The 103,679-nt window shown below is 36.9% G+C and overlaps 4 protein-coding genes across 5 annotated transcripts; 2 read left to right on the top strand and 2 right to left on the bottom strand.

Moving 5' to 3' along the window:
- The first annotated feature begins 21,629 nt into the window (after positions 1 to 21,629).
- noto (notochord homeobox) lies at positions 21,630 to 23,547 on the top strand. The gene is made up of 3 exons (XM_056248028.1): positions 21,630 to 22,592; positions 22,705 to 22,892; positions 23,138 to 23,547. Exons 1-3 carry the CDS (start codon positions 22,241 to 22,243, stop codon positions 23,330 to 23,332), a joined length of 735 nt encoding a protein of 244 aa, XP_056104003.1. The 5' UTR covers positions 21,630 to 22,240; the 3' UTR covers positions 23,333 to 23,547.
- Positions 23,548 to 41,029: 17,482 nt separating this feature from the next.
- Positions 41,030 to 45,723, top strand: emx1 (empty spiracles homeobox 1). Its single transcript, XM_056248029.1, has 3 exons — positions 41,030 to 41,657; positions 43,479 to 43,663; positions 45,292 to 45,723. Exons 1-3 carry the CDS (start codon positions 41,315 to 41,317, stop codon positions 45,457 to 45,459), a joined length of 696 nt encoding a protein of 231 aa, XP_056104004.1. The 5' UTR covers positions 41,030 to 41,314; the 3' UTR covers positions 45,460 to 45,723.
- Positions 45,724 to 51,272: 5,549 nt separating this feature from the next.
- sfxn5a (sideroflexin 5a) lies at positions 51,273 to 73,386 on the bottom strand. 2 transcript variants are annotated; one of them, XM_056248027.1, is made up of 14 exons: positions 73,264 to 73,386; positions 68,403 to 68,471; positions 68,241 to 68,318; positions 67,825 to 67,851; positions 67,518 to 67,572; positions 64,607 to 64,632; positions 64,456 to 64,509; positions 64,309 to 64,365; positions 62,761 to 62,826; positions 61,086 to 61,176; positions 57,082 to 57,197; positions 56,901 to 56,986; positions 53,947 to 54,064; positions 51,273 to 51,671 (listed from the first exon to the last, which is right to left on the bottom strand). In XM_056248027.1, exons 1-14 carry the CDS (start codon positions 73,318 to 73,320, stop codon positions 51,660 to 51,662), a joined length of 912 nt encoding a protein of 303 aa, XP_056104002.1. In that variant the 5' UTR covers positions 73,321 to 73,386; the 3' UTR covers positions 51,273 to 51,659. The 2 variants fall into 2 exon arrangements, with proteins under 2 accessions (XP_056104002.1, XP_056104001.1); XM_056248026.1 differs by lacking the exon at positions 51,273 to 51,671 and adding an exon at positions 52,522 to 53,104.
- An 881-nt stretch (positions 73,387 to 74,267) lies between these two features.
- Positions 74,268 to 96,484, bottom strand: rab11fip5a (RAB11 family interacting protein 5a (class I)). The gene is made up of 6 exons (XM_056248023.1): positions 95,637 to 96,484; positions 87,591 to 88,102; positions 85,560 to 86,295; positions 80,129 to 83,050; positions 78,853 to 78,982; positions 74,268 to 76,948 (listed from the first exon to the last, which is right to left on the bottom strand). Exons 1-6 carry the CDS (start codon positions 96,011 to 96,013, stop codon positions 76,691 to 76,693), a joined length of 4,935 nt encoding a protein of 1,644 aa, XP_056103998.1. The 5' UTR covers positions 96,014 to 96,484; the 3' UTR covers positions 74,268 to 76,690.
- Positions 96,485 to 103,679: the final 7,195 nt, after the last annotated feature.

Genomic DNA, 103,679 nt, shown 5'->3' on the forward strand with positions numbered 1-103,679 from the left:
CGGAACAGTTCAAGCTGCAGCTTGGCAACGCCCTCCTTTTTAAGAAAGCCAATCATATGTCAACGTCCTGGCGCGGAACGTACCACTCAAATCGCCTGAACAAAGAAGTAATAATGTTTGTATAATACAAAACAAACATTATAAAACGTCTATTTTTGATAAAAAAAATTATGCTGGTAATTCACATACTATTTAACTAGGTAGCTAAAATGGAATTCCTTGCCTTTTCAGCAGCGGTGGGATGTTATCATCCATCTAAAATAATTTGTAATACAATTTTCGAGCTTGCAGTTCACTACGTCATATTAATTAGGAGAAAAGGCTAGTAAAGTAAAAGAAAAAAAGAAAATATGATATATATGAAAATGTAAAAAAAAATTATACGATACTTTCCCTCATAAATGAACATTTTAACCTGGGTTTACCTGTTCCTGGCCTAGTCTATGTCAACAACCTTCGAATTATATATGCCATAGCATAGAGAGGCAGTGAGGTGAGCATTTAAATTAGCCTAGTAAAATGTTAATGACTGAAATTCTCAACTTCTTAGTTTTCACTTCATGAAAAATATAGATAATGACACATTTGGCTAAAGGGCTGACTGAACACGGCAATCTAGTATTGTGAATATTGTGTGTTATTTTTTACCAAAATATGAATTTGACAAGTTCCTTCCTATAAGTATGTTCCTACAGAAATACTGTTAAAAGTTAAGGTAAGGTATACATAAACTAAAGCAAAGTAGGTTTTCGTTGCCAATTCTTTGTTTGTGTATGATGGGGTAAGGGTGGTGACACATTATTTATGCTACAAGTGGCCTCTGTCAGGGTAGAAGACATATTTAATTTCACATGATTTGAGAAATGAGGCTGAGGAAAATGTAAACCCTATGGTGAGATATACAATAAATACAGTCAGCCACCATATAGGCTAGAGATAAAAACATGTTGTCACTTACCATTCAGTCCACACCCAAAATATCCAATATCTCACCTCACACATCCATCGCAAACTAAGCCATGGTCCTCCAGACAGCAGATACAGCGTTATGATTGCTTGAGGAGATTGTTGAGACATGCAGACACTTTCCAACACTAGCCCCTCACTTCAAACAAGGGCTCTTACAATAAAAGTAGGCTACTTCACACAATAGGCAACATTCTCATTTGAATTTAATGCAAACTGTAGAACTGTCGAATGTTTTATTTTTTTAGATCTTTCATGGAAACGATGAACTTTGACAGCCATATTAGAAAGACAAAACAACCTGACTGTTTCTGTTACTCGCGATAACCTCCCAGTCACCCTCCCCTACTTCCCTCCAAATCTAGCACAATGGGACTTTGGGAATAGGTTGGGAAAGCTCATTGATCTTGATTTACATGCATGCCATTTAGTAGTTTCTTTACATTCTTCTGTCATATATATTGAGTCGAGACAGGCAGAATCATTAAGAGAGATGTAATAAAAAGGATTTTAACCAAAGAATTATGAAATGTCTTTCTTATGTAATCACAGTCTCTCATGGTTTTGGTAATTTTAGATACACCAATCAAATGCATTCCTCATGTTGTGTGTTTCTGAATGTTCATTTGCTTCACAAATCTGTAACATGCACTACCGTCAAAAGTTTTTTTGTTTTTTTATCAAGGATAAAATGCAAGGATGCATTAAATAGATCAAAAATTACAGTAAAGAAATGTTACAAAAGATTTATATTTCAAACAAATGCTATTCTTTTGAACTTTATTCATCAAAGATTCCTGATTTTTTTTTTTACCACAGTTTCTGCAAAAATGGACCAAATCAATGGCATGTCACATTGAAGACTGCTGAAAATTCACAGAATAAATTATATTATACAATATATTAAAATAGAAAACAGTTATTTTGAATTGTAATAATATTTCTTGTTTGATCAAACAATTGCAGCCTTGGTGAGCATAGGAGATTTCTTGCAAAAACATTTAAAAAACTGTCGAGGAGTAAAATTGTCAAGTAATTTGGAACTGCAAGCCCTACACAACAGCTTATAAAATTCATTCTTAACATATTCTTAAAGCGATAGTTCACCCAAAAGTGAATCATTTACTCACCCTCAAGTTCTGCCAAACCTGCGTGAATTTCAAATAATATGGAAGTCAATGGGGTCCCATCAACTGTTCAGTTACTGACATTCTTCAAAATATATTCTTTTGGGTCCAGCAGAAGAAAGAAATTCATACAGGTTTGGAAAAAGTTGAGGGTGAGTAAATGATGACAGAATTTTCAATTTTGGGTGAAATATATACAAGTAAGACTCAAGACTTAAAAAGCACTTATTGGCAGACATCATCAGACAATGAGATCATCTTGATTCATTTTACAGACTAAATGTGTGTCTTCATCTACACTAGCTAGTCTGAACATACATGAATAGCATATAAATAGCAATATCTTAGACGGCCCGATCTGAGCCTATTATCGAAAACTCAAAATACCCAATAAATTCATCTTAAACTGCAGCAAACTGGACAAACAGGCTTGTTTTAAAGGATCTCAGAGAACTTGCCCAGACAGTTTTACAAGCTGACGTTTGCTAACAGGTAAACACACCTGCTGTGAGGATTTACAAAAGGACATGTGGGGTTCCTCAGGGCGGGAGAGATCAGCCTCAGTTAAGACACAATTGTACCAGCAGTGATATAATCTGTACATTTGGATTTTTTTTAATTGCCCAAGGGTCTGAGACATACTTGACACACAACTTGATACCATTAGTAAGAAAGAACAATGGGAGCTGCTCAATTAAAGATGTCAAGTAATGTCTTGGAATTGAATTATATAAAAAAGTATTTGCACCTGAAAGGAATGCTGATGATATATTTCTCATAATATTTAAGCACCTAACAGCACTAAGGTCTGAATGAAGGGCTAAACTGGTGGTCCGCAACACAATAGCTTATGAATACATTGTGCATGTGCGTTGACCCATTATAAATGTCTGTTTGCTTTAATGAACTTCCTGGATAAAGAGTAAAGCTGGGGCTCATTCAAAAAAACGAAGACAGTATACTCTATCAACGAATCTCACGGGATAACATAACTATTTTGCGAGGTGGTGATTTCTGATTAATTCGTAAAATGTGAATCGTATGAAAATGTATGTAACCACGAGCTTAGCAGATCATACAAATTCAAGTTAGCCACCAATTCGCCACAACGTAAAATAGTTATGAATCACCATTGCAGTCCCTGATGCACAGCACCCAAATTGTAGTCAGAAACGAGCCTAATGTACACAATCTCTCTGAAACTCCTAAAACGTCAGCTTTTGTCTACGTGCAAGTGATTGTTCACATCCACATGATGTGACAGGTGGTCTGGCCTAAACCCTTCACATTTGAGACTGCCTCAGTGAATGACTGAGTGTGAATATAAGCATTTGCATAGCTCTAATGTGGGGAGTGTATTGCTCTGTCATTAATGTCCTCTGCGGTGAAACTTGCAGCATTACCACCCTGAGTCATCAGGAACAGCCCCAAAGCCCAAATGGTGCAAAGGGTCTTGCATTAACACATGCATGGAGCAAGAACTGAATGCCCTAAATCCCTCACCCGCCTCACCCACACCTTATTTACTGAAGATAGAAGAAATGTGACTGGTACTTAATTGATCTTTGGTAAAGATCTCAAATTCAAAAACCTTTTGAATACATTTAATCAGATGCAATTGGCGAATGAAAAGAGGCAGCTTGTGAAGCATGTGTGTGACCTAATCTGTTCTATTAAACACTGTTTGGTGCTTTTGTAGGTAATTTAGATTGAAAATGAGAGGAAATAAAAACATTTTTTAAATGCATTTCAGTTTATGCAGCAAATATACCCTTTTGAAGAAGAAGTACGCTTTAGCTTTCTTTAAAAGAATATACGTAAGTGTGAACTAAATGTAATGTTTTCGGACACTTCATGTTAACTGCAATTACATGAAAATGTATTATAGTTTAAATTTATATTAAATGCAGCTGGCTGAATTTTAGGGTGTTTTTTGACCCACTTAACTAACTTAAGTTCATCTTCATATGTCGTTTCATAATTACTTCTATTTTCTTTGAAATATGGTTAATGTGTACTGCTGAATGTACTGACAAGCATTTATGGTAAAGTAAAATAATCTTTAAAGTAATTTTATTTAAATGTGTATATCATGCATTTACATATATTTGTAATTACACATTTATGTAATGACAGAGTTGCAATATAGCCTACATTTAAAATGTATTAGCTTTAAATGTAATATTGAACAACACAATACAGTTGAAATCATAATCAAATGTGAACACATTAAAATAAGTGTAGTTCTTTGAAGCACAACAAAGGATTATTAAAACATTATTTAAAATGAAGCCACTGTAGGTAATTATATTAAATGCAAGTACGGTTTCTTAAAAATGTACATTTGAGATTTGAAGTGCACATTCTATACAATTAAGTGCACTTGGGTATCTCAAACATACATTTCTCAGTCCTTCCCAACATGGGAATTCTGACATTTTTTTCTGTACACAGTGACCACTGCTGACCACTGCTTTCAGGTCAGCATGAAAGAGAAAGAGGGAGAAGCGCTGAGACAGAGTAGATGGGGAGAATGAGACAGGCGACAACATCTGTCCCTTGAGTCTCCTGGGAACAGATGGGCCTGCGGGGAAAAAATAACTCAGCCTTAGGCTGCCGTTCTGGAGGGAATACGAAAAAGAGCAGGGACAAAAGACAGAAGGGGGAGGAGAGCATCGGGGAAAAAAAGAGAGTAGGGGGTTTGTTTGGAGGGAGGCGTAGAGGCCAACGGGTTCCAACAGACATGAGACGGAAAGGAGACGACAAGGCTAGAAAGAGGAAGAGATGTGAAATAGACAGGCCTATACAGCTGATCAAAGACAGTGACAGCTGGAGATTAACAGAAAGAATGTGAGGAGGGTTCAAAGGTGACGTAGCTGATCAATGTTAAACATGAAATGTTTATGGTAGTATTGTAATAATCTTCTACTGATCTGATAACACACCTTCACAGTTTCCACAGCAGCAGTCCACAATTTGTTTAGGCTTTCAAAATCCATTTCGAGTGTTCTAAATTTTTTTAATTCCTGATTATTAACAATTAAAAAACACATTTTAAAACAGGTTTCTTTTAATGATAAACTGCATTATGGGAAATGGTTTTGTCAAAGAGTTTGAAACTTCCTTATCAAACCCCCAGTCAGCCTGCAGAGGCTGCTTTCAGCCACTTTGTAAAGACTTCTGTGGGGGTCCTGTGACGCATATTGATGGTCTATAAACACTGATTGTCCTCATTTAAAATGCATACAGTGGTACCCGTACTGAATTAAAATGGGATGTTTGCTAACGCTGGGCACAGCCCAGTCCTGTAATTGTGTGTGAAGTGGAGTGTCAGCACTGCTGTGATACAGCTCTGTGTTTGCCCAGGAATGTTTAATGTACCAAACATAAAGACTCGCAAATGCCTCTGTGTGTTATCCTTAACTCAGCAGTTCTTATCCAGTCGTTAATAATCCATATCTCACCTGCTGATCAATATTTCAATATGCATGTAATTTGATGCTGGACTCTAACTGCTCTGGCCAGTTGTACTGGACATAATACCCCTAAAGTTTTAATAGTCATCAATTATTGCCCTTGTGAAAAAGAAGTAGACTTTAGCATATTTTTAAAAAGAGTACTATTATAGTGCAAACAGAATGTAATGTTTTCAGACACTTAATTGCATGTTAATTGCAAGTAAACAAAATGTATTATTGTTTATTTTAAAGGCAATTAGCTTAACTTTGGAGTTTATTTTGACCCCATACATCTAATTTCAGAATTACTATTGTCTTTGGAATATGGTTAAAGTGTAGTGTCGAAGCATTTATGGCAAACTAAAATACTTTATTTCTATTGAATTTAAATAATAATAGCCAATTTAATAATATTTGTTTGTAATTACACATTTGTAGTGATAAATTTGCAATTTATTATGTTGGCTTGACAATGCCAGCATACTGACATTTCTTCTTCTTCTTCTTCTGAGACTAGTTTTAAACAGTAGCCTATCTACTCCTAGTTTTCAAGCTACAACATTAGGCTAATCAAGCAACATGCAGAAACATACTGCTAGCAACATGTTAAAACATGCTAACATTGTGCTAAATAATGCTAGCAACATGTTAATTGCGAATGTGTCGAAATGTGCTAAATCAGGCTAAATGTGTTAGTAACATGTTAAATTATGCTAGCAATGTGCTAAATCATGCTATCTTTTACTGTCTATCTATGCTAACAACAAGCTAAAACATATCAGCAATGTGCTCATGCTAGAAACATGATAGCAAGCCAAATCAAGCTAGGAACATGTTAAAACATCCTAGCAACGTTCTCAATGTGTTAAATCATGTCAGAAACATGCTAGCACTGTGGTAAATCATGTTAGCAGCATGTTAACATCCTAGCAATATACTAAATCATGCTAACATGATAGCACCATAATAAATCATGCTACCAACATGTTAAACGTGCTATAGCAACATGCTAAAACATTTGAATAGTGTTAAATCATACTAGAAACATGATAAAACATGAAACAGCAATGTGCTAATTCATAATAGAAACACACATTTAATGTGCTAAATCATGCTAAAACATGTAAACAACATTTTATTTACTTTATTTACGATCTTTTCAAAGTTATTCAAAACTTTCAGACAAGGCTTTGTCAAGCCAACATCAAAGTTTGTCATAAAACTTTACTCATCTAGTTACATTTAAATATATATATTATCTTGCAATGTATATTGAATAGCACAGCTAAATTGCAATAGTTATAAATAAATAAAAAGTTTTAATTTGACATTACAAATTGCAAAGTGTTAAGAAACATAGACATGGAAGTGTATTCTCTGTATACACTTAAATGCCCTTTTATTACATTATTATTTACACATGGTTAAACACATTAACATTTTCATAATTCTTAAGTTTGTGAAGAAGGGCTTAAGAACAAGACTCCTCCAGATTGCTTAATTTAGTTAAATACATAATATAAATGAATACAAACAAAGGTGGAGTTGTTATGTGAGTGACATGCTAGTTCATTTAACAGAATGTTTGCGATCTTGTTTTTTTATTTTAGTAAATATTTATAGTAAGTGGTCTATTTGCAAATTAAATTTAAGATCTACACTCATCAGGGGACTGTTAAACAGAATGACCTTTATTTTATTTTGTTTCAAGCCAGATAATTAATCTTTGTACCACCCAGGAAGAGAATATGAGTGGCAGTTTTGTGGTGAGAAGGTTTCATAAACACCCTTGAATGAAATTACAATGAACTTTCAGTTTGTGCATAAACAACAATAAAATCTTTCACAATTCACTTCCACAAAGGCTCTCAACACCTTGGTTGCTGCAAGGACACTGCTCCTGACGTGAACTGTATCTGACATCTCAACTACAGTACTCATCTCAGGAGAAAAATCACAATAACATGAATCAAACTCAATCATGACAAGAGAAAACCTCTGAACATGTTGAATCAGCCAAAATAATTCAGCTTGTTTTGTCCCAGCACACAATATCCAGGGAGCCACCTTGAAAGAACATGAAATTACTAAAGGAACAATACTAGAAAACTAATAATGTTATAATTATGTTACCATATCTATTTTAAATGTGATGTTGTCAGGTATGTTTTGGGCATAACAGAATGAAAGAAAACAAACATACTCCTGAGTTTGAACACACACAGCAAGCTGTTGTCATTCTTATCAGTAAATCTGGTCTCAGTGTTTATTTTCAGTGTGGAATATAAGGGAGGCGGAGCAAAGACTGGATGAAATGATATACAGCAATGTCTCGCACATCGTGAAGTTTGACTCGGTTGTCTGAACATTTTGTCTTGATATGGGTCTATTAGCAGCTATTGGTAGCCAGTGGAGACGTGTGAATGGATCAAACACAAAACATTTCAGCAAGTGGTAAATGTAAAGTAGCTATAGTTGAGGATAAAGAAGGATGTACTTTCGAGATTTATAAGGTTGGGTGTGGAAAAGTTGTGGAACTTCAGCAGAGATGGTGAGAAATGGTGAGAAACTCAGTAGAGATGGTGAGAAACTGTGTGTGTGTGTGTGTGTGTGTGTGTGTGTGTGTGTGTGTGTGTGTGTGTGTGTGTGTGTGTGTGTGTGTGTGTGTGTGTGTGTGTGTGTGTGTGTGTGTGTGTGTGTGTGTGTGTGTGTGTGTGTGTGTGTGTGTGTGTGTGTGTGTGGCCTGGTATGGGGACAAAATGTCCCCACAAGGATGGCAATATCCGAAATCCTTGTTCGTGTGGGGACATTTTTTGGTCCCCATGAGGAAATCAGCTTATAAATCATACTAAGTGATGTTGTTTGAAAATGTAAAAATGCAGAATGTTTCCTGTGATGGGTAGGTTTAGGGATAGGGTTAGTGTAAGGGAATAGAATATACAGTCTGTACAGTATAAAAATCATTATGTCTATGGAAAGTCCCCATAAAACATGAAAACACAACATGTGTGTGTGTGTGTGTGTGTGTGTGTGTGTGTGTGTGTGTGTGTGTGTGTGTGTGTGTGTGTGTGTGTGTGTGTGTGTGTGTGTGTGTGTGTGTGTGTGTGTGTGTGTGTGTGTGTGTGTGTGTGTGTGTGTGTGTGTGTGTGTGTGTGTGTGTGTGTGTGAGTGTGTGTGTGTGTGTGTGTGTGTTTAGTCAATTATTCTTTATCTGCCCCTAGAAGTGTCTGAGTGTCAGATATGAAATGATAGAGATCCCACACTTGGCACCCCACACACATTCAGGCATTACACATTGACTTTTTACTTATAATTAACTTAGAATATAACTTCTTTCATAAATTTTTTCGAACTCCTAGGCTATATTTAATGAGAATTAGCCTATAAGAAGCTTATTTACATTTTTGTTAATAACTCTGGAATCATGATGGCTATGGAATAAAAAATAATTTCTCCTCTGAATCTTTCAGTGCTTATCCGTCATATTTGTATCCATTTGTGCACAAAAGGTTTTCCGCCACTTTGAGTTGTGTGTGTGTGTGTGTGTGTGTGTGTGTTGAGTGTGTGTGTGTGTGTGTGTGTGTGTGTGTGTGTGTGTGTGTGTGTGTGTGTGTGTGTGTGTGTGTGTGTGTGTGTGTGTGTGTTTTAACCTAGGCTATAGTGCATGATAAAACAAATTGAACATATTTTGTTCAACATACTTGATAAATTGTCGATTAATTAATTATTATTATTAATAATAATAGCCTATTAAGTGAATAATTGAACATCATAACATTATTTTATAATTTATAAGTATATTTGGACAATTAACACGTAAATGATTGTGAATGTAGGGTAGGCTAAGTGCAAATGCGTGTACCAAGCTATCAGGCTAAGTGGGTGTATTTTATGCTATGCTAGCACATAAGCTAAGCCTAATACAGAAATGATTGGTAATTATAACGTAGTAGAGAGGACCTAAAAGTAATCGCTTGGGGCCTAATGGTGCGTTCCAGACAGCTAGGAATTTAGATTTTTCCCAACTCGTTCTTAAGAATAACGTCTGGAAAGCCACACAAAGTCGGACATTCGACCTGTGAACCTGGGTACATCGATCAACCCCAAACTTGGTTTTCAATGCGATTTTATGTAGTTTTTACTCTGTTTTGCCATAACTGACAAAAACACGATATGCTCTCGTTGTGTTGTGGCGACATCATGTGGTCAACATGTGAACGACACGTCACGTCGGATCGCCTGGAACTCACCCAGCCAGGTGGAACATCACCTGGTGCTGGGACATTTAATTTGGGATAATCCCACCTCCAACCAGCATAAGAGACCCGATTTCGAGGAAGGACTTGATTTGTCACCACACTGGTCAGTCAGCCAGTAAATAACCGACGCTGACACTAAAGTCCATCCAAAAAAATCGTCCGCAATTCCGTGAGGAACTGATATGAATCTTTACTCCACCGTCAATCACGTACCTCACCTGTATTGGACGTCACCGACTGAGTATCTCTTCACGAGCACTGGGCGTATGACCAGTGCCCGTGAATAGGGTAATAGGGTTCTGTCTGCAAGGTCGGTTGGTGGCCAACAGGGGGCGCCCTAGATCTTAACCACATTTTTTTTATTTCTGTGTGTCTGTTTTTGTGTATTTATGTGATTCTAGAAATAATTATGATTTTCATAATCTGATAATGAACACTTTAGCTGGGTACGACTACCAGTTTCTCTAGTAGTTAATGATATTATACCAAGTTTTACCTCATGTAAACAATGCATTTTACTTTAATAGTCAATGAAATTTCAACATCATTTATGAATAATGACAGTATTGCTGAATTAGGTGTTCGAGTAAGTTTGACCTTCAGTAATAAAATAATTTGTTCCTTACCTAACTTCTACTTCATAATCTTATTATTATTATTATCATTATTATATAAGTGCTATTAAAATGAAATATTTATTAACAACAAAAGCTTTTTAATACACCATGAATATTATTAACCTATGCATTACATTTTACAAATATTTCAGATGTAATGTCAAGTGACAAAAACAAATGGTTATTTGTTGTCACAAAAGATTTTTTGTTTCTAGAAATAGATCATCTTTATGACAAGATTTTTGCGCTAATGAACCAGCCAGTGAAAAGAAGTTCTTACTGCTATCGATGAGTTTAAGAGATTTTACAATAAGGGAAATCTCAGCAATAAATACATCAAATCTAGGCAAAGTCTTGAGAAATTTGTTTTTGTGAATAAAAAATTTACAATGCAATATGCTACCATCTAAATATAGCCTACCAGGTTAGCAAGCTCTGACGTCAGTATTAGCAACTTACAGTGAACCATAACGACACCTGGTGTTTGTAAGAGATATTACAACAGGTTTGCTGATGCTGCCATCCAGAGTGCAACCACAGTATTTTCCTTGCTGTGACAGTGGTGTCCAGTAGCACCTCATTGCAGTACACGAGATCCAGGGGGCGGAGTTGGATTCAGATCTAAGGGGTGGAGATGGGTAGGATTGGGGGTGGGGTTAGGGATCAGGGGGTGGAGATGGGTAGGATCGGGGGTGGGGTAAGGGATCAGGGGGTGGAGATGGGTAGGATTAGGGGTGGGGTTTAGGGATCAGGGGGTGGCGATGGGTAGGATCGGGGGTGGGGTAAGGGATCAATGGGGTGGAGATGGGTGGGATTAGGGGTGGGGTTTAGGGATCAGGGGGCGGAGATGGGTAGGATCGGGGGTGGGGTAAGGGATCAGGGGGTGGAGATGGGTGGGATTAGGGGTGGGGTTTAGGGATCAGGGGCGGAGATGGGTAGGATTAGGGGTGGGGTTTAGGGATCAGGGGGCGGAGTTGGATTCAGATCTAAGGGGTGGAGATGGGTAGGATTGGGGGTGGGGTTAGGGATCAGGGGGTGGAGATGGGTAGGATCGGGGGTGGGGTAAGGGATCAGGGGGTGGAGATGGGTAGGATTAGGGGTGGGGTTTAGGGATCAGGGGGTGGCGATGGGTAGGATCGGGGGTGGGGTAAGGGATCAATGGGGTGGAGATGGGTGGGATTAGGGGTGGGGTTTAGGGATCAGGGGGCGGAGATGGGTAGGATCGGGGGTGGGGTAAGGGATCAGGGGGTGGAGATGGGTGGGATTAGGGGTGGGGTTTAGGGATCAGGGGCGGAGATGGGTAGGATTAGGGGTGGGGTTTAGGGATCAGGGGCGGAGATGGGTAGGATTAGGGGTGGGGTTTAGGGATCAGGGGGCGGAGATGGGTAGGTTTAGATATATGTAAGGTGGGAGGAGTTGGATCTAGATCCTACTCCTCCCCCTGGATTTCGTGTTCTGCAGTGAGGACCATCTCGTGGTGTTAGTAATTCTTTCTAAAAGGCCTGAGACTAGCTGAAAGATGACTGCAATTCATTCAAATCTTTGTGTGATCCAGAAAGTGCAACAAATGGGCCTATAGTACCAAGACAGACTTTATTGAAGATATTATTGAATATAAATCTTTATTACCATGAATTTTCAAATAATTTAAATAAATAAAAAATGTCTAAACACAATAATCAAATTCAAATGAGGTTTGTGTCAGTATTTATGCATCATAAGCATTGATTCAAAATTGTAGATGTTAAAATTTACTACGTATTTTTCAGTGACTCTTTCTGCAGGTTACATCATTAACCTGTGCATTAACAAAGCGACTGTCTTTATGAATTATTCTTCGAATTGCTCGTTAAACAATTTGTCCAAAAACACCAATTAGTTCAGGGATGAAATCCCTAGCTGTGTCCGATAACCTCATTCACTATTCCCTACATTAGTCCACTATTTTAGGCTATTCACTTGAGGGAGTGAAACGAGTGAGTAAATTTAGACACTAATTGCACCTGAAGGGCTGCCGCTTTTGCCTATAGTTTATGCTTGCTGTTTAATCAGCTAATTATTTGAAACTTAGAAAACTTGCTCCAGTAGTAAGATTAAAAAAAAAATCTTGAACTCTGTCATGGAAAATAGCATATAAACCTTAATTAAACAATTTAATAATCAATTAAAAAGGAATGCTGTATGATAGGCTACTACAAAAACAGTCAATAACTTCACTGTCACGCACTATATATCACCAAATTCAGTTCACACATCACTGCTGGTTATATTACAACACTTATTTTGGTATAAAAGTCTTTTTGCATAATTTTTATGATTTTATTTATGGATTCAATAACTTCACTGTAATACACTGCATTGTTGCCAAATTCAGTAGATTAAAATAGATTAGTTAAAATTAGTTTAAAATCTATAGGTACACATAGTTCGGACCTTACGGACAAAAATGTCCCCATTGAAACTAATCCCAGGGCCATTTAAAAATGACGCAGTCTTTGTTAATAAACTTTCATTCTGTTAGCAGGGCTTCAAAATTATAATATAGCCTATATAAAGCAACAACAACAAAAAAATTGCTTCTGCTGAATTAAAGGGCCAATTGTGTGTTAGTATGTCAAGAGTGTGGTTTGTATGTGTATAATAAACCTATCTATTACCCGCAGGCGTGTGAGGTTAATTGTTCATTGATTGTATTATGTGTGTAATAAAAAAAATTTGAGAGAGAGAAATTCTACTGTACTGCAAAAAACAAATCCCAGCGCTGTTTGTATCAGTGGAGCTTTGCTGACATCTATTGGGGGGAAATCTGTACTGCGCCCCAACAAAAACTTACTGAAAGCTCATTTTTGAGATATCAACCCCAAATTTGGAAAAAAAAGTTGTTTAGATTTATGGCTTGGATTTTCTAGCAGTTTGTGAGTTCAAAATGTTTCATAAAATATATTTTATATAAAATATATAATCATTTGCATTACCTAAAACCTCTAGAACTTTTTTTTTTTTTTTACTTTTTAAAACTTTTTTCACTTTTTTCACAACAATAATCTGCCATGGGTCTTCTTTAAAAATGAGACCAAACTTAAGTCTCTGCTCCAAAGCTTTGCATTTTTATACCAGTTTTGTTTTTTTTTGACAGACATTTTTGTCCCTCAACCATTTAAGTTCAGTTCATAATCGCTTCATAATAGTTAAAAATGTGCCCCATCTTCTTACATAATGCAGCGAATTTGTGCCACTTGGATCATATTGCTATGTGAAATTAACATGACATACATTTTAATGTATTCTAATATAATTGTATATGTGTTAGTTTGAACACAATCAGTACAACTTAAATAGAAAATGAGCGCACTCTCCTCTTCTAAAGGACCACCAGAGGACAGTATAGAGGCGTGTGTTATTTTAGTTTGCCTGAAGGCCTTCACTATGAGCTCTGAGGAACACAGTCAACTATTATACATTAAGCTGTAACACAGAAAACTACTCCACTTTCCCAGGACCACATGTGTGTTTTTGTGTGAGTGATCTCCATGGTTACAGTCCTTTGATCTTGTCCTCTTATGAGGGACACTAGTAAAAACAGCATTCCCATATAGTGGCTTTGTTCTCTAAGGAAGGTTGCATTGCGTCAAGTACGGGTTGGCTGCAAATACAGGCTAAACACGACTGATTTTTATCTGTGACTGTGATAGGCTGTGTTGAAGTGTGTTTGATAGCAACCAGGTCCAGACTGTAGTATACTGACTGCCAGGGATTTTACAAGACAAACATGAGCAATGATTTCTATGATGGCTGATTGAGGAACATTTTTCACCTTAGATGACCTGGTGGACCTTCTCAAAAAAAATAAAATAAAAAAAAATAAACTGTGCTACATCCACATTCACTATAAAATGAGTCAAAAATATACATTATTTCAGTATAAAAAAAAAACCAGTTGGCTACATTGGGCTATATTATATCTGCCAAGTTTATAAGTTATGACTGAATGTACTATCAATAATTTTCAAAGATCATTCTCTTTTCAAAGATTAAAATAAAACAAGAGAAAATTCCAAATGATTCAAAAATAAAGTATTTATTTTAATATAAATAAATATAAGTTAAGAACATTGTATAAGTTAACTGTTTTAAGGGAATTTTAACATTTTAAATTGTATTTATTTATTTAGAAAAAAAGAAATTGATATTTTTATTGAGCAAGGATGCATTAAATTAATCAAAAATGACAGTAAAAAACATTTATAATGTTTAATGTAAGATTTCTATTTCAAATAAATGCTTTCTATTCATCAAAGAATCCTAAATAAATGTATCACATTTTCCACAAAAATATTGAGCAGCAAAACTTTGATAATAGTAAGAAATGTTTCTTCAGCAGAAAATCTGCATAAGAATGTGACACTGAAGACTGGAGTAATGATGCTGAAAAAATAGCTTTGCTCACAGGAATAAATTAGGCCTACATTTTAAGGTATTTTAAAATAGAAAACAGTTATTTTTAAATTGAAATAACATTTCACAATATTACTGTTTTATTTTTGATTAAATAAGCCTTGGTGAGATATTAATGATAAATAAAAACCATCTTACCGACCCCAAACTATCGAACTGTACATGACTATTTTTTCCCCTCAGTAACATAAATATGTGTTTCGTGGTACATAATAGGTCCTTGAGATAACATCTAGATTTTAATCTAAAAATGTAATTATTTGTGGTGGTTTATGAAATAGGGCAATAAAATGCCCCAATTTTGTCCATTGTTATTACAGCACGAGTATGAGACATATAGCTTTGCCCTTGTGCTCATTGTGTGCAATAAAGCACACAGTCTTATATTTTAAATGGATAATTCACATGTTGTTTCAAACCTGTATGAGTTTCTTTCTTCTGCTGAACACAAAAGAAGATATCTTAAAGAATGGTTGGACAGATTATGAGCCCCATTGACTTCCATAGCATAGTATGACAACAAAAATGGCTGCCGTCAACTGTCTGGTTACCAACATTCTTTAAAATATCTTCTTTTGTTTTTAGCAGAAGAAAGAAACTTATACAGGTTTGGAATAACATGAGGGTGAGTAAATGACAAAATGTTCCTTTTTTTGGGTGAACTGTCCCTTTAAGCAGTGTTGTCTGAGTCTCTCTAGCAGGTTGTTTACAAAAATACATCCGTGACCTTCCTTAGTCCAGGGTTGATCTCAGTAGTATTCTGACACTATTTACTCTCTTTTCTCTGTCTCCCTCTCACTCTCTGTGACAGGAAGTGTAAACACTGATCAAGTGTCAAAGTCCAACCCACCAATTCTCACCTCCATTAAAGAGTGTCACCATGCATAACTTTCCCAAATACCCCCCTAAAATGCCCCATATAATTCCAGCACCCCCTCTAAAACACCACCATAAAGCGGCCGCTGCTCCTCAAGACCACCTGCGTGCTGCTTGGAAACAGGCTATCGATAGATCACACATTCCATTATTGATTTATTGAGATTACACCAAACATCACATTCTGTTGCCACAATGTTCACCTCAAGTGAAAATTTCACACCGTCTTACACCACTGTGTAAAAAGGCATGTAGCCGAGTGTGACAGGCTGTGACATATGACAACATTAACTCTTGTATTGAAGGCTGTAATGGCAATAAACCAACACACATTATCAGATCAGACTCATTTTTCATATATATATATATATCTCAATTAGATTATATCAGAAAACATGAAATAACAGATCAAATAAGAAAAACAAAAAAAAAATTATAAACTGTTTTTGTCTTTATGAGTACATGTTATTTTGGTTATTAAACACTGGTATTTATTATATACGGTGATGCTATAAGTGTAATTTTTTTTTTTTTTTATTGTGGTTGATTGTGAATAGAGGATGAGAATGTCTCTCTATACACAACCAATCATGGTCTCATGTAATAATTCTGCTAAATTAAATATATTTAAATGTAATCAATTATACAGTAGTGGCCAAAAGTGATGTCTGACCAATGTAAAATTGACATCTTCACCCTTTATTTCAATTCGTTCAAAATGTTGTTGCGTAGTTGTGCTTGGAGTCAGCTGTTTTGAAACAATTGTGCGAACATCATTTTGTGGCCAGGATGTCACACAAAGAAATTATGAACACATGCGAAAACAAGAGAGAATCAATGAAATATTAATAACTGATTATGTTGTAGTCAGTGTATGCTTTTTTTCTGTGAGCTTTTTTTTCTTCTGCATATTAAAATATAAACAGTAGTTGTAGTTTGTCAGATAAATACCTTAAGTTTAGTTTATTGTTTTGTTCTTCCCTCATATTTAAAATATTTATATATTTTGATGGTTTAATCAAACTTGTAGGGTCATTAAAAACCAATTTCCCCCCCGGACATCACTTGTATTTTATTATATTTAAGTCAATACATTGAAGCTGCACAATTAAGTCTGGTACTGACATATTTGATATATACATTATAAATATTCCTCAGACCAATAAATAATTAAAAAGACAAAAAGAAAATATATATATATATATATATTATAGATATCAAGTCTTTTAACCAAGGATCTGATTTTGGTTTCTAAGCAATCACTGTTCCAAAAAAAGCAATCAAGTAACCTCATTAGTCCTCAGTTCCATCCATGTTCTATTGTTGCTCCTGATGAGCAGACGAGAATGAGACAAAGAGCTGGAAGGATAATGGGACATTAGTTGCATGGCCAGAACGATTGGGACAACGGCCCATGTGTTTTTAAACCCTGCAGCTCTAGAGAAAGAAATCAAGCTTCCGAAATGACAATTGGTCCCGCTGAAAATGCTGGACCATCAAGTCAAGGTGGGGTCAAACAGTGCCAGACAGCCTGAATACACACACACACACACACACAATATCACTCTCTCCAGGGACAACACATTTACCCGCTGCCCCATGTCATGCTAACCTTTCTGCAGTTTTTACACTGGGAAATATAAAATGTGGTCTTGTTGACGCTATATCATATCAGACGGTGTAGAGAAATGACAATAAACCATCATGACTTTGGTGTCACTCTCAGTTGAAATTGCATAGTAATATGTGTCGTCTTAAGTTAGGCCTATAAATCATCGAAAAGGAGGATTTATAAGGTACAATCAAATGAGCAAAGGGAATACATATAGTCTATCAAGAAAGTAAGTTCGGTTCCAAGATTCATCGGATTCATCACTGTAAAAAAGTGTCAACCTGCATTCATTACCTTAAGGAGTTATTGGTCCAACTGCTCAAATGTATTGATTCAGTTGATTCAGTGACGTTAGACAATATGTTTGAATGCTTGAATTCAAAAACATGAAATCATTTGACTGAATAAAATCAATTTAAATGAAGCACATATACATCATGACAGGGGTGAAATGTGTATTGAAGCTAGACGTATGTTACCTGGTCGTCCAGTCAAACTGCTCGAAATGGCAGATAGATTGTCCAATTTGCCTTGTTTCTGCTTGATGACCCTGATGGTTCCTACCGGAGTAAAAGAAAAGAAACTGGATGGTCCATTCTGCAGCATTGTGCAACTCCAGTGTAGAGAAGATATCTCCAAGCCTATTGACTGAGGTGAGATAATCAGGGGAGAGAATTGCTCAGTTTTCACGTCTGGGGTAATAATCTTAAAATCACTAAGCATTATATCAAAACCTAAGCCTTTTTAGTAATAAGACAGAAACATAATGGCAACAGGTTGAACTCATAATGCAGACCTGGTGATATTTCAAAAGTCGAAAGAAAAGGAAGAAGTTAAAAGCTTAATAGTCCTCTAAAATGGGATGTTTCATCTTAACCGGCATGCATAGGCGTTACTTTTTGCCGGAATCGTTCACATATTAGATCAATCCAAATAATGAAACAGAACTATACACTCTAACACACTCTACAACTATGTTTCAACCCAAATGTTGGGTCAAATATGGACAAACCCAAATGTTGGGTTAAAAATGTAATTTAAAATTTTAACGCAACTTCAACTTTCACTTTCAACTGTAATTTTTTTAATTACATTTTTAACCCAACATTTGGGTTTGTCCATTTTTGACCCAAATTTGGGTTGAAACAACTCAGCATTTTTTAGAGTGTAAGATTCAAAGAAAATTGTCTTATTCTGCACATCAGTGTTTTTATGTCAGATAATGATTTTGATGAAAGGTTTGATATGCCAGCTTCGGGTGGTGCGTGGAGTTTCAGTCTTACAGAGAAGGATGTTGTTGAAGGAGGGGCAGCCACTGTACTTCACTATGACTATGAAAAGAGCTCCAACACAAAAAAAGCCCATCAGTGTATTCTCTGTCTGGCTCCAATACACAAACCAGAACTCATCCTTGATTTTGGTTGATGTCTAGGCATATAGCAACACATTCTGTCCTTATATGGCTTCTTTTTTTTAAATGATGCATTATAAAATCATGTCCCTCACAATTAAAAAGAAAACCTTGCTCACAGTTGATAGTCCCGTTAACCCTAAGAGTAAACATTAAAAACAAGGTTCAAACACTTAAAAATGAAAGGCCCCAAAAGGGGGTTTTCACAGCGATGCAATAGAAGAACCCTTTTTGTTTCCCCAAAGAACTTCCTTAAAGAATCATATTTTTTTAACCATATTAACCATTATTTTTTTTCTTCTTAGTGTAAAGAACATTTAAAAGAACGAACTATTTTTTACTAGAAAGAACCTTTAGTGCAATGGAAAGGTTGTCACTCTCAGTTGAAATTGCACTATATATTTCTCGAAAAGTGTCTAATAAAAGAGGAAAGGTATGAACATAGGAGCAAAGAGAAGAAATATGCTATCTAAAATTACAGTATCAAGAAAGTAAGTTCGGTTCCACTTTAGGCAAACAAAGATTCATCTCTGTTAAAAACAAAAACAAAAAGTTGCAACCTGCAATTGTTACCTTAATGAGCTATTTCTAGATATAACTCTTACAATTATTTTTCCTGGTGTAACCTAAAGTATTTGGGTTAATTCAGCAATGTTAAATAATATGTTTGAATACTTGAATTAGTTGTGAAAACTCCATTTTGGAGCCTTTATTTTTAAGAGTGTTTGAACCTTGTTTTTAATGTTTATTCTGAGGGTTAAAAATATTGCACACATGACTGTATCAACTGTGCGCAAGGTTCCCTTCTTGTTTATGATGTATCATTTATAATATGGGACGGAATGTCAAGGATGATTTTTGGTTTGTTTATTGTTAAAGGTTTCCACCATCGATGCCAAAAATGAACCTTTCTTTTTAAGAGTGAACCTAGGCTCTATTACTTTGAAGGACACTCTCTCTAAAGACATTTCTATTGCTATGGAGGTCACAGGCAAGACTATTGTTAAAACTCTAAGCGGAGACCCAAAAATAGTAAAGTAGTTGATGATAATAAAGAGAAAGCCCCGTAATTGTACATAATGCGCAGGCGCGCAAACGCTGCTGCGTGCCCAGATGTGCTTGCTGAGGATTCAGACGTGAGGACTAAACTGTCATATGTAAACACCGCCTCGCACGGCGTGATTCCCTTCTTTCAAGCCTGTTCAGAGAAACATGTTAACAAACAAGGGAAACTTCGTCTTGGTGGTCAGTCGCTGAGCGCGCTGTTTGCGCTGTCCATTAGACGCGTTGGTGTCAGGTGCGCTGCTGTAATTAGAAAACGCGCTGGTCAAAGGAAGAACTGTTTAACTGTGCTTTAGCAAGTCCTCTTCATTGGAATTGTCTTTTAGCAATGAGCACGTAGAGTTTGCAGAGCTGACTATAATCCTCCCTTGAAAGAGCGCGTCTTTGTTCTAAAGCAGCGTTAGAAAGCAAATCACTTCCTTTAGTGAAGCCGCTGCTTTTCATCTGTGGCGTTTCATGTCCTAATTGAGAGCCAGTAATGGGACTCCCTCTTTACATAAGTGATTTCCTCCCATCACTGGTCCTCAACATCAGTCTTTGTTCAGACATGAATTCTGTTCCAGGCTTTATTTCCACAAATGCAACCATAAGTGATGATTAATTTTTTTTTAAATGTTAACTTACATTTTCAGCTTGTTTTTAATGGACAATGGTTCCGAACAACAGCAACATTCAGATTCGAATCTTTTCAATTAATCTGTTAATGCAAAATCATTGAAGCATTGTTTATATAACCTATGCGAATAGCCAACGCTAGCCTACTGATTTTTTAATTATTTTAAATTATTTGATCATATATATTGATTTTTGAAAATAATAGTTGGAAATAGAAAAAAGCTAGAATATTAACAATTAACAAAGATAATAATGATGGGAAAATGTATAAATAGCCTTTCACTCCAAGCACATGCTCTTGGTTACAAAATTGTGTGTGTGGGGGGGGGGGGGGGGGGGGGTGTTTCTTTTTCTTTATTTTTTTACAGTGTGCTTATAAAGCGATATAAAAGTTGCATGTCTGCATTAGAAATGCAATGCTGTATTTTTGTGACATTTGTTGCTGTGTGTGACAGGCTGTCAACATGCAGTTCCGTCCAAATTATTCTTTGTCCGATATCAAAAAGTAAAAGGGGTTGAAGGAGTTAAAACGTTAAGAGAAGCTTAGAGGTCATCATCACTATCTTATTAAGTGGACTTCTGTAGCGGAAATGTAGAATAGATTATCTGCTCATCTGAGTTACTCGCCCGACACTAAGTAAAAGCAGCGTGTTTCGCACTCAGAGTGAGAAAACTGAAGCCCAGGTGCGGCAAATCTCCTCTCCAATTTTCGGGCAACACCAAAACGGACAAAAGCACAATTGGCACAATTGGCACAAGGTGCAATACACGCCAGCGCCTGATTGAGGGAGGAGAACTGATCAATGTGTTTACATGAACCACAGTGGAAGATTTTTCACTATTATACCTACTTTCATTTGACACCTCGAGACTGAAACTGGAAGTGAATTCTATAACATTATCCACAACACGTAGGTGTGATGCTACCGTGTTCTGCACTGTAAAACATCTTTTCATCATTATGCCATAACAACATCTTAGTTTCAATCCAATTAACTTATCACAATCATTTCTGCCAGTTCTATCTGATTGAATGAGTTTCAACTAATCTGGTTTTCTTCATCAACTTCAAAGTGGTTAATAAGTTCACTGAACTCATGACAGCACCACTTTTAGGCAATTACACTTAAGGGTTTCATTTAATATTATGAATTAGTTCACTAACCACGAATCAAATATTTGGGTGACAATCTGGAGTCTTAAAGACTGGCAACGGGCTTTCATAGAGATGTACGGGCTGAGCGTAATGTGATTAGTAGTTTTTCTCTTTTCTTTTTTTCCTTTTCTTTGACTTCTGAATGTGAGAGTATTGGTTCCGCTGTGTGTCGCATTCGGCGGTACCCTTTGAATACATGAAATAAGATGATTTGGGTAGCATCAATGCACTCTCACATAGGACGTTTCTGTGGCGCACAGCCATGTAGGAATTTGTAGTAAATCTGGACCTCCTGGCTCTCGGCTCTTGACCCCCTCTATGTGTTTCTGGGCTACCTCCGGGGGCATGTAGTGCAGAGGGCCATTAGGATAGTTGACAATCTCAGCTTGTTACAACTCCATCAGTTAATTGGATCCCTTGTAGAGCCGCTCGTTTGACTCATCTGCCACTTAAAAAGACAAAAGCGCGCTGGGGGTCGTTCACACCTCGCGCCCCCGAGCAGGTATAAAAGAGCCACCGGCTCTCCGAGCTTCATTCCACTCCGTTCTTCACAAGCTCGAGAACATCTCTTCGGCGGATAACTTTCAAGCAGGTTTTTGGACTTCTTACCTACCTAAACAGAAGCCATGCAGACGCCTGGAAGAGCTTATGAAAACTTTGGACAATCAATGCGCCCTCACGCGGCTTTCAATCCGGACTATGCCACTTCATCGAAGCAGAGCGCAGGGAAATCCTTCACAATCGACGCTCTGCTCGCGAGACCTGATCATCTGGAGAGAGACAGGACAAGTGTGTATCGGAACATAACCAAACAAGCGCCAGTCTCGAGCTCTGCGGTCCCATTAGCGGCACACATGTACTCGCAAATACCGCACTTTGCGTACAACCAGAGTATTATGCACACGCAGAGTGGGTATCCCGTCTTCTGCTACCCGCCTTATAGCTACCAGACATGTCGTGGAGCTATGTACTCACAAGGTATGTGTGTTGGACAGATAGAGCCTACTGTTAGGAATAATTTTTTACCAAGATAAAGGAACAATGTTTAATGCCCTAAGTTAACCAATGTAACTTTTTTTTCCACGCACAGATGCTGTACTGGCCAAAGCAGCAGTCCACTCCCACTATAAACACAAAGCAGGAAAATCAAAGCGCATGCGCACAAGTTTTACCAATGAGCAGCTGTCCCGACTGGAGAAAGAGTTCGCACGGCAGCAGTACATGGTGGGATCAGAGCGCTTTCTCCTGGCATCTGCTCTCCAACTCACTGAAGCACAGGTAAATACACATCAGCTACACTGTAAAACTTTTTCTTTTTTGCAATAGCCCTACTTAAATTCAACTTGGATATTTAAGTAATTTCAACTTAAATCATGAGTTAAATCTTGTATAGCTAACTTCTATGAAGAAAAGTTGAAAATTGTATGTACTTTGTTACAGTGTATGAAATGAGCTCCGGTTTTACATTTATTTTAAACATCTATAGATCAGACATTAAACATTCTTTCTTCTCGTAACTCCAGGTTAAAGTTTGGTTCCAGAACAGACGCATCAAGTGGAGAAAACAGAGTCTTGAGCAACAACAAGCCAAACTAGCCAAACTAGGACTCGCTGTGCCACCAAAGAGCCCCGGGTCACAGGGAAGAGAGGATGAGGAGAGAGATTTCACAGAAGAGTCTGATGTAGACATCGACATCGACGATTCACTTCAAGACTGAGAACATCTCACTCGCTGTTACTTTTTTACAGGATGTTTTTGTACATATTCGATTTTCTCTTGATGACACAGTACTCTATTTGTACAAATATTTAATTAATAGATATATATTTAAGGTGTTTCTATTACACACCATTGCTCTTATAAGGGTATCTTTGTTTTCGTTAAAACGTTTGTATATGGAAGAAATAAAGGAAATATATTTTTAAAAACGAATTCATGTTCTTTGATGCATCTCTTCACTGTAAAAAAAAAAAATTTCATGATGTGTTATCACAACTTTTTAATCATTTGTCCAATCAACTTAGATAAATAATAAATAATGTGGTTCAGATAGCATAATATATGGAGTTTCTATTTATTAAACCAATCTCCTTCATTGTATTAACTAAAAAAAATATTTCAATGAACTCAACATTAAGGCAAGACGGTAACTTAGTTTTTTAAGTTAAACCATAATGTAAACATTAAGTGTCCATCACAAAAACAAAAAACTGTATGTATGTATATATCATGCAATATCCAGTATAACGTGATCAGTTAGAGTAGCTAACTAGAAGTCATAAGATTCAGTTTAAGTAATTTGAATGTCTTATTTTAATTTATATTGATATACTTGCATACCAACACAAAATATCAGCAGTAATAATCCAAAATATGATCAAATGAATGATAACATGATAGAGATATACTGTAAAGATAGTAAATCCAAATTCATGCGTATGCGTATATAAGTAATTAAAAGCATATATATATTTTTATCAGGAGGATAATTGAAGTCGAGTTTGCAACACATTTTCAATAATACATAATTCCTAAGACAATAAAATGGCCTTCACAATCACAATAAAAACTGAGCAAATAAGCATTTATAACACAAAATAAGCTCTAAAAAATGTTAAAATCAAAAAACCTCTATGATGCTATATAAGGAGAGCTCCACGGGTTAAATGATGAGCACAGTTCGACTCATTTGGAACTGTTGAACTTTGCTGATGCGACAAAGTTGGGTGAGAAGACAAAAAAGAGCTTATCTGAGTTCCAAGGGCAGCTGTTGGAGCCAGGCAGTGTGTCTCTCCATTGTAGACAGAGCTTTGTAGACATGGTTGTGTGTTCTTGTTGTCTCTGCTCTGCAGCAGACTAAGACATGCTAAAGCCCGTTAGCATGGCGGCTTTGTGCAGTGGCTGGCCTAATAGTCTTGATAAGGACGGATTAGTAATCCTGCTCTAAGAACACACTGATTACTAGTTAACAAACTCGTCACAATGTTTCTGTTCCACTCTCTTAATCCAGTTAAGCCCTAAAGGCAAGAATACAGAAAGCCTAAAGAAATCTGTTCAATGAATAATGTTTCATCATTAAAATAACACTGAATCAAATGAACAGAGATAAGGAAAGTCAAGTGAGTGAAATTTATATGATATGACCTTTCTGTCTGTTTCACCCTGCAGGTGAATGGAAATTCAGTCTGAAACAGGAAGTCATGGACTATTGTGGATTTGTATTTCATGATGCAAGTCTTAGACAAAAAGTTTCAGTGGGGTTTATTGACTCAATTTTAAGGAATGCTTCATGCAAAAAAGAAAAAGTTCTAAAATTACAAAAACAGATTATTTCAATGAAATGAATACTATATTTTAGTTCGATAATGTTTTTTATTTAATATTTTGTATTTTTAGGGGATTTTATGGTACTAAATAATTTTTATGCAGTAGTTATTATCCATTATTCACTTTTTTGAGCATAGACCTGAAAAATTAATTTCCATCTTAAACTGTCATAAATCTTGAATGCTTTGGAGCACAGACTTAAGTTTGGTCTCTTTTTTTAAGACGACACTTGGCAGATTATTGATGAAGTGTTATTTTTATGAAAAATGCACAAAAATACCTTTTACATTTTTTATATGAAATACATATTTTGCAGCCATTTTTGCACGAACAATACATGTGTGGCTATTTTTTGTCAGGACCATTTGACCTTTTTTAATCATGTCCAAAATTGTTTTCTTTCAAACAGCAAGTGCCAAAACCTCAAATGAAGTAAAAACATATTAAAAAAAAAAAAAAAAAAAAAAAAAAAATTCAGTCAAAAATGAACTAACAGCACCAGAGAGCTAAATGATTGCATAATACTTTCACGTTTAACATGTTATTTAAATTTGTTAAATTTGTTCCAGTGAAAAATTGAATTAAAACAAAATTAACTGATTAAATTTTAATCCAAATGGGAACCCCTAAAAGGTTATATTATGACTATAAATGAAGTGCCTGACAGAACCTTTTAAGGTTCTAGAATCTTTTTTTCTAAGAGTGTAGAAAAGATTTTGAAAAATGTAATCAAAACAAAATGAATTAATTAAAACTAAATCCACAAAACAATCCCATGATGAGATATGAAGCACCTGACAGAACCCTTTAGGGTTGGATATGGAACCTTTACTGTAAAAAAATGATTGTTGGTTTAACTTAAAAAAGTAGATAACCTATGGTCGCCTTAACATTCAGAGTTCATTGAAATAAAAAATTGAGTTAATACAATGAAGGAGATTGGTTCAATCAACATAAGCTCAAAATATTATGTTCTCTGAATCGCATAAAGTTGATTTGACAAAAGAAAAAATGTTGTGATGACAAATCATGAAAATACATGAAATAGTTTTCACAGTAAAATGTTGAATTAAAAATAAAACTCAAATTAAACAATCCATACATTTCTGAACAATAAAATGTTCACCTTGCGGTAAAGAAAAATGCTTTGATGATATATTTATGAGAGTTTACAGGAAGATTTCTGTGCTGCAACACTCATCATTGGCCCATGGGTTCCATTTCACATGATTACTAGCTTTATAGAAGAATAAAGCCTATTATGAGAGCACTGTCATGGAGACCTCCTTTCCTTAATCCTAAATCCTCTTCAAACAGGTACTTCTGGCAGCCCCTATGTCATGCAGAACATAAAGATAAAGTCGGAGAGAGTAAAGAAGAAAGAGAGCTTTGAGGAGTAAGAGCAAGAACCCATCTCTCTTCCTCGTCAGTTTGACTGATTGTGTGGATGTACGTGAATGCAAGTGTTCGTTTATGTACAGACAGACTTTCTGTGATGTGATCTGATGTAATCTCGCAGTAGGCCAAGATGTCCAACAGGGAGGGGGACCCTGGGAAAAGCCACAGGACAGAAGCAGCAGGAAAAGGGGAGGAGAGCTCACCGTTCCAATTAGTCATCTCTCACCCCCACAAACCACCTTCAGGGCCTCCGTGTGCCCCCCACTGCTAGTATTAGCACAGTGTCTCACTGTTTCAGGGATGCATCATCCTCTTATCTAACACCCCTTAGCTTACAGCAGCTCCCTTCATCCTCACAACACAGATTTAAAGCCTTGGATCAAGGGATACAATTGGTTAATAATCATGCACAAACAAACAGGTGAAATCCTGAACAGACAATAAAGAATGTGTCTGTGTGTAAGCCATTTTTACTGGTTATACTGATATTTACTGAGCCTAATTATACTGATTATGAGGACTACAACTGGGGAAAATAGCCTCAAATGTTATATGTCTCTTAAGAATACAGGTTCTTTATTAGCATCAATGGTTCCAAGAACCTTTAGCATCCATTGCACAAAAGGTTCTTTATAGTGTAAAAGGTTTCTTTAGATTATTAAAATGTTCTTTACACTAAGAAAAAAAATGGTTCTTTTAAGAACTGTTCACTGAAAGGTTCTTTGGAGGACCTTTATTTTTAAGAGTAGCTATTTTACTCAAGAACAAATATTGTATAGCCTAATCAACTTAAACCCATTGTGTTACACCAATAAAGCCAGGTTAGTTCAGGTAGAAATAGCTCCTTTATGTAGGCTAGCTAATAATTGCAGATTAGCCTACCACTTTTTTAGAGTAGCCTATACGGTTAGTTTCAAATCTCTGACAAAAATGACAAACCAATTACGTGATTCTCACCTTCCATGTAGAAAAAAACCACCTTCTCTTGCCACTAAACAGTTAAGAAAGGAACATAAGATTTGAGTTTAGCGTGGAAACGGTAAAACGTTCGGTTTTGCATTTTATTTGCAGCGAAATGTGCGTCCACTCCATCTAATGGTCATTAACATTAATCACTAGCGTTTGAAGTACACGCACGCTATTGTGTCTTTGTGAAAGGTTTAGTAGCCTATGTGAACACAATGACTTCTAACGCGTTGACTGAAAGATGGACTGAAAGGAGCACAAGGCGAGGCCCTACTTAAAACGAGCACTTTATGCTAATGCGACGCTCTGTGCAACATTTCAATGAGGCCTTTTACTCAGGAAATTGAGCCGTTCCTGTTTTCCCAAGCTTTCAACGACAACAACGACCATTAGACCGACGCAAGTGCCATTTCGAATCAAAGTCGGTTTCTGAATGTGCGCAGCAGGAGATTCCCAGAGTAAACACTGAGAAAAGAGATACATTCACATTAATTTAGCTGAACTGTTTATATCAGTGCTTAATGTAACAGTCAGAGATAGGAGTAAATGAGTGCAGGTGGCGAACTGCTTGACTTGACACGCAGGTGGCAGTAGCGCGTATGTTTGTGACTTTTCCCAGCTCGTTCAGATTGAGTGAAAATCTGCAGCTACTTAATGAGAACAGATTAGCTAAACACACAAAGGTCATATGTGACAAAATGGGCAATTAGGTTGTTTTTTATTTAATTGGAGGAAGTGTGAGCCCGACCGAACAATGTGGTTTTATTGGGTGTTTCCTAACAGCTATAGCAAAAATATGATGGTATTGCAGCTGCAGTTTGGCCCTACTCCTATTATTCTAATTCCACAATTTGTGTAACTGCTCTTGACTTAAAACGTGCAGTTACTGAGATATAAGTGTGACTGGGTAGTAACTGATTACATGTAATCTGGATTAGCCTACATAATCAGATTCCAAAAATTAAGTAGGCCTACTTGTAATCAGAATATATTGTTTCAAAATACTTGTAATCAGACAATTACACTTTAATTGATTACAGATTCTTTCTTCTGTTGAACACAACATTTTTAATATTTCGAAGAATGCTGGTAACCGAACAGTACCACCACCATGGTAGTCAATGGCTACCTTCAACTGATTTGTTCATTTTTGAGTGAAAAATAAGCACATAATTGAGATACAACAAAAATATGTTTTTTTTCTAGTTTTGTAAAAAATTGTATATATATGTGTGTGTGTATGTAAGCAATATTTAATGTAATAAAATTATATCCACCCTCCCCAAAAAAGATTTACTGTACTTAAAATAAATGTTTTTAAAAAAAAACTGTTGTAAAAATAGTAATGGATTTTATAATGGTTGTTGACATAATGCAATAAACAGCTCTTAAACAATCAACACACACTTCCGCCCTCATTTAAAAAAAAAAAAAATTCTGTTATCCAACAGCTCAGAAAATAGTGCACCTCTTGCAACATTCTTAAACTTAAAACTGTGCAATTTCTAACCATTTGTTATACATTTGTAATTTTTAAACACTCTACTAATAATCACACAGACTGCCTCCAAAACCTGACCGCTTGTGGACTGATAAATCAAAATGAGTAAAAAATAAAATAAAAAAAAAAGAGCCTAGCAAGTAAACCAAGCAAAAAAGAGTCTTTTTCGAAGAGACTTTGTGACGGATAAGAATTGCATATCATGGAATAAACTCCTGACGAACACATTTTATTTGACTTATCAATCAGTAGGTCATTTAACAATGTATTACTGTCTTTGGGAGGCTTTTGTATTTTAAAATTATTTATTTAAAAATTTTATGATTTATGTAACTTTTCATTAAACTCAAAACCCCCTGTTCCTTCATGAACCCTCTGGGAAACCCTGCATGTAATGTAATGTTTAATGCACTTCATGTTGTTAATAACAAAGAATGGAATTTATTTTCTTTCTCTTTGTATTTTTTATCAATAAGGTACAACATTATCCTATTCAATTTGATGTGATAAAATTGACAATTTGATACGAATTAGGTCAAAAGTAATCTAAAAGTAATCAAAAAGTAATTATGATTATATTACCTAAAATCTGTAATGTAATGGATTACGTTTCTAAACTATTGCTTATTTTCTGGTAAACCAGGCACAGATTATCCAACACACCAAAAGACCAAGTGCCCAGAGGCCTCCAACCACTTGAGGGCCCCATACTGCAGAATGTATTATGCACATTTTTATTTGACTTCCATTGTGTTGAAATCCTCCTTCACAAAAGTGTAAAACCTATTATCTGCTTTTTAAATTACTTTGTAAAAAAAAAGAAGATAACATAAGCAAATCTAGGACATATATTCATGTATCCATGGTTATAAGAAGCACAAACAACATATATCTGTCATCACAAAAGCATGTTTCAATTTAATTTTGTCTTAATAAAATAGTGAGTTCCAGACAAGTATACCTTTAACATATTTTCTTATATCTCATTCAGTGTACCTTGATATCTGAATGAATATTGCGCCTTGAAAGGACCTGTCTAGTTTACAAAATTATTTTTGAATCAACTTGGTTTCTTATACTTTTTGTGGGTTGTAAATTCAATTTGCCCCAATGCATGTAAATGTCATGAGAGAGACACAAATCCCAAAGAGAATATGCAGGTATAGGTTCACAAATGCCAGTAATGGGTTTCCCCTGATTTCACAGAAAAAAAATCTAATCAGATTCTCTTGTTGCAGGAAAGGAAACCCTGTTATCTGCAACCAACCAACTCATGATTCATTCATTCTGCCATTATTCAAGCAAAATGTTTATCTATTTTCAGAAGTAATCTACAGTTTAACAAACCATACTCGTATGAGTAATTATAACCTGGCCGTATTTCCCTTCCCACAAGACTGAATAATTATGGGAAGAAAGAGAAAACCCATTCCGTGACAAATGAGCTGACTTTGTGGAACCTTTCTTTTTCTCATCATCCGTCACTAAACCTAAAATAGCTCTTATATAAGATTTAGGAGAAATTGATTTAGCTTGTTTAAACAAATATATTCAATATATTCAACTTAATTTACTATTAATTATTTATATTATATTCACAAGGAAGGCATGAGAAACAGAAACGTACGTGATTGATACAGATGACTGGAAGTCTGTAGGAAATATACTGTAAATAATACACAGAGTTTTAAGGTTGTGTCTGAAATTATATTTCAAACCACATTTGACATCTTGGATCCACAAATTGAAGACCGATGAGCTCTTCGCAAGAGACCTTTCTCTATACAAGTTCTTCAGCGACTCCATCTTTACAGAATCTGTTTTAGTCTAATAGTGCATATTGATACTCATGCTAATCCAGATACTGACTCCTCAGGCTTCCTTCACTGTCAGAGACATTCAGCAGTTCCACCACTTCATCTTCATCGCTGTCCTCCTCTTCCTCCCTGGATGTCTGCGGCTCCAGGTAGCCTTTGGCAGGACGGTTAGCGCCCCTGCTCCACACCCCAGGGTCGGCCTTGTTCTTATCAGCCTGGTCCGTGGAGGTTTGATCATCCCAAATTGACGCTTGCGTGGTGCTGTCAGCTTGGTCTCCTGAATCAGTGCTTTGAATCCCAGCATAGGGAGCCACTGCAACTGTAGACTTACTGGAGCATAACCCCATGAGTTCTCGCTCGGTGTCGCTTTCTATACCAAAATACTCCTTCCGCATTAAGACTCCTCTTTGGATAGGAAAGCGGCTAATCTTGCACTCACTTCTCATTGTAATCCAGAAAAAAAAAAGTTATTGGGAAGCTATTTCTGTATTTCCCTCTCCCAGTTGGTTTGAACAGAAGCCTTTGTCTTAACACTTCTACAGGATCTGGAGAGCTCTTCACTTCACATGTTCCAACAGCCTGCCAGCAGAAACATATGAAGAATGGCTAAAAACAGTCCAACTCATTTATTATGGTATAAACAACAGACAAACACAAAGAGCAGAGCTAGACTAATAGTAACTTTCTGTCTCCATAAAGTCATACACAATAGTCAAAACAATCAGAACAACTGTCTACTTTCTTTTCACTTTCTTTTGCCATTTTAATCTCACTGGATATTAGCGCCACTCACTCCCGAAGGATGTTTATTGTTGAATAACTGCTCTGATAAATGTGAATAAGACAAGATTTTCTGATGTTGTAAATAAAACAAAGATTATGTTTTACACGTTAATACTATTCAATCTTTCTACGCGTCAAGTTCAATGTGTCAGTGAAAATTTGTTTTAAAGTAAACTCAACTTAACTTGGAAAAAGTGAGGCCACCCGTTGGCTTAAAATTAAGTAATAAACTTCATGTGTAATTGAAAAGAAAAATGAAGTTATATGAACTTGACAATTCCACATAACTTCATATTTTGCAATGAGTTTCCTCACTTTTTTAAGTTAAGTCAACTGATCACTCTGGTTAAAGTGATTCATTTGTTTATTAATCCACTTATTAAAAAGGTTTTTCATGTGTATTACGATTGTCTTTAAAAGTATTGTCTTTTAATCATCTGGATTTAGGTGAACATGTTCATTTCTTCAATAAAGTGTGTTGCTCTATGGATTTTATAGAGAAAGAATTAAAGCAAGTTGAAGTTTACAGTTTTTTATGCTTAAATTCTTTCTCATATCAATTATAGGTTAATTATTCATCCTTAACACCTGACAGCTGCATTGGCCCAACCTGTGGTGTGAGTTTGAGGCAGGACTTTCTGTTTATCCAACCAATGGCAGACGGGGGAGAAACCCCCCGGCATTATTTCTAACAGTTATGTTACACACTTCCCACCTTAATATTAATGTTTTTTTCCTGTGTAAGGGCTGTTAAAGGTTCTTTAAAAATCCTCAGGATATGAAGTATTATACATCATTATTGTCAAAAATTCTTATCAGTCACAAAGACTCTTCGAAAAAGACTCGTCCTTGCTTGGTTTACTTGCTAGGCTATTTTGTTTGTTTGTTTTTTGACTCATTTCGATTTATCAGTCCACAAGCGGTCAGGTTTTGGAGGCAGTCTGTGTGATTATTTTTAGACTGTTTGAAAATTACAAATGTATAACAAATGGTTAGAAATTGCATAGAGTTTTAAGTTTAAGAATGTTGCAAGAGATTTTCTGAGCTGTTGGATAACGGAATAAAAAAAAATGAGGACGGAAGTGTGTGTTGATTGTTTAAGAGCTGTTTATTGCATTATGTTAACAACCATTATATAATCCATTACTATTTTTACAACAGTTTTTTAAAAACATTTGTTTTAAGTACAGTAAATCTTTTTTGGGGGAGGGTGGATATAATTTTATTACATTAAATATTGCTTACACACACATATATATATAAAATTACAAAACAACTAGAAAAAAAAAAATTTGTTGCATCTCAATTTTGTGCTTATTTTTAGCTATGTCAGAATCATTTGTTTGCTTTCAGTGAGTCGTTCATGCTGGCCATAGGACCAATATTTTTGTGATGCATTAACATTAAACTACCACAATAATGTAATACATGGTATAGACATTCATAAAATTGTAATTCATAGAGCAGTCTATAGTCAAATCTTTTTAAACAATTTATAGGAGCTTTTGAAATGATATGTTGTTCACATGCAAATAAAGAGGAAAGCTGGTTAAGTAAATTAGTTCAAAAGTCCCTTTTGAGAGATAACCTTTCATCCAGCATAGAGTCATTTCTCAATGTATGCCTCAAACTCCAAAACCGATTTGATGGACATTCTCACAATGATGCTGATAAATGTACAGAGAGATTCAGAAGATTTACCCATTTGCCATTGGGTAAAATTGTGTTTGTGGGCATGAAGACTAATAGTACCCAGCATGAAAGGGATTTCCCTCTATGGAATTTTTACTCCATTGTATTCAGGAGCTTAAAAGCTGAAGCACTGAAAACACATCAATCAGATGAATTTAAAACGTATTCACGACAACTCAACGTAGAGATATGGATACCATTGTATGCTTCGTATTTCTGCTGGCCATTGGTCTTTCTGCTCAGAGGTCGATTCGTTCTGTTACGTCAGAGTTCCAGATTGAGTTCTATGAATTGGTGGGAAAAATAAAACTGCAGAACGGTGGAACACTTTTGGTAAGTACAATTCATGCTACAAACCTCACTCTTTTGAAGACGTTTGAAAATCACACATTTCTAATATAAATGTTCAAATAATCTGACATTCTTCATTTCATTTGCAGAACTGCACAGAAAATTGCGATAAGGTAAAGGTAAGTACTCACAACCCATTTTTGATCTACTTGATTCAGAGCTTTTGGAGTGAGTGCTGGGCTCCAGAATGTGCACAACTTGAAACATATAGACGTTTATACGCTGGGTCTCATACATGCTGTTGAACCACAGACTAATGCTTATCAGAACAACATGAGATAGTATCACATTTGTGCACTGTTCAAACTTCCTTTCCATTTGCATGATCGTTCCATCTGTAAACTGAAAACCTTTTGCCACCAAAAGAAGAAATTTTGTTTTGACACAGCAGGTCTTCTCATTATTAATCCTCATCCTGCTGCTGCTAGACTTAGAAAGATTTTGCTTTATACAGGACAACAAGTCTACTTTAATAAAGCAATAACAGTGGATTCTTTTTCTCATCCAGGAAACAGCATGCAAATGTGTCCAATTCGACCATTGTATGGTAAGAGATGTTTATTTTACATCACGCTGAACCACACCTCAGTTAGGTGATGTGCGTCATTTATTAATGATTCGATTTTCCATGTGCTTTATTTAGGCTGCCTCGTTACTAAATTGTGCTTAAACCGTCTTTCCATTTTTTAGAACAGCACAGTTTTCAACTGCATTTCAACTGGCCTTCATAGGCTCAACCTTGCCTCTTCAGAAGAATTCCTCGAGAGACTGGTATGTTTCCCTAATATTACATTTTTGCCTAATATTTCAGGAAATTATGCTTAAGGGAGGAAAAGCCGTTATGATTAACAGCAGTTAACTGACATGAATAATGTGCAACATATTTAAAAAAAAAATGCTATGTTGGATATTTAGAAGAGTTACTGTAATGTTTTGGGATTTTGTGGGGAGCTGTGATAGTTATGAGATTGTGAGTGTGAGAAGTGTTGCTTAATTTAGTGAGTATAATAACAATACTATTTCAGTACCAGTCTTCAAATTATTTAGCCCTCTAGTGGTAAAAAACTAGGCTACATTAATTTCAGCGGAATAACATTGTTTTGGTTGTGATTCGGCTCTGCGTGACTGTGGATGAATATGTTTCTTTCTCATTACAAAAAGAGAGATTAGAGAGAGAGAGAGAGAGAGAGAGAGAGAGAGAGAGAGAGAGAGAGAGAGAGAGAGAGAGAGAGAGAGAGAGAGATTAACCTGCTCATAAAACATTCACTACTAGGCTTAAGAGATATAACCAGTTTAGATTAATCTCGACTCAAGCTGACTAGCTGAAGACGTTACTGTAGCTATAGCTAGGCTACACATTAATAGACACGGTACTTCCTTGAAAATAGATTCAAGCACAGCTCTACAACAACCAATGAAATAACCATTCATAACAGATCATACAATGCACTCTGTTAGAGAGCTACATATGGCAATTTATATGTTCAATAAAATACCTTAGGCCTACTCACCTGTTGAGTAATAAAAACGTCATCTCTGCGACGCTTTTTACAGCATTTCAAATCACTCAGTTCTCCATCTCCGAAAAGCCAAGCCAGTGTTCATTCTTGTTTTATTATGATCTTTCTTTTGCGAGTAGACTCTCCTCTGTTCTGCGTTTTTTATAATGGGTGATTCCCTGGAGGTTTGAGATTTAGCTGCTCCATGTTAACTTTTCTCGCTTGTTGTGAGACGGCTAACCTATGCCACTCCCACGTCATAGTAGCTGGAGCACTTTTCTCTATTTAAGGAAATGACCATTAAAGGCTACACAAAATAAATACAAATCAAAATATAAACACATATAATAAACTTACCATAGTGAATCAGCGTAAGACATTTTAGAAGAAAGATTGATGATGTAAATCTGTAATGTAAATTTATATTGTAAATTTTGAACAAAAACGGTTACATAGTGTTCCTTTAAACAACAGTAAACTTTTTTTTTTTAAGTTGGGCCAACATAAAAAGTTTAGTTTGACAAATGTTAGGAAGGTAATTTATACATACTATTTAATTTAATTTAGTAAATTAATCCTAAATTGTGTTGACCCAACTAAACTGATTTAATGTATGCTAAATAAAATAAAAAAAAATTTTTTTTTTTTTGAATGAGGAATCACAATGAAGAAAATAAAGTCTGTTTTCATCATCTGAATTAGATATGCATTTTTGGTTGCATTTTAACAGAATCTTGTACTTTATCCATTTGACAGACTGAGTTTCCTGGCATGCATGCAACACCAGCAGACCCACACCAATGGCACACACCAGTGTCTCCTAGACACTTCCTCAACTACATCCTAGAACAAGATCAAAAATTAAATGCGCAAAGAGGTTGATATTTATAATGATCTATTTGTTTGCTTTGTGACATGATTTAAAATGATGTATGTTTGTTTAATTTATTAATTATTTATATATGTATTCATTTCCTTATTCTTGTCAGTATGAATGTTTCTAACTGTCAAATATAGAGGTTATAATTGTTTGTTTAATTTATGACTTATTTATATATTTATTTATTCATTTATTTATTCTTGTTAGTATGAATGTTTCTAAATGTCAAAAGAGATACACAATAAAGTCCACTTTCAACAAATCCTCCGATGTTTGTGTTAAAATTCATCAAATAATGGTATCTCATTACAAAACTGTTAAAGAATACATATTAGGCCAATGTGTTAAATGCTCTTCGAGTTGAATTGAAATCAATTAGAGGCAGTGTATTGTCTTGTCTTGTCCGCACAGTCTACATGACTATTCCTTTGTATTATGATGCTCCACAAAGATAGAAATATAAATAGGCTATACTTGAATCTAAGATGTCCGAAAATCACTATTGTCCACTGGCTTCACCTTGTCATGTTAAGGTTGTTATTAAGCAAGCAGCATGCCATAACTGTCACCTGCCCGTATACGGGCAACCTAAATTTACTTCACTATATTACTATTAAATCCTAATCTAGTCATGACAAACTATATATCGTTGGAAAGGTCTAAGACTCCTAAATAGATATTTTAGCGCTGTTTTTTTCTTACAAATTATGAATGAACAGTAACATATGAATTTATGACAAGAGTGCGCCTCAAAAAATCGACGTCATTACAGGAGTTTCTGACCTTTGTCACAAAAAGTCGACGCACACACTTTTAATAATTGAAACTTTGGTTTTTAGTGCTAAAAGATCATAATAAAACATAATCTAGTATTTGTCAATAAAAAAAGATAAAATTATATTTTAAAAAGTAAAGTAAGAAGTCCTCTAAAAAGTATAATATATATATATATATATATATATATATCATTTTTTTATTATTATTATATCACATATTTTAGTAGTTATCATAAATTAGGTATCATTTGAAAGCTTACGAACTCAGAATTCATCCTGTGAAAACCGTTTTGAAATTGGACGTTGCGTTACCATAGAAACGGTATTTTTTATTAGGCTCCTCCTCTTTTGGGCATCATCTTTCATAATTTATTATCAAAACCTTTTCTAATCTTGACAAAACACATATTGTCAGAAAGGTCTGAGTCTCAAGGTTCCATATTTAGTGACAGAAGTGATATTTGGATAGAAATGTATTAATTTGTTATGGCAGAATGTATACAATTAAATTCAATGGAATTCAATGGCACCCGGTGGCTATTTTTGGTATAACGCCTAAACAAAATCTCATGGGAACTTCAATTTGTGTGCTATCAACTTTACATTTGGAACACAACTTGGTTAGATATATAGCTTTCATTTTATAGTAATTTTATAATAAAAAATATTTTGTAAAATATTTATTTTATATTAAAAATATATATATTAATAAAGTATATTTGATTTACTGTAAATTATAACTTCCATAACTTTTTCATACTTTATTTTTTTGAAGTGCTTTCACTTTAGTAATAATCTGCTGATTGTTTTCATTAAAACAAGACCAAACTTAGGTCTATATTCCAAAGCATTCTTGAATTACAACCATTTAAGTTTGTATAGTGCATTTTAATGTAAATTATCAAAAGGAGGGGTGACAGGTAAAGGGTTAATAAAATGATATGTAGCCTATTTTACATGGTGTACAAACTGCTGCTGCAATTGAACAATATTATAATATTCATATAGAATAAATGCTCTTAAAACAAAACCTTTTTTCTTCTTCATGCACTAATTAAAATACATATGACCATAATTTCTCCTTTATGTTTCCAAATACACATTTTCCACCACTAGAGGGAAGCAGCGGACAGCAGGACAGACAAACAGAAACTCCAAACACAAGTAATGTGTTCAAATTTGAGGAAATAACAGTAACTGCTAGTTATTTGTGGTTAGACAAATATGAGAGGACAATGATGAATGTGAGGGTTTGGAAATTGTAACAGAACATAGTTACATATATTTAAATTATATATTGATATTTAAGTTATATATTAAAATATATTTATATATAATTCATAAAATATAAACATTGAAATATAATTACATAAAAATACATAAATGTCATATTTATGTAATATATTACATAAATATTCAAATAATATATTAGGCCGCAATATAACATAAATGATAAAAACAATCAAATAATATTGTTTTGTAATATATAATAAATATTTAGAATTTAGTCCACCCGCATTAATGTAATTTTGGCTGTTTAACGTGTCCAAAATATGTTCAAATAGTAGGTACATATCTCGCTTGCATAAGAGTTGCATGTTTGTGTGTCCTATAGTGGTTAAGTTCTTCTTTTATTTTATTTTCTTTTATTTCTTTTTTCTTTTTTGAGGTGCTGTGAATCTGAGTGTCTTGCTTCACTTGAAATCAGGGGATGGGATAGAGAAAGTGAGAGCTGCCTTGCTGCCTTTAGGGTTCCTTTTGGTGAAAGGTTTAAGTCTGTCTCCCATCCTCCCATCACTCTCTCTCTCTCTCTCTCTCTCTCTCTCTCTCTCTCTCTCTCTCTCTCTCTCAGCATGGTAGTTTTTAATTCTGTGTTTGTGCAGATGGCTGGTTGCCCCATTAGCATTCATTACAGATTCCTTGAGCACTTAATTATGGAACAAGAGAGAAGAGTGGCAGACGGAAACATTGAGTCTCTCTCTCTTTCCCTGTCACTTCATTGCACCTTTAGGTCTGTGTATGGCACAGAAAAGATCTATGAAAATGTTTTTCAGAATGCCAAAATACCATGTTCTTGAAGTGCATGGGGAATTATATAGGGTAGATATGAAATATGAAAATATAATTTGTGAGACATTTAGTGCAAATTATGATTCACTGCTCATTTTATGCAATGCCATGGACACAGCTCTGTCAGAAAGGTTGAGCACAGACTAAAATGCTGAGTTTTTGTAACCGATGATGGTCCATTCAAAAAGTCAGCATTGCACATCTCAAGGATAATAAACAGACACATTAACTAACACTTGAGTAATTAATATGAACAGAGATGTGAATGCTACCACCTTCATTTCAGATATTGAGAATATCTTTAAGTCAATATTACTCATTTTTTATGACTAGAGGATGCATGCAAAATGTTTACAACTGCTGCAACAGAGATCCATTGCCACTCATCCAATCAAAACACTAAATGCCAAGGACACTTGAAAGTACTGGAAGTTTTAATTAAGTGTAATTTAAGTAATTTAAAGACTCAAATTAACAAGTGGTATGTCTGACTTAATAACAGGACATATAGGAAAGGCAGATATGTGCAAAGTCTAAAGTTGTGTTTTGACGGGGGAAACAATATTCACAAAGACCAATTCAGAAGATATTGTTGCTTTATTTGCCATATAATGTATAGTAGGCATACTAAATATGCTTCATGTTTGTCAGTTATCAAGTACGTAAAACATTTTTTTCGACGTTCAACGATTTACAATTTATTGAATGATCTTGGCACAACAACTAATAAAGGTCATTTTGTTTATTGTTCAAATGTTTTTATTCCTTTGATTGTGCAAAGAGGTCCATCTTAAAGCACGACTGTGCGCATTCACGGGGTTTTGCTTTCTAAATAGGCGCTCAACATGTTGTTCTGCCCACTGTAATGATTTTCTAATGCGCACTGGAGTTAACGAGCCAGTCAAACATTTAGCCTAATCATTACCTTTAAAAACACAACATGAAACGGTCGCTGAACAGCCACTCAAGTCCCTAAATATACATGGGCCTGTAAATTAATAGCGAGTCAGAAGTTTGTGAGGTATGCCGCTTGAAGGCTTCTTCATGCAACTCTTGTCAAACCCTGAGCTGAGACGGAATATTTTCAATAATTTACCCACTCCGTCGCACAAGCCTCACAATGCCGTGTTGTAGCAGGCCAGTCCGCTGCCCGCGGGTGAGGGTTCGGGAACAGGTGTAGGCGGCTCGGCCTGACATGAGATCTTATCGATGTGCAGTTCTGGAAACACGCAGTGACCAAGTTAATAGGTTACTGCGTAAACGGGTCAACGATTTCCCATTTTAATCGACAGGCACTGGTTAAAGACTAAAAACGATGACTGTAATAGCCAACAGTTTGTACAGACGAACTTAGGTCTTTAGGCTGGTCAGTAATGTCCGCGTCATGCAGAGCTGATTCGGTTTTCTGTTTTCTTTTTTTTCTTTCTTTTTTTGTTATTTGTTTTTTTAATTAAGTGCTTTATTCTATAGTTCTAATAAAATTATATCTTTGAAATAGTGATACTAATTATTATTATTAGCTTTTAGGGGCTATGTATTGTATTAAAATAGTTTTATTTATAATAGTTATATTAATAATAATAATCTCCCAACGGCATGGTAATCATTATTATTAATAATATGATGATGATTAGGCTATTAGCTCAGTAGCCTAAATAAAAATATATTTTTATACCGAAATGATCTAATTTATCATCTAGATAAATAAGTAAGTTAGGCCTATAGTTGGATGAATGATAATAAATAAAACTCATTGCAGGCATATTTATCAGAGAACTAAACAAATGCATTTAGTGCACTCTCAAATCTGTAGATGCCAACATTATTAAGATTTCAAATTTAGTAGGCTACAGCAGGGATGTGTATTCTGGGTTTACTCAATTGAAAAAAATCTTATATTTGTTTCATATGCTCTTGTGGTTTTTGTGGCAAAAAAAAAGCAATCAAAGCAACAGAAAAATCCACGTTTTTACTATTGTACTAGGCTATATTTTGGAACACTACGGCACAGCATCGTCGCTGCCTAATTGGAAAAAAATAGGCTTTTTATGTTGGCCCATATCTATATATTTAAATGAGTTAAATGAAGAAAAGTTCAAAAGCAAACCTTTTGCTATAGCCTCCTTTTAACGAAAGGCTGGAATGAACTGCAGATTGTAGTAGCCCAGTCTACACCCTGAAGGCTTGCGTAGCCCATAGTTGGAAGTGTGACAACAAGGAAAATAGTTTTTGATGATCTACTAGCGTAGGAACTGACCTGTTGGAAGCAGCCCCATTGAAGTGAATGATCAAACTAATAGAGTTCATTATCTGACCCAAATGAACATAGGACCCGCCCACCGCCCGAGCTCCATGCGCCAATGAGTGGCAGTCTCACACGACACTGTGACTGTGTGGCGTCCCTCAAATCCAAATCCATGGGTCTCGAGCTTCTATTCTCACTTTTTCTTTCATGATTTATGGACACTCGTGGATCGATGGATTACACAGCAATTGGCAAAAGTAGGGAACATTAAAGTGTTTTATATTTAGTTTATGTCTGACTTAAATACTGCTGCTGATAGAGGTCACTAAAGGAGTTGTGAAAGGACGTAAAGGCGAACCTCATCTGTTGGACTGTACTGGTACCGTCACGGACAATGTTCTCGGCAACGGGGAAGCGCTGTTTTACCATTGAGTCTTTGGTGGCGAAGGAAAACCCTTTAACACCAGAAGACCCCATTCGCCCTACCGCCCTAAGCTACTCGACGCCTGCTGACAGTTTTCTTAACGGGTATCAAAGCCCCGCAGGCCGCGCGCTCTATCCAAACCCTGAACTGGTGTTTTCGGAGACTGTGAACCACGCGCCTCTGAGCATGCACCCACACCCGCTCGGCAGCACACACCTGCAGCACCCGCACTTCTTTGGCACGCAGCACCGTGAGCCACTCAATTTCTACCCGTGGGTCTTAAGGAACAGGTTTTTTGGCCATCGGTTTCAAGGTAAGAATCCAACTCTGTATATTTGTCAACCACGCGCATTAAGAGATATATTAAACCACTTTTTCACCTAAATAAAAATAATAAAATAGCCTTTGCATATTTTTTACACGTACCTAGGATACGTGTCCAATAATAGAATAGGTAAAATACAATGCTGTGCGCCGGTGCGTGTCTCTCTGAACTTTTCTTGAAATGGGCAATTCTCATAAATGCCCCCCGCGGCAACAGGCTATTACCACTGTGGAGCGGGATAACACTGATAGATGGAGTTTGTATTGGGAGGTAATTCCGGTTAAGCTGCAAATGAAAATCACAAATGATATGCTTACAGCTTTGGCCATGCCCTGAGGCGATACTTAAAGAGGGACACATAGATTTAGACAAAGCTGTCCACGCACAAAAGCTCAATGTTATATCTCCCAAAATGAATGCATTATGTTCGAGCTTATAGTAGCAGCATTGGAGAACAGCTCTGATAACAGTTATTGCTTGATCTTGAATTCAGACGGCAAAATGAGAGATGTTTAAATATAGTCTTAATGTCGTTTGTGAGTTCTTTTTTTTAACATAATATTAGGCTGCTGCCTCTATTTTAGTGTCTAACCTTTAATTGTTTTTTACCTTATTGGTTTACTTAGCCTAATTATTGTTATTTTGTTATAATACTATTGCACGCTATCGCCTTCTAATCACTGTCTTTGCAACGAGAGATAATGACAGATGACGAATCTGCTCTGATGAACTCGTTACAGCTCATTATTATCACTATTTAATTTCCATAGGTCATTCGATAAATTGTCCTCTTCTGGTGTTCAAGCTGTTGTCCAAAGACGATGAAAGTAAACGAATGTAGCCTATTAATTGAATTGAATTAATTGGCCACAAAACGCTTAGCCTATATAAAGGTCAAATATTTATTAAGCTAACAGTGTTAATAATTTAGCTAACTGTGATGACCTTTAAAGAAGAATCTAATATATGAGGGTAAGTGCATAAAAAAAGTCTAAATAATGGCTGTTCTTAAAAATGAATTACTGTTAAACAACACTTGATCGTGAAACCTTTTTAACTGAGAACATTTAAAATCGACAGACTACATTTTTATACTCCATAAGGTTGCAAAGCTATGCGTAATGAGTGTTTAACTCGTTACATGGCCATTAATAATACAAATTGCTTACATTATTTGGACTTTATATTTTATAGACAAATATATACAAAGACAAATATAGAAAAACATTTTATTCTATTTTATTATGTCCTAGCGGTAGCCAACTCTCCGCCAATTAGGCTACCATGATTTTATGTTTTAAAAAATATTTTTTTTAGTCAGTTACAAATAAATCGCTTAAAATAGTAGGCCTATTCAATTATGTAGTCAATCATTTAGACTTTTCTTACAGAATTAGGCTACTTCCAAAAATCAGACTAAAATAGAAGGGATAGCTAAAATTACAAAAGCTCAAAAAGAAGTTGGAATGGCATAATGTTCAAACAGTATTCAAATATTCTAAAATTATAACGAATAAACTATAGTTCATATTATTTAATCAATTATAGGGCAAATAATATAGGCATTAAAGCAGGGTAGTCTGCATTTTTGACACTTTTTGATAAAGTCGATAGTGGTGTTAACTTTTGTTGAAATATGGGCTAAACCCAGAAAGCTTTCATGGTCCCTCTTAGGCTAGTTTTCTTCTTGGGTTTAATTACTTCAAGTTGTCCCGTGCTGTAGCTTCAATTTCACTGAACTACTCTCAAAAAGAATCACATTGCTATAATCAAGTTGTCTTCTATTGATTAGTATTATTATAATTTCAGGGAACGACGTCTCACAGGACACGCTGTTACTACACGGCCCTTTCGCGAGGAAGCCCAAACGGATCCGCACCGCGTTCTCGCCCTCTCAGCTCCTGCGCCTGGAGCGCGCCTTCGAGAAGAACCATTATGTAGTCGGAGCCGAACGGAAACAGCTCGCTAACAGCCTCAGTCTGTCTGAGACTCAGGTAAACACGAGGAAACGCATGCTACAACACACAACAACAACATGCTGTTCCCATGTTCATATAAAATCTATTAAAACACTTAAAGTAAAAATGGTATTTGGTAGCCGCTCAATAGAGAAATTGCCCCGTGGAACTAACTATTTCACAAGTAGCCTAATTACAGACAAAAAGTAGGCTATTGCTAATTAAAATTATTGGAGCAGCAGAACTACATGTTCGTTTAAAAAAGATAAACATGTTTAAACAGTAAATGTGTAGGCCTAATATAGGGAAACTGGGGAGTATATTAACGAGACACTTCTTTATTTTGAATGATTAATGTTGTACTGACAAGCTGTTGCTGTTGGCCTACACGATAATGTAAACAACACTTGGGCTGCTTGCTAAATCCAGAAACGGGCCAGAATCCCCGAGTCTGAAAGGACGCTGGGTTGTTTGCGGCGCTCTGACTGTGATATAATTTTATTTTAGGCCAAGACTTCAGAGGGATATTAGTTGCTTTGCACAGATGCCACTATAGGAATAAACCCATTCACCCTGATCCGTTAAAACAATGATGTAAAGATGATTTTTAAAACATAATTTTAAATGTCAGAAGAAAATATATTTGATTTGTTGAGTTTTACATTTCCAAAAATCCAAACGGTGGCAAAGTAATTGTTTTCTTTTATGTTCGTCTACATTCGCCATATGGCTTCGAACTCGTCAACTGGCATGATTTAAAGCATCGCAACATAGCATATTTTAATTTACAAAATCTAGGTCTGACGCTGAGAATGATGATGTTCTCTTGCTGCTTTTTTATACTTTTTTTGTGGTGGTGTTTTATTGCAAAAACTAACCTAAAAACGAAAATAACACCAAACAGGCTTGACATGGCTATTCACACATCTAATGAGAGAGGCAATTTTGGTAAAATACTGGCCAATACTAGGCTATAGCCACGTGACGTTTGTGAATTGTTTTATTTATTTATAGGCTAAGTCTATGTTTTATGGAAAGCGATTCAGGATTCAGTCAGCATCTTGAGAATGTATTAAATATATAGTGCGCATGAGACCACTTCAGAAATAAATAAAATAAAAATAATAGGCCTAAGCTATTTTTTTCCACTTCTGCGCGGTTGTTTTCAGCTATCCTATGTTCCAGTAGGCATATTAATCTCTTGACATGTGTGAAATGTGAACCAGCGTTGTTGCAAAAATAAACCCGTCTTTTTAATTAGAAGGCCTAATACACTAAATGCCTGCTTTATATTTTGAAAATCTGTTATTAGTGGATGTAGGCTATTTGAATTAAATTAAAATGTAAAATCTATATGTTTTATATGGTATTATCTGAAGAAACGTATTCGTTTGGATTTCTTCTGATAGGCCTACACAACACAGTTCTGAAACAAGTGTAAAAAAATTTACATAGTATCATTATATAACATGAATGAATTCGAACGTAGTCTCGTCGTGGACTGCGTGTCATGTGGTGTAAAAATGGTTCGATTATGCGTTTGAACTTTCTTGCATCACTCACAGTCTGTTGCCTTTACCATTATGACGGGCAAACTGTCAACTGTGTAGCCATACTCACCAAAACGTTTATGGCACTGATGTCCTGTCTTGTGCTCCCCTCAGGTGAAGGTGTGGTTTCAGAACCGCAGGACCAAGTATAAGCGACAGAAGCTGGAGGAAGAGGGCCCGGAGTGCACACAGAAGAAGAAGGGAAGCCACCACATTAACCGCTGGAGGATTGCCACCAAACAGAACGGATCTGAGGACATAGATGTCATGTCTGATGCCTAAGACCAACCTAAACACTGCCCAAATGAACACACAAGACCAAGAAAAGCACTATTTATTTAATGTTATTAGTCATGGCATTTCAGATTCTAATCCTAACTGCAGAGGACCTGACCCCGTGAGTGTGGGAAATGTGAGTTATGGATGAATTAAACCAGTCAGCAAGTAATCTTAATCCAGGACTGAACACTATAGTTGTTTAACATACCTCTGCTGGAATTATCTAATGTTCGAGATATGCCTCACCTGTAAGAAGAAATCATTTTATAGGCTATGTCTTTCTCTAATTTTTTTTTTGGGGGGGGGGGGGGTATAAATTGTATTTAAAACTAACAATTAAGTTAATTTTCACAAGTCAATATTTTTAATTCTGATTATTTTGTTGTTTCTGTGCATAGTCAATTACTAAATTTAGTTTTAATGGATATTTTTTATTAAGTTCAAAACTATGCTGCCTAAAAAAAAGTTTGAAATGCTTTATGAAATTGGAGACAGTTTATCATAATTATTTTAAATGCAACTAGCCTGAAATAAGTTAAGTAATGTGAGGAATCAGTTTACCAGCCAGTTTTAACATGAGCCATCCTGTACGGCAAGGGTGTATGTGTCTGTGTAAATAATGGTCTCTGTATCTAAAAAAAAGTGTAGGAATTTGTGTTAGAGCGTTTGAGTGTGTGTGTGTGTGTGCGCGTGTGTGTATGTGTGAGTAATTTGCGTGCTGTCATTCAGTAGGCCTACTGGTAAATACAGGCTGATGTATGCAGGTCCTTGATCATTCTACTGGAGTCATAAACAAATGAATGTTTGCCAATTTACACATTAGCTTCTTTATAGTGTTCATTCACCTATACTTTTCAAGAAAAACATGATAAAAAATGTCCATAATTAATAAAGATGTTTCAGAGACAAACCTCATTTGTAGCTCACACCTTATTGTTCTATAAAAAATATATATATATATATATATACTTTAACTTCACTGATTGTAAATATATGTTTTTATAACTTACTCTTTACTCTTTTACAACTTTACTCTTTTAAAATGTTTGCACACACATACACACACTCAGACAAAGGGATAACGCCTGCCGGCAAATTTCCTCTCATCTCACCCTGCTAACTTCCTGTCAAAAGACACAGAGGAAGATTGTGTTAAACGAACCCACAGGTGACCTTTCACCTCAACATTTGACCCTGAGCCTGCAGAGTGAGCAAGGGTTGTGAGAGTGAAATGCACAGACTGATGACACCCGAGTATCACTGTCAAGTACGACAAGAGCCAATTGAGATGGGGTGAAAAAGATTGTTTTGGTAGGTTTGTTTTGAGGCCATCAGATATCCAATCCTGTGTGCAGGTGCACACATCACATCCTCTGTAGCTTTACATCACACATTCCTTGCATTCCCTAAGAGCACTCTTTCCTCTGAGAAAGTAAAAAGACTGATAAAAAGATGGATGTTTGTTTGTGCACACGCGACACAAAAGAGTGCAAACACGCATTTCATTTTATGTGATCGCAAAAACTGAATAATCTTAGTAAAATGTATCCTAATTTTATATTTTAATGACAAAATGCTACAGTAAAAACTTAAGTCATCATCGAATCAAAATTTAAAAAAAACTTTTTTTTAATCAATGTGCTCTAGTAATCTTTAATCAAAATAGCTACTGATGATGCGTTTACTGGCGCGAGGGCGGGGCAAACTGTCTTACTTGAGAACGACCAATAGCAAACCACAACCATCCAACCATTCAATCAATTCCTGATGGACAAAATCGAATCCCAATCTACATTATTTTTTTCTTGTTCAAGAAGCCGTTTATAGGATATGTGTCACAATAGGGAAAAAAGATGATCGTATCTTCCTTTTCATCTTTACGATGAAAAACTGTAATAGTCTACTGAGATATTTCATGTAATTTAACATTAAAATATTGTTAAATATAAATTTTTTTAATAAAAAAAAAATGAAAACTGACATTCCCAGAATTGTGTTGAAGCTCACATTTAATGTTTTTTTCATTGAACATTTATTCAGTTTTCTTATCAGTTATGTACAATGGGGTTTTGTTGCATCTTATGTTGTTAAATTTATGTCCATTGCATTATTTTAGTATTGTGTGTTACCATGACGGTGTTTTGCATTTGTGTGCACCTTTTGTATATTAGTATTTCCCTCAACTTATGGAAAAGCTATTTGTGATTCACTTTGCAAAAAGAAGAAGTTTTTTTATTTTATTTTTATTTAAAGGGGCTACATGTAGAATTCAGAAAGCCTTGTTATTAGCGACACCGGTGGTCGTTAGGTGAACTGCAGCTCATGCACACCCTCCATAGTGATACGAGTCTCGGATGGCCAAATCAGTCACATAACGTACAAGAGACTGAACATGATTCAAGGCCTAATTTACTCACGAGGAAGTTCTTGTTCGTTCTTTGCTATAAGTAAAAAGAAGTTGGAAATACCTTTACAGTAATATACTGTTAACGACATCCTGACGCTATCCACGCTGCTGAGAGCGACATTTAGATGAGTAAATATGTGCTGCGAGTTTCCCTCTCAATAATTACAATTACAATGTTGATTATGTTTGGTCTTGGCGGAACAGATCTGCTACGCTGCTGCTGCAGCTGCAGAGCAAGTACGGAACTTATACAATACAATATATACATGAATTACCTGAAGCAGATCTATACAGGTGGAGCTGGGGAAGATGGAGGGTTTCTGAAAGAGCGTTGCTATAGCAAATGCTGACCAAGTATTTGAAGGTTGAGCAACGAGCTAATTGGCTAATGGCTACTGATACAGCAGGAACCAATCAGCTGTGCTCTATAGAGAATGATGTGCTTGCAAGCAGTTAAGGACCTACAGGTCCTTCTCCAAAAATTAGCATATTGTGATAAAGTTCATTATTTTCCATAATGTAATGATAAAAATTAAACTTTCATATATTTTAGATTCATTGCACACCAACTGAAATATTTCAGGTCTTTTATTGTTTTAATACTGATGATTTTGGCATATGAAAACCCAAAATTCCTGTCTAAAAAAATTAGCATATTTCATCCGACCAATAAAAGAAGTGTTTTTAATACAAAGAAAAAAAAGGCAACCTTCAAATAATTATGTTCAGTTATGCACTCAATAGTCAATACTTGGCCGGGAATCCTTTTGCAGAAATGACTGCTTCAATGCGGCGTGGCATGGAGGCAATCAGCCTGTGGCACTGCTGAGGTGTTATGGAGGCCCAGGATGCTTCGATAGCGGCCTTAAGCTCATCCAGAGTGTTGGGTCTTGCGTCTCTCAACTTTCTCTTCACAATATCCCACAGATTCTCTATGGGGTTCAGGTCAGGAGAGCTGGCAGGCCAATTGAGCACAGTAATACCATGGTCAGTAAACCATTTACCAGTGGTTTTGGCACTGTGAGCAGGTGCCAGGTCGTGCTGAAAAATGAAATCTTCATCTCCATAAAGCTTTTCAGCAGATGGAAGCATGAAGTGCTCCAAAATCTCCTGATAGCTAGCTGCATTGACCCTGCCCTTGATAAAACACAGTGCACCAACACCAGCAGCTGACATGGCACCCCAGACCATCACTGACTGTGGGTACTTGACACTGGACTTCAGGCATTTTGGCATTTCCTTCTCCCCAGTCTTCCTCCAGACTCTGGCACCTTGATTTCCGAATGACATGCAAAACTGAGCAACAGTCCAGTGCTGCTTCTCTGTAGCCCAGGTCAGGCGCTTCTGCCGCTGTTTCTGATTCAAAAGTGGCTTGACCTGGGGAATGCGGCACCTGTAGCCCATTTCCTGCACACGCCTGTGCACGGTGGCTCTGGATGTTTCTACTCCAGACTCAGTCCACTGCTTCCGCAGGTCCCCCAAGGTCTGGAATCGGTCCTTCTCCACAATCTTCCTCAGGGTCCGGTCACCTCTTCTCGTTGTGCAGCGTTTTTTGCCACACTTTTTCCTTCCCACAGACTTCCCACTGAGGTGCCTTGATACAGCACTCTGGGAACAGCCTATTTGTTCAGAAATTTCTTTCTGTCTTACCCTCTTGCTTGAGGGTGTCAATGATGGCCTTCTGGACAGCAGTCAGGTCGGCAGTCTTACCCATGATTGCGGTTTTGAGTAATGAAACAGGCTGGGAGTTTTTAAAAGCCTCAGGAATCTTTTGCCGGTGTTTAGAGTTAATTAGTTGATTCAGATGATTAGGTTAATAGCTCGTTTAGAGACCCTTTTCATGATATGCTAATTTTTTGAGACAGGAATTTTGGGTTTTCATGAGCTGTAAGCCAAAATCATCAGTATTAAAACAATAAAAGACCTGAAATATTTCAGTTGGTGTGCAATGAATCTAAAATATATGAAAGTTTAATTTTTATCATTACATTATGGAAAATAATGAACTTTATCACGATATCCTTTAGAAGGACCTGTATATCAGCTTGCACCATCTAGTTTCATGACAGAACTTTGTATTTAAGAAAGCATCTGATCATAGCGATGTGGATATTTTTGCACAATTTCTGCAATTCACCGGCATAATGTTGACAGATGATGTAATTAAAATTACACTGTTACGATAGTTTGATTAAAAAGTATATTTGAGACTATAGTTTGAATTAATCCCTTTTCTTTGCATTAAACACTGACATTACAGTACAGAACGGCTCTTTTGGAATTATCCTGAACATTTTATAAGCATTCATTTCATGTGTCAATGAACAGACATAAACATCACATCCTTTTGATTTTCCCGGCAAAAACGTCCTGAGTCATTACATGAAAATTCTTACATATAGCCCCTTTAAAGCAGCACTAAGTAGGAATTCCGTTTTTGTCAAACAGCGACCCCTAGAGTCGCTGTGGAGTACTTGTACTGTCGTGAATAGCACTCGCGGAGAGATGGCTCGCACTCATGGCCGGATCCCCTCCCCCTGTACACCGGTACCTGTTCAGTAGGATGTCAGTTACGCTGTAACGAGTGGAAATAAGGTATGGCCCCTTTAAGAGCTGCGCGCGCCCTGTTTAACTGTCGGCAGTCTGTATTGTATGTGCGCCTCGAACACCACATGTATACGGCGCCGGGTTATTTCTGTTTGATGCTCATTTTATCAGAATTTTATCACATCTGTTTTTTGCCGTAAAGCAATTCGTTACCTCGCGAGACCTGATATCACACGATACTTCCTAACACTGAGGCCGGCGGCTCACAGGCACCAGGGGGGTGCGAGACGACCACCATTCAACACGAAATCAGTAATATAAACATTACAATGACTCCAAAGCTGTTCGGTTAAGGTAAAAAAGTGACTTAGTTCACCTTTAAATTCAATCTATAAAACTTAAATTGCTGATACCATATTTTTTAAGGTAAAATTCTGGCAACCACAGCTGCAGGTTTTTTATGATTATTAATATTTTTAGGTAAATTTCACAGATCTTTTTTTTTTTTTTACAGTGTGAACTGCTTTAAGCACAGTGGTGTAATGGAGAACCCATGGTAGGTAAACAAAAGCTTGTTGATGTAGAGAGCCACTCTAGTGGAACATGCTTGGCTGCTCGCTGCAAGAACTCAGTCTTCTGGGTTAACAAACTATGTTATGTTGTTGCAAATTGAAAGGATGCAGTAGAAAAATGTATCTTATGACAAATTACTGAATATATGACAAGTGCAAGTGTGACACTACACAGTGGGTGCATGTACTACAAGTAACTACACCAACACTGGAACAACGAAAATGGTATTTTATGAAAAGTAGCTATATTTTGATAATTCTTTTATTGTTTTTTTCTGAAGATGAGAATAGATAAGCCAGTTCTGTCTGTCACAGGACAGATTATATTCTCATAGACCTGATTCGGTCATAACTCGATTTTGACAAGATGTTTTGTCTTTACAGGGCACTGTTGTGCTCACAGGAAATCCAATTTTAATTAGGCAAAACCCCATAAAACCATTTTTATCTTGATTTTGAAATTAAAGCAAAAACTAACAAAAAGGTAATAATAAGCACCAATGTTACCCTCATTAATCCGGTCGTGTGCATGTTGTGCAACTGTTTCTGTGTATGGCAGTCTAGCACGGTTAATGATTCTACATGCGGCTTCATGTCATGTCTCTCCTCACTACTGCCCACTGTGATCTGTTCCCGTGACAACCAGGTAGAAAAACACACAGGTCCACTCCCTCACTCTAGCGATGGATCTAACGATAAAATAGAAGTTTACAGGAAACATTTTACAGCCCTGTCAAAGGAACTCAAACACATCCAAATAAAAGAAGAGATGTAATCATCTAAAAACAATAGAACGAATGGATGGAAGAGGAAGAAAGTAAAGCAGGAATTGTAGACTTGTGTGCATTGTTTCCATTCATTAACCATGCTAATAATGTTTTAAAGGATTTCTATGCATTTCCTCGAACAAAGCCAAAAGGCAAAAGCATGTGATTTTATCGTACATTTGAGTGCTTGTACCTAATGCATTGAAAAAATTGTAGATAAAATCCAGTCTTATAAAGTATGTTAGCACTAACTTGTATTAAACAGTTATAGAATAATCTTTCTGTAGCAATGGTGCATATTCTGCTATATATTATATATATATATAAATAGTGCTGTCAAATCGGTTAATCGTGATCGCATTAATCGCATCTAACATTAAAAGTCTGTGTATATATTTGTGTGTGTGTATTTATGTGTATATATACACACACGTGTATATATATATATATATATATATATATACACACACAGTATGTGTGTGTATGTCTATATATAATATAATATATATATATATACACATACACACATATTTACAAAATCTTATGTTAAACGCGATTATTCCCGATAAATCGATTTGACAGCACTGTATATATATATATATATATATATATATACACACACATTATACACACACACACTCACGCATTCCTCAGACTACAGTTGCTGTAGTAAAAAGAGAAACAAAATTAATATGATAATGACAAAAATGTAACAAATAAGGTTAAGTAATATAGATCATAACATAGAATATATATTTTATATATCTTTTTCATTTGTGAATGCATTATTATATTTTTTAAATTTCAGTTACATTCCTATTCATTCTGAGAATGATTTGTGGTTCGTAAAGGAATTATGAGAAAATAACACAAAGGCAGCTGAATTCTGTGTAAACAACATTTTTTCCTAATTACAACAGTTTAAAATGTCAAAACTGGTTATTTATTGTTTTGAGACAATTACTTTGCAAACATTATAGTTACAGGCAGTTAGTACAGAACTGTTTGTGTGAGAAGGCTGATAATTATGTAAAATTGTAAGTAGATCAGAGGGAAATTCAAATATCCTCTATTTGCCACTGCCATGTTCAAGTACAAGGCAAGAGGATGATTAGCACTATGGTGTGAGTCTGCCTCTGTGTGTGGCTGGGAGAGGATTCACACACAGCAGGAACAATCCCGTGAGACGCAATCAAAATTTGCATTTTTACTGTTCGCATTAGAGTTTTACAGTGAAGGACAAAGACATTAGTTGCTAGGTGTCAAGCATTTACTGGTTAAAGACCCTTGTTGTAGGTCAGGATCTTGCACTCTGTTGCAGCAGAGATCTCTGGCTCTAGCTCTGACACGTGGATCTGAGAGACAGAAAGCAGGTGCAGTCAAAACACTCTTCAGGTCAGCGTTTACAGCTCCATTAAATCTTTATTAAAATGCTAATTTATCTCTCAATTATATTCATTTAATTCAGCTTCAGCAGGAACAGAAAAACAACACGTATATTAAAAAGCGGCAGGATAAGGTTGTAAAATAAAATCACCTCATATGAATCTGCTGTTTTGATTACGGAGTGTTTTTATTTTTGTACTGACATTAAGATTCAGATCTTTTGGCTACAGTGAGACAACCATTCACAGCAATCGTTAAGTCATTAAGATGTTTAAAATATTTCGTCAAATGAGAATTAAAAGTGTGCCATGTCTTTCCAGCCTCGAGCATTTTTCACAGTCAAAACTGACACTTCTGCCATCATAAAAAGCTAAAACGAAGCAGCGAGCACTGGTAAATATCCAAACCAGGGCCAAAACTTGCAATATTTTGCTCAGAAACAGATGGCAATGAGTGTGTGAGTGTGTGAGGCAGAATCTGAAACAGACATCCTGTGGGGTGTGAAAAGGTGGGGGTGGGGGGGGGGGGCAGGAGTGGAGTTTTTTGGGAGCGTTCGTCTGGAACCCTCGGAAAAGTGTAAAGTGGGAGCGAGAGAGTGAGAGGAGAGGAGGAGGGGAGGGGTGGGAGAGGAATAGAAGTAGTTGGCAGCACATATGTCTGCAGTTCAGTAACCATATGGATGAACAGCTTAATAAACACCATTTTAAACCATAACCGTCTTCATGGCAGACAAAGAGAGGGGACGGAGAGAAAGTGAGAGGGAGAGCGAGAGCGGATGGATGGATGGAGGGAGGCGTGTGCGAGCGCTCACCTGACTGTTTTGGGGGAACAGGCTGATGGCAACAGGCAGCGCCAGGCCGAATGCAGAGAGACACACCATGCTATGAACAGGCAGCGCAAGACGAGGGTGCTTCTGCAGTGGAGGGAGCCTAATGCACAAACACCCACACAAATGCACACGTTATTGGCAGAACACACACCGAACTCTGAAAATCATGAGCATTCCCACCATTATTGTTATTGAACTGGCTCGCTGACACTTAGGAACTGCTGTGCGTGATTGGTCTCTGACACCTCCCCCTTCCCTCCCTGGCCGCAGTGTGTGTGGGGGGTTGTGGGATAGCATGCTCTGCAGGAGTTCTCCAGAGTAGCCCTGTTTTAATGAAGCCAGCGACTGCTTAATGATGACTTCATCAACACATACGCATGATGAGCTTTAATTGGCCACCAGACACACTCTCTGTGTGCGCATGCTTGTGTGTATGTTAGGGAGAGAAAAGCTGCGGTGAGAAGGATCAAAGTACGTTAAAGACCTTTTATCGTGTCCATCAACTGCTCTAAATAAATCACTCATCTGTCACACTTACGTGAAGAGGTCAAAGCCAAACTGAAGTGACAGAGAGCAAACCGTAGTGCTGACTTCACACCAAATATACACATAGGAATTCAATGTTTAATCCACTAAGATGAATTGATCGGGGTGATGTATCCTTTGCTGCTTACGATATTAGGGATGCACGATATTTATTTTCATGTTACGAACAAGAACCGATAAATGGCCGTAAAATTTCTGTACAATTCTTTGTTTGTTTTTTAAACAATGTAAACTAATAGGCTACTAAAAACTAAATTCCATTTTAAATGCTACAAGTGAACTTACAGTGTAAAAACTGGAAATTCATCTTGAGATTAGCTAAAGATTATATTTAACAGTTTTATTATCCACACTATTGTGTTGCTTAACAGCGGAATTTAATTTTGTTTGCATCTTTGATTATTATCTTCCTGTTCATCACTGTAAAAAGCTGCTTTGAAACAATCTGTATTGTATTAAGCGCTATATAAACAAAGGTGACTTGACTTATTAAATTATTAGTGTTTTTGAAGATTATTTTTAAGTGGGTATTAGATGGCAAAGGTATTATTTTTTTTCAAAGTAAAAATGGCATTCACAATTAAATCAATTATTTTTTTATATTATTACAATTATTTAACTCTACTTCTAGAAAATGAAGAACAAAGAATGCACATCAGGTGTATTTAGCTTTTTATGTTTTTGATAAATTTATGAAAATGTACCGTCAACACATGTTGATTCCATTGATTCCGCAATGTTTCTCACATACACCCGACTCGTAAACTCGGAGCTCAAAGAAAATCCTACGTTTCTCACTCATAATTTCCGACTTTGTTCTGGCATTCATGTGCGCTCAACTCGTAACCACGATCTTTCCGGCACCATTAGGCGGTACCTTCATGTAAAAATGCCGTCAATAAAGCCGCTGACTGTTCAGCAAAGCAGCTGCCTTCGGACAAAGCAAGAGAAATAGGTGAAAGGTTGAAACACCACACATATATCACACAGACTCCACTCAGCGCTCTAATTAATCAAGGATACCCCTGCCACTCGGTCTCACTCTTAAAGCAGTGACCCTCCTGCATCACTGTTCTTGCTCCATTGAGAGCCAGTGAGGGTGAGCTGACAGTCAGCATAGCAGAGGACAACTCACCATTTACTGCTGCTCACACACAGACACACCTACACACACACACACACATAACCGTACACACCTGTGAATCAGAGCAGCAAGAATTTGAGGAGGTTGCAACATAGTCTATCAGTCATAAAACCTAACAAATTCTATTGAAGAGTCCATCCCATACATACAATGAGGCCCAGAAGTCACAGAGCAAGTGAAAATGAGTGTTTGCCTTATATAATTTGATATAAAAGGAATTATATTATCAGCATAGCAATTTGAGTAGTTATAAAACTTTTTTTCCCAAACATTTTCCCTAAGACTTCTTTAAACGTAAGTTTAAATGGAAGAAAATCAGAGATTTTTAATGTGGACTCCAATGTCACATAGCCTACTACAGGACAGATAGTCAGACACTAAATATATAGTTAATATAAGAGCTAAAATCTCATTCCAAAGTGTCATAAAAGTAGATAAACTACTGGTTAAATGCGCTCAGTTAAAATTTTTTGAAAGGAGTCTCTGAAGCTCACCAAGGCTGTATTTATCATACTGAAAATCCAGTAAAAAGAGTAATGTTTTGAAATATTATTACAATTTAAAATAAAGGTTTTCTGTTTTAAATGTATTTTAAAAGCTGGCAAAGCTGAATTTTCAGCATCATTACTCCAATGTTCGGTTTCACATGATCCTTCAGAAATCATTCTAATATGCTGATTTTCTGAAATAGAAATCTTTTGTATCATTATATATGTTTTTACAGTCACTTTTTAATAATTTATGGACCTTTAATGCACCTTTCTAAATGAAACTATTCATTTCTTTCAACAAAACAAAATTTTGTAGAATGCTGACAGTAGTCAATGTGACCTGTGACTATTTTAACTATATTTTTAACTTAAGTCATTCTGACCAATCAAATAAGAATATTGAAGTTGCACAAAGTATATTTAAGAGCTGTGGTAAAGGGGCAAGATTTTATTGTGATTTTATGGCTTCTGAAGCATATTGTATGTTTCTGAATACAACTGTCCACTGTTAAGGAACTTTTATAAATCATATTTTGAGCTTGACATCCAAACATCTTTTTTTTGTGTGGCATTTTGCATTTAATTTTTATGTTAGCTACTCCTTTAAACACATACACAAATGTGTTCACATCAAACTGTGAAATAAAAATATACCAGGACATATGGTTCATATTAGTGTGTGAATTCCCGAGGTGACGGTGCTGTAAAAATAACTCTGAAGTCTGAAATATCAAATTCACAAGATTTTCTCTGACCTCTCCAGTATGGCCATTACTAAAGGCGGCAGCAGGAGAACAGGCATGGGCAGCACGACACGTGTCAGGGATGTCTCCATCAAAGCCTGAACAAAAAGACATTTATCAGAGCAGAACTCATCTCTGTCATTTGCTAACAACCTTTCCCTTAAGTTAACACATGCAAAATGTCCATACTCACATGCCTGGCAGCCAGCTTTGAGGTGCCCACCACATTGCCTTTGTCGTCCAGTACACTGATGCCCTCTGATAGCTCGGTGTGACGCATCAGCAAAACATTACACACATTGGCACTTGCTAAATGAAGATAGAATTGCAGTTAGAAAACAAAGGGACTTCCATTTGATGCCCAACTTCTCCTTATTTGGATCCAACACAGACAACTGATTATGATTGAAGAGAGAATCGTGTGAACTTGACTCTCTTTGTACTGTCACTATCCCTGATACGTTTTGAAACAAGAAAACACACACACAAATGTAAGAGGCAGTCAATGGATGAATGTTGCAGTGCATTTGTTTAACTTAGGGGAGAATAATGGGGTAAGCTGTGCAATTTAATTTTTAAATTGTCCTCTAGGCCAGGAGAAATGAGACAGAACTAATATACCCAATTATATTTCAGAATATATCCTTTCAATTAGAAGAAAGCTTCTATAAAGTTGGACCATAGAAAAAAATTGTAAGGGGAAAGCTGTCACGTGAAGGGAAAGATAAATCACTGGGAAGACATTAACAATTTCCATTTGAAATAAAAAATATAAACATAAGTCCTTATTTAGCAGAAGACAACTTACCATTTACTGCCACACATCAGTTAACATGAACTAACAATGAAAAATATTTCCAAAGCATTTATTAATCTAGGATAATGTTAATCTCAACATTTAATAATACATTATTAAAATCAAAAGTTGTTTCTGTTAACATTAGTTAATGAACCTGGACCAACACAAACTAACAATGAACAGTTGTATTTTTATTAACTTATGTTAACAAATATTAATAAGTATGGTAATGAATGTATCGTTCATTGTTAATGAATGTTAGTTAATGCATTAACTAACCTTAACTAATGGAACGTTATTGTAAAATGTTACCATATCTAGTTCAGTCACATGGTACAAGCTGATTGGCCTCTGCTGATCTTGCAGCCAATGAGATTGCTTGCCTACCATTTAAATAGTCTGGTTCATTCTTTGCTGTAAGCTAGTCCTTTCAGAGTTCCTCAGAAACCCTCCACCTCCCCCAGCTCCACCTGCCTACAGTAGATCTGCTACGGGATTTATATATCTTACATGCTCACAGCAGCATGATTGTGTATCTATTAGCAGTAGAAAATCCATACTTGCTCTGCAGCAGCAGTGTAGCAGATCTAGTCCGCCAAGACCAAATACATGAACACTGCCATATTCAATAAGAAGCTAAAACTGTTCTGAGAGTTATCATGATTGCTAATATACACTCACCGGCCACTTTATTAGGTACCCCATGCTAGTAACGGGTTGGACCCCCTTTTGCCTTCAGAACTGCCTCAATTCTTCGTGGCATAGATTCAACAAGGTGCTGGAAGCATTCCTCAGGGAGTTTGGTCCATATTGACATGATGGCATCACACAGTTGCCGCAGATTTGTCGGCTGCACATCCATGATGCGAATCTCCCGTTCCACCACATCCCAAAGATGCTCTATTGGGTTGAGATCTGGTGACTGTGGAGGCCATTTTAGTACAGTGAACTCATTGTCATGTTCAAGAAACCAATTTGAAATGATTAGAGCTTTGTGACATGGTGGAAGTAGCCATCAGAGGATGGGTACATGGTGGCCATAAAGGGATGGACATGGTCAGAAACAATGCTCAGGTAGGCCGTGGCATTTAAACGATGCCCAATTGGCACTAAGGTGCCTAAAGTGTGCCAGGAAAACATCCCCCACACCATTACACCACCACCACCAGCCTGCACAGTGGTAACAAGGCATGATGGTTCCATGTTCTCATTCTGTTTACGCCAAATTCTGACTCTAACATCTGAATGTCTCAACAGAAATCGAGACTCATCAGACCAGGCAACATTTTTCCAGTCTTCAACTGTTCAATTTTGGTGAGCTCTTGCAAATTGTAGCCTCTTTTTCCTATTTGTAGTGGAGATGAGTGGTACCCGGTGGAGTCTTCTGCTGTTGTAGCCCATCCGCCTCAAGGTTGTGCGTGTTGTGGCTTCACAAATGCTTTGCTGCATACCTCGGTTGTAACGAGTGGTTATTTCAGTCACTGTTGCCCTTCTATCAGCTCGAACCAGTCTGGCCATTCTCCTCTGACCTCTGGCATCAACAAGGCATTTCCGCCCACAGAACTGCCGCTCACTGGATGTTTTTTCTTTTTCGGACCATTCTCTGTAAACCCTAGAGATGGTTGTGCGTGAAAATCCCAGTAGATTAGCAGTTTCTGAAATACTCAGACCAGCCCTTCTGGCACCAACAATCATGCCACGTTCAAAGTCACTCAAATCAACTTTCTTCCCCATACTGATGCTTGGTTTGAACTGCAGGAGATTGTCTTGACCATGTCTACATGCCTAAATGCACTGAGTTGCCGCCATGTGATTGGCTGCTTAGAAATTAAGTGTTAACGAGCAGTTGGACAGGTGTACCTAATAAAGTGGCCGGTGAGTGTATATATATATATATATATATATTGCTGATTTTACCTTGACATGCAGAGTTTTTAGCAATACATTTGCTAGATTGGGGGTGACACATCTTACCCCACTGCTATGCACTAAACTAACAGAACTATAGAACTAACAGAACAAATTAGAGTACTAATAATCTGTTAGAGAGTCACCGCCTGTGAATATTGAAATAAATGCAATCAAAACTGGAAAACATTCTTGATCTGGAACGTCTGCGTTAAGAGGGGTTAACTGGATATAAAACAAATAGTTTCATATGGTCATGTCAAAGTGCACACATGAATTACAAGCGTAAAAATGATTAGAATAATGATTTACTTTCTGGCATTATCATCTGTGGCATGTGGTGAGATTGGTGTGTGTGTGTGTGAACAGAGAAATAAAGAAAGCCTGAAGCATTTTTAATTTACAGACCTTGTGTTGTGAGTTATCAGTGTTCAGTGCTGCAGTGTTGTGGGGCTGAGTTAATTGGGTGAGGAAATAGCTATTCACCTCTGAGGGGTTCAGACCCAGGCCAATTAACCACACACACACACAATGTATGGATAACAATTAAAAACATATGCATACTAAATTTTACAAAGAATGAAGCCCTGCTTTAGGTCACCATATTGATGCCAAAAATCATTATAAACTGTCTTTATATAGGCGCTGATTCCAAGTGTATCATTTTGAGGTTAATAAAAATGATACACGAATGCTGTTTTACATCAAATTATCACAAATAATTGTGAACGCAAAAAACTAAAGCAAAATAAAATCCAAGGCAAATATGTTTCCACTGCGTTTCATTAGCTGTGTTTAATTGCCTTTTATAACTAAACACTGAAAAACAACAACAACATGGCGGCCTGGAGACAAGGAGCCCAGTGCTAACACAGAGAGCACTTTAGGCCTAATTAACCAATTAGAGAGCGGCAGCCGAGAGCTAACAAGGTCCCGTTACTCCAGTCCAGAGAGGTGAGGGGGGAACCTGCTGATTTAATTAAAGGGGTGGGGTGGGGGACGAAAACAATTTAATTACAGCCAAGGATCCCCAAGGCATTGTGGGACAGTCTCCCTCAGCCCCTCTGGACCTGTTTGAGCCTCAGCACGCTAATGGAACACTGAGATAACATTTCAGCAGCGTCCCCCTCTGACAACAGGATCAGTCAAAACACAACATGAGAACACACAACAATAAACAAACGCTCGAGGGTTAATGAAAGTCTGAACCAATGCTCATTTAGAAATTGAGTGTCATTACAAATGCAAAGACGTGAGCTTTCAGACAGCAAAAGAGCTGATAGAAAACGGCATGCATTAATTAATATCGTACATTACAGAATCAATCATTTTATGTTTTACTAATCAGCAGTTTAGCAAGACCACATGACAGGAAGCCGCTGCTTGATTTCTGTCATAAACACATAAGGGGAGAGTAAGTGGTGCGGGAAATCAAGCTCACATTAATCGCTAACACGTACATAAATACACTCTCACACACATGCACATACCAACGGCAGGGAACGGGATGAACCTCTGGACCAGGATTCTTGTAGCCGGACTGAAATGCTCAGCTTTCTTAATAAGAATATTCAGCCCCACCTGTGCACATAATTACATTTAATTTTAGTATTTTTATTTAAAAAATGTTTTTTAAATGTGTGTTTTTTTTTTGTTTTTTTTTTGCACACATGAATTACAAGCGTAAAAATGATTAGAATAATGATTTACTTTCTGCCATTATCATCTGTGGCATGTGGTGAGATTTTTTAGTATTTTTATTTTAAAAAATGTTTTTTTAATTTTTTTTTTTTTTTTATAAATACTTTTAACATGATACATGTTTACATTTGTAGTTTTGGGTCAGTAAGATTTTTTCTTATAATTATTCAGCAGAGGCATATAAACTGATTATATGAGTGAGAGACAAAAGTGAGAGTAATAACTTTTATAGTGTTACAAAATATTTCTATTTCAAATAAATGCTGTTCTTCTGACCTCTCTATTCATAAAAGAGACCTTAAAATGTACCACAAAAATATTAAGAACACTGATATATTATTATTATTACTAATATACTATTACAACATTGACAATAATAATAATAATACATGTTTCTTGAGCAGCAAATCATCATATTAGTATGATTTCTGAAGGATCATATTGCACCGAAGACTGGAGTAATGATTTGCATCACAGGAATTAGTTACATTTTAAAATATATAAAAAATGATAAAATATCTATTTTAAAATTAATTGTAATAATATTTTACAATGTTACTGTTCTACTGATTTGTAATCAAATAAATGCATCCTGGGTTAGGATAACAATTTTTCAAAAACATATATATATACATATCTTACCAACCCCAAACTTTTGAACTGTAGTGTGTATATCATTTTTATTAGAAAACAATTTTTTTTTTTTTTTTAATTATTCGACTTTAAGCGCCCATGAACACAACTGATTATTTTTTTCCATGTCTTCAAATTCAAACACAAATGAAAAACAGAAACATGTGCCTAATGAAACAATGAAATCTTACATTAATCTAATATGGCAAATATTACACGTGAAGTCAAAGACGTTATGGTGACAATGAATACACATTTGTTTTCATAGTGACCTTAAAAAACTCCCAGTGGGCTTTATGACAGGCCGTGACAGGCTATGCCAAGTTGTTTCTGGTCTCGCCTTGTGAGTCTCTGGTCATCTCTGAGAGCCCGTCTAACAAACATCTGAGAACATAACCCATTCACATCCCTTCCCTTCTCAGCAGGGGTTTTCAGAGGGATTGTAGTTTTAATTAGTGCCCCCCTCCCGCATTTCTCACAGGCATGGGGCCATTTGTAGTTGTCGTCACCATGGTTCTGCTTGTCATGCCCCTGGGCATCAAACTGCCACCCAGCAGGGCAGCTAATTGGCTCTAGAGGACACATGGGCGTGACTAGAAGGATATGCAATTCAGCAAAGTCAAATACAGCATCGGGCTCTGTGTGCCTATGTGATGCTATTAGACTCCATCAGTTTGCTTATTAAAATTAAATTCACATAGTACTAGAAAAGTCATGGATATAATCTCTGTTAGCGTGAAATGGCAATTCAAAATTTAAGATTCAAAAGAGAATTCTTTCTACACATCAAGTTACGTAATACAATTTTGTGTAGTAGACATGTGAACTCACTGCAATAGTAACTGCACTGCTGACTGCACCAAGATAACCCTGGAAAAATGTAGACATTGGTGTGGGCTGAAAACAAACAAAACAAAACAAATTAATTAAAATTTTAATTTATTATGGCATTTTTGGTAACACTATCCATGAAGCCTGTATTTATAATGCATTTTAAGTGTACTCTTACGGCATTATAATGCATGAATAATGCCTTACAAAAACAAAAACGAGTATCACTTTACAATAAGGTCTAATTTGTTAGGTCTAACTAAAGTAAATGCATTAATTAACTTGAACTAATCAGAGTGATTTTACAGCATTTATTACTTTTTATTAATGTTAGTTAATAAAAATAAAACTGTTGATCACAGTGCAGTTTGTTAACTGATGATAACAGATACAAATTTTGATTTGAAAACGTATTAGTAAATGTATAAATTAACATGAACTAAGATTAATAATTGCTAAAAGTTTTGTTCATCATTAGTTCATGTTAACTAATGTAACTTAACATTAACAAATGAAACCTTATTGTAAAGTATTACAAAACATAGCCTACATGTTGTATCGTATCATCGATTGTAACAACAGCTATAATACCTTTTAATTACATATGGGCTATAACTTGCAATGCCAAGATGTGAGACTTACAATCCATTATAACTATGGGAACTATAATCCATTATAATTTAAGTGGTTATAACATGGTGTTCATTGTGTTTTTATATTACCTTACTCCTAAAAGTTATAACCACAAGTATTATAATGTGTTATAACAGTTTTTACGATTATTCATAAGATGATACAACACAGTATAATTTGAATTTTAGTACGTCCAGTTCCAAAATTCTGAAGTCAATGGATTTTTTTAATGGACTTTTGGTTAAATATCTGAAATATGGTCTGTGGTTAACAATCTCAAGACATTTTCATGTTTTATTTTATGACATAAAATACATCCATAATACCATCTTGTGATTTTTTTAATGCTTATACTTTTTAAACTGTGTTGCTAACAAGTGGTTAAATGGGTTGCTGAGGACAAGTTGAACAGGTAAACCCATCTACTCACTAGTCCGCTTTCACAGTCTCGGTGTGTTTATAATCACGCTCTTGCAAACTATTCTACCTCAAACTTTCAGGGAAAATGTTTTTTAAATTAAAACTGAAAGAGTCTTTAGAAGCTTGATGGTGTTGATGGCGTTTAAGTCATGTGACAGTGGTACAGTTCCTTTATAGCCTAGTTTCAGCTTTTTACTTGTATTTAGGCCTCAAAAAGTTGTGTTCATATGTGAAGAATATTATGATGAACAAAATGCGTAAGAATCATAAACTTGTGTTGGTCACAGAGCTTATTTTCTGCAATAATCTAAAAACCAATGTAAAGATCCGGTTTTGTCGAGGGAACCAGGGTGATGCTAACTTATGGGTTGGCCTACAAAATATATTATCTCTGCAACACTCGTTTCATTTCTTTTTAATAACTTTAGTTTGCATGTAAACATAAAATATGCCATGTCGTATGTACTGTTCAAAATTACATTAGTTTCACCATACCTTAGTTGCATTACGGTTGCAGTAGTTGACACAGGCGTTGTGACTCTGGTTCAGCCACTGTGAGAAACAGTGAGAATGAGTTCACAGTAAAGCGAGCTTGAGGTTAAAGTCAAGCATAAAGACCAGAAAAACACGTGTGTACCATACCTGCCAGAAGATGGTGGAAGCAAATGTCTGATTGGGTAAAAGAAGTCCCACAACCTATAAATTGAGGAGTGAGTGATTTGACATTGATTTCATGTTAACATTTGGTGACCAAGACAAGGAAATTTTGAATTTTTTTTCCACATTTACCTACCACTGGAGTACCAAAGGGCACAAAACCTGAAAGAAAAAGGAAAAAAATGTGCCAACACAAGGAATAGGAAGGAGATGATTTCAGGAGAGAGAAAAAAAAGTCCTTGATTCAATAATGGAATAATACTAAGAATGTACACTGAACAAAATTATAAACACAACACTTTTGTTTTTGCCCACATTTTTCATGAGCTGAACTCAAAGATCTAAGACTTTTTCTATGTACACAAAAGGCCTATTTCTCTCAGATATTGTTTACAAATCTGTCTAAATCTGTGTTAGTGAGCACTTCTCCTTTGCCGAGATAATCCATCCACCTCACAGGTGTGGCATATCAAGATGCTGATTAGACAGCATGATTATTGCACAGGTGTGCCTTAGGCTGGCCACAAGAAAAGGCCACTCTAAAATGTGCAATTTTACTGTATTGGGGGGTCAGAAAACCAGTCAGTATCTAGTGTGACCACCATTTGCCTCACGTAGTGCAACACATCTCCGTCACATAGAGTTGATCAGGTTGTTGATTGTGGCCTGTGGAATGTTGGTCCACTCCTCTTCAATGGCTGTGCGAAGTTGCTGAATATTGGCAGGACCTGGAACATGCTGTTTAATACGCCGATCCAGAGCATCCCAAACATGCTCAATGTCCGGTGAGTATGCTGGACATGCAAGAACTGGGATGTTTTCAGCTTCCAGGAATTGTGTACAGATCCTTGCAACATGGGGCCGTGCATTATCATACTGTAACAATGGCACAACAATGGGCCTCAGGATCTCGTCACGGTATCTCTGTGCATTCAAAATGCCATCAATAAAATGCACCCGTGTTCGTTATCCATAACATACGCCTGCCCATACCATAACCCCACCGCCACCACTCGATCCACAACGTCGACATCAGCAAACCGCTCACCCACACGACGTCATACATGCTGCCTGCCATATGCCCTGTACAGTGAAAACCAGGATTCATCCACGAAGAGAACACCTCTCCAAAGTGCCAGACGCCATCGAATGTAAGCATTTGCCCACTCAAGTCGGTTACGACGACGAACCGCAGTCAGGTCGAGACCCCGATGAGGACGACGAGCATGCAGATGAGTTTCCCTGAGACGGTTTCTGACAGTTTGTGCAGAAATTCTTTGGTTATGCAAACCGATTGTTGCAGCAGCTGTCCGGGTGGCTGGTCTCAGACGATCTTGGAGGTGAAGATGCTGGATGTGGAGGTCCTGGGCTGGTGTGGTTACACGTGGTCTGCGGTTGTGAGGCCGGTTGGATGTACCGCCAAATTCTCTGAAACGCCTTTGGCTTATGGTAGAGAAATGAACATTCAATTCAAGGGCAACATCTCTGGTGGACATTCCTGCAGTCAGCATGCCAATTGACCAATGGCTAAGCCACGCCCCCTCCACTCACTCGGACAAACAGTCAACATTCGGTGACAGGCGCTATGGCAGCTGTCACAGTAGGAGACATTTCACAGGAGGCAATTGATGATTTTTGGAGACAGAAAGATTATTTATCATCTCGAAGTCACCAAAAGGGCATTAACTATGCATTGGAGGGTTATATTAATAATTTTATTGTTGAGAAGGTCGATGAAAAGCTTCAGCTCCAGGCAAAAATGTACAGGTCACAGTGTAAACGTGATAAACCGCATCTCGTTGCCATCACCATCTCAGACAACAAGATAGAGGATCAGCATAGTTCATGCACTGCAGTATTTACATGAATCATTCAGCACAACATTGCTAACATTTGTTATCTGGGTTATTTACATACGTTTATATACGTTAATGAAGCTAAGTGACATGATGTACAACGCAGCTAGAAACTAACGTTACGTTAGAGATGTTAAAGATAACGTTCAAATACGTTGTTGACTTAGAACAGATGTAGACATCCTTGTTTAATTCTTATTTAATTTATCCACGTTTCGTTGGTGTTGTGGTCTAACGTTACCGCATAACTTAATCCAGAGCAGACACTTATCTCGGTTGAGATGTTTGGGAAAGGGTAAAAAATACACACCGTCGCCCAGCCTCTCGGGATACCGAGTGTCGGAGTTGCATGTACCCCATGCACACCGTTTGACCATTTTAAACTTAAAATGACAAGAAGAAACATAAAAACGAATGAAAACTGACTAACTGCAATGCATTTCAATGGATGTGGAAGCAGAGAATGTCCGAGTGTATTGGGTTAGCTATGTGCACTGATTGGCTCATCGCGTTTGGGGGCGTGGCTTAGCCATAGGTCAATTGCACGCTCCCTCAAAACTTGCGACATCTGTGGCATTGTGCTGTGTGATAAAACTGCACAGAGTGGCCTTTTATTGCAGGCAGCCTAAGGCACACCTGTGCAATAATCATGCTGTCTAATCAGCTTGATATGCCACACCTGTGAGATGGATGGATTATTTTGGCAAAGGAGAAGTGCTCACTAACACAGATTTAGACAGATGAGTGAATATGCTGGATCAGGCCACAGAAGTACATTTCAAGCCATGTTTGGTTTAATAATCAGAATTATAGTCTCTCATATGACATTATGACTTTATTACTGACCTTTAACAGATTAACAAAATCCTCATTACTCATAAAGATAGCATTGTTCAGAGGTAGCCATCATAATTGTCAGGCAGGTCTCTCCCTATCTGTTCCCTCTTTAAATAGTAGTGTTAACAGAAGACTAAAATACTCCTATTTCTGAGTGGCCCAACAACACTTCCAGACAGCAGGAGGTAGAGGGTTTAATCAGAGCCCAGCTGAGTGTGACCTTTGCCAACAGATCGGTCCAGAGAGACCCCCTACCACCAACCTCTAGTCTCCAGAGCTGGTAACAAGCAGAAAACTGCCTACCACCCATGACACACACACACACACACACGGAAAACACACTCACACCCTTACCTGACATGCGAAAGGGCATGGGGATCTTCTCTCCTGTGTCTGGATGGATGATGGCCTGAGGACATAATGAATCCACAGACAGCAGACAGGATGAAGAGGAGAAAACGAGAGAGAATAAGAGGTGAGATCGGACTGATGGGAGAATTACCATGCTGAGGTTCTCCGCAATTCTCCTCTCATTACACCACTATTCAGAACCACAGCTTGCGAGTGTGTGTCACACTGCGCACGAAGATGTTGAGTGATTTGAGCAGGTTCTTTCATCATAGGAACCCGTAAAAAGGCTTTCAACACTGTTCACACTCACCTGTTTAATCTTCTGTGCTTCCCAAAGCTATGCGAAAAATAGAGAGAAACATGCATGAAACATACTGTACATGAAACATTCTTTACAACTGAACTGTCAAATTCTGATAATTTGATTGTTTGAATTCTTCTATTCTGCTTACATTCTCATTAGCTATACACACTCTTTAAATACACTCTTTAATTGGCATATATGGTTCCATGAATAGCCTTTTACATCCATGGAACCTTTTCATTCTTCATAGTGATTATTAGATTATTAAAATGTTCTTCACAAAAAAAAAAATGGTTCTTTTAAGATTTGTTTGCAGAAAGGATCTTTGGGGAATCTAAAATAGTTCTTATGTGGCATCACTGTGAAAACCCCCATTATTTTAGGAGTGTACCAAATATACTTTTAATGGGCCCCAATCTTACCTGTACATTAGTTACACCTGGAGGCAGATTTCCATTTTTGAATTGATCCAGAAGTTTCATACATTCATTTAAATGTTTCTAAAATAAAAAAAGAGAAAACAGCATTCACAGATAAACTATCAAATCAATTGAGGCTTACGGTTTAAGGAGACTCTTGCTTACCTCTGAAACAAAGAGCGTTCGAGGGTCGATCACATTCAAGAAGTGTCTTAATCTGCCAGAAAATGAACCCTGAAGTAACAAGGAAACATCAAGAAATAAACCAATAAAATGCACTCCATTAACATGTTGGGAGTTTCAAAACGCTCTCATGGCAATTCAGAACTACATTTTGGTGAACTGGTGCCTAATTCATATACATTTTTCATACAATCTGCTTATGCTCCCCTAAAGGTTAGGTTTAGGGGAGGACCATCATGCTTGCTTTTCCCCTAAAAAATCGTGGGTTTTCATACGAATCACATGGAACGGATTTAAACGAAATTGTCACCTTGTAAAATAGTTCCGTTTTCTCATAAAAATCATTTGGAAGTTAAAGGCTTATAGATCGTTTAAAGATCTTAGAAGTTGAGGAGAGAATGCAATAAAAGAAGTAAAATCATCATAAAAACACACTTGTTTAAAGAATATTAATAATATCATCTAATATATTTTGTAAGTTAAACATCTGCAGTGCAGTGCATACCTGGTTTGTTAAGTTTAAAAATGCAATAGAGATAAATACAGCATTGGAAACATAGGAAAAGTAAGACAATGTTGTATTTTATGTCTTCCTTTTTACTGAGTATAGTAGTGGATCTATTTAACTGTTTAAAATGGGATTGTGTGATAATCTAAGGCATTTGGCATTATATTTTAAAACGACAATGACAAATAATCAGATATTTGTCGCAGCTTATTTGCACTAACCCTATAACTACCATATCTTATAAACTAAACTATCTTGTATTATTTGTTGCTTAATTTTAAGCTTGCGATTGTTTAGATTGATTTGTTTATTTATTTATTGTGTGAAGAAAAAAAAACTGATTCCCCCCTAAAGAATCCAATGAATTCTAAAAAATACTAAGTTACAGGCAACTCATCTTGAGGGGCAGGTTTGTGTGAAACAAGAACAGTTCTCCCGAGAATAATAAGCATGATTATTAATAATCATATGTTCACAATTTCTTTAAATTTTTCAACAAATTATTTCTGAGGTCCCAGAAACTTTCTCCAGATGCGGGAGTCAGCTGCTGAAGCAGACTCTGACACCAGGGCCGAACCAGTTGTTTTCGCACGCCAGGTGTGTCCGCCTCATTATGCGTGCGCACCAACTGCTGCTGGCTGATCTGTAGACCTAAAAAAACTTCTTCCAATGCAATTAAAATGTTCAAATGTGTGTGAGAGAGAAAGATTTGAAGATTTCAAAGCAGCACACAACATATTCTCTGTTTATCACATCTAACAGGCGGCCCTTTACACATATGAAGGACGGTATATCCGCTAGAGCAATAACAGCAGATGTGAATTATCTGTATTAAATAAATAAATGAATAAATAAATTACCTCTCAATTCCTCTTCCTCTGAGGTTAAAGTTATTGAGTCACTAATGCATATAAAATGGCTTAAATTGTTTTTTGTCGCAGTGAATGTTCGAGTTTCCACATGTTTTAATAGAGTAGTGTTGCTAATGAACTTGCTTTGGCACAAAACAGTTGACGATGCTTTATCTCTTCATATTTGATGCTGAAGTTTGAAAAGAATAAAATGAGGCCGGGGTGTGAATTATAAGGGTCTGGGGCCTGACCTCAAGTAAAACCTAACCACTAAAGACTGTCAAGAAAAAAAAAATGTTTGCAAAGGGTCTCTAAATATATAGTTTTTACATACAAGAAATATTTATATATATATATAAAAAAGTCACTCTGAAAAAAGTAATCTGATTACGTAACTTTTGTTACTTATAATGCGTCACCCCCAACACGATGTCGATGTGTTATATATATATATATATATATATATATATATATATATATATATATGCAAGTTATAATCAGATTACTTTTTTCAAAAGTAAGCATGCATTTATTCACCTCACTTGCACAAAAACACATTCAGTATTCCTCAAAATTAATAAAAACTGTAAAATTAACCAAAGTCTTTGCCTCTGACCTTCGATGCTCCAATTCAACCATACTAAAATGACTTTAACATCACATTTGTGTTTCTTTTTTTTCCTTTTCATTGCTTAAGTAAGTCTTCTCCTGCCTCCTATTCTTTTGCAATTCAGAATGACAGAACAGAACCACTGAAAGGTTTGTTTGAGCTGCGCCCTTTTATATTGTTATTAAAAAACAAACAAGCAAGCCCAGCCCAGAGAAAAATTAATGCAAAACTAACATTAGCTACTTTTCATAAAAAAATAACTAAGCAAAAGTTTGTTACTTTTGTAAGTAACTCAATATTGTAACGCATTACTTTTAAAAAATAACTTTCCCCAACACTGTGTGAGTGTGTGTGTACCCTTTTGTGTATATACTATATATACTTTTGTGGCTGTGTTTTGTTGAAGATAGGCCTATATAATGTAGCCACAAGAGTTAGATTACAAGTTAATCAGGGCATACTAGACAGAAGTTGCGAACAGGGGCCAGTTGCATAAACATAACCACTAAGTTATACTGAATAAGAAGATACAGAAGGTATCTTATTCAGTATAACTTATAACAGAAGGAAAGATACAGAAGTATCAGAGAAAGAACTAGTAGGCTATTAAATAGCTTTTTCCCCACAGCTGTTAGACTGCTTAACCAGAGAACGTGATTTGAAATTATTTATGTATTTTATTCTTTTATTCTTTTTCTAGTGTATTTTAGTATATTTATATTTAAATTGTGCTTTTTTGATTAGTTACTATTGCACTGAATTACTGAGTGGTGGATGTGTGAAACACAATTTCGTTTTTATGTACACCATGAAAATGACAAATAAAGGAATCTCAATACTGACAATGAAAACAAAATAGACGATTCCTAAATTCCTATTTTGATGGAATATTGCAGTATTTATTATAAAATATTTTTAACCATAGACTTCATTATTTTCTGCAAAACTCATTTATCCTTGTAATCTTTAATCAAAAATAACTTCCCCTCCCTCTTGCAGAGACATCAGGCTTGTTTGAGATGAGCACAATCTGCGCAGAACCGATCACCGGTGATCAGCGCGAGATGCATGTGATGTCAATGTGTCCGAGTGCGGTCCGCCTTGCTCTGATGTCATGCCGACGTATGTCAAAAAACTCTCGCGAGCGCAAGGCGCACGTGTCGGATTCTGCAGTCGCGCGCAGTTGCTCTCCACCGACTGCGCTGATCAAAAGCATGATGGGAAACCACTTGCTGACGACACAGCTTAATGCTCATTGGTTTAAACAACCGTGATGTATTGTTCTCTTTTTAAAATGTTTGATTTCAAAACTCTGATATCATGTTTTATGTGTATAAATTATGTGTGGATATATTCCCAAACTCTCTGACAGTGTGATCTATGTGATGTAATTTTTATGATTTTCTTTAAATAAAAACACATGTCTGTATTAAAGAAAAAATGACTGATAAACACGTAGTAGGCCTATTTAAAATGGAATTAAATAAGTACTTTGGGTGTCTTCATTATATTTATTTTCATATATAAGCAACAAAACTTAAATTACATCCAGTTTATTAGCCACACCGTGCACGAGCGTGAATCCCGCGATATCCGCCTGATCTCACAGGTCTCTGATGATCCACTGCGAGAAGAGAGATCTGTCCGGCTTGCCTGCGCTTTCTTCACTCCTCCTCTCACTGCAGCCGCCTACTCTCGACTACATTTCAGGCGAGGCAAGGCGCATCTCAAACAAGCCTATCTTTTCTCTCTGATGACGTTTTTACTGGCGCGAGGGCGGGACAACCTGTCACTCACATGACATCACAGCAATATCAAACCACAAGCACTACATTTTTTCTAGTTCGAAAATCCGTTTCACTCGGATATACGTCAATACAATCTTAAAAATAAAGTTTTTTTATTGGCATCAATGGTTCAATGGAACCTTTCCATTCCACAAAATATTCTTTATAGTGGAAAAAAAGGTTCTTTAGATTATCATAATGCTTTTTGCACCAAGAAAAAATGGCACTTTTAAGACCTGTTCACTCAAAGGTTTCTTGGGGAAACAAAAATGATTCTTCAATGGCGCTGCGAAACCCCGCTTTTGGAACCATTATTTAGCTAGAGTATAGGGAGAAAAGACTACCGCAACTTTTTTCCGTTTCGTGCCGAGCAGCTAACCACGGTGTAATCAGTCTTACTTTCCAGATTTAAACTAGATTAAAATCTTTTTACGTAACTGACCTTAAAAAGTTATGAAAGGTTTTGAAGAAAAAATTATGACTAACTTGTAAGACTAGTCTAAGCAGTTTATGCAACCGGCCACTTAAATCGGGTACGCCTTATGAAGTAACCATAGCAACAGTATTCAATTGGTACAAGACGTGCATGTACTGTCGTCATTTTTCACAAGAAGTTAAAAAATATATTGTAGCTATATGGGCATTTTGGGTGCTATAGCACAATACATAAACATAAATTAACTTAAAGTGCTGACCCATTGTTTTGAGGATATACTATTGTATTTCTGCCAATAATCTAAAAATGTGTATTCTAGGCAACAACATAATTTATCCCATTTTGCAAAGTAGTTATGTCACCAACAGAGGTCACTGTTAATGCGACTGTCACTGAACCAGAGTGTGAGGGAGGGAGGCGGAACAAGCGAACACTGCAGTGCACTGTTAGGATTTGATTTGGTTTAGTTTTAGCGAGTAAAGTAAACGGCAGCTCATTCGAGCAGCAAAATCCGATTCCCCTTAAACAATTCACTTGAAGTATTCTGTCTCCAAAGTCAAACCCGTCTGCAGTGAGCCTGAAGAAATCCACCAGATACAAAAACACGAAGGTCTCACATTCGTAAATGGACTGGGTCGGATTGATATTTACCTGATCAAACCGAGACTCGCCGAGTCTAAACGGAGGGCACACAGTCGATTCAGCCATGGCAGGTTTTGCATTCAATAAAGCTGTTTTACTGAGCTCTGAAACTAGAGTAGACTTCCCTCAGAGTGGGCGAGTCATCGTATCGATGCATTTTGGGTAATGTCGTTTTCTAACCTATGACAGGTCAAAGGATAAATCCATAGGATAAATCACCCTGATGAAAGCTTGTTTCCGCCCATAGACTGTAGGTTTCCGCCACAAAATAAAAAATTAAAAAGGTGACTTTTTAAAAAAAATATATAAATTTAATTTCAATTTACGAGTTATAAAGTCAAAATGCGTGATGCAATTCTGAGGGTGAAAAAAGTCAGAATTCCGAGATGTAAACTGGCCTATTTTTTTTACAGTGTCAGAAACAAGCTTCCACAGATGGATGACGTTTGAAGAGTAGTTTTAAGATTAGTCATAAACGTCAGTAAAACATTGCTTTCCTTTTATTAATAAATTAGTTAATTATTAAATGAATCATTAAAAATTTCAATCGCCTTAACTAGGCTACATCATGTGGTTCAGTTTAGTCATTATGACCTTGTTATTGCACAGGGTGTGACATATAGCTACATAATTTGTTTATACAAGATAGTCATTCCACAAATGTCTTGTCTAGAAGCTGTGTAATATTAATTGTGTTAAAAATGATGCTCTCCTAATACCCTCTAAAAAATATAAAAAATGAACTCATTCAGTGTGAGCACATCAAAACACTTGATCACATATGTTCTTGTGGAATCTTTTTAGCACATTTGTTTCACTAATGATTGCTTGAAATTTAAATATATCATCTAATTATTGAGGCAAATAAAATTTAGGAGGGTATATAACTACAGTAGTGTAGTTCAAATAGTGTTGTAGTGTTTAAATAGTGGTTTAATTTTCAATATCACTGCATACAAAGACATATGAGTGCTTTGTCTTTTTTGACAAATAAGGACAGTCAGAGATGCATCCCAAAGTGAAAAGTTTATTTCATCAACAGAGACCTTTTCCTAGCAGAGATGCATAAGAGTACACCAAAAGTCAATTGAACATCTCTCAGATGAGGCATTGAATAAAAAAAATACATCACAACCTCCAGTGGACACTCATGTAACTACACCCTAAACATCCAACCAAACAGCACCTCAGGGAAGCACTTCAAATATTTTGCACCTAAAAAACAAATTGTTCATCTGAACATTCCCATCATGTTCGGTGCTTATACGCTACTTAATATGTGAGGTTAATTTTTTTGCCATTCTCATCCACTGAAATTTACAACCAAGAAGGAAGAATTGAGCCTATACTTTTAAGAATGAGGATTCGGGCATCGAAATTCTTTCCATTGCATTCTTACAACTTTAAAATAAACCCTTTGTAATTCTTTAAAAAATATCTAGGTTTTAAATTACCTTAAAAGAAAAAGGACATTCCACACCTCTAAAAATAAAAGGAAATGTAGTAAACACAATTTTTTATTTGCAAGTTCCAGAGTTTGTACTACATAAAATGTAGCTTTGATTATCAACTTCACCATTAAAAGCATACAAATCTTCTTCTACACACACATCTCATGATATCATTCAGCCAAGGGCACTTGAACACTTTCTTATTAGGCTGCAGGCTGTGTGTGTTTGTGAATATTTATTATATAAACTGTTGTTCGACACAGTGGCAACCTAAGCAAATATTTCATATTACATTCCATCTGTTTAGACCTAAAAAAGTATGAATCTCTTAAATTCTGCAAAAGCCTGGCCTTCACATCTATTGCTTTCTGTTACTACTGACCTTTAGAAAGGGAATCCTAGGCTTAGTAATCATGATGTACATAAACAGCACTTAAAAAAATGAGCAAAAAAAAAAAAATGATTGTACAAACCTTATACCACCCTAAAATAAAGGTGACAGAAGACCTTCCCACAAAGCAAAATACAATAAAAACCATAAATATTTGCATGATTAAAACGTAACATATTCTTGAAAACTTGTAAACTTTTAAGTTTAATCCTTATTAAATGAACATTCATTAATCCACCTTCAATAGTCTGAGAGACAAACCTTCAGAGCACACAAGTCCTTAACTGCTTCTAATCACAGAAATATGTTGATAAATCTCAAGCTTTCTAGCAGGGACTAGCACTGAAACAGCGTTAATATCCTGTGTTTAGAGGATTATTAGTCTGTGCAATGAACGTGTGCGCTTGACTGTGTGCACTTCCTAAGCTGTTGAGAAAGAATTGTTGCAAATGCCTCAGTGTGAGGTTTAAAAGTGCTGCGGCCTACGCCTCTATCACATATCTACATATAGTGCTACATTGTACACAGACAGTGGCAACACTGATAGTGGCGACATCTTAAAAACACCAGAATAACATTACAGTGACATTAACAGATCCATTGCGGTATTGACAATACTGTAACGTTAATTTAGAGCAGATATTTTCTGGCATTTGCATTTTCATGGCTTTCGTTCTCTCTTCAGATCCATTTGATCATTTTGATATTTAACAGTCTTGGGGAAAGTTAAACGTTGAACACTTCATCACCTTTTTGTTGTAATATAATGTGCAATTTAATTAAAAGTAATGAGTTTAGCGACAACAGAATGGAGAAAATACTGTATGATAAGGCAGCATTTGGCATTTTGTCCGAGTGGCATATATGCAATGAATACAGTATATATCCTATTCATTACACCTGAAAGCACTGGCAGCGATGTACGTGCATTGGCTCAAGCAAAGGAAGGAAGAGGAAGGATACCGACCTACAAAACAAAGCTAGAAGGTCAGTTGGTGTGAGCCTCTGCCCTTAAGCTCTTAAGTAAAGTGCAGGGACATGTAGGGAGGCACAAGCAGATTCAAAACTGTCTGATTCGTCTCACGCTCCCTCTCGCACGCTTTCGAGCCACCTCGAGTTTTCAAACTTGTTCTTTTGTTTAAGCAGCTGAGCGTTACATGTCAAAACGTGATAGAAAAAAACCCGAAAGATAAAGCAATGCTTTTCTTCGTGCATTAAAAACCATTCACACTAGCGCTAGAAGACTGGCATCTCACAGTCTTGCCTTCCTTTCGACTGACAGGTGGTTTTGGTGCTTAGCTGGACTATCATGTATCTTAGTGACATGTCTGGTGAGTGAATGGATCCTACCAGCTTTGAAGTTTAGCAGCAGAGTGCCGACCTTTAACCATCAATGCAAACCTGCAGTACTATACAGACCCCATAGAAGCCCAGGTATTTTCAGACACAGTTAAGAACTGCAAATCTACACCCTCTCCTCCATGTCCATCACCTAGCTCCAGATACCTCTCTACATTTATATGGTTGCTGTAGCAGTGCAAGGTTGTGAAGTCCACCTGGGATTTATGGAAGGATAGTGAAGGCGTTTGTTGTATCATTTCATCTTGTTGCGGACCTGCAGCAGCGTGGGGGTCTGCTCCATGATGCGTACGAGCAGCGTGTCGATGTAATCCTCTAGATCTCGGATCAGAAGCTTCATCTTTTTTAGCTCCGTCTCACGTTTTTCCAGCAGCGCCCTTCGCTTCTCGTAGTCCTCCCGCTCCTGCCTGAGCTCAGTATCTCGCTGGATCAGCAATTTAACCAGATCACTGTGGTTCAGGTGATAGTACGAGCCTCCTCCCTCCACTAGTGGCTAAAACAAGAAAGAAAAGCAAATTTTACATTGGAAGACTATTTTGAAGTCGAGAAAAAAAAAAGTCACTTCTGAATAATATTTTTTTGATTTGTGATCATGGTAATGGATTTAAATGACAGAACTATCATAGAAGTAAAGTAGTACACTGCAAAACCTAACAGTCAAATTCATTAAATGAAATGGGTAAATTCACTCAAATATTACTGAAAGTTCATTGCACTTAATAGAAAAAGTTATGTGAACTCAATAACTGATTATATTAAGCAGAACTCAAACTGAATCAATCACAAGCTTAAGGCAGATTTCTAGTTCCCAGTATACTTTGCTTCAGACTCTGTAGAGAGTAAATGTTAATTTAAATCCTATTTTATGTTTTTGCACAAGATTAATGCAGGTAGAGATCTGTTAGTGTTTATTGTTGTTATGTTGGGATTTAGTTTTTGGGGCGTTACCATTGTGCTGAAGAGTAGAGCCTGTGGTTAGCTCGAGGATGGCCCAAAGCATGTTAAGACTGCTTTGTTTAAAAAGTAGTAACTGCACTTACCAATGCAGTGATACAGTGCCACCAAAATCACGTACAGTCTGAGTAGGTATTACATTTGCATTTAAACTTACTTCGCGAAAAAGTATGTTCTATATAGTATGAATGTGTGTAGTATGAATGTAATCCGGACGTACTACATCCGCCATCCATCATTATCATGTGACCTACCAGCGTCAGTTGAGTCGCTTCACCTCCACTCATAAATCCCCTCCCGTGGCCTCATGGGATAGTAAAGTGTCCATTGAATGTGCACTTCAGAATCTCGCCGGAAGTAGTAGGTCATCCGGGGACTTTTCGTCTACTGTTTTTCGAATACTATGTATTTGGACATACTACAATATAATGCTATATAATAGAGAAGTTTTCAATTTCGGACGTAGCAATAGTCTCTTGTGGTATTAGCACATGTTAAGCATTAGCCTGCTAAGTAGCTAGCTAACTAACAGGTAACTATAAGGGAATAGAGCCAATGAAGTTTAAATTTAATAGTTTTAATCAATACAGTTGAGTTTCAGCAACATCAAATATTTGAGTGAAGTTTAATTGTATTTTAGGAAATATTCTTTTAGTGAACTCAACTGAAATAAGTTTACAGTACTCATAACTATTGTTTGTAAACTTAAATGAATTCAAGCAATCGATTCCTCAATTGAAATTAGTTTACAGTTGTACTATTTTACAGTGTAGTAACTAGTAGTAGTAGTGCTTGTTTTAATTTGATTAACATTTAAATATGATAATGTTAGTAAATTAATATTTACAGAATGTTCATCTAAATAAAATAAAAATTGTCGTCATGTCTGAGCATGATAGGTTTCTATAAAAATATCATGGTTTCTGCAAAAATATTAAGTAGCACAATTGTTTTCAACGTTGATAATAAGAAATGCGCCAAATCAGCATATTAGAATGATTTCTGAAGGATCATGTGACACTGAAGACTGGAGTAATGATGCTGAAAATTCAGTTTTGCCATTACAGGAATAAATAGAAAATAGAAATAGAAAATGGTTATTTTAAACCGTAATATTTCACATTTGTATTGTTTTTACTGTATTTTTGATCAAATAAATGCAGTCTTGGTGATCAGAAGAACATGTGGGAAAATGATATCTAATACTTTTGAAATAAATAGTGCGGAAATATTACTTTTACTAAAATAATGACAGAGTAGGAAAAATGTTTGCATTGTATTGAACTGTATTTAGACGCCAATAAGGAGACATGACAAGTGAAAGCTGACAAAAATGTTTTTGGGTTCATCAGTGTCAATGAATTAAATGTGTTAAATCCGTTAACTCAAAAGGCAAATTTACCATAAAAAAAACCCACAGACTGCTTCATACTCATGCAGTACCTTCTTGTCAGCATCCTGATCTGAGTGGTGACTTCGTCCTGAGTGGATGGTGGATTTAAGCTTCTCTAGTACGGAGCGACCCTCTGACCTTTTCTCATCAGGGGGTGTCAATGGCTTCACTGGGTGTGGACTAAAAGACATATTGACACAGCAAGATTAGACAGGGTACAGGGCAAAAAAGAATGGTGACAGCTTAATATAATAAGTCAATCAATTTATTCACAACAGCACACCATTTAAGATGTTTTCAAGAAAAGCTCTTAAGGCCCATTCACACTTAGGAAGATATCTATAATGATAAGGATATAGTTCTAAAAATCGTTCTAAAAATAAAAGAATAGCAGAGTCCACACCACAACTATAACGATAAGAGCACAGAGAAACACTATAATTGGAATTACTTTTAAAAAAAAAATCTGAACCAATTAAAACAGCAGACAAATGAACAATGATATTGTCCGCTGGTGTGTACGCTAATATAGTTATTATCGTTATAATAATCTTTAAAGTTATAGTTCTTGGTGAGAACAGCCTTTAGTTCTGAGACAAGGAGATCTCTTCTAGGACACAATAAAGGTTACCTTCAATCATAATCCAACAACTCATTAGACTAGCTGCAGTAAGGGTAATCAAGCAAACAAATATGAAGCTAAAATTTACTCAGGCAAGCTTCCTGTGGACCGAACCGAGTCACTCAATTGGTTAACACCTACTAATTGAAGTGAGGCTCCCCCATCCCAACTGTAGGATCCACAAGAGAGTGTGAGCCTATGTGTGATTGTCCATGGAGAAATCAGTAGACATGCTGCTACCACAAACAAATTAACACAAGAGAGAAGATGTGGATGAAGGGAAAGAGTCACCCTGAAACCAGAGAAAGTAAAGTGCATCGATTGCACATATAATAAGGCGTCCCAAAAGACGCCTTGCCCAACCCCATAACACCATTTTCACGAGAAACAAACCTTGCACCACATATCTGCTAAAACCGGAAATCTGTAGTTATTGAAACTGGCAAGACTGTTGGCCTACCAATCAATAATTATTAGTTATCAGCATTAGCCAAAATGTCCATATTACTGTGGAAATGACCCGTTTCAGTAATTACAGATTTTACCTTTAAAAACATCATTGAAGACAATAAGTTTTAAAGCTGAATGGAAGTGACTGGAAAGCCCAAGGAATTAAAAAAAAGATCTCCAGATGTGCCCATTAGATGTGCACCAGATGTGCCGATCTCCCATAACAACCACAACAAAACAAACTGAGACCTCACCTGCTCTGATGATCAAATGTCTGTGGTTTATCCTGGATAAAAGGATTGTATGATGTAGAATTCACAGGCTGCATAGTAGGAAGAGGAGCATGTTCTGGACGTGGTAATGACTCTGCTGTGGTAGGGGGAATTATGGGAAAGGGGAATACTGCTATATGTGGTGTTGAGGAAGCTACAGGTGAAAGCTCGAACAAAGAAGATGTAAAGTTAAGGCTGTGGTCATGCCTTGAAGCCAGCGTTGGCTGTTCGCAGAGTGAAGGTGCTGATGGCTGGGGTAAACGGGGCCAGTTCACTGGAAATAAGTCAGGTGTCTCTGAATCTTGAACAGCTGGGGTTGTCCACATTTCAGCATTTCTGTCTAGACTCTCTGCAGATTCAAGGTTTGCGACTGGACTTGAGCTAGTACAAAGAAGGTGCGTTTCAGTTGGCTGGGGTAGAAAGATGTTTTTCAGGCCAAAATCAGTTATGACAAGGTCCTGTGTGATACTGGAGGTTTGTTCTAATGCACAATCGGATACAAACACGTTAGGTTCAGTCAGCTGGGCTAAATGTAGGTTACCCTCCGATAAAATCCCAACAGATTTAATATTATGGGATTCATCTTTTTGCAGTTCTTGGGAATTGTTTTGTTTGGTTGGGCAGGTTTTACAGTTATTTACCAGACATGTTTCTGTATTTAATGGTGCAAGCTGAGCCTCAAGTTCTGCTATCATATCTGAGGTAACAACTATTGCCATCGTATCTTTGGAAAAGTCATATTTTTCAACATTGTCCCCTGAAGGGTTGCACTGTACCATTGCTTCATCAAAATCTGACTTTATCATGTTAGACATGTTCTCAGATGATGTATTGCATGAGGGGGCTAATTTTGGTGTAAAGGTATGCGTTTCTGGCAGGAGGTCCAATAAGCAATTTCTTGGTTGAACATCCTGAGGGGTTTCTGGCTTTGGCAAGACTTCTTGAAATGGTTTAATGTTTTCTTCCATGACCTGATTTAGCTTACAAGCCATTTCTGGTACAGCCTTTACAGATGTGCCATCTTTTGGCATGGCATTAGAGATATGGTTTGGCAAGGACTCAAATTTTGAAGTGTCCTCTACAGACCAATTATGTTTGGGTTTCACATCCTGTGTGAGCTCTAAACTAGGGGAAACTGAATCCTGCTGAGATACACAAGTAATGTACTGGTCTGATTCTGCACTCTTGTACAGGCTGTGGAGGAGCACACTGCCAGGCGAGAGCACAAAGTTTGGATCTGATGCATCCTTGTCTGTCCCTGTTCTAATTCCAGTGGTGGGAAGATGTCTTACAGGATGTGTTGTCCCATTAGAATTTGTTATTTCTTGCTCTTCACTGATGCTGGTGAGTAGATTACCCGTTAAGTCATTCTTGCATGGACTTGTGGGCAATTCACTGACTTTCTGTTTGTCCTCCTGCATGTCATTAGACATGGTTTTTGAGAGCCTTGGAAAGGAAGGGCCATCAAATAGGTTCTCAGGAACAGACTCTTCGATTTCAGAACAGATATCTTTACTATTCCCACCCTCTAAGAGACCATCTCCTGATTCATTCTGAATCATGGTGTCCATAACTGCATCTGTTTTCTCTCCATTCTTCACTGGCAAAGTAGCTGACAGAAGGGAACTCTGTGCTGATTGAACATGGCTTCTTGAAAGCTCAGTGGTTTCAACTAGGGACTTTCCACTTACTGCCACAGTTTGAATGAGTGAGGCATTTGATCTCCAAAATTCTTCATCAGATTGTATTATATTACCTGGAATTATTTCACTCTGTGGAGAAAGACAGGGCTCAATAGACTGGTGGTCTACATCTCCACCTAGGGAATCAGATTTCACAGTGGACTGTTCCAGGGTGTCACCTGAGCTGTTGTCTCTGCAGAATGGCAAAGGATCCTCATGGACTATCACAGACTCAATATCTGTAGCAGACTCGGGTGCCTCGGGCCTCTGTGATGTTTCAGGATTCACAGACACCCCCTCTGAGAACTCAATGCAGAAACTATGAAGGTGGTCAACAGTGTCTGCTTCTGATAATGATGGCTGTGTGACATCTGATTTGGCATTTTGTGAGTTTAGGGACATCTTTGGTTGGTCTTTAAGAGTTGTGGCGTCAGAACGGTCTTCATTCATGGATCGAGGTGACAGTGCAGGAAAAGGGCATGCAAGCATATTCAGTTCAGAAAAATCTAAACTGGAATTTTCGGGTAAGGAGATTTTGGATAAATTCATATTAAATTCTGGGAAGCCATGTGCCCCGTGATCGGTGTGGTCAGGCTTGTCAGAACTAGAGCAAATATCATTAACATCACTTCCTGAAACTTGAATTGTGTCAGCAGCAGTTTCCTTGGGTGTCTCTACAGTACTTGCTGAAGCAGTTTGCCCTAAATCAGTTAGATCATTTGTATCCGACACCATTAAGCCACCCAAAGCACCTGAGGGCTCTTGATTATTTGTTTTCAGAAGGAGAGGAGGGAGTGTAACCAAATTCTTTGTTTCATTCATCTCATCTGAAGACTTCAGTCTATCCTCAGCAAAATGTTCAAATTCATCCTTTTCTGTCTGTCCCTCGAAGTGAGAAATTAAAGGATCAAATGAAAAATCCATTTGGGAAGGTCCTTTTTTGTTTCCAATCCTTAGCAAATCGGGGGTGGCATTACCAGCAGACTGTGAGCTAAAGAGAGAGGGCACATCAGGAGTTGAAGGAGTAGCAGAATGAAGCTCCTGAAAAAAAGGATTCTGCTGTGCAAGTGGGAGGAAGGGATTGGCTTCAGAAAAGGGTGGGAGAGAAGTGAAGGGATTAGCGTGTTTGTCAGCCATACTCTGTGAAGGGTCATTAAAGTTCAAGGGTACAATTGGACAGATTGCACTGACACTTGAGAGTGACCAAGGAGACACCAGGGGGCTGTGAAAGGAAGGTATATACAGTGCACTTCATTAGAAACTGTGACCTCCATTAAACCCTTTATAACCGTGAGAAGCAATGATGGCCAAGTGCAATGACCAGTGACCTTAACAATTTAAAATGCAAAAAAAACCAAGACAAACAATTGTACACGATGCATTCTAAACAAAAAATATGTTTGCTGTAGGAAACTTCTAAACAGAGGGCACTAAATAATTGTGTTAAAATTGTGTTGTGCTCAAAATAACATACTATCATATTTCTCATAAAATTCCTTAAAGAAAAGCAGTTTCCAGTGTACATACTGTGGATAGTATGTTTGTTTTTGTATATATGTGATATCTTAATGACATTTTATGATGAAATGTGCAATATAAAATCAGAGCGCAAAAGGTCAGATAGTTTCCTAAAAACCAATGCCAAACATCTGGAAATACACATGATAATATACCATATGACAACTACTAAATATATTACAGTTTTATAAATTTACTAATGCGTACTTAAATGAAGTTTTAAGAATTAAAACCATGCAATAGTGCCTTGTGATGTGGCAAGCAGTATGACATAGGATAGTATTTTGAAAACAGTGTCTGGCTGCTCTACACAAGACATGAAGAAACGCTGAGTTTGAAAAGACCATAACAAATCACCCAACCGTACTAGAGGGGGAGGTGAGCGATAGAAAGATTGATTAAACAACAGGTTTTTACAGACTGACATCTTTGCCCTTTTAGTTAAGTTCATACATAAACTAAATCACTTTTTGCTTCAAGCAAGTAAACATAAGAGAGCATGTGATTGGCTGGGATATTTGACATGTTCCAGTAGCTAAACTTCAAAGAAATACCTATGAAATCATTTGAACTACATGTCACAGTTAATAAAAACATGCTAGAAGCCAGTTGCTTAGGAAAATATTAACAATACTTGTGAGCTAAACTGCATTGTAAATGGTGATTTTCAAAAGAAAACTGTTTTTATGTTAGGTCAAGGCTTAACCTGTATCCATTTAATAGGTCATTAGCCATGAAGATTTTGTCTGTTATGGGACATTTCATGGGTGAATAATAACTTGATCAGCATAGATTATATTATCTTTGAGGTCTATGTGTGTAAATCCGTTTATCTCACTCCCATCAGGATTTCAAGGGACTTTTTTGAAATTATTGCAGCCCAGAAACGGCACTGCTATTTGACGAATTTTTTTTTTCATTGAAAATCCACCATAAATTATTATGCAATTAATATCAGTAACAGCAGAAGTGTACAGATGACTGTCATTTCAATAAAGAATTGTACAGTTTATGATAAGTCAACCCAAGTACGATCATTTTAAAGGAGAAGGTTGGACTTAAGGTTGGACTCCCTTGGACTTTCAAAACCCAAGACACAAAAGGCCAACATTGGAAGCAAAAGTATTTGCCTGTTTTGTTTAATTAATAGGATTTAAAATAAAGTGGCAATGACGTCTTCGCACATGTACCAAATGTGAAAATATGAGATGTAATGCTGCTCTCTTCTGGGCAATCTCACTTCAAGTGCCCTACAGAGTGAGTACAACATAATGAATTCCACTGTGGAATTTGCTCCAAGGCCTCAGCAGGAAACTTCAACATGAGATTAATTTGATAAGCATAGAATTCACAGACCTTAATTAGTCAATATTGCTTTCTTTTTTCCTCTCAAGTTTTAATTTTTTGCTGAAAATTGAAGATGTGACATAATTGCAACCTTTAGCAATTAATGCAGGGATTTGTTTAATTAGCCAATATTTGCAATTCCAAAAGTTAATGCAGTTTATGAGCATGTGTGTGTGCACATTTTTGTTGCACAGCATGAAGAGGCATTTCCCTGCTTTTCAATAACCCAAACCAAAGCTCAGAAAAATAGAACAGAGTGTGATCACCATCACCAATGAAAAAAAGAAAATATTTACCAAACAATGGACAGCATACACACCTACACCAGAAACAAGAATGCAGTTATACTGGGTTAGGTCAGTGACAGATTTAAACTGATTGACTCCTCCCATTCATAGCGAACACAAACACTCCCACACACACATTCAGATCCATCTGTCTGCAATACAAAAATAGCACTTTCCGATTAAAATTGAGAAATCATAGCTTGGTATTTAGGGAGAACATGTGTGAAAGAGAGAGAGAGAGAGAGAGAGAGAAAGAGAGAGAGAGAGAGAGAGAGAGAGAGAGAGAGAGAGAGAGAGAGAGAGAGAGAGAGAGAGAGAGAGAGAGAGAGAGAGAGAGAGAGAGAGAGAGAGAGAGAGAGAGAGAGAGAGAGAGAGAGAGAGAGAGAGAGAGAGAGAGAGAGAGTTAAAGGAAATAATTCCAAGAGTTCAGGTTTCCAGGCAACACCTCCCTCTGCAATGCAGATGCTGAAACTAAATCTATGGCTGTATGTCACAGCGTTTACTCTCACAGAACCACAAATACACACGCACACACTTCTATATAGCAACTGTAACATAAATATGGCAAAAATAAGTTACCTGGGTTTACTGTGCGAGTCCTTGGAGCCGAACCATCCTTTGTGTTTGACTTCTACAAGTGGTTGAGCATGTTCTGCTTCCTCTTTACTCATGATTGGCCCTTTCCCAGCCAAATCACCTCTCCCGTGTGAAAACAGGCCCCTCCTTTTCTTGCTCTGAGTCTCTGTCTCTCCAGCAGGTATCACTGTTTCCATCACCGCCTCATCCGTAACTCTTCCAGCATGCTCTAATGCTGCTACGATGGCAGCTTTTTCTTCCTCTCCAGGTTTATCGAACGACCAGCGACGACCATCCACAGGGCCGCCGTTTTGCTTCTCTTCCCCACGGCGAGAGAGGTTCTGTAGGGAGAGAGAGAGAGAAGAGCCCTTCTGAAGCACCCCGAGGGCTGGGAGCTGGTGCTCAGGCCTTGGCTTTGACTCGGACTTGGATAGCCGGGTTTCTTGGGATTTCTGTTCAATTGATTGGGTTTTCTGAGGCTTAACTGGCAGCTTGGTTGCCTGTGGTTGACCTGACTGAGTTACTGGTTTGGTTGACTCTCGTTGAGGTTGCTGTAGTATGAGTGACGGAGGGTGGTGAGTAAGAGGAGACGTTTCCACCGGATTCCCGTTCACGCACACTGAAGGAAGCAGAATAGGGGTGTCGTTCTCTGACGTCACAGAATGAGGCACTGGTAAGCTGATGTCGTACATCATATGTCTGACAGGAGAGACCTGTGGTGAGGGAGCCACTGTGTGTTCTGAAAGAGAAAGAGTTTTATTGTTTTCTTAAAGTTGCACTGTAATGGACGTAGTAAGATCTTTTCCATGTCACACATCCGAGTGAAACAGATTATTGAAAAACAAAATGTAGCATGGGGACTTGATTGGATGGAGGCAGATCTGAATGCAAGTATGCAGTCGATTGTAAGGATTGGATTGGAATGACTGGAGAGTCCAGTATACGTCACAAAAGATACTGTCATTTCACCGAAAGGTTGAGTTATTTTTTTTTTTAAGAAAACGAGGGATCAGTCCAAATTATTTTTTGTGGTACATACAATATAAATTAATGGGGCCAATTTTTGAAGGATTTAAATGCAGACACTTGAAGCTTATATTTTAATAAAAGTAGGGTCACACTTATTAATAGTTAATAACGTACTTGTTACGTTTAGGTATTGGGAAGGATTAAAGGTTGTAGAGTATGGTCATGCAGAATAAGGCATTAATATGTGCTTTATAAGTACCAATAAAAAGCCAAAATCCTAGTAAAATGCATGTTAATAAGCAACTAGTTAATAGTGAGAATTGGACCCTAAACTAAAGTGTTACCAAAAGTATACTAGTATTGCTGTCAAATTGATTAATCGCATGTAACATAAAGGTTTGTATTTCTATAATGTGTGTGTGTGTGTGTGTGTGTGTGTAAGGGCATATTCAAATGGCGGACTAAATCCAGAAGAACTGTGGCAAAGTCTCTAAGACGCTTGAAGAAATTTCCCTCCAAAGCTACAGTACCGTGGAAAGTTTTAGGCACTAAAAGTCAGGTAAAGTCAGGATGCTCCTAAACATAATACCATAAATAGATTTTATTTACCAATTATCTTCTATTAACTAAATTAAATCAATATTTGGTGTATAGGTACACTTGCACATAGATTTTCAGGGAAGGTTTCTTCAAGAGTCTTGGAGATGTTGCCGCAGTTCTAGCTTGAGTCATTTTTAAAAAGAGTATTATTATGTTTAAATCAACACTTTTACAATCATTTTAGTGTTTTAGAACTTTTTACGTTACGTGGTCACTTCAGCAAAGTTGTACAAATGCACATAACTTTACACAGAACAGGTTAATAAGCGATTTTTTACACTAAAATCATGTAAACATACTTATTGTTTATGTCTCGTGGCTCAACTACTTAATGTTAAAATATTTGCTGCTTATGGATTGTTCCCACTCACTTCCATTGTAAGTGCCTCACTTTTTAAGAAAACCAGAGACAAGTTGAGATACATTTTTGAACTTATACTGAACATCAAATGTTGTTGTGCATACCTGGACTGCTGTCTGCAGTCAGGTTGCTGCTGTTACTCGGAGAGTTGGACAGATCTGAGACCACCACGCTGATTCCTGCCGTCGGGCTGAGGCTGCCGCCCCGCGATGAAGACTCGCTGCTCTCGGAGCCCAGTGACGTGCTTGAGCGCGTGTCTGAAGACTTCCTCAACCTCCCACGCAGGAAAAAACTTCTCATCTTACTCCTGCGAACCTCCCCGCCTTCATCATCCTCGTAGTCTTCCTCGCCGCCCCCATCACTTGGCAGCCGCCCCCGCACACTTACCATTGACCCGTATCCCCCAGAGACGATGGCGGAAGAGGAATCTTCTTCGCTAGAGCGCTTCTTAGCCCGCATGCGTTCTCTGAGCTTGTCGAAAGCAGAGCGAGGTTTGTCCTTCATGGAAAGGTCATACATGCTGGCCGTCAGGTTGTGCCGAGTGAACTGCACAGTCAACTGAAGCTGCCCTCTTTCCTTCTCCTTTTTGCCAGTTTTAGAATGCAGCAGGTGCCACCTGTGAACAATAATGAGTAAAGAAAACTGTTAAAGGGAGGCACACATGATATAGTGGCCAAAAGTGATGTCCAGAGGGTATATTTGTTTTTAAATTTTAATGATGTTGAAATAAACCAACAATATATGAGTGAAATATTTTATATATTTAAAATATTTTACATATGAGGGAAAATCAAAACATTAAAGTTGGTTAAGGTATTTATCTGACAAAATTATTTGGCAAAAGAAGGCAAATTATTTTACCAAGCAAAAAAACTAAACTAAACACGGACTCGTTTTTGCATGTTCATAAGTTCTTTGTATGACAGCCAGCCCAAAAAATATGTCCACACAATTTGGCATGTTTCATTGTGTTATCTTAAATAAATTGACTCCAAGCACAACTACGCCATATGCTTATCTTTAACAAATTGTTTCAATTTAGGGTGAAGTTTCCAAGGCCGGACATTACTTTTGGCCACTGCTGTACATCTTCTAACTCTGTTAGAACAAACAATACTTTAAACGAGAACAATATACTAAGAGAGATCAAAACAAACCATCAAAGTATTAGGCATCTAAAAAAACACAAGTTAATTCATTTCCAAATATTGCTAAACCAAAAGTAATTTCAGCTATGAATGCTGAGCTGACCTTGCATATCTGCAGTATTTGTATTAAATGTTTACATTGTGAAACCTTTGCCATTTTTTTATATTCAGTGATGTGTGATGATTTAGGAAGATACATACATTGATTAAAAAATATGGATCCTCAAAAAACATCATAAGTGGGCTTCAAAGGAGATCCTCAGGGTATCTACACCAATATTATATTAACATTATATATAACTAATATACAAAATAAATATTGACAGATATTATAATAATAATAGATATTCATATCCTGGTTTTACATTTAGAATAGCTTTTTTTTTGTTGATGATTTGCCATCATCAAATTTCCACATGAAGTTAATCTTTAAAAACACAATGAGAACTAGGCCTATTCCTTTCAATTTTATTGATTTAGACTTTTAAATGACAAAAAACTAAATTAGTATGGATTTTAATACCAGCCATTTAACGGTTATACTTATAACATGTAAAAAAATGATTAACAGCTTATCAGTTCCTTTATTTTAATATTACACCGTCCGGAAAATGTCTGTCTTTTGGATTGGTGGAATTGTGAGAGAAACATTATATTTCTAGCAGTCAATCTACTGAAGGTTGAAATTGAAGGATAGATTAATTGATCTGATGTTGCAATGTTTTGCCAAGTGCCCTTTCCCCTACATTCACATTCACACATACATTTTTCATTTTCAAGCAAACACAAATACACAAGCTTTATGTTTGAACTTAGATCAAAGGGTCTCCCTGCTAAATTAATTGAGGATTTCCTGAGACTCATTTTTTTTTCCCATGTAAACACATACAGACACACACACACACACAAAAGCAGAGCTGGGACGAGAAGGTCAGCTTTCTTCAATCAGCATTATCGCTTTTCTAGACACTCCACAAGACAGCACACACACACGTACACTACACACACAATTTTCTTATTGTTAGAAACTTGGCTGACACATTAAAAGAAAACAATTAACCAATTAACAGATGAACAGATAGGCGGATCCACCCACACATGAATGCCCATTAATTATTCACATTTACTAATAAACACATTTGGCATTACTCCAGTGCACTTCTGTTGCTGTGGTAGACTCACATAAAGTGACACTGGAATATGTTGTTTTATATTGCAATTAGTAAAGGTGATACATACATTATTATTATTTTCAGTGTTTAAAATAATTCTCCATTTCAAATTGAATGCAGACACTACTATATGTAGGTTGAAATATATGTAGATTTGATGAACATTATAACTTCGATTCCATCCAAATCCATATATAGCTGAAAGCGAGGACAGAGGACGTTTCTTTTCTTGTTTTCTTTTTTGCAGAGTATATTTCACTTATAATTAATTATGTACATTTTACAACATGTAGACACATGTACACTGTCTTATTGGACTATGGTTTGAAATGAGGGTAGTTTGATGTTCTGATTCCAAAGCAAATTAAAATGATATCAGTCGCAGTTCATCTGGGAAACACAAATATTCACACACATATACACACACAGAAAAATATACCAGCCTTGTGATGTCATGGCAAAGTATCAAAGACCTCCAGAAAAATGACAACCTCTAACAGGAAATCAACCTTCTCCTTATAGGTCGGTCGTACATACAGCATTTCTGATACTCTCGCTTTAAACACAGAGCAAAGTCACTTCATCCAAAAAGGAACACCCATCCATTCTCACTGTTGCCTCACCATGCCTTTTACAGTCTTTAAAATCCATATATTTCTATATAATTTTCTTTAATTTATGCATAGTTCCTTTGACTAATGAACATTATTATGACCTATACTCAAAATGAGTAGACACAACCTTCTCAAAGCATAAGAATCTATTAGTGGTGTTTGCTAAGGGAAGCATCATTATGGCTAATAAATGGAGTTAGGGATTAGAAAAACCCGCACTGTTTGTGCTACGGGGTTTAAAAGACACTTCGAATTTGGGCAGCTTGTTGAACATGGATGTGCTATTTTTTAAGTGATCAGATTGAAGAAAACCGGTGAATATACCATATTCCATAAAATAAAGAGACAAGCGACAACGTTGTCAAAACGATCCGCGGAAGCGATTCAAAAGGCTTTATTATGCTGCCAGGTCAGTAGTTGGCGATGTCACTAAAACTATGCGCCTATTGACAGAACAAGTAGCCTAATACTCATGCGCATGACGTCACCGTTTTCACAAATTCGTGTTTTTGGAGTTTACACAGAGACGATAAAGGTTTATTTTTCAAAAGTCTGTGTTTTCAGGCCCCCAAAACCCTGTTGTTGTGTAAATGAACGGCTAAAACGCACAAAAAAGTTTTCCGTTTTTAGTTGAAAGCGGTTTTGTGTAAACGGCCCCTCAATTAATGTTAATCTCAGGATTTACTGATACATTTTTAAGATCAAAGTTGAATCTGTTAATATTAGTTAATACACTGTGAACTAAAATAATCATGGACATTTTTATAAACTACCATTAACAATTTAAACATTAAATATTTTTGATTGTTAGCTTGCATGCACTTTTTGTTAACAAAATAGACCTTTTTGTAAAGTTTTGCCGACAAAGTACAAAATGTGAAATAAGTTAAGCCACCATTTTTCCTTTACCACTTGAACTTAACTAAAATAAAAACTTTTGCAAAATACCTTTTCTGCAAAGTTTATTAAGTTACAAGAGGTATTATCATGTACTTTATTATGCACAATGGTGTGCTCAAACAATGCCTGGCCAACTAAGCAAAAGAAAAGCAACATGATTGAACCTAGTGAACTAGAAATTAGTTACTGAATATTTTGTCGTCTTTATTAAGAACTTGCTTGGTGGTTGAAGCGCAAAATGTAACTGCCTGTGTCTTTGAAGAGCTTAGATTCAAAAGCGTCTAGTCAGCAAGTCAAATCGGTACTTTGTTTCCTTTGTAGCATCTTTTATGTTTACCACACCAAACCAATGGGCCCAAAACACCCACTAGTTCCAGTATCAATGTGAATAACCCAGATTCAACGCTACAATCATTTCACCTCTGAGGTGAGCAGCAGAGTCCTGCCCAGTGTGGTTAGATGTGTGGGCTTTATTACACGGCATCCAGCGGAACTAGCTCTTTCACAGTGTGGTCCTTTAAAACAAATTCTGTAAATACATGGAAACCCTTTTTTATATCAGTGCCAAGTATAGAAAACTCACATCTGACGGATTCAAATCAAAATAAAAGTTCGAATCATGAAGTGCAGAGTCAAGAGTAATCTAATCGTTATGTCTTACAATGGTAAGTTGCCAACCCACACACTAACTGCATGATTCATCAGTATACCAGACTCATCCCACCTACACAAACTAGGGGATATACCAACACGCAATCTGGAAATCACCAGGAACCAAGAAGTGAGCAACATATACAGCAAACATTAAACCCTCAGTGTCAACATTTAGTGCACTTAGTAAAGTAATCCTAAAAATTTAACAACTTAAATTTACACACACCCTCCTGTTAAACACAAAAGAAGATATTTTGAAGAATATGGGTAACCAAACAGTTGATGGGCCCCATTGACTTCCATAGTATTTTTTCCTACTATGGAAGTCAATGGGTGCCGTCAACTGTCTGGTTACCAACATTCTTCAAAATATCTTCTTTTGTGTTCAATGGAAGGAAGAAATTCATACAGGTTTGGAACAACCTGGTGAGTAAATGATGGAAATTTTCATTTTGGGGAGAACTAGCCTATCCCTCTATGGCTAAAATGTCATTCCTGTGCATAGCCTACATATAATTGGGAGCATTATGTAGGCCTTAGTATACAGTTACAAAATAATTGTCATTGTGTCACATGACCTACTCTTGAGGTATTACTACCTACTCTTGTCTTATATGAAGGAGTAGGCCTACCACATCAGTTAAACACATCAGTTCTGGTTACATCTTAACAGAAATGGTACCAGAAGAGCACTGAAGGGCCTCTATATAATAGCCTGCAAATAAATGATTTCATTTCTGGTGGCCAGTTACAGGAAGTGGGGCGTATACTGTGAATAAATATCTCACAGCTGTAGTGTTAGAGTCTAGATATAGTGTAGAGCCTCACTCACCCACAACCACCCAGGGAAAAATAGATTTCCTCAGAATCATACATATAAATATATGCACAGAGACTCTACACACAGGTTAAAATGCATCTTAAAACACTTTCCTCTGCATGCTAACAGTGAAACACATAAGAATATATTTTCTTTAGCCTCAGGATGACTGAGAAATGTTTAAAAATGTATCAATAAATGAAGATGAAGAAGTCATGCTCCACTGGTCTGATCAAGCATCCATCTTGAGCTATTCTGAGCTTGTTGTGTTATCTGTTATCTAGAACCACAGATGCTTTTATTATTGCTCAAAAACTCTTGGTTACTGGAGGATAATATCTTAATGTGAATGGGCAAGTATGGCATATCCTGTAGCTGACAAATGGTCGTGCAATGTAACAAATTATTTTTGTAAGTATAAAAAATGCATTTTAAAATGGTTTGAGACGCTACATAGAGTTTAGTAACTACACTGCAGTCAACACTTTTATTTTGTAAGGAAGCTTAAATGTCAACCACCTTTGAATCACTAAGATTCTAGCATAAACGAAAGAAGAGCCAACCCGATTTCGAGAAAACAGCTATTTTACGAGGTGACAATCTCGTATTTATTCATACGAAGTAAATAGTACGGGGGGGAAAACAACATTTTTTGAAAAAAGTAAGCATAAAAAAGTCTATACCTAACCCCACCCCCCTACACACTGGAGTGTACGCAGATAGATAGAATGAAAAAGTATGAATAATAATTCATACGAATTAGCCACCAATTCCCCAAAAAGTGAAATAGTTACATATTGCCATGCGATTGTGTTGAAGCGCACAAAAACGGGGTATTATGGGTAAAGAGCCCTGATGCACCTGGTAGAAGCAGCACATGACCCAAGCCTTCATTTTCCTGCTTGTGCTTTTATCTTACATAATCAGAAAGCTGACAGAGCAAAACTAGACTGTTCATACGCAATGACACATAACTAAATCAGACAGATCAGATGTGAAAAATACAGTCCATCTAAACAAGCATTTCTCAACACTGATCCTGGACGCCCTCTAAGACATGTTTAAACTGTCAGTCCAAATCCATTTATTTGTTTATCTGAATGGAATCTGATCTAAATTACTAACTGTCCGCACTGTGTATCGCAACTGTTCAGATCCGATTTGTGTGTCCCGCAGCACCCTTTCGTTATCCGAAATAGCCTATCTGCGTTGGTTTTTATTGCAAAGGTGTTGCATTGGTAGACCTATGCCAAAAACTACATGGAGTGTCTTACAATATGACAATGTGTAGCCACGGCACTGGACTACTAAGTCTAATGAAGCAGGGGCAGAGACTTAGGAGGCTGGCATGAGCAACTTTATTCCATGCTGCCGTCTCTGCCAGTCTCAAAATTCAAAGAGGGGTTTTGACCAGGCCGACTAGCAGTGACTGGAGGACTCATGTGGTATCACCTCATCACTGGACCACGGTGATGTCTCCATTATAATATAATTTTCTGAGCGACCTGCACATCGACAACTCACCCTTGTTTCTGTAATGACATCTGACGCATTTACGTGGCGTGAGAAAAAAAAGCTATGCAAAATCCAATCAGAATGGTCATAAAACAGATTGCCAGAAATGAGATTTGAATAGGATTTCAAACCACATATGAATGTAGCTTGAAACTAATTTGTAAAAATTGAAACATAATTGGAGTTATATTAAAAATGATCCTGGCTCTTCCAAGCTTTATAACGGGAGTGAATTGTACCTTAGATTTAACAACAGCGCATCCATCCATCATAAAGGTAATCCATACAGCTCAAGGGGGTTAATAAAGGCCTTCTGAAGCGAAATGATGCGTTTTTGTAAGGAAAAATATACATTTTTATAACTTTATGAACTATAATCACTGGCCTCCGGGAACGACCATGTGTGAGTCGAGTTTGGGCATAAGAATGACCTCTGAACCGGCATAGGATGTAGGAGTAGCATAAGCTTTGACGACTCTCGCGGTTCAAACAAATAGGGCTGGGCAACAAACTCAAGCTTCTATTCTCTTGTATTGAAATCCTTTGACATTTCTCTTTAAAATTTTTAGTTTTAGACTTCCAATTCGTGATCGGTGTTTTGTTTAGCTCTATCCTCTGTGCTTCCGCGTTCATCAATATATCATGCGTCGGGTCAGAGGTCACTCTGGAACTCCACTTGCATATGGCCATAACCAGAAGCCAGTGATTTTAGTTTATAAAGTTATAAATATGCATATTTTTCATTACAAAAACACATCGATTCACTTCAGAAAAGGCCTTTATGAACCCCCTGGAGCACTTTTATTTTTATGGAGGACTGATGAGCTTTTTGGTGCTTCGAACACAATGGTACAATTCACTCCCATTATAAAGCTTGGAAGAGACAGGATTTTTTTTATATATATATAGAACTCTGATTGTGTTTGGCTGAAAGAAGAAAGTCATACACCTGGCATAATTTTTATTTTCGGGTGAACTAACCCTTTAACACATTTAGGCTGTCTCCCTTGTGGGACACACCCATCTTCAGGTATCAGGGGATGAATCTGCAGTGTTTGATGAGAAAAATGTTCAACATTTGTACCATTGAGAAGCCTCCAGAAACAGGAAAGGAAAACACCAATGAAAATTGAAAATTCCCCTACTTTCCTCAGTCAACATCCAGGCCCACTGAAGAGGGCGTGACTGCAGAGGAACAGATTGCAGCACTGAGTCTGAGCAAGACATATCCGACTGGGCTAATGGCACCATAACCCTTATTCCTTGAGCTACAACTGCTGCTTCAGACGAATGAATACATAAACAGTAAATGCAAAGACAAACTTACTCGTTTTTCATGCTTTTCCGATCATGGAAGGCTTTATCTACCGGTATAACTGCCTGGCCCAGGAACACATCTAGTCCTATGAGAGCACGGTGCATAACGGTGAGGGTCAGGTCGCCACTACCGGGTGGGTACGCGTCTCGCCCTCCCTTCTCCAGGATCCCCGGCAGCAGCTCGAACGCGCATTCCTCGCCCCATTCCGGGTCCGTAGTCTTCTCCATCACGCACGTGGAATATTTCTCTTTGCCCAGCTGGATGATGGTGTACACATCGCTGGTGCCGTGTTTACCCTTCGCGCGCAGCCCTCGGGCCCGTAGCACGGTTACCTGCACGTGCGTTGGCACCCATCGCTGCTCCTCGTCATTCTTCACCAAGGACATGGTCACCGGTGCACCGCACACGGACACATAGACAGTGGGGCAGCTGATAACGGCTGAACTCCCGGTCGAGCGTCGCTTGGTAACCGCCAGCCTATCGTCGCGGTCCACTGTGAAACATTTTTAAGATTCAGCTCGCGTGAGACGTCGAGCCGCCCACGATAAAGTGGCTGGTTTGTGTCCGGGTCGGGTGGACAGGTTTCCCTCTGCAGCGTTACAGCCACCGTGCAGAGACCGGTCCACCGACGTCACTGCTTTATCCTCTCCGCAGGACAAGGAAGTGACTAGAAGCGGTACGGTACGCCGGCTACATCATGCTGCATGCGTGTTGCTCTAATACACATTCTCTCGTGTGCATTTTAGAAAAGCAGTTTCACTCGGCAACTTCAGATTCAATAAACAGTCGTTCGTTGTCGAACTTTGCTAAAATGCCGTACAGCCGAGCTATCCTGCGTGAGAATCCGAACACTGCCTTACGATGACATAATATTGCAGATGCGCGGAGTTTAAACCGGGAATCCTCTGGTACAGGGCAGGGTTTTAACCATCATGCTATCTTGGAAAACTTCACCCACCAGGATCCTCTTATCAATTTTGGGCCACATTGAAAACCATTAAAAATATGAATTTTTAGTAGGATGCAAAGGGTCATAGGGTTTTACTCTTAAGGGAAAAGTGTCATGTTAAAAAATGTGTTAGTTGTTGAAAGTTAAAAATAAGAAGATAAATCATTTAATATTGAATGAGAGACACAATTTCTATAAATAGAAATGTTAAAAAACTTTGAGACTCAACTTTGGCACAGGGTGTTTCTCTTCCTGGTTCATTTCAGTCGTTTTCATAATATCTCATTTAATAACAACATATATATTATTGTGCATTTAGTTTATTAACTGTGTATATTTTAGTTAATGCATAGGCCTACCGCACAAATAAATCTGTAATATGAATACACTGCACATTTATCGTAGTGCTGTAGGAGAAAATTGCATCTAGGAGCTTTTTTACCACAGACCCTTCACCTTCTATCATATCATCAGAATTTCTTATCAAATTTCATACTTTTTTCTATCCCTTGGATATTTATAGCTGAAAAGATGTTGAAGATGGAAAAAAAAATCCCATATGTCATGGTAAATAGTAGGCTACAGCTTGAGCCACAATGAGAGCGTCAGTGCTTATAGCAAACTATGGGGAGCTAACATTCCCCATGTATTTTTAGTTTTAACACAACTAAGATTTTAGTTAAACTTTATATATTGGTAAAGGGATCTTTTCAATTCTAATGATACACTTAATAAAATGTTTAAGGTAGTTTTAGAGTTTAGTGTATCATACCACCACTTGGACATTTCATTATATTCACAGTTTTTAGACATTGTTTCTACAATATCACTAAGCATTCCACATAAACATTACAAATTGAATTATACATAAACTCACTCACCCTCTACCTAGCTTAAAAGGTAGAAATATGTCTTACTTCCTGTTGGGGTCCTAATTAGCAGGATCAAGGGTCCCCAAGAGATTTCCTTTTTTTAAATAATTTTTGGTGACAGAATTTTACATTTAATGGGTAATATATAAAGTAAAATTTGAAAATGGACCCAAAATAGATAATGCCAAACAGGACAATTTCCACATTTTAAAAACAATAAAATGAAAAACAATGAAGCATCTGTTTACACTAAGGTATAAAAAGGTATTACAGAGTAGATACTGTTTGCACCAAATAGCAGATAGCATCCTGTTTACAATATAGCGATAGATGATTTTTACTAAAAATTATAAACAGAAGTAACATGCTATAAGATTATATTGTCTGAGCATCCTAAAATATAGCCTTTGCCAATATTTGCATTTAGAGCAAGGAGATTTTAATCAATGGTCAGTCATGAACCGGAAACCTGTTGTCAGGACCTCTGACACATGAAGTGAGTTGTGAAGCAATGCACTAAAATATCACTGACAACCACAACTTCAAAGGGTTAGTTCACCCAAAAATAAAAGGGTGTTACTCACCCTCATGTCATTCCAAACCCATAAGATGTTCGTTGATCTTTTGAACACAAACAAAGATATTTTTAATGAAACCTGAGAGATTTCTGTCCAGGTTTCTGTCCTGAAATTTCTGTCCTGAAACTCTGACGTTTCAAAATATTCATAAAGAGATTGTAAAATAAATCCATATGAAACTAGCAGTTTAATCCAAGTCTTTGAAGAAACACAATCACTTTGTATGATGAACTGATTTAATTTAGGCTTTTATTCACATGTAAACATTTATCAACAAACATACATAGCACTCAAATTTGGTGAATGGAACCTCAAGCATGAGAACCAATGAGGTTCATTCTTGCGCATCAAGCAATTACGGTCCAGCTTCTGTTTACCATAGATGTTCTCTATGTTCACTGATCAATGTTTATATGAATAAAAGCCTATTAATTCACGCCTCTTAACAGGACTTGGATTAAACTGCCCTATTCATTTGGATTTATTTTACAATCTTTAATTAAAATTTTGAAGCAACAAAGACAGAGTTTTGGGTGAATACTTAACAGAAATCTCTCAGATTTCATTAAAAAGATCTTCACATGTGTTCCAAAGATAAACAAAAGTCTATGGGTTTGTTACAACAACACGAGTGTGAGTATTTTATGACAGAATTTTCATTTTTGGGGTGAACTAAATTGTCAGTTTAATAATGCAATAATCTCAATCTCTGCTTTTGCTTGATGACATTAAATGACAATTAAAAAAGAGAATAAGCTGCCTCCCTGATGTCTTACTTTAGACCTAATTAACTTCTAACTATGCTATTCTAAGAGATAAGATGTCTCTTTCCACAAGAATCCCTTACATGCGCATTGTCCTCACTTCGATCAAACACACACACACACACACTAAACATTTGTGCACGCTTGCTAAATGACAGTGGAGACACAGAGCAGAGGTGCAGCTGACATTCATAAGCGCACTATCTGGGCCAAGAGAAACACACACACATGGACCCTCACTCACACATACTTATCTGGAAAGGGTTCAACTCCAGCACCAAAGTGCAAATAGACCACTTACAGTCTAAACTGGGTAATTAGATCCTTAATCAGGGATCAGAATCACAGAGTGGCTTCTACATAATGAAATTCCTCATTCTTCTGAACATAGTCATATTCAACCTGACCCAATCTACTTTCAAGCACACTGCCTTGAACAGCTGTGACTGACACACTTCCTGTCACTCAGAAATAAACACTTGCATGCACACACATACTATTTCCCATGATCTAGTCGTCAAGCATTTCTAACAAGTAAAATATAAGACAAAAGAATTTAAATAGTGAAATTTAAAAAATATATATATAGCCTAGGTTGAATTTTGTCAAACATGTATATTTGCACTTATAGGCTAATGCATTTTGGAAGCGAAGAGTTTTATAAGGTTTAACGAATGGTCAGTCATGAACTGAAAACCTGCATGTCAAGGCCTCTGATATAGCATATCCTTTGTTAAAGGGATAGTTCACCCAAAAATCTAAATTTTGTCATAATTTACTCACCCATGCTGTTTCAAATCTGTATGAGTTTCTTTCTTCTGTTGAACACAGCAAAATATGTTTTTTCCTACTATGGAAGTCAATGGGTGCCATCAACTGTCACCAACATTCTTCAAAATATCTTCTTTTGTGTTCAACAGAAGAAAGAAACTCGAACAGATTTGAAACAACATGAGGGTGAGTAAATGATGACAACATTTTCATTTTTGGGTGAGCTATCCCTTTAAGGTAAAGGTTACAGTGATGGAAGAGTCCCATAAAGGCAGTGAGGCTGAGGCCTCAGAAGTCTTGAAGTAAAGGTAATGTGTCCCGTTGTCTTGCTGGTTCTTCTATTTGTTTATGAACTGGTGGTCTCATGGGAATAAACCGAATTCGAAATCCCCAAGTGAGACGATTTATAATATGCATGTTTCCGCTCGCTCAGACGGATATTATCCTGTCAAAACAGCTCGTGAGACTGCAGACGCGTCTCGAGGCCTTGTCCTGTAGTAGACTGGCGTCGTGGCCGCTGCTCGCGGGCTCAAAGCGCACACTTGTTTGACGCAGCTGGCCGCTTTTCTGTGTTCTATGGCTTTACTCGCGGTGTCGACTTTCAAACTAGAGGCATCAAGATTTTCTTTGAGCGGTTTAACTCGATTTAGAATTTAATTATCCGCTAAACTGCGCGCGGAAGCATTTTGTGGGAACTAGCGGCACTTCACAACCTCTCGTGTCAATCATACGATAAAGAGGGAACACAAATAATCTCAACAAGCGATCACGTTACCCAAATCAAAATAAGCTTGAATTATATCTATTATAAAACATAAAAGTCTTTTAACATTTCGACATATTTTATATTAGGCTACTAAAGTGTGGATGGTGGATTTATAGAATCTGGGTAGATTTAACTATCTAACCGTGTAGGCCTATAGCCTACCCATGGACTGGGCCCAACACAGAATTCAATAGGCCTATTGATATTTTAGGAGCATTATTAAAACATACTTTTCAGTAACTTTTCCTTTACTGTTAAAAAAATTCCACCTAGCCTATTAAAATTTTTTATTCAGTTGCTGCCTTACATTTTCTAATCATAATCAGTTTGGCTGTACAAGTCATTTACAATTAAATTATAATAAACCTAACTACTTAAGTGTTGAATCTTGTATAATTTATATAAAAAAGTTGAAATTGCTTAAAAATAATAATGTAAAACATATTTTGTCGTGATCATTTCATTTTTCCAGTGTTGTCACTCAAATTAATTTTTAGTTTAATTTATTTTATTAATTTATATTTATTTAATTAAAATAAAGTAAAGCAGCTCAATTCAATAAATTCTGTCACAATTTTATTGCATGCAATCCACTTAATTTTGTAAATAGAAGTTTAATGCATGTGTATTGGGACTATTATACACAAATAGTGAAATTTGGAATGGGGGACTGCTAATTCCCAGCATGCTTTGCATTGGACTGGATGGGAAGAGTGTGTTTTTGAGATGAGATGAGAGATGACTTTTTAGAGTTTAATGGTCTGTTGGGGTTTAAAAGTTTCAACAACGTACATTATATACTAGAAATGTACATATAACATGCTAACGTGCACTGTTGCTTGCTAGCAACGGAAAAAGACTAATTTACTTTTGGTTTATGCTACACAAGGTTTTAAGGTGAGTTAATTAGAACACTTAACAACAACAACAAAAATTCTATCCACATATGTATTCAGTTTAGCCAAATAATAATTTTTTTGAGTGCAGTAAAACAAGTGTACTTCCACTAGCAATGTTAAAACATGTTATTCAGTCACATTGCCCTCCACTGGTAGGTTTTCAAAACAAAAAATGTGTACTCATAAATGCCAGATCTGGTTCAGCAGTACATTTTTGAATTTTGAAACAATATTACATAACACACACAATAACTTTTATTTATCGGCACTTTTCATACCACTAAGGACACCTTACAGCATAAAAGAAACAATTAAGCAAAATACAAAATAGCAATAATCAGTTATATAAAGAATATAAACATTAATTTAAACATGATAACTTATATAGTTACAAGTTACATTTACAAAGTTGACATGTTCTCAACATCATGTTCAAATGTAAAAAAATAAATAAAGTAAGCCTGTAAACGAAAGGAAACTGATTAAGTGCAAATAATGGCCTTTAATGTTGCGGATAAAAAAAAGAAGAAATAACAAATGAGGCATATTTATGCACCCTTTTCCAAGTATCTGTGTATCATTCTGATGACAGATGTCTCTTTTGAATATATCACTTAATTTCAATCACAGAATGATCTTTTGAACAGAGAAAGAAAGATTACAGACTCAATTTGCTTTAGGTTTTTGAGCTAACTGGCGTGGCGTTTGAATGAGGGTCCGTGTTTGAATCATAATGGTCCAATCTGTCAGTGATCTTCAGTGTTTATCTAACAGCTTAGACAAGGCAAATAGACACTTGGGTTTGATCTTGAGGTCTATTGTGATTGGACACCACAATGAGCAGACACATTTGAGCAGGTTAGAGGTTACAGGTCAAAGGTCACAGGGTTTGTGGTCATGATCATGGGTGGCATATCCCCACAAACATCATAATTTGAGATTCTCCTAGCCATCTGTGTGCATTTATGTGTAAGATGACTGAGTATGACAGGATAGAAACGCAAAGCACACATTAACCTTTCTCCTCGTCTCTGATTCAAGGGAGATGGACCTCAGCAGAAAATATTGATTATGAAATTGTTAAAGATTCTTTGCTTTTGCTCAACACTCTTAAAAGAAAAGGATCTATGTAAAACCTTAAAGGATTCTGTCAGATGCTTTATTTTTTATGGATTTAGTTTTAATTAAAGCTGCAGTCCGTAACTTTTTTTGGGTTAAAAATTATCCTAAATAAATTTGAGCAAGTACATAACCAACCAGTGTTCAAAACCATCTGCTTGCCTTAGCTCGATTCAAAGCGGTAAGCTTGTAATAATGTTTTTAATTCCAGTGGTACTGGTGGATTTCCGCGGGAAATTCGAGCATGTCTTTGCGTCAATACGTCACATCTGTACACATAAAGGAGTCTCGGCTAGGCAATGTTTACATTTACATTTAGTTGGTGGATGTTTCTTGTTCAGATGACATTTTTCGGGTGAAAATTCTTATGTTGGTCATGCTTCCAAAAAGTAGAATCTGTGATTCCGAATGACAGTATCCACACCGCGCGGTGACTAACAGCCGCACAGTCTCCTTAAAGGTGAACTAAGTAACTTTTTTACCTTAACCGAACAGCTTTGGAGTCATTGTAATGTTTATATTACTGATTTCGTGTTGAATGGTGGTCGTCTCGCACCCCCCTGGTGCCTGTGAGCCGCAAAACCACCCTTGCAACTTTGGGCCGGCGGGCCGCCGCCCTCAGTGTTAGGAAGTATCGTGTGATATCAGGTCTCGCGAGGTAACGAATTGCTTTACGGCAAAAAACAGATCTGATAAAATTCTGATAAAATGAGCATCAAACAGAAATAACCCGGCGCCGTATACATGTGGTGTTCGAGGGCGCGCACAGCTCTTAAAGGGGCCATACCTTATTTCCTCTCGTTACAGCGTCCATCCTACTGAACAGGTACCGGTGTACAGGGGGAGGGGATCCGGCCGTGAGTGCGAGCCATCTCTGCGTGAGTGCTATTCACGACAGTACAAGTACTCCACAGCGACTCTAGGGGTCGCTGTTTGACTAAAACGGAATTCCTACTTAGTGCTGCTTTAAAACATTGGATTCATCCGCGCTGTGCCGTGCCGAGGCACAACCCACGTAAAGATCGTAAACATACTTTATCACTAAAAAAGTAAAATAACCAGTTAAACATGAAAGTATTATGTAATCTTTTAAGACATTTCTCTTTATATTCTGGCATAAAGGCTTCTTTAAAATAAAAAGAGTAAAGAACCCTATTCAACACTTTTTTCTAAGAGTGTTGGAAAAAAATTATTTAGTTAACTGTGATATGAGGACATTTTCTACTAAATAATATATATATATATATATATATACATACACACACACACACACACACATGTATGTATATAAATACACACACACACATATATAAAATATCATTGCATGTGAATTT

The sequence above is a fragment of the Rhinichthys klamathensis genome, unplaced genomic scaffold (genome assembly GCF_029890125.1).
Source record: "Rhinichthys klamathensis goyatoka isolate OS25496 unplaced genomic scaffold, OSU_Roscu_1.1 h1tg000053l_1, whole genome shotgun sequence".
Taxonomy (NCBI): Eukaryota; Metazoa; Chordata; class Actinopteri; order Cypriniformes; family Leuciscidae; genus Rhinichthys; species Rhinichthys klamathensis.

Coding starts and splice junctions, on each gene's coding strand:
- noto (XM_056248028.1), top strand. CDS start 22,241: ATGCAGACGCCTGGAAGAGCTTATGAAAACTTTGGACAATCAATGCGC. Junction 22,593..22,704: donor TGGAGCTATGTACTCACAAG/GTATGTGTGTTG, acceptor TTCCACGCACAG/ATGCTGTACTGGCCAAAGCA. Junction 22,893..23,137: donor TCCAACTCACTGAAGCACAG/GTAAATACACAT, acceptor TCGTAACTCCAG/GTTAAAGTTTGGTTCCAGAA.
- emx1 (XM_056248029.1), top strand. CDS start 41,315: ATGTTCTCGGCAACGGGGAAGCGCTGTTTTACCATTGAGTCTTTGGTG. Junction 41,658..43,478: donor TTTTGGCCATCGGTTTCAAG/GTAAGAATCCAA, acceptor TTATAATTTCAG/GGAACGACGTCTCACAGGAC. Junction 43,664..45,291: donor TCAGTCTGTCTGAGACTCAG/GTAAACACGAGG, acceptor TGCTCCCCTCAG/GTGAAGGTGTGGTTTCAGAA.
- sfxn5a (XM_056248026.1), bottom strand. CDS start 73,320: ATGGCTGAATCGACTGTGTGCCCTCCGTTTAGACTCGGCGAGTCTCGG. Junction 67,573..67,824: donor AAGCACAGAAGATTAAACAG/GTGAGTGTGAAC, acceptor TTATGTCCTCAG/GCCATCATCCATCCAGACAC. Junction 64,510..64,606: donor TGCCCTTTGGTACTCCAGTG/GTAGGTAAATGT, acceptor CTCAATTTATAG/GTTGTGGGACTTCTTTTACC.
- rab11fip5a (XM_056248023.1), bottom strand. CDS start 96,013: ATGTCCTTGGTGAAGAATGACGAGGAGCAGCGATGGGTGCCAACGCAC. Junction 88,103..95,636: donor CGGAAAAGCATGAAAAACGA/GTAAGTTTGTCT, acceptor TATTGTTCACAG/GTGGCACCTGCTGCATTCTA. Junction 76,949..78,852: donor ATCAGGATGCTGACAAGAAG/GTACTGCATGAG, acceptor TTCTTGTTTTAG/CCACTAGTGGAGGGAGGAGG.